Source organism: Macrobrachium rosenbergii, chromosome 44 (assembly GCF_040412425.1).
Source record: "Macrobrachium rosenbergii isolate ZJJX-2024 chromosome 44, ASM4041242v1, whole genome shotgun sequence".
Classification (NCBI taxonomy): domain Eukaryota; kingdom Metazoa; phylum Arthropoda; class Malacostraca; order Decapoda; family Palaemonidae; genus Macrobrachium; species Macrobrachium rosenbergii.
This window is the reverse complement of record NC_089784.1, coordinates 9,530,883-9,659,902: the sequence shown is the minus strand read 5'-3', so window position 1 is coordinate 9,659,902 and position 129,020 is coordinate 9,530,883. Positions and strand designations below refer to the sequence as shown.

General features: G+C 36.9%; 2 protein-coding genes across 6 annotated transcripts; both read left to right on the top strand.

Annotated features, from left to right (window-relative positions):
- The first annotated feature begins 8,088 nt into the window (after window positions 1-8,088).
- Window positions 8,089-26,715, top strand: Ts (Thymidylate synthase). 2 transcript variants are annotated; one of them, XR_010850354.1, is made up of 8 exons: window positions 8,095-8,230; window positions 10,862-10,954; window positions 11,738-11,873; window positions 13,427-13,598; window positions 15,334-15,445; window positions 16,405-16,647; window positions 17,161-17,324; window positions 25,724-26,715. XR_010850354.1 is itself a non-coding variant. In XM_067087695.1 (7 exons), exons 2-7 carry the CDS (start codon window positions 10,883-10,885, stop codon window positions 25,931-25,933), a joined length of 945 nt encoding a protein of 314 aa, XP_066943796.1. In that variant the 5' UTR covers window positions 8,089-8,230; window positions 10,862-10,882; the 3' UTR covers window positions 25,934-26,715. The 2 variants fall into 2 exon arrangements, 1 of the variants encoding a protein (XP_066943796.1); XM_067087695.1 differs by lacking the exon at window positions 17,161-17,324 and having other exon boundaries at window positions 8,089-8,230.
- Window positions 26,716-29,858: 3,143 nt separating this feature from the next.
- LOC136829321 (uncharacterized) lies at window positions 29,859-125,645 on the top strand. 4 transcript variants are annotated; one of them, XM_067087691.1, is made up of 9 exons: window positions 38,907-39,018; window positions 68,540-69,197; window positions 94,223-94,365; window positions 96,135-96,297; window positions 98,065-98,242; window positions 111,613-111,733; window positions 113,857-113,919; window positions 121,890-121,982; window positions 122,543-123,980. In XM_067087691.1, exons 2-9 carry the CDS (start codon window positions 68,764-68,766, stop codon window positions 123,835-123,837), a joined length of 2,490 nt encoding a protein of 829 aa, XP_066943792.1. In that variant the 5' UTR covers window positions 38,907-39,018; window positions 68,540-68,763; the 3' UTR covers window positions 123,838-123,980. The 4 variants fall into 4 exon arrangements, with proteins under 4 accessions (XP_066943794.1, XP_066943795.1, XP_066943793.1 ...); XM_067087693.1 differs by lacking the exons at window positions 38,907-39,018; window positions 113,857-113,919 and adding an exon at window positions 29,859-30,081 and having other exon boundaries at window positions 122,543-125,645; XM_067087694.1 differs by lacking the exons at window positions 38,907-39,018; window positions 113,857-113,919 and adding an exon at window positions 29,865-30,086 and having other exon boundaries at window positions 122,543-124,978.
- Window positions 125,646-129,020: the final 3,375 nt, after the last annotated feature.

Below are 129,020 nucleotides of genomic sequence, written 5' to 3'. Positions count from 1 at the left end.
ACTTTTCTATTGGAGCATTCTGTCACAATCTCAGCTGTTGATGGCCGAATGAGTGTTATAATCTTTATCAGACGCACTTTCATCATCACTGTCGCTAATTATCTTCTAAGCACCTGTAGCATTAAGCATTTTTATGTTTGCTTTGTATGAAAATATAATACTTTTATATTAAATGAAAAAAAGTAGACGGCTAAGACGTCATCCAGAGTAACAGGATTCACAAAATGCGTTCCGCTTTTTAGCGTCTTTTATTTTGATTATACACTACTAGTAGCTGACGTACCCGACGGTCACGGTCCAGATAGACGGTGTACGGTTAAAACTCAACGTAGAACCAGGATCCTACTTAGAACACACCCACCCCGTAGAATACACCCAAAGCATAAAACACACCCAAAACGTAACCCAAAACGTAGAACACACCCGGATATTATATTTATCCCAGCTTTCTATTAGACAGGAAAAGGACTCAAATCTATCTATACTGTAATATCAAAGAATTTTTATTTATATGTTTTTGAAAATATAAATACAATATACAAATTACAAGGTAAAATCTTTCACAAATTCCCTATAATGCTACTTTAACACAAAACTTGATTGTAAACAACAATTTTAGTTTCACCATCAGGAACAAGAATAAATAAATTCTTGGGTGAACCCACCCTTGAGCAAGCAACATAATATCTCCGTGGGAAAAACATGGCGATCTCAAATCCACTCCACAGTACTTAATAGACTGGAAATTATAGTCTCTGAAAGTTAAAAGGGAAATGCGTCGGAGTGAGTGGTATCCGTGGGATAAAAACTGCTTCACCCTTTCATTTTTTAATTATATTGCCCAACATTTTTGACATTTTATATTTCACCCCTTCCCACACCCCCACTTAAAGGGCATCAGGGGTGTCACTATTTATCTCAGCGACCTCGAAAACAGGTGACCCGAGGTCAATTGTTCTCGACGTGCAACAGGACAGGTAAATACAAATGACGTGAAAAGTAAAATTACAAGAATTGACACAATAATGTTCTGGCACATGTACAACGTAAACAGGCATAAATAAATCAGTAATAGATACATATTTACACAGATAAAATGTGGCTATTTAGCGTAACCTGAGCTTGTGGGAAAGGTACCGTAGAAAACGGAGGTTCACCACAGAAAACCCGTTGAGCGGGGACTTTACATAGCTTTCTTTCATATCAGATTTTACTATCCGTGTAGATATTAAAGCACGATCGATATCCAGTTACTACAAAGCGCATACTGGTCATCTCTGCTCGCCATGATTACTCCTCTCGATAGGTAATTGCACACATCACTACAAATAGTCCGAAATACAAGAACTTTGCTAGAAATAAGGAAAAGCATTCCCTGTCATTGGCCCACATGACAGTACTGATCGTACAATATCCATACTGGCCGAAAAATCACTGACCATCTCCATGGCCTTCAAATAGGCGTGTAATCAAGAAGTCATTGAGGCCAGTGCTCGTGTATTTTTATAGAATAACCAGCGTCAAGACTCTATAGGCCGCCAGAATTACGGGAGAAAAATCAGTCAAGTCTCCTGAAATTTAGTTTCTGAATAGGATAATTTTCCCTTACTATGCTAAAAGAAAAAGATGATCAACCCTGATCTCGAACGAGGTGTCATCAATTCGAAGTTACACATATTTCGAGAGTTACGGTGGTAAAGTTCTTCTTTTTTTAAAAAATTGCATCCCTAATTATTTTTGCATGTTGATGCCATTTCAGAACAAGAAAGATTGTCTCATTCCAAAAAAGTTACTAATTACATTTTTTCTTCGTTATTATCCCATAAAATCTCTATTAGCGAGTAAAGTTACCGCAAAATCTCGAAATCTCTGGAACTTGACTCTGGGAGCGACATTCACTCTGCAAAACTTGGTACACTTTGGTACGATAGCCTTCTTTGTTCTCACTCTAGAGTGAATCGTGATTTTCTCGATTATCTGAGATATCAGCCCAGGTACCGGGTTGTTCAAAAATAAAACACTCAGCTGTAACTCCCCATTAAAAAAAAAAATGTTCATGGATTGGATAATTGAGGTTTAAGTTCTCTTGGCCTTCGCTGGCAAATAAGCAAGGCTGGGGTGTCTACAGTTGGAAGAGGATAGATGGTATGAAAGAAGTATTGCACATAATATAGTTGAATTTTGGTGTGTGTAGGGGGTTCGATGTGCTGCTGATGACCCTTCTGTGGAGGCATGTAGTGACCAATATTGTAGGAATTCTTTCACCGAGTGTTCGTCCATAATCCAGCAGTTATTAACGGTAAATGAAGCAGTGACTGTTGTGCTGTTTTTCATTGTCGCCAGCCCTGCCGGGAGAATGGATATATATATATATATATATATATATATATATATATATATATATATATATACATATATATATACACGAGCTTGATGGGGTGCGCTATGCTGCGTGGGGCAGGAGGGTTGGTGTGTCATGTCTCCCCTACCTACCCCACCCCCCACCTGGGGAGGACAAACAGGTTTGCAGGAGGTTGGATGTGTCATGTCTCCCCTACCTACCCCACCCCCACCTGGGGTGGACAAACAGGTTTGCAGGAGGGTAGATGTGTCATGTCTCCCCTACCCTCCCGATTCCCTACCTACTCCGGGGCGGACAAACAAGATCCACACTGATTTGAGTCATTAATGATATATGCTGGCAGCACATATACTACTAGTTGTCTGGTTGGCAATGAAGATATGGACTCTGAAATCATCCACAGAATACGAGGTGCTTGGATAATCTGGAGAAGGTCGTCAGGGATATTGTGCGACAGGAGGATTAGTGCAAAGGTTAAAAGAAAGTTATACAAAAGCGTAGTCAGACCAGCGACAATTTACTGGGCAGAGACGTGGCCGATGGAAAAGGTTCAGGAACGGAAAATGGATGTGGCAGAGATGAGAATGTTGAGATGAATGTGTGGAGTCACAAGAAGAGATAGGATCAGAAATGAATTTATCAGAGGAACATATGAGGCCCAGAAAAGAAGACTACATTGGTTTGGTCATGTTACGCGGAGAGGAGATCATGTCTGCGTAAAAGAGTTATGAGCATGGAGGTGGGGGGAAGGAGAATAAGAGGAAGGCCAAAGTTCAGATGGAAGAATAAAATAACAAATGACATGCGGGAGAAAGGTTTAAGAAATTAGGCTGCATTGGACAGAGGAAGGAGGGGAGGTTGACAGGAAACAGCGACCCCATACAGAAATGGGCAAAGCTGGAAACAAACAAGTTGTCCGGTCAGCAATGTTAAGAAACGTTGCGTCTGGTCAGTGCCAGAATGGGTCACTATCAAAACGGGTGATATATATATAATGTGTATATGAACACCTTGAATACCCTTGGGGCAGGCCGGGGGTCTAGTAACCTCGCCCCAAAATAATTGTTTTGAACTGAAAGACTGCATTTTTGAGCTACCGTTTAAAGGAGAAAAGTATGGTGGATATATGTGTGTGTCTATCATATACCTTTTCTCCTTAAAAGGGTGACTGAAAAATGTACATACATACATACAAGGAGTTTGCACAAATTGTACACACACACACACATACACACACACGCAATGTAATATAAAATGCATGAATTTAAAAGGACATTTGCATTAGTCTTCCGTAACCATTTGTACCGGTAGTAGCATGGGATATACATTGCAATCCAAATTTTTCTATAAGGATAACACCTCCTAAGGCCACTCATTAGATATATATATATATATATATATATATATATATATATATATATATATATATATATATATATATATATATATAAGTCCACGAGCATGAAATAAACGAAAAATAAGACAAACAATGAACTCATTTACCTGAGGCAAACTGATACATTTAAGTGAGCAACGAAACGGCATCACCTACCTCGTGAAAAATCGTCACTTGTCTACGGAGTTGTAATTTTCATGAAGTCCGGAGGACAATAATGTTTGCCACCTACGGTGTTTCCTTTGGCAGTGTCTGATTACTGTCCGATATGACAGAATAGCCTCCACCGCTGTGACACTGCAAGGTGCCAGACAGAAAAGGATTAGCGCTTGAGTAAGTCTAGCCAGTTTCTGTGAGCGAAGTTCCGCGCATGTCCACCAGTACCAAGAACAGCCCGCGCAATAATAAGGGACCAATGAGCGCGTCAAGATTCTTCACTTCCGGGACTTCATGTTTCGACATACTTGAAGCGCAAACAAAGGCTTATCCTTGAAATGATTAATTACAGGCTTATTTATGTCGCTCGCGGCTGCCAGTTTATGGGTTTGAGGTGGTAAGCAATACATTTTTCGCGCGTAATAATTATCGTTATCAATGAATCAATGTGGCCACCAGCAAGGCCTAAAGAATACCTTGGCTACCATAACGTCAGTGGCTAAATTATGTGGCTGCTACCTCTTGAATTTGTGGCGATAAGTAATACATTTTAAGGCAAATTTTCAATTGTTGGCATTAGTGACCAAATGGCTGTTGTAGCCAGATCATAGCTGGCTGAATTATGTCGTTCACGGATCCCAGCTGGTGGATTTGGGGTTATAAATGAGCATGTTTTCAAGTGAAATTATGATTCGTTAACGCTGATGGCCATGTCGTCATTGGTTAATAGCTTAACGTTCATTTTTGTCTTCGTTATTCGTTACTGGTTAAATAAGGTTGTCCATAATGTAATATATATATATATATATATATATATATATATATATATATATATATATATATATATATATATATATATATATATATAGATGTATATATGGATGTATGTATATTTTATCTTCTCAGGGATATTCTTTCTTTAGGCAATTTGTACTGAATGCTACTGAACTTCTGGCATTTCTTATTTTAAGACAACATACCTCCAATTTCAGGGGCCTTTTCTAAAGTTCTGAGTGAAAAAGACGAAAAATATCGCTATCCTACATTTAATATCTTTTTTCCGGTAACTGCTCCAGTCAGTAGTTAAGGTTTTCCCCGAGCCAATAATAATTCTACAATGTTGTTGTTTTACATTTAGATGGCTATATGCTAGCACGGGCTCTTCCACCTAGGTGGTACTGAGACCTGTAGAAAAAAGATGTTGGAGAATGTTATAATGGAAAATGAAATAGGACAGGAGAAATGAAACCCCATTGTACCTTATGGTAGCCATCATCAAAAAACGAAAATTTATGAATCTTGGCATAGTTTGGAACCCAGGATGAAAAAGACTAATTTTTCAGAGGAAAAAGTCTTTATAGTGAAACAAAGGCCGAAAAGGCAAAACTAAGTATTTTCTTTACGAAAAAGTAGGAACACTTATTAATATAGTCATTGGGTTCTAGATTTTAGCTTAAAGAGAGGACAGAATAGTTGTTTAACTTTAGCCATTGAGTAGTTAGAGGACTGGAGAGAAAAAAAATTATTATAAGTTAGAGATAAAATAAAAACTTAAAGAAATTCAATTGAGTTTAAGAGTTTTAAACTGAAGTACAGTAGTTTCGGTCTACGGAAATGAAGACCGAAAACGGAAAGGGAAACGTGAGGATGAGAAAGTGAAAATCTAAGGAAAATATTAATCGCGTTTCAATAACTATCTTGTGAGGTAGAAAGAGCTACAATTTGATTTTTCAGTCTCGAGGTGGCGGGAAGACCAAACAGTAAAGGAATTACAATGGTATGCAAAGACGTGTGCACGTACAATCAAATATCAAAGATAAAGATGAGAATGAAAAGTTAGAATTAAAAAAAAACTAAAACTGTGATTGGTGAAGACAGATATCAGGATGATAAGTCGTGAAACATCACATGGATTGTTTTCTCTTAGCTTCGGTCAGAGTATAGCCATCTGGAATTGAACATAATCAGAGGATAACAATATTCAGTATCCTCCTGCAGTGCAATGGAATCTTCTCCTGTTGGATGGGCTTGCAGCAAGACCAGAGAGATAAGGCCTGATAATATGACGTCATGACCTGATGACGACAGTGTTGGTAGTCCGACGTTCCCGTTGTTGTGATGGGCTTGCAGTCCCCTTCTTGGCGTTGTCATCCTGTGGCCAAGCTCCCTTCTATCGAGGGTGTGTCACACCCTTCATCAACATTTAAACTTACAAGGCATATTGGTCCTCTCCTCCATTATTGCCTTCCACTGGAAGCCCAGGGTGCTTACTATCCAGATGGAAAAGACCACCTGTTGGGCTGCCTTTTCCATTGACCCTTTAAACACCAGCAAGGGCTGGATACCCACCTGAGGGGATGCCTTCCCTAGGAACCCTTGGCCTTCACCCCTGTGGGAATGCATTTTGCGCCTGAGTCAAGAATGAGATGGGTTGGGCACGTAATAAAAGAAGGGAGATAATGAGCAACGTGTTGCAGGAAAGATAATGGAAACTGAAGTGCTTGGGACACAATGAAAAGAAAGACTTAAAAGAAGATGGTGATACTAAACTCGATCGAAGTGAAGTACAAAGGAATACAAAAAGGGAGGACACAAGATAGAAACACCTGGAAAAGGCTCATTAAAAAAGCATAAGGTCTCTTGTTTGCTTTTATAATCTTCCACTCCTTCTGGAATGCCTTTGATCAAGGAACAGTTTTGGCATAAGGACTGCATAATCTAAACCAGCCAATTCCTACTCTTGTCCCTAATCGTGAATATTTCTGCCAAGTTACTTATGTGATGTCATTAATTCAGATGTTCTTCTCTCTCTCTCTCGACATCTCTTCTGATATATCTGAAATAACTCTCGTCTCTTTTAAACGCAATGCGTTTCCCAATCTTTATGAATTATACGTGTTTGAATTATTTCAGAACTTACAACGATTTTACTCTGTGATTTATATGAAATATAATTGTCGACATTTCCTTCATGACATATTTCAGTTGAAATTTTGAAAATGAAAGTGTTTCATTTTAGAAAACGCAATCCAAGTTTCATCAATCTTTATGAATTATGCCGTGTTTGAAATTGCCAATTTCTAAGCTAACTAAAATTTAGAACGAGTTTACCCCTTGATTTCTAATGAAAATTAATTTTAATAGGTCTAAATTTCGTAATCAGATTTATACAAACTTATTTTTTGTTTAAATTTTACTTAATGATTTTCTGTTTAAATTCTCATTCTTCACGTTTCCTAAACTCTCTAGATTTATGGTCTCCCCATGTTTGATTTGTTTTCGTCTTGCAGGTAACTTTTACAGGATGTGTTACGTGTATTAAAGACTGTATCACGCTTGGTGAAGGAAGTAAGACTGCATTATGGTGACCACCTGACTGCATTTTGTGTTCATGTTGTCCGCAATGTTCCCATCTCTTCCTACATTCATTAAATGTTATTATAAACATTTGTCCACTCAGTGTTTAACTTTTTTTGATACTAAGAATAATTCAAGCAACGGTGCTTTTTTTTATTGCAGTCCTTAATTCATTTCAATTAAGAACAAATATAAACAATGAATTCTGAGAAAAAATAAGTGGACTGGGTAATGACAAGCATTTATTCTGTATTAACACTGGAACTCCCGGATAATTTGCTCAGTAGAACCTAAGTGTTTTACATTAATGTTTTCATAATTATCTGAAATTTCATGATTAACTAATCTTACATATTGCTAATCAGTAAATTATTGCAATTTTCTCTCCCGGGAACCTTTAAACGATTGAAACAACTAATTTTACTGCCTTTAATTATTACTTACACATTTTAAATGTTTACAGAAATTTGCGTATTGGAATAAAGAAACCAAGACTGCATTAAACAAATCCTGGCGTAAGGGGTTGCTTTTGTGCTACATTACCAATCATCTGATTGCCTCATCAGCCTATTTTCATACCTCATGAGTTAGTGCCCACATGCTTGGTTAATTTGCATCCCAATTGCTTGCAGACCAAGAGAGTAGTCCCCCACATTTCTTTTTCTCTACCACCCACACTTACTTCTAGTCCTCTAATTAAACATTTTGTATGATTTTCTTTAGAATTTTAAGATACGTTCTTGCCTTGCCATCACTAGTCATCAGACACCATTAAAGCACATCCTTCATTCTGAAGTTTAATGTCAATTTTAAAAAAGAAGAAATGGCGGGTAAATCTGGCGGCAAAGTTGTTTTGTTAACACTTGCATAATCAAGTTACGCGGCCGGTACTGAAGCAACTTTCATTCTGACGCTGGTCTGTCTTTCTTCTAAAGAAATATAGGGATATTAAAGAGAAGGTTAGTGACAAACTCCACAGTATTTGTGTTCCTGAACAGAATATGAAGAAGACTACCCATTAGATATTACGGTATTGCATAGGTTGCCAATATACGGTAGCTCGAAATTCTGTGCACGTTCAGTTACAGCATTGAAAAGGCAATATATTGAATTTGGCTTTAAGTATGTCAAGATTGGACATTATTGTCTCGGGCAGAGGCGATAAGCTAGGTTGTGAAATTGTAATTAGGCCACTGTCGTAGCCTAACTGGGAAGACTTTTAGAAATTTTATATGATGGCGTCGAGGCAGATAACCTTATAGGTTGTATGAAAGAATCTGATTATTTTAGTGAGATATGATTTCAGTAAGGTTAATAAAGATTTTAGTCATTTATTCTTACACTAAGTATATATTTTGAATATAAAATTTTAATATATACTTATTTTTTGTTGGTTCTATGTAATATAATTCTTCATTTTTACGTTCATATTTTAGCACCGACTTTTACTAGTATGTCATCATTCACCTATTCATTATCAATCATATCATTATGTTTCACCTTCATTACGGTGTTGAATAATCCTGATGGGTTCCAGCGCTTGGTCTTCAAGACCTAAATTTCATATATATAACCAATCATAGCCTACATCCTAATTTAAGCCAGCCTAGCCTAATGTAAAGGCCACCACCCTGCTGGCTTTGGAGGGGAAGTTTTGCCTGACCTTTCACTTGTACTTCCCGTGGAGGGCGGGTTGGTTAGGCTAGTGCCAACAGTTCGCTGTAGGTGTTACTTGAGGGTTGTCGCAGCATCCCTTCGGCCCCTAGCTGCAAACCCTTTTATTCCTTTTGCTGTACCCACGTTCATATTCTTTCTTCCATCTTACTTTTGATCCTTGCCTAACATTTGTTTCATACCTAATGCAACCACATGGTTTTTTTATACATTTTATATTCCAGTTCTATCATATAACTAGCCTAACCTATATTTATCCAGTGATAAAACTGAGGACTACTACTAGGCTATGCCCTCCTTGTCCGGTAACTAGGCTACCAGTTAACGTGCTAAATAGACGCTGTTTAGCGCCAGCCCCTTGGGAATGAGAATAAAAATACAAACGAAAGATGTTCAATATCATTAACATAAACAAAAGGCATAAACATAATTCAAAACATAAACAAAAGGCAGTGAATCTTATTATCAGCAACTGGCGGGAACCAGGCTGCGGTAATATTCTTCTCTGAGTCTGTTTCACCTGTGTTCCATTAACCAGGGAAGTTACTTTTCAGGTGGTTTAGAGTAACTTTTATTCTATGGAAGTTTTTGCTAGGAGGCATAGGCCTAATTACCAACACCTGTCCATGACTCCCTACTCTGCACCTTCATCAAGATATACCCACCAGTTACACAGTATAATTTTTAAGCATACTATTCAATTTTTATAAAAAGTGAAAGGGGGGCGGTTTAACCCACCCAGTAGTTAGGTAGGATGTTGTATCTCAGGTAAGGTTTGCCTAGGTTTTGATTTACCTTGTGAGCCAGTTGTGAAAATTTTGACAGTGCTGCCTAATCTGTGAGAAATAACTGTTATATGAATCAAAATATTTGTATCAGACTGCTGGAAAGATCTGTTTAATGCCACATGTTAGGATTTATCATATACTTAAGCATTTTGGAATGAGCCTGAGTTGTTTATTAGGCAAGATTTTGTTCTGCTAAAATTCATTTCTTTTTCACTTTAATCGTATTAAAAGCTTACAGGCATAATTAGATTATTTGACACATTAAAAATAATTCTGTAATAATTATAATAATTTGAAAACTATTTGTTTGTGTTATATAACAAACTCCTAGTTATTCTGTAAAAGAAAATATTGAGACGGTCCTTCCGCACTTTTTCTGTCTGCCTTCATATCTTAAAAACTACTGAGGCTAGAGGGCTGCAAATTGGTATGTTGATCATCCACCCTCCAGTCATCAAACATACCAAATTGCAGCTCTCTAGTCTCATTAGTTTTTATTTTATTTAAGGCTAAATTTAGCAATGATCGTGCATCTGGCACAGCTATAGGTGCCAGCCACATGCCACCACCAGGCCATGGCAGAAAGTGTCATGGGCTGCAGTTGAGAGTTTCATGGGCCATGGCTGAGAGTTTCATGCAGCATTATAATCTGTACAGAAAACTCGATTGCTCTGAAGAAACTACTTAGGTGCATTTTGTGCTTGTTTTTAACGACCTTGTCTGAAAGTTAAAAGGGCATTCCAGCTCACATCTGCAAGCTAAATCCTATGTAAAGGCCTTCAGGTTTGTATGTTACGAAAAATACAAATTGGTTTACAAATTTGCTATTTTCACTTTTATGCTAGGCAACCAAAGAGATGTCAGATCATCTCATTGTATGGTACACAACAGTATTGTAAAATATCTCCCAAACCATGACAGTAAGAATTCTTAGGCATGTGAGTGTTATTTGTAATGTGTTTACCAGATTGCATTTTTATCTCAGAGTAACTGTCATAGTTTCAGTACACTTCTTTAAAGATTTTTTACCTTTCTTATAGTTTATGAGGTTAATACAGGTATGCAGTAAAAGGCTGTTTGATACCTTTCAGTTGAAGTTAATATAAATCAAAACGTGTGTTTTTTCAGATTCCTCATTCAGTGTCTACAATGGTTACAGAAAGCACACAAAAGAATGTTGAAAATGACTCGAAAGATGGAACAGTGGAAAGTGTTGAACAGGTAATGATTATTTTTTATTGTTTTCTTTTATGCATCATGCTCTTAGTCATTAGTTATGGATAGCTATCCAGTAGGGTGTTAGAAAATCTTGGTACAGTATTAGCTCATGTACTATTGCTAGAATTTCTTGTATTAGCTGATGTACTAGTGCTAGTTAATTTTCTTTAAAAGTTTTTGGGGAGAAATGTAAAAACCATGGGGATGAGAAGTAGAATACAGTAGTCTCATAATACAGTACAGTATTAGGCTGTAATATAAAGTAGTTTAGAGAGCCTGCTGAGTCACATTTCTAAACTTGAAAGACTCGCTAGATTGATGTTTTCCTACATAAGGGGTAAAAATTAGAACAATATGAAGTTAAAGAAGTTGGACAGCTAGTGTGGAGAGACTAAAATAGAGGCAGGTACTAAGTGCATTGAGTGATGGTGAATTATGTCCGAAGTGTGAAACCCTTGGAGTTTTCCACATTTGAAAATTTTTTGTTTAATTTGATTCATGTACTATTTCAGGCATCCAATTAATATATTCATATTTTATCCATTGTATGCAGTTGCTTTATTTTGGGGTATTAGGGTATCATAAAGCTGAAACTTACTACTTTGCTTTGTTTTTATTACTGTTTGTCCATGTTGCTTCGATATCAGGCCTTCAGTAGATTTTGTACCCATGAATGTACAAACTTTAAATGTTATGGAGTATGTCAGGAAAGGCTGTGACCTTTGAAGGTACATATAACATAAAACATTTTATTTTTTGTGATTGTAAGATTTTTGTTTTTAACAGAAAGAAAGGCATGGGGAGTACCAGTATTTAGACTTAATTAGAAGAGTAATGACAACTGGCAACAAAAAAGGGGACAGAACTGGAACAGGCACATTCTCACTCTTTGGAGCTCAGATGAGATTTTCTCTTAGAGATGGTAAGTGTTGGAGTGCCATGGTTTTGTTGATTACTTATCCTGCTGTTGCCTTTCTTATAACTTTACCGCTACAGTATTAGTTTTAACTCGTGTATGATGCTGCAGGCTAATGTTGTCATGCTTATACTAACTCGGTTTGGAAGAAGTGAGAACACTTATGCGTCTATCTGCTTATGCTGCACAGGTTGAGGCAATAAGGGAGTATATATTGGTACAAGTCTTGTTTTATGCCTTTTGAGGATAAGTTCAGCCTCCAAGTTCTGGTAGATGGCCAGTTGCAAGCCTCCTGCCATGCTTGGAGATATTTAGGAGCAAACCTTACATGGTGGAGGTAGTAAAGGAGAGTTATGACTCATTTTTGGTTACCCTCCACTGGTTTAATCTCCTATAGCTGTTCCTTTGTCTTCTTCAGCGGAAGTCTCTCTTTCTTTAGTAGGAGGTTGTAAAATAGAGAGAATGAAATGGACCAGGCGGCAATTCACTGGGATTTTATCTCTGACTTTCCTAGCTCCATAAGCAGTTGGAGATTGGTGGTCATTCTTGGACACATTGAGACTGAATAACAGAGTGTCTGTCCCCATACTTTTTGGTTTTTCCAGCATGGTTTTAGTGACTTTACAAAAGAACAATCAGATGTTTTGGTGGACATGCAAAGACATATTTCTCATACCAGTACATCCTCGTTCACGCAAGTTCCTTTGAGGTGTATTTACAGAGAAGGTATTGCTGTTCAAGGTGCTTTGTTTGGGTTCATGTACAGCGCCTATACTGTAAGTATTCACAGGGAATTTATTGCCCATAGGTGGGGTGGTGTCGAGTTTTAGGAGCAAGAAATCTTTTCTACCGAATCAAGATTCCAAAGACCAAGGGCCTGTTGCTTCACCTGGCTCAGTCTCTGTGCATTATGATTTTCAGTCTACTTCCCTAAATCCTTCTCATTCTTATCTAGTGATGTGGGGATGATACTTAAAATTTGCAGGGATGTGGGAATTGGCTAACTTTAACAGTAGGTAAGATTCATCCCAAATAATATAAATTTTCATAATAAAATTTATTATTTGGATACTTACCTACTGCTAAAGTAGACATCACCCAGCCTCCCCACAACTAAGTTGGCTGTGAGGGAGAATTCTGACAAGAGCTAAAACATTCAAAACACATTGGGTGGAGAACAGGTGAACTAGACAGTCATCCAGGCAGCCATTCGATCTTTTGTTGGAATGCCGATTCGCCTGTCATCGCAAAGATATACGCTAACCTTAACAGAAGGTAAGTATCCAAATAATAAATTTTATTATGAAAATTTATATATTTCTTGAGGTACTTTTATAGTCCATCAGTCCTTTGATTAACTTATTTGTAATACAGTAGTATGATACATTGGGTTCTTAATAGCCAAATAGTATTTTGTATATAATAAACAAAATACTTTAGATGCCAAACTGCTGAAAAATGTTAAAATTTGGCAAAGACTTTTAAAGATCAAACAAATGCTGGTTTTTATTTCAACTGAATAATGTCTGTAAAACACCTCTCACACTGCTTTTGAACAGGTGTTTTTCCTCTGCTGACTACAAAACGGGTCTTTTGGCGCGGTGTTGCAGAGGAGCTTCTTTGGTTCATCCGAGGATCAACAAATGCAAAAGAGCTTCAGGAGAAGGGAGTTCATATTTGGGATGGAAATTCATCCAAGGAATTTCTTGAGAAATCAGGATTTCCTGACAGGTAATGATGTATTTGCTTATTAATGATCGTTTGTTTTTCCAAGCTTAAATACTTGTTGTTTCACACAAGCTTTTAAAAACTACAGTAAGTACATTGCTGTACCTGGTGTTTTTATGCATATACAAACTCCTGTATTGCATTTTTACTTGTACCCCGTATTAAGTCTGTCCTTGTGTCCCCAATTAAAGTAAACAGTGAAAAGGAATACCCTTATGGGGATCATTATTTCATTTTCATTTTGCTAACATTATCTTGGTTAGTGTATTCTATGAGTGATTCAGTATCTGATTTGATATTCATTGCATATTATATATGACTGGATGATGGTTACTTTTTTGTTTTCACCTTCCTAAGTAAACTTGGATACAATAATTTGAGGACTTGCAAGTGAAAAGAAAAATTGTAATGGTCTTCTAGTAGTGCTGATGAACGAATGTAGAGCAGGTAACTCCTACTACAGCAAAAATGTAAACTTCATATAAACTAAATTGTGCATTGGTGTCCCAAAATTATGATTGTCCAGAAAGTGTTTTATGTAAAATAGTCATTGTATGTGGGCTACTGCTTTCATTGTGCATGGCCCACTGTAAATGACATTTGCCTGAACCCTTTGGCCCCAGTTACATTGTTCTCTGTCTTTTACTTTACTTTTGTAATTTTACCTTGTTCATAGTTTTAGTTCATTGGAAACGGTGATTATCTGAAATGTGACTCTGTGGTATAAGTTGAATTGCTTTTGGTGGGTGAATAAGTTATAGCGCTAAAAATCTTTTATATTTTTATTTGAATAAACCTAATCAATTTGGCTGAATCGCAGGATATTAGTAAAATTGAAAATACCATTTAACATCCAGTGTATAAAGTTATAATGGTAACATCAACACAGTATTTTGCCATTCACACTAGTCTCTGTTGTCATTTTTAATTGTCTGTAAAAGAAGACTATTGAGATGGCTATTTGTGTGTCCGTCCACACTTTTTCTGTCTGCCCTCAGATCTTAAAAGCTACTGAGTATAGAGGGCTGCAAATTGGTATGTTGATCATCCACCTTCCAATCATCAAACATCAAATTGCAACCCTCTAGCCTCTGTAGTTTTTATTTTATTTAAGGTTAAAGTTAGCCATGATTGTGCGTCTGGCACCGCTACAGGTGCCAACTACACAGACCACCACCAGGCCATGGCTGAAAGTGTCATGGGCCGTGGATGAGAGTTTCATACAGCATCATATGCTGTACAGAAAACTCGATTGTGCCAAAGAAACTTTGGCACATTTTTTACTTGTTCTTATAGCCCCTGATGTCCATTACATTTTACAGTATGTAGTTGGAGACAAGACAGGCTAAAAAGCTAGTGCAATTTTTGGTGAGTGGTGATTTGTCATCACCGAAGATGACTTTCTCCAAGGCCACACAGTAGAAAAAATATTTGTCAATACCAGTATACTTGCATGACTCACAAGGTTATGTTTTCATTCTGTCATATTTTGTGCTTTATGTTACTTTAGTAATGCTCTTATACTGTATATATTGGTCTTGGAATGCATTTAATAATTCCTTATAAATCTGGTGCTGAATGTCCTCCGTAGCCTTAGTTCTAGGCTGTATAGCCTAAATTTCATACAGTCATTCAAGTAGCAAGTATTTGAAGTGGAAAGATTCAGTTAAAAATTTTCATCTTAATTGTAAACAATGTATGTTATTCTCCAAACAGTTTGAACACTTGTTATTCACAGGGAGGAAGGGGATCTTGGACCAGTGTATGGGTTTCAGTGGCGTCATTTTGGTGCTGATTACTCTGATATGCATGCAGATTACACTGGGAAAGGTGTTGATCAGCTTAAGGAGGTGAGTTCTTAGGATAACTCATTAAATTTAATATGTTGAATGAAAATCTGTACCACATTACCAGACATCAAGAGAAATCTGAATTGAATTTTACAACTATATGAACTTGTGTAGTGCGTCACTAACTTACGGTGGATTCGATCTTATGGCGCTTTTGTGGTTGGTTTGTGATCTGGTATTCTGATTCAGATGTACTAAAGAAGGTTTGTGATCTGGTATTCTGATTCAGATGTACTAAGGGAGGTTTGTGATCTGGTATTCTGATTCAGATGTACTAAGGAAGGTTGCATCATAATAAAGAGGATCTAAATCTTAATAGGATATAAATGATAATGAAAATATTCTTATGTCCAGGTTTTGATGAGAAAAAATATGACAATATTGATAATACCGTGCACATATAGTTACTTTGTTATACTGAATATCAGTACAGTATAAATTAATACAGTAAAAATAACTTTTCAATAAAAGATATAACTTAAAGGAAATAGTTTATTGAAACTTAAGATTTAAGACTGAATAAACCATTTAACATAATTTCAGTCTTCTTTACAATTTGAGTTCAGCAAAATGTATCGTGAAGGGATGCTGCATATTAGCCAGCTCAGTGAGAGCTAAATAAATTAGCTCAGTGGTCTGGTTAAACTGCTTAATGATAATTAGCAGGGATTGGCGTCTGTTTTTATGATTGACACAGTTTAAGGTCCATTGTTGTAAGAGCAGTGCTTATTCATGATAGCATTAGTTAATTTGTCAGGACAATCTCTTTTTCTGTTTATTTTTTCAAGTAATAATACAGTATTTTTATAAACTATCCTTTATAATTAATTATAATGTTAGAAGTTAAGCTAATGGTTTTGTAGTTTAAGGTTTAACATTCTAGAATTAAACCATGATTTAGATTTAGCATTGTAACTCACACAAAACTAATTTTATTTTATTTTATTTTTTTTTTGCAGGTTATTGATACGATAAATGAAAATGCTAATGACCGACGCATAATCATGTGTGCATGGAATGTCACCGATGTACCAAAAATGGCATTGCCTCCATGCCACTGCCTTTGCCAGTTTTATGTGGCGAATGGTGAACTCTCTTGTCAGTTATACCAAAGATCTGCTGATATTGGTCTTGGAGTGCCCTTCAATATTGCAAGTTATTCCCTCTTAACTTGTATGATTGCACACATAACAAAACTTAAGGTGAGAAAACAAAACGTAAGGTGAGGACATTGTTTTACTTGTAAATTGCAGTTAGAATTCTCTTTTTCACCCAGCTGTTAGTGGATGGCATAAGCTTTTAACTTTGCCAGTTTTTGCGTAATCCTGGAACTCGTATGGATTTTATTTTCTATCACTATTATTTGTCTTAACTAGCAGTGCAAATTTAGAATAATTTATCCAAGATTCAGACTGAATAGTAATTGCAGATCCTGTGATGCTAAATTGATAAAAATGTCTAATTATAGAGAACAATTTTATAATTATCCGCTTTCCCTCTGGTCAGTGGCTGGAAGTAATGCAAAGGTAAGGTCTCTCATCTGCTCTGCAAGGAAGATTGTGGCCATCATTTGTAACTAGCTAGCCTTTGTTATAGGAAGATTATGGTTCATATTTTTACATCTTCTTTATTGAACATTGTTGGAAGAAGTAGACCGTTCCAAATTAACATGGTCATATATCACTTTTCTTTCATTCTTTTTCATTTCTTCCCAGCCAGCTGTCCAACTTTTAAACTTTGCTTGACCAGTTGTCTCTAATCATTTAAAACAAAATATTTGGATCTGCCGTATAATGGTGAAGGGGTTAGACTCTGTGGTGTGGTTAGGCCTAAACTACTACTACAACTGCTGTGGTTTCCTTGAGAATTACTGCTTATGGTAAGTACACAGCTTATTCTGTCTGAACACCCCTCTCCTCCACATCTCTTAGCCGTTTTTGACTGTCTCCAGAGACTTGAGTCATGGACACTATCCCAGTCGTTATTATAAACTGAAATACTAAATCACATTTCAGACTTGAAGTTACACAAAATAAGATCTCTGACTTTAATGTGTAAGGTGTCAAAGAAACGAGCAGGTAAAGGTTACTGCTGCTTTATTACAGATCCAGGCGGCTTATATTGCGGCCGACTGACGCCGGGCCGTGAGAGACAATGGAATTGACTGTGACCTGAGGTCAAAAACAATAAACAATAATATGCAGTGAACGCAGTACAAATTACAATACAAAATATACAGAGCTACAATATAGATACAGTCTTGATGCCTGTGAATGAAGAAACATGTGATACACAATGTGTGACATTCGTATAAATACCATAAAGTAAAAATGATTAAAATGCGTGACCTGGCACGTTTTAGGCGTGACTAATTGAGCTTGAAGAAAACGGAAGTCACCAAAGAAAACAAGCTCAGCGGAGACTTAATTAATGGCGCGCCGAAACACTATCCTGGCGCCGGGTGGTGACTTTACAAATACTCCCCAAGACGAGGGACGCGTCTGATTAATCCCTGTACCTGGTGGGGACGCTGAAGGGTGCCGCAGCTCCTTGAAGATAACTGAGGGGCCTCCCGCCTGTGAGGCTGCTGTTTGGGCGGTCCCTTCCTGGGGCGGCGCGCGCCTGCGGGGTGAGGGCGTGCTGGAGTGCGTTTGGGCGGAAGGGGTGCTGCGTCGCTGCTGGGACTCTCCGACAGGAAGGCGGGCTTTAGCCGGTCTATGGAAACCCAGTCGTTCTTGCCTGGGAGTGCCAGCCGAACGCCTTGCTGTTCCGCTCCAGCACGCCGGAAGGGTCCCCTGTAGGGCTTAGTTAGTGGTGGACGGACGGGCGTCGACTCTGACGTGAAGACGGGTGGCGGATGACAGCTGTGGCGGCACGAAGGTGGTTGCTCTGTCGATGTATGAGCGCCTGCAAGGGGCTAACTTGCCGCCACGCCGCGGAGCCTCTGCAGAGATGGGGAGTGGCGATCATCCGTCACGAGCTCTCCCGGCACCACGAGGGGTTCCCCCAGGTTTGTTCAGCTGCGGATGGGGTGCCGTCGGCTCTGGGGCGGTCCTCAACCCGAGGAGGACCCACGGCAGCTGATGTTTCCAGTCCTCGGCGGTGCAGCGGGCCATGAGGGATGACTTTAAGGACCTGTGGAACCGTTTCAACCAGGCCGTTGGCGCTGGGTTGTACGCTGTGGTGGTGTGGTGCGTGGTTCCCAGCAGTTGAGCCAGGGCAGACCACAGCTCGGAGAGGAAAGCGGGGCCCTGTCGGTTGTGATGTGGTCCGGGGCGCCGGCGGCTAACCCAACTGGAGAGCAGGGGCTCGGCGCACGCGCTGGCGGTGGCTTCTTGCATGGGCGTGGCCGGGCCACCTCGTCGAACGGTCTACCACCGTGAGGAGGTATCTGGATCCGCCTGATGGGGAAGGGGCCCGACGACGCCGATGTGGATGTGGCGGCGGCGCCCTGGCTGTGGGAACTTGCCTACCCCGACTGCGTGTGACGACCCACTTTACTGATCTGGCACTGCAGGCACTGTTTTGCCCAGGCTGTGGCGTCCTTTTGCACCCGTGCCAGACGAACTTTTTTTTTTTTTTTGAAAGCAGTTTGGCCGTGGTCCTGCCGGAGGGGGTGTGAGAGGCCGTGAATGATGTCGAATACCTGGCGGCGGCGTGAGGCTGGAACCAAGGCGGGGCTGGCCTGTGCTGATGTCACAGAGCAGGCTGGGGCCTCGGGGCGAGGGTCACGTCCCGCCACTTGAGGGATGTGATGGCGGTGCGGTATGCTGGGGTTTCTGGGTCAGCGGCCTGTTCTCTGGCAAGGTCCTGGTAATCTACACCAAGCTGCACTGCGTTCAACTCGACTCTGGAGAGGGCGTCTGCTACGGGATTTTTCTTGCCGAGGAGGTACCTGACGGAACAGGTAAATTCGGCTATGGCTGAGAGGTGGCGCTGCTGTCTGGAAGACCATGCGTCCCCCTGCTTCGTGAAGGCGTGAACCAGTGGCTGGTGGTCTGTGAAGATTGTGAAGGGCGTCCCCTCCAGGAGGAACTTGAAGTGCCGAACTGCGCGGTACATCGCGCAGAGTTCCCTGTCGAAGGTGCTGTAGCGGGACTCTGCGGGACTGAACTTCTTGCTGAAGAAGGCGATGGGCTGGGGGGCGCCGTTGATGATTTGCTCCAGAACAGCACCGCAGGCAACGTTACTGGCGTCTGTCGTCAGCTGGAGGGGAGCCTTGGGATCTGGTGTGCCAAGGCGGTTGCCTTGGTGAGGGCGGCCTTCGTCAGGGAAAAGGCCTGCTGCTGGCTGGGTCCCCAAGACAGGGACTTCGGTTGACCTTTAGGACTTCCGTCAGGGGCGTGGTGTGCGCGATCCCGGGATGAACCGCCTGTAGAAGTTTACCATCCCAAGGAACTCCTGGACGGCCTTGATGGAGGTGGGTGCCGGGAACTTGGCCACGGCTGCCACTTTCGATGTAAGAGGGCGGACGCCTGTCGGAGACACCTCGTGACCCAGGAATTCTGCTTTCTGGACGCCGAAGGTACACTTGTCAAAACGGACGACGAGGCCGTTTTTCTTGGGCGCTGGAGGACTGCTTTGATGTGCCTCTGGTGTTCGCTGTGAGACCTGGAAAATATGAGAATGTCGTCGACGAGCAGACGCAGAATTTTAGGTCCCCAGGATGCTGTCCATGAGCCGCTGGAAGGTGGCCCGGCGTTCCTCAGCCCGAAGGTGGAGAAGGCGAACACATAGGACCCGAAGGGCGTGATGATGGCTGTCTTTGGTATGTCCTCTGGTGCAACAGGTACCTGGAAATAAGATTTAAGAAGGTCCAATTTAGTGAATATTTTGGCCCGTGAAAGGAGGCCGTGAGGTCTTGCATATTGGGCAGAGGGTAGTGGTTGGGCTCGTTGCAATGTTGAGCCGCCTGTAGTCGCCGCAGGGTCTCCAGGAGCCGTCCGGTTTCTGCACCATGTGGAGGGGGAGGCCCATGGACTGGAGGCTTTCCTGCAGATGCCCATCCGTTCCATCTCCATGAATGCTTTTTTTCGCCTCCTGAAGGCGCTGAGGGGAAGCCTGCGGAACTTCGCATGTGTCGGGGGCCCTTTAGTCACTATATGGTGGTATATGCCGTGCTTGGCTGGGGCCCCGGGACTTGGCGGCTCGGGCTTAAACACCTCAGGGAACTCCGACAGAAGGTGTGCATACTGGTGGGGGCGACGGCGCTGATGGTGGGTCTGGGTCCCGCCGTTAACGGAGAGACCGGCAGGAGTCGGTATCGAGGAGGCGCTTGCGCCCCACGCCGACTAGCAGGCCGGTGCGCCAGAAAATCGCCCCCAGGAGTGGGGTTCCTACGTCCGCGGCGATGAAGTCCCAGGAGTAACTCTGGCCAAGGATGGAGATCGACAGGAGCCTGGTGCCGTAGGGGAGGATGGGGGGTTCCGTTGGCGGCCGTCAGGAAGGCGGCCGGGTCTGGTGTCTGGTTGCGGTCCTCTGGATGCTGGGAAGACCGACTTAAAGGCTCCTGTGTCGACCAGCATCATCCTGCCGGAGACGGTGTCGCGGACGTAAAAACCTACTGTTTTTGAGGCCCTGGGTTCTTCGGCTGCCATGGCGGCCTGTCCTGCTGGCCGCCGCCACCCCGCTTTTTTGAACGGTTGAACGAGCAGGGCGGCAGGCAGTTTCGGCGCCCTTTCCGAACCACTTGTGGTAGCGACAGAAGCCCGGGACCACCGCCTGCTGTGGTTCGTGGACGTCTGTTGGCGATGGCGTTGACGGGCTGCTCACGTCCTCTTCAGGCTGGACGGAGCTGACCGGCTGTGTGGCCGGTTTTAGCCGCTGTGAAGCCTTGACGGAGTCTGTGAGGTGTTGTGCCGCCTCTATGAGGTCCTCGACAGGCATGGTGTAGGGGTGAGCGATCTGGTTGCGTACTTCCGGGAGGAGTTGGCGAAGGAAGATTTCCCGATGAAGCTTATCTCCTGCCGCTTGTTTGTGCCACCCAAGACTGGTGTTGACAGGAGATCTACGACCATGCCCCAAGCGTCTCTTGGATTGAGGTCGTGGCGTGGATTATTGGCAAGGTCGATAGCACGGGCGCCCGCCGGCGATGGGCAGGAGCAAGCTTCGAGGAGGAACTTTTTGTGGTGCTGTATGTGAGGGTGAGTGTTTCGGGTACCGCGAGATGAGTTTGTTGTACACGTCCTCCGGAAGGGCGTTGAGCACTGTGTCGGCCTGTAGGATTTCGTCCGTGAGGTCCGCGATTCTGAAGTGGCTCTCCACCCTGCGCAGCCACCTCGATGGGTTCCCCTGCGTAAACGGGCGGCAGCTTTACGGTGAGGGCGCCCGCGATTGTGTTGCCCGGCCGTCGTGTGTTCGGGCGCTGGTGTGGAGTTGCGGGAGGGCCTCGATGCGGGGCGGGTGCGGCTGTGATGGGAGGTAGGTAAACCTCGGAGTCCGCGGGGTCCGCGTTTAACTGCATGAAGGAGGGGATATCGGCGTCCATGCTCGCTCCTTTGACCCCTTACTGGAGTGGGGTATTCGCGTCAGTACGCACTCGTGCGCCGTGTGGTTCCGCTTAGTGACGCTGGTGGGGTACGCGACGCGAGTCAGCACGCTCAAACGCTGGTTACAGCGCCGTGTTTAGGCCGCTAAGAGCGTTTTGGAGAAATCCTGGAGCCAAGACTGAGTCGCCGTGTGAGTCCGCTAATGGCTCCGGATACTCGGGTCACCACTGTAAGGTGTCAAAGAAACGAGCAGGTAAAGGTTACTGCTGCTTTATTACAGATCCAGGCGGCTTATATTGCGGCCGACTGACGCCGGGCCGTGAGAGACAATGGAATTGACTGTGACCTGAGGTCGAAACAATAAACAATAATATGCAGTGAACGAGTACAAATTACAATACAAAATATACAGAGCTACAATATAGATACAGTCTTGATGCCTGTGAATGAAGAAACATGTGATACACAATGTGTGACATTCGTATAAATACCATAAAGTAAAAATGATTAAAATGCGTGACCTGGCACGTTTTAGGCGTGACTAATTGAGCTTGAAGAAAACGGGAAGTCACCAAAGAAAACAAGCTCAGCGGAGACTTAATTAATGGCGCCGCCGAAACACTATCCTGGCGCCGAATTGGTGACTTTACAAATGTTCCCTCACTGTTTTTCATCATACCACTGCATCAGATCATAATAATAAAATTATATTTTGTTCATCTTCCATTTTCACCCTCCACTTATCAACTAATAATTTTGACAAGCCCCATGTGAGCCAACAAGTCACTCAGGGGTGAGGTTAAACTGATTTTTTAAGATTTTTTAGTCGGTCTGTGGTAGTCACTGTAGAGAGTCAGGATTCACATTCTTTTGAGGTGTCATGATTTGCTGCAAGCAAAATTATGGAACTGTCTTCCTGGCAGAGCTCTGTGTATTGAATCTCAAAAGATTTATGTAACTGGTATGTTACTTAAAAGTGCCATGTCTTTATCCGTATCTAAACTGTCTCACCTGCTGTTAATGCATATTGAATATTGATTCTTTTTGTCTGTTGTCAATTGATACTTTTGTATACAGTATGCTTGTTCTCTTCAGCTGTACTCTAGTACAGTATATCTTTTGGCTCTTGCTTATTTTTCTTTTATGACTAATGTTTGTAGAAGCTAGCTGTGTGTGTCAAGTGTTTTGTATGTGTTCCTTCTGAGTTTTCTTATTGGTGTATAGGTGAAATTAAAGTGAAAATTGAACTATATCAATAAATAAATATAATATACAAAGTAAATGATACCATATATAGGAAAGTGAAATAGGAGAATAGTAGGGAAAGTAATCAGTTTACCTAACAAAGCTCCAGCTTACAAATGTACGAAAAAGGACAAAGTAGACACACTTCTATAAAAATAAAAGAATCCGGGCTCAAGGAGAGTGTTAGTGGCATAGGGACTTTGTTGAGGTCACCTTCAGCCCCCTAAATCACAGACTGTCTTCTTCATACAGTCAGAAAGGGAAGAAAGTGAGGGAAACGGAAAGCAAGGGGGAGGTTAGACCTTAATCTAGTGAAAGGATGCATCATGGTAATTGCTATTCTATTCTGGTGCCTTCTATTATGGTTACAGATCAAACAGATGGGAACACTTAATCATCTGTAAAAGAAATGTAGGCATTATAAAAACCTAATCCATAACAATAATGAGTAATACAAGAACATACTGTATACAAATTGTTATATAACAACAGCATATTTATAGGTATATCTTTCTTGAGATATAATTTTTTCTTATACTTACCATGACTGATTGGCGTGTTCCTTTTCACTGTTTACATATGACTAATTATAACTTGTGGTACATTTTATCACAGATATTTATAAAATGAATTTCCTGTGTTATTTATGCAGAGATATGAAGTATCAATTATCATTGATTTTTTTGTATTTGATTAAGAGTTATTTTTTCATTATGAGAGGGAATGATGCAGTTTTCCTCATGTACTTTTGGTCTTTTCATAGGATTAGTTTGCGATTATATGTTGTGGTAATTTCTAATTGATTATATTTTAGGATCTGTGGAAAAATAATTTCCTCTTTAACTTTGACATTCTATGGGATTTCAAAATTCCTTTGTAGTAAAATACAATTCTAGATTGCTGCCTCTTAGTTTAAAGTTAATGTTCTTTTATCATTCATTGTAAATTGTCCATGGTATAATGTTGGCTTTGGTCTTATTTTGAAACTTTACAGGCAATTCAGGTAAAGTACATTTGTCTGAGGGAAAATCCGCTCTGTTAACAGACTTTTGCTTTGTTTAAGGACGGGCAAGGACAACCCACTAAAACACATACGGGATTAGGTGCATCCGTGTGTGGGGTTCCTAGCTGACAGAAAGAAAGCACTTAGTTTACCTGTAGCTATAGTGTAGTACACAACTCCACTAAATTTTTTTGTGCTTCTTGTGTTATTTTTGGTGATTTTAATGCTAAAATGGAAAGCCATCACAGGGCCTAAGAGGGTTAGAGATGACAGCAAACCTGTAGGTAAAGTAGACAGAAAAACAATAGGGGATGTTCCTAATTCATTAATAAGAAAAATGTGTATACATTTAGGGTAAGTACAAAGATTCCTTGAAGAGTATCACCCAGACAAAGCTGCAGTAAACCAAGTTATAATCCTGCCAAAAGACAATGTTAAGTTTTACTTTAGGAATGTTTTAAAATGCAGGCAAAAACAAATTTTACATTAGGAATGTTTTAAAATGCAGGCAAAAACAAATGTCACTGGATAAGTCTTTAGTAAGACAGAGGCATAGGGACTCTCAAGAACTCATTAGAAAGGGACAGAAAGGAGAAAAACCCTAGAAGCACAAGTGCCTGCCATTTTTATGGAAGGGAACCCCTTCCAAACATCTTTCCTCCTCTTCACCTTATTCACCACTTACCATATACACCATCAGCTCTTCCAGTTACTCTACAGCATAGGTAAAGTGAAAACAAATTTGCATTTTATTTCACATACTTAGTTTGTTTATGTGCTTTTCATATAATTTGTACATGCTAGATGTGCTAAATTTGAGTTAAAATATATATTTTTTTTTCGTTCTGGAAAGGATTAATCCAAGTCCCATTATTTCTTAAGCAAAAAATTTGCTCTGTTGAAGAACAGCTTTCTGCAATAGATTAAGTCTTTCAGCTGAGGTATGACTGTATATTTAAAAATGGAAAACTAATTTATGCCAACAGAATGATGCATTGAAGTAAGCCAAGAACAGAAATTCTTTTTCTTTTATTAAGTCCTGTAATGAGGTATGACTTTGTTTACAAATGAGAAACAACAAAGCTATATAATAGAATGATGCATTGAAGTAAGCCAAGAAGAGGATGTTTTTTCTGTACATAAATAAATACTTGAACCACGAAGATTTCAGATTCTTTTTGCAGCATGAAAACATATAAATTCCTTTTCTAATGATATATTGTATGGCTGTTTATGCCTGTTATTGCATATAAAAGCTTATGGAAAAATAGATGTGAATTTTTGTATTCTTTTTAGCTTCATGATAGCCTCCTTTCAACAACCTTGCTGTTATGGAAGATAAAGTTAAACTATCCCCAACACCCTCCAGATGTCAGAGTACTGTATCCATGATTTTATTTTTTTTCACAGACGACATTTGACATCAGAATCATAGCGGAGTAATTTGCATTTCCATTGTGTGTTTTAGCGTTTATTGTTTGCCTTTCTGTTTTCACTACATAAAACATAATGTTCAATATTTTTATCTTTCAATTATCTTAGCCCGGGGACTTTGTGCACACGCTTGGGGATGCACATGTCTACTCAAACCACTGTGATGCACTGAATGAACAACTGACTAGGGAACCAAGACCTTTCCCCAAGCTCAGGATAAAACGTGAAGTCAAGTCCATTGAGGATTTCAAGTTTGAAGATTTCGAAATCGTTGATTATAATCCACATGGTAAAATCAAGATGGATATGGCTGTGTAAAAAACAACAGTACCCTTATTTTTTCTAATTTTAGATTGTTTCTCAAATATTGGTACCAAAATCTTATAGAAAAAATTTACTGTACTGTAGTTGGTAAGCCAAATGCCAAGCAATGGCTATACACTCCAGGAGCATTTTGTACTCCAAACTCAGTTATATAGTATAACCTGCATGGTAAAATCAAGACGGATATGGCTGTTTAAAAACCAACTTACATATATTTTTTCTAACTAGATTTTTTGCCTTTTAGATATTAGTACCTATCAAGTCCCAGCAATATACTGTAGCTAGTAATCCAAACTCAGTTATATAGTATAACCTGCATGGTAAAATCAAGACGGATATGGCTGTTTAAAAACCAACTTACATATATTTTTTCTAACTAGATTTTTTGCTTTTTAGATATTAGTACCTATCAAGTCCCAGCAATATACTGTAGCTAGTAAGCCAAATGATGAGCAATTCCTGAAGCCTTTTATATTCCAAGCCCAGTTATACATTGACTTCGAGACTATTGAAATGCAAATGGTATAATTTTACTGCTTTTATTTTCATGTATATCCAAAATTTGTTTCATTGTTTGTATTTCAGTAAGAATGCTATTCTGTTGTTGAAAGTGGTCTAGTCTGTCTTGCTGCATGGTTTTATGGCCATTGTTTCAATTGAAAAATTGTTCTAGTTTAGATTTGCATTTCATATCAGTCATTATGTTGGTGTTTAATCTGCACCAGCCTTGAACACTCATTTTGTCAATTTTGGAATTTTATAAAGAATAAATATCACTGGAACTGTTATTTTCCCCTTTTTGCTCTGATTAATCTATTTTGCAGCCTGTTATTATATAAGAAAACTTTATGGCCCCTTAGACATGGAAATCTCCGTGTTTCATCATTTCATTTCCTGATGAGATGTTTAGAAGTGATGTTATTATTGAGGACAAGGAACTGAATTACAAGAATTAGCAACTGTTGATGTGTAGAATATGATCTGAAATAAGTGCAATGACTTTCTCATCAGATACTGTATATCCATGATGGTATTTTAAAAATCCTCAATTATAAAGCATTAATGGGAAATAGATATGAATATTTTTCATGAAATAAAATATACAAGACTTTAGGAAGTATTGTAATTTAGAAAATAGTCTTCATATAAAGCATATATTTTGTTCAGGTAAAGGCAAATATACACTAAACCTTTTAATATTTAATTACATCTGCTTAAAATCATTAGGTTTTGGGCAATAAAGAACTTGTTCAACTTTTAACCTTTGGCTCTGGTTCAAAGTGACAGAAGGGACTGTAGTGGAAGTTTGTTCTTAAATTTTCTACGACTAGTAGTTTTTGGTTATTAGAATTCACCTATAGAAATTTAGATGGAACAACTGTATGAAGGAGAAACCTGATGTAATATATGTCACTATTGGTGATTAAGTACAAAGTTGAACAGAACCATCTAAATGGAGTTCAGGACTGTGTTTGTGTAACATCACCCCTAACTTTTCCACTTTCCATTTCGGTACAACTAAAATATTTACCTTGTGTTGGTCTTGTATAAGTACTAGAGATCAAGCATAGCTTTGGATAATTTGGAAAAATAAATTTGGGAACTAGGATAACTGACATTAGTTTGCTGTCAGTTATTTTGAAGGATACTTAAAACTAGGAATACTTGCCCTTTATCTCAGGAAGTGACTGCCATAAGTTATGTTTACACTGCAAACTCGAATTTTTGTGTAAGTCTGTTTCATTAATTCACCTGGCACTGCTTACAGAGCAAGAATAAGTACTGTATACAGTACAAGAAGCAAGTTTAAATTAAGTAGGCTGCCTGGTAATGACAAAAGATATGATGAAGTCTCATGAAGCTAACCAAAAATATAAGGGTAGGAAAAGAGGCCTCCAGTGAATCTTGTGTTATAGTAAACATACCCGTAATTTGAAAGAAGATAATTGAATTCAGGTTGACAGAAAATAGGACATTAGAATTCCAAATACTTCTGACAGGAGAATTGGTGGAATGGGAGGTTGAAGGATTGGAGTGATCATATTTCTTTGGGGGATTGTGAACCAGAGCCTATTTCCAAATGAAAAATATTGTGCAAGAATTAGTTTTTTCATCCTGAAATTTCATTAAAAAAATAGCTGTAATAAGGCCTGGGCCAGAAGCCCTAACAGTCTTCAGAGAAGTATAAGAACTCAAAGACTGCAAGTAAAGACTTAAGGGACAATAACAATTAGACGGATAGAATGTGATCAAGAATTTAGAATGATCTTCCTACATCTGTTCTGACTGCAGTACTTAACCCTTTAAGAAGTTATCTATATAGGGCAGTTGGTTATGCCCCACTTTTTCTACTTTCATTTTCTTCATGGGCCTGGGTTAGATGGGGACGTTAGGTTGTTTGCCCTATTGACCATGGCAGCTGACAGAGTCTATTCTTACAAGTTGAAGTGACCACATTGACTGATTTTATACATTTTAAATGAGAATTTAACCCTATGAGCGGCATCCACTTTTATTTCTTTAGGCCTTGGACTAAATTTTATATTCTATTCAATTCTACATGAGAAATTAAGTAAAGTATTCACTCAAAGTTTTCTATGATAAATAAACCACAGTTAAATATTTGAATTGTACATCAACATTTTTAGACGAGTGCTGTGGTTGACATTGAAGTTATCACACTCTTAGTAGGCTACTTGGACATTGTGTTTAAAAGCACCTATGATCTTTTATAATTTCATATATTTCAAGCATTTTATCGTAAGAATTAAAGGATCATACACTGTTCTGTCACATAAAACCTCTCACTTCTTTGTTTAACTGACCAAAGGAAAACTGTTTGGAATCCATTACTAGTTTAATTCAGCATTTTCAATTTAAAATTAAGCACAGGATATTTTACACTACTTTAGTGTTTTCGTCGATAATGATGTTTATGCTGTTTACCAGACCATTATCATATATTTTTTGTGCAGGTCAGCTATTTCACATGGAACGACATACTGTATTCTTATAATCAATGGTTTCACTATTAAGAAATTTGTTGAACTTTGTATCCTCATGCATTATCCAAAAATCTAACATTTATGAAATTTGGATTTTTTCATGGCAAGTTCTTTTCAATTTAATTCCATCTTTGCAACCTAAATATTAATCTAGACATACTGATTACTTTTTTAGTTTTCTGTAAAAGAAAACTATTAAGATGGCTTTGTCTGTCCGTCCGCACTTTTTCTGTCCGCCTTCAGATCTTAAAAACTACTGAGGTTAGAGGGCTACAAACTGGTATGTTGATCATCCACTCTCCAATCATCAAACATACCAAAGTGCAGCCCTCTAGCTTCAGTAGTTTTTTTTTTTAAGCTTAAATTTAGCCATGATCGTGCTCCTGTCAACGTTATAGGACAAGGCACCACCGGTCTGTGGCTGAAAGTTTCATGGGCCGCGGCTCGTACAGCATTGTACGTTGTACAGAAAATTCAATTGCGCCGAAGAAACCTCGGCGCATTTTTTTACCGTTTTTTATTGTCATTACGAACGAAATTATTAGACTGAGAGGATTTTCGTATTTTTAAGGTCCTGGCCAAAAAAAGAACTATAGATAGCTTTTTATGGCATGTTTTTTTACTTTCATGTTTTTGCTCTGGTATAAAGGCTGACATATTCTGGATTAGGGTGGGGGGAAGGCAACGGCATTATTCGAATTGTTTGTTATACTGTATTTGTAAAAAAATGTATAGCTTCATGTGTGACTAATGTCTCTTCACATAAAATGTATTTAATGAAAAAACTGCCATGAAATATGAGTAAATTAATTGTTTGCATCCTACCGACTTTATAAAAGTATCAAAACACCCCAAAGTCAAAACAGTTTTTGTTAGTACTGAAATTTGTGTCGAAATGACCGGACCCATGTCATGTCATAGTTGCCAACTCGCACATTGCAGTGGAAGGCAGTCATTCCACGAGAACCTTCCCATTGACCATTCAGTTGTCAGACTTTCAGTCAGTACTGATAAGCTTTCCAAGGACTGTGTTCCCGCTTTAGTGCTCTTGTGCACCCCGTACTGGAAATCGTGTTTATTTCACAAGGAAGGCAATACAACACAGGCTTTTGAAAAGGAGACGCTTGGCTGCCCCAGGTAAGGTTAGTGTAGAATTCCCTGTCATGGACATAGGGTTTGTCTTTCTTGAACTTTACTTAACTTTCGGGAGTTAAAAGTGAATCACTATGAGTAGGCTAATGCATAAGAAAATGTGTCCTATGAAGAATTACTGTACTTGGAAGACTTGCAAATATTAGCCAAATGCAAAACCGGGTATCCGGTATATTAAAACAGTCAAGTACAGTAATGGCCTACACTTGTTTTATGGGCTAACTTGCCATTTTCAATAGTATATATTATTGATAGGCCTACTTTTTGGAGGCCATATGTATATAGGTCTATTTCTATGCAATTCATGGATAGTGGCCACAGAGACGTTTTTCTTATGAGAGCATGGTGTCCGGTAATAAGAAAAACGTTTGACAACTGAAAACTTGAAAGGTGGCGAGTCTAAAATGAGTCAGTCATGAATATGTTATTTGTTTAACTCAGTGTTACTTAATATTATTGATATACCTGAACCATTATGCTGTAACTTTGTTTTTTTATTTTACTAACTTTAAGAACTTAAGGTATGTGTAGGTGGCGAGCGGAGTGAGCCATATCAGCTGGGGGTAGCGGGGCGCTGTATGCCCCCCGCCCCCGAGAAAGTTTTGGAAATTTATGCACATTTTGGAACATTTTGAAGTCATTTAAGAGCTGTATTGAGTTAATAAAGCAGCAAACAGGTGTGCCACACCCACCCACCTTGGAATGAATTTTACTGTTATTATTTATTATTATTTTTATTATTTCGAAGGCTATGGGGCAAACCAAGTTTTTTTTGGGGGGGTGAGCCATCAGTGTCTTAAGGAGACAAGTGCCCCTTCCCCCTTGACGCCCCTGTGTACTACTCCTAATGACTACAACTATTAATCTAACTATTGCAGATAAGCAAACATTTAACCCAGCAACGTGCCTGCAATTCAGAGTAACTTGGATGTATAGGCACGAGTATCCACGTATTTGAAAGAAAAGTCAATAGAAATTTCTTGCAGAAATTTGCCCTATTGTCTTTTAAGGAGGGTTTTATATAGCAAGTCTGTCATAAAGTCTTGTTCCTTAAACTTTCAAATAGTTGAAAATCTGGATAAATTAGTTATCATTATCAACTAATTAGCTAGCCTAGCCCAATAGATTTATTATATTGTTGCCTCTTGTGAAAAAAAAAATGTATTTCCGATGGTCAGTTCAGAAGAGCTGCTGTTTTTTTTTAAATTGCTGAAAACAATGCTTAAGTTTTGGACAGATACGCGATGGTTATGGAGGAGCACTGTTTTGACTCGTGTATGTTATTTAAATGCTTATATAGAAGCAGCGAGACAGTTGATTCGAAATATGCTGAATTCGCAAGGCTTGGTAGAGTCAGAACATAATAACAAACACTAAAAAATCGACCAACAACGACTGAGATACGCTTGTCAAACCTGGCAGTTACCTGTATAGAAATAGATTTAGCCACTGACACTACGTTCCCAAAAATCGGGCATTCATATGAAAGAATTGGCTATTAAACGTTCATTGGGTGAAGAAAATCAATAAATGTGCTCATTTATTTTCTCACCAACTTGCCTTAAAATAAAATAAAGAATTTTTTCCATTTGAACAAACCTGTCGAGAGAAAAAAGAAACAATGACACGACTGATTGCTCTTGTTTTATGCAGGTGCAGGCAGTCGTTAATCTAGTGGCAATGTTCCGAGATCGAGATCATCGTAGCGTAGGATAATGGCGGTTGACATAATGGGTGTTTGTCTTGCTGATTGCTGGGTATCCAAGTTGATCTTGGCGGATGTTCGAGGGTTCTAATGCAGCTCTGTGGTCTTAGGTCTGTGAAGGGAGAAGCAAAAGCAGGAAGACAGTTAACAATAAAGATTAATTTTGCCGCTACGCAAACCATGTTATTGATGAAAGCTTCTTTGAGTAAAAATTATGATTAAGATATTCATTCAATATATAAAGGCCCTTTTTACAGCCCTACGTTCGCTTACATGAGTACTTTTGTAAATTTTGTTGGTATTCAGCCAATCTGTCTTATGATGTAAATCTGTGCTATAATAGTGTTGCAGTCATACCTTTTTGGGATCCCATTCTTCAATCACGTTTACGTTTACGTTCTTCCAAGCGACCAGAAATGACAATCATCGCCAACACTGCGCTACGACGATCTCGGAGGCTTGCCATTTGATTAACGAGTGATTCTGCATTTGCCCAAACGGAAAGCAAGCTGCCTTCAACCATAATAAATTCATTACAGAATTTCATTAATGGAGCGAAGTTAAATGCATTCCATCATTTAATTAGCTCCTGTTGTTCGTTTACTCCGTACTTAGCATTATGTTTTTCTTTCCTAAGTCTAAACTGCTTTTGACTGTTGATACTTTTCAGCATATGATGATAACTGTTAGTTTATATGGATGTCACACTTGCTAGGTGATAACTGCTCCGGCAGCGCAGTCCCCTTGTCAGCAACATCTTTTTTCTCTTGGAATCAGTAGAATTCTGAAATAAAAGGGTAAATTTTGGGACACTATACCTTTACAAGATGCTGAAATGCATTATTAAATGTAAAAAACATTCACAGTTGTTTAGGGAACAGTGGTTCAGTACATCAAATTTCTATAGATACAGTAAGTATCGAGCGATGTTCACAAGTTTTTTAAAAGATTAAAGTTATGATGCAAATCCTAGATCATCGTTTCTCCTTTGCAATAGAGTAACGTAGTGCTGACGACCCGTTACCATGGTAGTGTGACGCTGATTCTGAAAACGGACATTGTCTTAAGGCAACTTGTGTGAGACGGCTGATTTCCGCATTACAAAATGGATATCTTTCGTCTTTGGCGATAAGAAATGCATACGATGTGGCGAAGACCACTAGGAATCATAGCGTGCGCTTACATTTTCTTATTCTAATGGGTTATGTCAGGGAAAGCATGAAGGAAAAGGTTTACAAAACTATCGAAGTTAGGCTACACTTGTGTACCTTTTTTGACTAGTGGTTGCTTCGCTCTTGCAGTCTATGGTAACATTTTAAGTAGGTCTTATGCAAGTATGAAGCATAAATTTATTTGCTTCCAATAGCTGTAGCTTTCGTTAAACATCCGCATAATTTTTTTTTTATCCTGTCTAGCTTAACATTCAGAAATTAAAATCAGGCGACAGTGCCTATTGGCCAGGTTCTTTCTGTTCATTTATTATTAAACTTGATAATTTTAATTTATTTTTTAGTCGTTATTATTTGTCTTATTTTTTTTTTAGTTTGGATGATTTTATTATTCATCCATTTCGAGGTTTCTCTATAGCTTTATTATTTATTTATTTATTTTTTTTGTAATTGACCGTCGGATTTCTGTTTTCTTACTGGGCTCCATTCCATGTTAGAGCTGCCTTCTTATAACTAAGTCTAATACTAGGTTCCTCCAACTTACCCTCTTTCAGTTGGTATGGCCAGCAAGCTTTTTCTTTCTTTTCGTGTGTCACTTCACTTTTTCAACGTGGAAAAATTGTATCAGCATCTTTTTTTGAACAGAGAAGAGCCGTTCACTTTCTTACCATTTATAAGATGAGAACTTCCATCTCTTGTCTTTTTTTTTTCTGGGATGGAAACCGGAAAATGATGCAGTTCAAGGCTTCGACTTGGTGACTGCAGTCAGGAATTAAACCCCGAATCCTACCTAATTTATGGGATGGGGGATTGAAAACAGTGTACCGAAAGAACAGAATGTCTTTCATCGTTGATAATGTGTTGGTGCCTGAGAGCGCCATGGTGTGTTTAGAGCCAGTCAGTAGTTACCATGGCAACACCAAGTCAGATTTCGGAACCACCTTTTGGCAACCTCGTCAGTCGGTAATGCCAAGATTTTTGTAAATTATTGTCGTCTATCTTCCGTTCTTGGCTGTGCTCACGGGAACGTAATGGGAAGAGGAGAAGGGGCAGTCTTCGGTGAATTATTAAAATAATTACAGCGAAAATAAGGTTATTTACGATTCCCCCTTCCGTGACGTACCGTGTCCCCTACAAATTATGATATACACTTCTTTCCCTATGTAATGAACGAGTTTATAATAATGATCCCCTCAACATAATCAAGTAGTGTTTTTCAGATATTAGAATAATTGAGTGAATTGTTATAGTTTTTGCATGAAAGCTTTGTGATCGATATTAAATGTTAAAAGTTATTTTGCTCAAGAAGAATTGAATTCTCAGTGAATTGGAGTTGGAGTGCAGCATCGATCATTAATCGGCCAGAGAATTACAATTCATAAAAGTGCTCGCTCGCTGGTAAAACTTCCTCTTTTGCAAAGCAGAAGGCTATTTCATTATCTTTATCGCCATTCCTCTTAACCCACTTTATTCTTCCGTCCCTGTCATAGCATGGTATCGTAACGGCTATCTTTTAATAACGCCGGAAGCGCTTGAGGTTGATAGGTGAAGCCTGACTCTAATTGCTACATCACGAGTGAAGAGATAGAGGGGAATTGGATCCTCCCCCCTCCTCCCGCCCTCTACTTGGGGAGCGTGGGCTTGATTAATAATATGAGCTCTGTGTTAATCATACTCAGTGCCGTCCACCCGATAGCTATTGCTATGAGCTGTGAATGATGACGTTTGCACAGCCCCGAAATGATCGTTACGTTAACTGCAAGATAGATAGGAGTTAATGGCAGCCTGTAAACAAATGCGAATTCATTTTTCGTGGCGAAGGGCGAGATAATAGCTAGCCGCAATGAAGTCTGCGGTTATATTAGGCTTTATGGTGAAGCAGTTTGCCAAAAAATATATGTGGGAGGATTCATATTTTAAGAGCCCTCTTACGTATGATAGCAATTGGTGAGACTGTTATTTGTTTAAATCATTTCCAGTAAAGTATTTAAAAATTCGTATCAAGTGCTAGATTAGCCATTACTGACGGTAGGCTATAGACAACCGCTTTATTACTACTACTACTACTACTACAAGATATTAAAGAAAACGAGAACACTAGTAGGGTCAACTGGAAGAAACGCACCTTTGCTCGGGTTGATTAAATTTGAGTTGCATTTTCTCCCATTGTAAAGGTATTGATGGTATTCCAAACAAATGTCTACAGGTACGTAATTAAACATACTATTCAATAAGCGACCTGCTACTAGAATTAGTGTTTCTGTAATGTACTTCATGGTGAAATCCCCCCCCCCTAGCTTTCCAAGAAACGTACTTCATACATCGTCATTCCGAGATCTACTTTTTATGACCCTGTTATATTGTTGACGATTTTGCTGGCTTGACCAGCAAGTCGGTACGAATGATTGTTATTTTTAATAGTGACCTCAAGACTCGAAGTTTTTAATTGTTCACATAAGGAAGAGTTTGGATCATCACGGTCCGTAAAATGGATGTCAGGTTTTCTACTCTAAAGTTTTAGGCCCGTTCGAAAGAAACTGTTCTAAACATTACTGTACACTGTTTTGCCGAAGCGGTTGCTACTATCGGTTCTTAGCAATTAAGGTATTTATTTCTTAAAGAGAGTAAAGGAACATTTGAAAGAAAGTTGATGAAATCATTGCTCATGAAGCGTTTAAGAATCTTGTCGTATACATCTACTAACTAGTAAGCCATCCTCGACACAATCTGCTGTCGACAGCAGTAAACAGCAACGTAAAAACTAGGCTGACTGAACGTGGTAACATAAAAAAAAAAAAAACAACCAGCGAGGTCCCTTTAAGAGGCCACATACAATACTTTTATGAGAAGGTTCCGCAGACTAGAACGGCCACATGAGTAGCGAGAGAGGTAAAGAGATGATAATCTCTTGACCATGTGGCCTAGACCTTTTCTTGTCTTAATCGATTAGAAACTGATAAAGGACATTTATATTTATGTAGGACCCGTACGCTTTTCAGAGATGCTTGGCATTGCCCATCTCTGACGATGTCAGCAATATGGTGACGTTCATCAGTACAATATCTGGAAAGAAACTGGCGAAGGTGGAATTATACAGTGCTCAACCTGTTGGTCGTTGCTCACCCTCGGCGTATCTGGGCATCGCGGCATGCTAATGACAGGAGAGCGGCTGCGCTTCTACCGTATGCTTTGAATGCATATTGATGCAAATGAACATGCGCAAAAGCAGCCTGTCTGGCCTACGTTAGATAAATATGATAGCTACTTTTTTTAAGTCGGCTTCACTGTTACGGGGTCTCTCTCTCTCTCTCTCTCTCTCTCTCTCTCTCTCTCTCTCTCTCTCTCTCTCTGTCCTTCGACGATCAGTGCTATTGTGTCACCAGTGTATAATTTAAAAAAAAATTCATCTACTCTGGCTTTCTCTCCCTCTTTCGTTGGACATATGTCTGTATGTGTAAATAAATAAACAACATACATGTTGGTAAGGTTGTTTATTTTATGCTGAAGAAGCAAAATGTAAAATGTGAGCGAGAAAAATAAAAATGGTACTAGAAAATCTTTGATTCCATTTGGCTGTGTTCGCGAGATGGATGTCCATTGATGTGAAATATTTAGTTGAATGCCTTGAATTCCCTAATATTTGACAGGTTTTGAGTGAAGTCGAGAAATATGTTTAATTAACTACAAGACTGTAATAGATGAAATTCGTAACGTGTGTGTTGAATACTATGTATGGGAACACGGTTTTTAAGTGGCCAGCAACTGGGGGCTGTTGTTAGAGGTGGTTCTGTTAAGCCTAACCTTATCATATCAGGTGTTGCCCTGGACAGTATTCTAGGACCTTTCTTATTTGTAATTTTCGCTTTGCTTGCAATTGGAGTTGCATCAACTGATTTTCGGCAGTTGATGCAGCTCCAATTGCAAGCAAAGCGAAGTAAGTGTTAGTTGTAGCAGATCGGATTGGATCTGCAAGTAATGTAATGATGGGATATGGCCGTGTGAAGTTAAAGTTGAGCAAAACCAAGACTATGTTACTTGGACGGTATGTACCTTACTCCCAGCCCAGATTTTTGTGCTTTGTAACATTGTATTTGACCATTCCATATGATCGATTGTAGACCCAAAAAGTTATAAAGTTGCCAGAAAGCTAGATATTCTTAAGACTTCACATAGGTAGAGTTCAGTGGTCCACATCAGGCCTCTTGTCCCCTTTGACACCTCACCACACTTGCCTCTGGGCAAGGGCCGTTTGATCTAAACAACCAACTAACCTTCAGACGAAACCACAATCTTGTGGTTTTCTTTGTCCCGACAATGATCATTATTTTAGAACCATCTTTGGGAGGCATCCTGGTTCAACATTTTCCATGAGCTTTATTTCACAAAGGAACGTCAGCTGTGCTACAGTTAACATTACTTTTGTAGATCACCCGTATTCACATTCTGCTGAGATGTCTGGATGTCATAATTGCCCAGTGGCAAAAGTCTTACATTTCATTAACCGTGAAGGTTTGTGTAAGACTCTTTCTTAGTGTTTTTTGAGAACAGAGACTCTGGTTCTACTTTGAAGTGACAGGGTTGCTTATATCTTGACTGCTATTCGTTCCTGTGTAGATTGGTTGTGATCTATTTTTCTGTTATTTCCATCTACATTCTATAATATTTCCTCTTATATTAGCTCAGTAATTTTCACTTATATAAATACAAGCACATCTGTATTCTTGAAGCTTGCTTAGCGTGTTAATGACTTTTTACTGGTTTCGCGTAAGTTTAATAACGGTCTGAATTGTTAAAATAATGATAATAAGACGAGTGGTAACACAATCACCTGTACGTTGCAATATCAATTCCAGAATAAATTGCAGAATGCATGGCGTAGCATTCCAGCTCGCGACTGTTTTTTTTTAACAAGATTGATACCTTTTATCAGTACTGTGATAGTTCAGTTATTTAAGCATTTATAGATCTTGTAGGGCAAGGGAGATTTCCCGTCAGGAAGACCATGAATATTTTGTATGTCTCATGTATTTTATGATCTCTTTTTCCATCCATTTTCTCAAAATAATCTCAGCTCGATGTTATCTTCACTGGATACGTCAGCTGTGATGCGTCCCTACCTGCTGTTACTGTGCCAAGGTGCATGGTAGGGTAGGGGACGGAGGTGATTAAAATTTCGGGAGGGATTTGAAATGGGTAGATTTGATGGATATAATCGCTTTCTTATTTTTGAGTTTTCATATTTAAAGTAGGTTATCCTTGTGTCGTGGGTTAATCTTGCGTCTCATTCCACGTGTTTTATGAAGTTTGAAAACATCACTTTGACACGACAGTCTTATTTGCTGCTTGAACTTAGAATCTTATTCAAAGAAAGTATGACCAATGAATATATTTGTAGATAAATAAATGAAGTAGATAAATAAATGAAGTACCCTTCATATTCTTTTAGGAAGATAGAACATTGTGAATGACATTGTCATTTTTCATATGCTCCTCTTTGTTTATCCGTTTTAAAAATAGATAAATAGATAAATTTACAGCCACTGATGAAACAAATTACAGGTCGTATACTAAAAAGAGAGACCTTTATGACCGAGGTTGTTGTCGCTGTTCTCGAGCATCGTTTGTTTATTAGTTTTACGACGTTCCTATCTTATCAACCATAAATCTTGGGGCATTATTTTCGTTTTCATTTTGTTTTGGTGCGTCATGTCACTCTATTTTTGGTTGCGTGTGTAGAATCTACTAAATGAATGAATAAACAAAGCGATTTATCTATTTACAAAAGCGACGTCATAAAATTGGTAACTGTCGTAAAGAACGTCCTATAATTTTCGCCAATGGTATGAAAGACCTCGGGTTATGTTGCATGATACGCTAGACCGTTTCCCAAGGCCCCGGGGTTCGCGAGTCGGGACACTACACTATAATCACGCCTCAGTTCCCATGCTGACGTTGTGAGGGTGGGTTGTAGTAGCTCCCTCTTGTGTGGCGGGATTTAGCTTGTGTTTTCCATGTGGACCAGACTTGATATGACCGCATGCACCTAGAGTAAGTGTCCATTCTAGCAGTTTTTTTTTTATTGCAAGTAATTTTATTCGTAAAATGTTTATAAAGTAACTGTAAGTATGACTATTAGTGTCTTTCTCATGACTGGTTTCTCATAGGGACAAAGCGTGTTCAATCCATTTTGTTCTTTTTAGTTTCTAAGAAACACAGTTACTGCTTATTTAGTATTGTCGTATTGTTCAAAATAATGAAGACGGACCATACATACCTGTTCTTTGATGTAATAGCTTAAATCACAGAGTGCTTTGTATATTTTCCTTGATGCAGACTTTTTAGTGTTTAGCTACTTTTTATTGATTGCAAGAGCTTGTCTCAGAAGTGGAAATGAGACTAGAAGGAAAGACATATGAAAGGATGTTCATGTTAACCAGATGTTTTTATATACCGGTACTTTGTTACTTAGATATCTATCAATGAGGATGTTAGATTTATGTGGAACAAAGTAACGATATTTAACTTTTGCTTAGGGAAAAAAGTAAAGGCAGTGTGCACATGCACTTATGTGTAGGCCTATTCATTTATCCACGTCTGGCAGTTAATTGTGAACATGTAAAGTAGGGTAACACAATCTATTTTCAGGCTGAAAGTACAAATTGGCGTAAACACAAGCTCGTTTGATCCATTGCTTTCATGAATTTTTATTTAGATACAGAGGCCAGTGGGACCGCTTATCTAATCTAGTCAAGGCAAAAAGAGTTGAAGGGTCCAAGAGTTGGTGACCACGGAAGCAGGGTTAGAGTAACACAGTTCAACATTAGCATGAGGAAGACTATTATGTCGGTAAATTCAGTAATTACACGTCCTTCTGAAAGGAATTTATGCAGGATTTGGTTGACAAAATCTTGTGGAAATCAAAATAGTCTGTAATCCTTTGTTCGAGTAATTTACTGGAGACATTAGCATTACTGAATACTTTATAATTAATTTAACAATTTGCATATGACTCAGTGGTGTAAATTATCATTTGGTATTTAAGATAATGTATTTATTACGATATTCAAATGAATCACAACTAAGCATGGAGTGTCACTTGGGGCCACACAAAGGCATAGGTCACTGGGAATTATCAATGATTTTTTTTTTTTGAGCGGTACCCTGTTGACAGTAACTTTGGAATAACTGGATTTGCATATGGAGAGGTTTTTTAAGGATAGAAATTATTTACCGGGCTGTCGTGTCAGGGGCGTTTCCAGTAGAAGTTATTTACCTGACTAGGACGAGAAATTTGAGGTAATTACGGGCCTTATTATTAGGATGTATTATTTACCTGACATGGCATATGTTAAGCAGTGATGATTTGTGACAGTGAATGGGAGATTATTCAACTGATGGTCACGACAATACATTTAGTGCCGTCAGTGCACCTCACGCGGCGCACTGTAGGTATACGCTTCTTTGCAGTGTCCCTTCGGCCCCTAGCTGCAACTCCTTTCATTCCTTTTACTTTACTTCCTTTCATATTCTCTTTCTCTTTCTTCTATCTTACGTTCTACCCTCTCCCAACCATTGATTCATAGTGCAACTGTGAGGTTTTCCTGCTGTTACACCTTTCAAGTCTTTTTACTCTCAATTTCCGTTTCAGCGCTGAATGACCTCATAGGTGCCAGCGCTTAGGCTTTGGCCTAAATTCTGGAATGAGTTCTGTTCTTAACACACTCTAAAGGTAGAGGGTACTTACTGTCTGTCGTAGATGCAGTGAATGCTTTAATTCGAATTATTTTCACCACGTCATTTGTAAATCCAAGGTCTGAAGACATTGTATGAATCTGTCCCGCTCCGAAGACTACAGCAATGCGTTCTCGAGCTTACGGCAAAAGGCATTAAGGCGAATAAACGTAACTGTTTTATTTTGTATCTGTACCACCTTGTTGGCATATCATAGAAATTCGTCAGAATAATCCTTGCGGCTTGCGGTAGTATGTGTGGTGCATACGTTGATAAGACGTACTTCATTCACTTGGGCCATGAATGTCACGCGTGCATCCATGCTTCTAACAGTTCATTGGCCTTGGCTACAACGGTAGCGTTTACAAAACAGAGTTATTTCAATGGAGCTTTAACTATCATGTTTACAAAACGGGATTCCTTTGATAAATGCTCAGCTGTCGTAATTTGCGTGTCCATTTCCTGCACTAGCAACGGCAGTGAGGTAAATAATTCTGACATTCATTCATTGTCGTGGTATATGTGAAGCTGTTTTAATGAATTAGTAAACATGTTCTCTTGATCTTAGATTTATTCACATATTTGAATCCTGTGGAAGTAGATGCATGACTGAAAGACTGGCTACTGAATGCTGTTCAAACTGTAACAACCGGATGGCAGTTTTCAGCTGACTCCTTCACTCTCTTGGCTTTCGAGCCTGTGCCGCTCCGACCTACAGATACCACGATCCCTAGTACTATCTGCTGCCACAGTAATGTTCAGAGACCTAGCGTTTAATCCCGTAGGGGATTAGTGCCGTCAGTGAACCTCATGCGGTGCACTGTAGGCATTACTTAAGGTTCTTTGCCACGTTCCTTCGGCCCCTTGCTGCAGCCCCTTTCATTCCTTTTACTATACCTCCGTTCGTATTCCTTTTTTTTTTTTTTTTTTTATCTTACTTTCCACCCTCTCCTAACGATTCATAGTGCAACTGGGAGGTTTTCCTCCTATTTCACCTTACAAACCTTTTAAATGTCAGTTTTCGTTTCGGCTTTGAAAGTTCTCAGAGGGCCTTGAGCCTAAATTCTATATTCTTATCTATTTCTAGCGGTTAAATTTGGTACAGCATATTTTCGTTATGCAGTGCTGTGAACATTATGATTATTAAAATACCCAGCTTTCCAGCTATTGTGATTAATGGAAGTTCACCACAACATAATTCTTATCAGCCTAGTATCCTCACTAGCCTACTAACAATAAGTAAAATAAGAATAGATTGATGAATAGGATTTTTTTCTTCTGTACAACGGGTCAGTGGTTATGGAGAGACGTCCAATTTCAGCACCAGTTTCATTTTCTTCTAAGTGTGTCTCTGGGCTTCCCTTGGTCTGCCTGTTTAGGGCCTTTTACTTGTGTGTTGGTTTATATTTTTCATGAACACCAGCTTTCCTGTTTCATAACCATTTTTAATTTCCGGTCTTTAGAATGTATTGCATAATATCAGGCTACATCTTTTGTTGGGCCGGATTATGAGTAGCCTACCTCAAGCTGCCTCTTCTGAACACGTTGGTTGCTTTCGTCATGCTCTCTGTGTTGTTTCGTTTTATTTTCCCACTGTAGCCTGTACTAAAATGTTTCCAGCCGCGCGCAGTTCTTTTTAAACGTATGAGAGTGCAGTGAAGCAAAAGCAACTTAGCAACATTTTATTAGCTGTTCACATTTAGTTTCATGTTAAATATTGAAAGTTTTTACGTCTTCAACTTTTCTGAAACCCGTTTTAAAGCAGTATGTTTTCACGGATTTATGTCAGACTCCCTGAGATAAGTTCATTGTCGATCTCTGGTTCAAAACGGAGCATCTTGATGGCTTTGGGACTTACTGGAGAAATTCCCCATAATGGTTATACTGGATTATTATTATTATTATTATTATTATTATTATTATTATTATTATTATTATTATTATTATTATTATTTTACACTTAACCTAAGCTATATTGCTAATGCTTATGTTTTTCTTATAACTTTGTACTTTTTGTGGAATTATTATTGTTAGTACCCATATTGTTTGGGTTCTTATCCTAATTTAGCATTATTTTTTCTTCTTTCTTTTGTAGACTCAAAACCATTATTTTCGGGTAAAGAAAGCAAACGTATCTTTTGAGGTACAGTGAAGAACTCCGATTTACTCTGTCAGTGGTTATCTATTTGAAAAATAATGATAAATTGGGATAAGAACCGAAACTATATGGGTAATAACAATAATAATTCCACAAAGAGTACAAAATTTAAAAATCGAATATTGACGCCTATTTAATGGTATCCCTGTACTTCAGTCACTATCAGGTTTTAACCGTTTAAAACTAAAGCCTTAGAGTTTGACGTGACAGTGATTCAACATTTGTGGTTAAGAGAAATGGATAAGGGACAAGACACCACAGAATGTCATCGGCATGTTTCCTGTTCTTTCGAGTCAAATGACTTCAGTTGCGGGTGGTATAAAATTGTGGACGCATTTATAGCTTATGTTTATGATTATAAATCTTCACTGTGATTCCTTATGGCGAGAATTCATAAGACCGTCGTGCGGGGTTTGAGTAGATGTTTAGAGCAGTTGAAGTGAGGAGTAAATTACGTCACCATAATGATAGGGAGTCATTTGATTTCCTTTCTTTCATTAGAGTTTAATGATATGTGATGTTTAGGACCTTTCTACTGATCTCGGGATGTCTTCACTTCAGGAAATCAGTGCGACGTCTTGTTTGGAGTTTTATATGAGCGTGTAAATTATTCAGAATGTGTTTTATTTGTAACGTAATGGTAACGCGTTCAGTTCATAAACTGAGTGGCAAGTGTTCGATCCCCAGTCATCGTGTTACACCAATTTAGGTGACCCTAACTTACTTTTGTGTGGGTCCCTTTTTTATGCCAAATTCATTTTTTCTTATTTGACATTCTAGAAGTTTTGAAGTTTGAAACTTCGATTAATAAACGGTGATTTAAGGCTGACATTAAAAATCTGAGAAGCAGTTGGTGAAATTTGTCATTATTAATTCCTTCAGTAAAACTAAATCAAGTCAGCCAGTAGTTAAATATGTACATTCAGAAGTCAAATAAGCAAGTAAGAAATGTAAAAGATATTCATTATCTCTGCTGACGAATCTTGGTCTGAAATCGTGATGTTTATGGGAACCGAATAATTTCAAAATTTTGATGGATTTAAATTTGCACCTTAAACCAGGAAGTGAAAAGAAAAGTATATTTCCTTGATGAGTATAATTATTTGCCTGGTACACGAACACTTGAAAATAAAGTTTACACATTTTTTCCCACGTTGAATATAGTGAGTGTGAACAGTAATTGTTGCAAATGTGATTTATAATCATCCTTAGAAACATTGTAATTTATGTTTCCAGTACTTTATCATCCATCTTCATTATCTTGGTATCAAGAACATTACAGTTACGATGATTGGGTACTATATTGAAAATAATTATAATTATTACAATAATTATAATAGGAAGAGACAACATAATATTACTCAGTTATAATAATGATAAACTTCCAGTGAAGTACAACTCTAATATATTATTATTATTATTATTATTATTATTATTATTATTATTATTATTATTATTATTATTATTATTATTATTATTATTCTGCACAATGCCCCATCAACTTGATAAGCAAGTCCCACAGCATGGATTTCGAATCAGTATATATTGATCCATTACGAAGAAAATATAGATAATCTTGACGGCAGTGGGAGTGATACTGACGATAATGATATAAACTTTTGACAAAGGGCAGCCAGTTCGTTGAACTGTGAACCTTTCTTGAACCTGACAGGAAGGAAAACTTGCAGTCGGAGCGTTATACCAGAAAACGCGCCTATGAAACACCTGCTCCCAAGAAGGCGGCAATTATAATAAAAAGATCACAGGAAATGACGTCTTTGATATCTGTCTGAGGTGTTTGTGCACTATTTTTCTCTGATTTTGCTCATGTAAATAGTGCACTGTTGGATGCTGATAGCTATTCCGCCGCAGTACAAGGACTATTTTACATACATATGTATATATATTTATATATATAATATATATTTATATTTATATAGTTATGTAGAGGCTGCGCGCGCGCTTGTGAAGAAAATTCTTTCAGAAATGGTGACGAATTTATGTTCCATGCTGAAGTATAGTCCTTATTTATTATGTAGGGCATTCAGAGAGATTATCTTATCCGTGTATAGTATATCATGCAAACGATTTAGGTTACTGGCTGTGTGTTCGTTTAAAAGTCATTCAGATTTAAGGGCAAAAGCAACTGTATATGTTTACTTTGATGAAGCGATCCAAGGAAGAAGCTTGTGTGCAAGTGCAAAATCTGTAACCCAAAGTATATAACTTCTCTTGGCTAAAACTCTAAACCGGAAGGGTAAATCTAAAATGAGTCGACCGCCATCAGCCTTTGACCCAGTCGAACGTCTGTTCTGTACGTAATAATTGAAAACTGAAAACTTGCAAATATTTTGATTTGAATTCGCAAATATTTTGATTTGTAAAGGTGTATCTCCAGTGTCAGAGATCTTCGTTCTCTTGCTATTCGGATTTTTGCTTCATTTTGAAGGAAGCTCTGTCAGTTTTGCATTTGAACGGAGCAGCGAATTTTCGAAAATATCCAGACTTGTATAAAACTAACAGCATGGGTCGGTTGTTGGAGTATGGGGCCATTACTTGGTAATGAATCTTCGATAAAACCCTTGAAATTGTTATTACTAATAATACATACTTCCATTAGTAATCATGCGTATAGTTAATACGAGCAATCGTAAAAAATGACTCTGGCACGAAAAATCAACAGCGTACTGTCGGAGAAAAGGCAGAACAGTTTCTTAAACTTTGTGTAAACAGTTTATGGATGTTTACAAAACTGTTAACATTGCCTGTCAAAATAACAGTGCCTACTGGTCATTGATCACCCATGAAAGGAGCCAAGCAGGATGATCTGTAGGGCAAAATTGTACCGTCAAAAGTGGTGGTAATATAAGAGAGGGAATTTATTGTCTATAGACTATAGTTATTACATGGAAAAAATTTATGGATTCACATTGCATTTTAAATGATAACTATAACAACTATTATCCAGCAGATTTAACTGAAGCCTTCAGCATTCTCTATTCTGTGGCTACAAATAATAATAATAATAATAATAATAATAATAATAAAGAGCATTAATGTTTACGACGAGGTTACCCTGTCTTTACCTTGGTGAATCCATGGTGAACCCATTCGAAAGTTATTCTCAGTACACGTATGTAATACATTTTGCTACTTATTCATACCCATGCTTAATATACAAGCATATTCTCTCTCTATTTTAATCGTCGTAAAAATTAATGCTCTTTATTATTATTATTATTATTATTTTTTTTTTTTTTATTATTATTATTATTATATAGTTTGAACGAAATGTAATCTATAAAATGCCAAGGTTTCATGATAGTTTGAATGGCAGTCGGTTTATTCAGTAAATGAACACTAATTTGTAGGTAGCGCCAACGATCGCCTTCCGCATGATTAGGATTAGGAAAAGGGCAACGTTATTGTCCCTAAATTTCTGAACTGCCTGATGGTCATAATTTATTCCTCTTGGCCTGAAATGTGCGTTGCAGTGTTTTAATAGATTTCATTCAGTTTAATCCGTTAGTACATAGTTCAGCGTCAGAGTTGAATTAGAAAGAATATGAGTCTGGGGGAAAAAATATGATTCTGCGGGAAAAAAATATGATTCTGGGGAAAAAAATATGATTCTGGGAAAAAAAATGATTCTGGGGAAAAAATATGATTCTGGGGGAAAAAATATGATTCTGAAAAAAAAAAAAATTCAATGTTATTTCAGGACGTTTATGAAGATAGGCAAGAGGTCGTGGATTGGAATTATTTTCCTATTTTTATGGGATTACTTATGAATGACAATAGGTACAACAAACTGCTGGCAAGATTTGGCAGGGTTAATGTTGATAAGAAAAGATTATTGGGAAGTGATTTATGAGCATGTAAGAAAAGCGGTAAAAAGATGCATATTTTCGTAATAACTCGAAAGTCAACAAATAGCGTTGATTATTAAAAGTTCCTCGCGTCTCTCATTCAGTTTTGAATTGATTCATTTGTTTATCAGTATTTTGAGAAATTCTCTGTTTATAGTTTCATAAACACTTGAAAAGGAACGTTTTATTTCGTTGAAGAAATTGACAAACATTCTTGTTTTAACCCGTAATATTTTTTCCATTATAATCCCATGTTTTTTAAGAATCCTTCATCTTATTCTAGCAAATGGTGACATATATGCAGGCTTGTTTGTATTGTCTAATAAATTAGTTTTTTCACATTTTATGATACCCTAGGTAACGATAACCATTATTGGCCCTTTCACATATCAGTTTTCATGTGCTACAGTCCCGTAGGGGGGGTAGCACCGTCAGTGCACCTCATGCGGTGCACTGCAGGGATTATTTAAGGTTCTTTACAGCGTCCCTTAGATCCCTAGGTGCAACCTCTTTCATTCCTTTTACTGTACCTCCGTTCATATTCTCTTTCTTCCATCTTAAACTGCGAGGTTTTCCTCCTGTTACACCTTTCAAACCTTTTAGCTGTAAGTTTCCGTTTCAGCGCCGAATGACCTCATAGGTCCCTCCGCCTGGCCTTTGGCCTAAATTCTATATTCTATTCTGTTCATGTGCCACATATGTTGATTAGAATTACACTTTCTTGTAAAAGACATTTGCTTCTGTAAGGTATATAGTATTCTTTGTTGGTTAACCTCTCTCTATCTTAGCTTGGACGTCATCCCATAAATAATGAATAGAAATAGAAATAAAGCGAAGGCTGAGAACGTCAGATGTATACCTTATTTTGTTCCGCATGCGAACTTCCGTTTAGTATCATTAATGAACAGGTCGTGAAGTGGAGGACGAGCTCCTGCAGTTTTGTAGTAGCATGGACACTGGGAGGACTTCACTGCGGGTCATTCACCCTTGTAAAAAAAACTGGCCGGTGAATTTCTTCGTCTTCGAGAACTGCAGAAGGATTTGTCCCTGTTGTAGTAAAATTTAGTGAAGCATTTTATATATATAATAGGCTATATATATATATCTTTGTATTTTTATGTATATATACATATATTTATATATATATATATATATATATATATATATATATATATATATATATATATATATATATATATATATATATATATATACTGGCTGTGATAAGGTGGCTTCTTGGAAATCTTACCTTGATGACTAGTAATTCTAAGAGAACATTTTATTATGCAGTCATTTGAGGTTACTTTACTTTTATTAAGTTTTTCCATTGTATTTTTAGTTATTTATATATATATATATATATATATATATATATATATATATATATATATATATATATATATATATATATCACTTCCTGTAAGATCACCTTAGATTCAAGTGTTACCACCTCAATGTAATGAGTCATGTTATTCCACGTACTTGAAATTCGCAGGAAGTTCCCACTGTCAAACTTTACCTTGTCGCTTCCGATTCATAAGTATTTTTTTGTTAGTGGTTGAAACTTATCAAGGAGCAGTGCTATATATTGTGGTATGTTAGAGGTCTGGTTGAACAAATAATTTATAACTAACTAGCTAAGCCCTTGGTGGAACAAGGCCAGCTCAGTCTAAAGTAACACCCTTACAGTCTAATTTGATTTTGAACTAGGCGCAATTATTATCGTGTTATCAAAGCTTGATTGAGAGAAGTTAGCATTAAACTGATAACTGATTGCATAACTATACATTCATTCGGTGTGCGGAATGCAGATTTAAAAACGTATATTATTTTTTTTTTTGCCTATATGTTTAGACTGGAGAGTTGATTCATATGGCGATCGTTAAGAGCATTTATAATGACATTGTCATCATCATCTTCATCATTATCATCACAATCTTCATTATCTCCAGAGTGCAGGTTCACGAAACTTAAACCTTCTCTCTTTCTCACTAGGTTGACTTTTTGGCAATTAATGTAATGAAGGCCAAGTGCCCAGAGTGTTTGAGGAGGAGGACTGATATTCACCAGCCATGCACAGACATCACTGAACACACAGTATGCAAGTTTATCCATCCGTTCCCAACATAAACATGTCAGACGTTAAAAGGTAGTTCAGTATTTAAAAAAAACCGACTGGCAGTCTTACGTGTGATAATAATAAACAATGAAGAAGTAAAACTTCCATTTTTAATCAGGCGCAGATTCCCTTACTTACTGTAGGTCCAGAGGGTGAAGGAAGAGTCTGGTGGAGGTTGTAAAAGTTAGGAAACACGGAGGAAGGGAGAGTGCCAACTCTTCTTAGTAGAGGGAGGAAATCACCGAACAGTCGTTGCAAATGAAACCCCAAAAAAAAAAAAAAAAAAATTAAACGTGGATTGTAAGCTCTGCTTCCTCTCAATACAGTGCTGTTGTTGACAGGACTCTTAACGGATGGTATAATTCTGCTTTACATGGCCTGGTGTCCTCTTATAGCACTGTAGCCATGTAGTAGATTCGGTGTTAGTTTATATAAAGATAAAGCTGTAAGGTAAAGTAATGTTTTATGAAAGGACATTGAGATAAATCAAGTCTTTATCCTTTTACCGTCGAAGTTCGGGATAACTGCAGATCGCCTTTCCATTTGTCTGTCAGCTTGTCAATATGTATGTCACTCGTACCTTGTCTTCCTAAGTCATCCGACATGTTTAAATGGATTTGCGTCAAACTTGGCACAAAAGCAGACCATCGTGCATAGATGTCCTTGGTGGGGATCGAGCGTCGACCTGTCTGTCTGGCTTTCTGTCAGTCTGTTTATAATCTTTGAGAAGAGGGAAATGTTTGAAGTAATTTCACTTGAGACTTCCTGTTTGACATGCATACTCCGCTAATAATCCTTTCAGATGACTGCAGTGCTAGTGATCCTTTGGCGTTGACCCAGACCTTCATATTTAAAACAGGTGTAAAGAAGTTAAGTATAGCTTAGTTTAACCAGACCACTGAGCTGATTAACAGCTCTCCTAGGGCTGGCCCGAAGGATTACACTTATTTTACGTGCCAAGAACCAATTGGTTACTTAGCAACGGGACCTACAGGCTCATTGTGGAATCCGAACCACATTATAGCGAGAAATGAATTTCTATCACCAGAAATAAATTCCTCTAATTCTTCATTAGCCGGCCGGAGACTCGAACTCGGGCCTAGCGAGTGCTAGCCCACAACTCTACCGACTCGTCCAACGAGGAACTGACTGTAGAGTGGGGGTGTTGGTATTTCGCAAACATCTTTTCGGGAGAAAATTGTTGGGTTATCTGTCTTTGCAAGAACCATTGTGGTGTCTTTGTCAACATGTCAGTAGAAATGCAGTCGGAATTTTTTGTTTTTGATGGCCGATAGCGAACATGTAATGCTGAAGCAGTACTCCCAGAATGCTTGTTGATAATGACAAATCCTAATCTAGATTTGTTTATTAGATTGAGTTCTGGTTTGTATTAAATAAATGCCACATTGAGGGCTGTTAAAGTATTTGTTGGGAACGCTAAGGCAGAACATTAAACGATTTCGTCTGAGGACTGTGGAGGACTGTGAGTGTGAAAAGCTGTTGTGATGGAAGTGCCGCGTCAAGTGGAGGAGAGGCCTGTCGTTAAAAAAAGGCCGAAGCGTGAGCAGGGGACGATAAATGCTCCCATTCCATATTTTACGGCAGAGCCATTTTCGCCGTAACGCAACTGTTTCAATTTCCGTTGACTTTGCTGTTGTTGTTGTTGTTTTTTTACTTCAGTTTTTTATGACCTCGCTCTTTTGTTTCCCTTTGGACTTTGTTTCCATATTTTTAGTTTTCTGTGAAAGAAAACTATTGCGCCGGCTTTGTGTCCGTCCGCACTTTTTTCTGTCCGCACTTTTTTTGTCCGCCCTCAGATCTTAGAAACTACTGAGACTAGAGAGCTACAAATTGGTGTGTTGATCATCCACCCTCCAATCATCAAACACGCCAAATTGCAGCCCTCTAGCCTCAGTGGATTGTATTTTATTTAAGGTTAAAGTTAGCCATAATCGTGCTTCTGGCAACAATATACAATAGGCCACCACCGGGCCGTGGTTAAAGTTTCATGGGCCGCGGCTCGTACAGCATCATACCGAGACCACTGAAAGAAAGCTCCATTTTCGGTGGCCTTGATTATAGGCTGTAGAGGCTGTACAGAAAACTCGATTGAGCCGAAGTAATTTCGGCGCATTTATTTACTTGTATGATTACGCATTTAGTTTCCTTCAGATAACGCATTGAAATATGACGATGCAAAGTTTTTCTTCATAATTATGGACTCGTATATTTGTGCGGCATAAGGTAACAAAGTCTGATTTGAACAAAACAAGAGTTGGTCCTGCCAGATATCATAAAACCAGGACGCAGCTGGCACCGGCGTGGATAAGCAACACATCCACAGAGAAAAATACCGGAGGTGATCAGCACAGAGAAATTGAGGGATTACTTTGGATTTCGTAGAAGAGCACAACGTGCTTTTTGTCAGACTTAACGTTTGCTGCCCATTGATAAGGTTTATCTCACCCAAGTTGAGTAATGTGGCCTCTTCGTGGATGAAGGGCATTTTTCGTTATATTTTCCATTTTTTCTTTCCAATACGTCCATTGTACGTAAGTTTGATATCAGTTAGTCCCGATTACGTTGTATGATACTTAGACGAAAAACAAATTCTATGTACTTTGCGTGTTCACATACAACAATAATCAGTATGGTTGTTTTAACCACCGGTATTTCTTATGTCCAAAGTCCAAATCCTGTTCTTTTCTTCCTTTGCACTTCTGGTATGAATCCAGGGTCAAGTTGCTGAACATCAATCAAAGGTGTAAGGATGTCAGGGATGAAAATGAGCATACTTTTCTCGAATTACAGAGTCCGTTGCTCTTTATCCTTTTCCAAATTGAACCTAAACTGGCAAAGTTAGCAACTGAGTTTGTGATTCTGGAAATATTGGAAGAAAACATATTTACAGTGAGAATCGTGGGAACAAGTTACATGAAATACAAAATTTGCAGAATTCTTTCCTCTGGCCTTCGTCAAATCACCTTGCTGCATGCAAAGGAATCGAAGTGAGTTGTATATTGTACACTGGTCATTTATCTTTGCACCAAATACGGTCAAGTTTCTTTTGAGAGAAGAGTAAGTGCATTACGATGTTAGGCTCGTCTTCCTCTTCCCAATCAGTATGACCTTCACGTGAGTGTATCCACTTACACATTTGTAGAATAACAATTTACATGATCATTACGTCCTACGCTTTACTTGTCTATGTTTAGTTTTCTCTAACATCATGCAACGAGTAAATGTATAATGCACCCACACCTACCCACCCCCACGCACACAGGAATACATATTGTAACTACATATATATATATATATATATATATATATATATATATATATATATATATATATATATATATATAATGTATATATATAATGTATATATAAATGTGTGTATTTTATTGTTGCTTGTGTGTCTGCAACAATATTGATAATCTGAAAAAAAATCACGATTTTCATGTTTATTGGGAAATTCATAGTGGCTTTATGCGGTATTTCAGAAATAGATGATTTATTTTTAAAATTCATGCTTGCCGATAATTGCCATTCTAAGTACAGATTCCCTTCTAACTACAACGGAAAGAGTAAAAACACTCAGTTCGCATTATCTAAGCGATATTACAAGACAGTTGTGTCAATTCTTACATCTCTTGTCAAATCACTTTCACGAAAGTCCTGTTCCTCGTTTGGAAACAAATTGAGGTTTTCTTCGCTTCTGGAGCACCGACAAATCTCTACGTATTGACAGTTTCTTATAGAAATCCTTTCGGATGTGATTGCTGCAACAATTGCCATAAGTTGTCTGGTTTGTTTTACGAGAGAGAGAGAGAGAGAGAGAGAGAGAGAGAGAGAGAGAGAGAGAGAGAGAGAGAGAGAGAGAGTCGAATGTCAGCATCTGCACTTTGACTTTGGTGAGGTACTTCTTTGCTCTGGGGGTTTCGACAAAAAGTGGCTGTTCAGGAAAGGTTGCAGTAGACCTTAATGCTATCCCTTAGGGCGGTCGTCGAGCCTGAGTGTAACCGTGTGTTATCTTATAGTTTTTTATTTGTGGTTTGACTTGAACTTGGGTCTTGAAAGTTTGTTTGAAAGTAGGAAGCTTAAGGAATGTTAGTATATTTTAAGTTAAGGGAGTGAACTCGTTACTAAAATGTTATGTAAAGAAAAATGTCGTGCACTAAACACTGATCAGATTTTATTTTATTAATTTTTTTTTTTTTTTTTTTTTGCAAATGTAACCCTCCGGCAATCTTATTGGAAGTTATCGCAAGCGAGCGTTCATCTCAGTTCCTATGTTCAGAGTGGTATTAGAATGAATGAGATATCTCAGTGTTTCATGCTGCTCTTCATACTACTTCTCTCTCTCTCTCTCTCTCTCTCTCTCTCTCTCTCTCTCTCTCTCTCTCTCTCTCTCTCTCTCTCTCACTACGCACAGACACACACACACATACATACTCACTGCTTTGGCTGCATTACTTCATTCGTTCAGAATATTGAGCATATGATTTTCTGTGGCCATTTTTCTTTTGGACTCACTTTCTCAGTCACTGTATTATATGCACATTAAATGCCTGAATTTATATGTCTTTAAAGCGGACACGTTTAATAAGTTCGTTGCTCGCTTTGAATTGCTTAGAATCCGTGTGATAATATTAAATATAAAATATCTAGATTAAAAAAATAATAATCGGTTTATTTATGGTGACCATTTAGTGTATATTAGCTCCTTAGATTATTCATATGTGGGTATTGATGAGAACACGTATAGTAGGCCAGTTTCATGTTTGCTGGAAGTAATTTAACATTCGGAAACACATTAATTTAGTTAAAGTTATTAACACGCCCTATAGCACGTAATGTATACACATATATATATATATATATACATACATATACATATGTAAATATGCACACGTAGGCGCGCACATGTGCGTATATATATAAATATATACATACATACATACATACATACATACATACATACATACATACATACAGATATTCGGGAATACCAGCAAAGGAGGATTATAACTGATAACGGTTCGGTACCTGGGAGATTCGAACCCCCGGCAGTACGGACCAACGGCTTCCAGTTATGGTAACCATTCGGCTGTCAAGAGAGCACTGAAAGCCGTCGATCCGTATTGTCGGGCTTCGAATCTTCCAGGTACGGAATCGTCTATCAATTATAATTCTCCTTCGGCGGTATTCTTGAAGTAGAGCGAATCAGATAGTAAACGACATTCGTAGCTTCATTTTTGTGATTTTTGTGAATATTAAAAGTCATGGTGTATGTGATAAAATTCACGCACCCATATATATATATATATATATATATATATATATATATATATATATATATATATATATATATATATATATATATTATATATTACATAAAATTGTTATTACCCATTGATAGTTTTTAAAGTTTTTTAAATGTTATTTTACTTCCAGCAAAGATGAAACTAGGCCTAATACTTTACACATAAGCTTCCTCGGAAGAGGTCTGATGGAGGGCGGAACTGTTTTCCCTTTCGTTGTCTTAGTGAAATATATATATATATATATATATATATATATATATATATATATATATATATATATATATATATATATATATATATATATAAACAGTATAAATTCTACAAAATCGTAGTATTTTTTTCATCCACCTGTTTTTGAACAACCATTCTTAAGAAATGAAAAGGTAGTAATTTTGATTCAGAATTTCAAACCACGTCGGAAAATGAAAATTGCATCCATTTCGTCATCTGAGATCGTGTTGACATTTCCAACGCTGAGGATAGAAGGGAAATAGTGCCCCCCCCTCCCCCGCCCCCGCCTGGCACTGAGCTTTCAGCTTGTACCAGAGGTGTGGCTTGAGACTCCCCAATAGTTTATTTGTGTTCTGAGCTGGGTGAATGCAGTTTGTCTTTTGTTGTGTCACTTTGTTTGTGTTTATCTTGGCTGTCGCGCCAAATTCTGTCAGGGGTAGTTCATCAGTGATTTATGTCTGGGTTTGATTTCCATTTTCGGTAGGTGGACTGTTTAGATGTAAATAATATAATTTGATGGTGCACTGGTAATCATATTAGCAATCTGAGCAAGTACTCCTCTCCTTTTTTTTTATACTTTTGTTGATTATACATGAGGGGGACTTACTGAATTTTGTAATATAAATTAAGTTGATTTTTATAGCTTTTAGATATTTCTGAAATTGCATGTTATGCACCAGTGGCAAGTTGTAATTGATTTTACAGTGCAAACCTCTATTTGTTGATGCATGCATGTCTAATAGGGTTTACTTACAAGACTATATTAATCCTAAGTTTCATGCTAAACAGAAGGTGCATAATTTTCAACACTCTGGTAGTCTTAAATGACACTGCAGTGTTTGTGAAGGGTCTGTGTCCTCAAATCTTTAACATTGTGAAGTATCTAAACACACATTACACAAACATGTCCTTATAGAATAGATGTTGTTAATTTTTAAAATTATATTAATGCTATAGTCAGAAAATTTACACTAGTTACATTGTCGTTTCAGCTGTATGACGAATTGTGCATTTTATGTTAACGTCGTGGAAGGTATTATAATAGTCATCCACTTTTTATTCGGCCTTCAGCCATAAAAGCAGACATTGTAACGGAAGGGCAATTCCTAGCAATTGTATGCCATAGTTCAAGGCAGTCCACTGTAGCCATATTTTTATGACTTACAGTTCTCTGCAAGCAAGAAGCCGACAGAGGTGTTTTGACCATATATGGGGTTGAGGGTGGAAATGGGACATTTTGTCGTGGAAGTTTTGGCGCACGTGTTTTGGAGTAGACACTTTTTTTGGCGCAGATTCAACGTGCTTGTTTGTGTGTGTGTGTGTGTGTGTGTCGGTCTCTTTGTTGGACGAGAGAAGTTTCCTGTAATTGTCATTTCCTCTACAATACTTCAAACTACTTTCGTTACTTTGGCATGTTTATAATTTATTTTTTCTTCGTGGTTACTGCTTGTGATTGTTATGAGAATTCATAACGTATCGGAAAATGCCTCCTGAATTATAAAGAAAAAAATGAAGAAAAAAATTCGTATGAAATGGAACATATTTACGCATTTGATGCGACAGCTCATTGTTTTGATGATGTCAAAATGAAAAATTGTGTAAAGGAAAAATCCAAAAGAGAAACACCTGGTGAAGTGTTGAGCGAGCGAAATTAACCCAATTCCTCAGTTGTATTACACAAAGTTGCTGGAATTAATTAGAGTAAAACCTCGAGATTGGGAGGCAGCCGGCTTTCTTTTGAAGAGATACTCGAAATCTTTATCAAAGGACGTTAAGCCAAAAATATAAAATAAATATTTACGGGAAAGCGGCCCACGTGCGGATTAGTATCAAATTTGGGGATCTGTACAAGGGATTAACGGAGGACCAAAAGGACAGTACTCATATTGCGATCAGTCCTTGCCATCTCTCTCTCTCTCTCTCTCTCTCTCTCTCTCTCTCTCTCTCACACACACACACACACACACACACACACACACACACACACACACACACACACACACCCGAATGGAAAAGAATTTTGAAGTTAACCACTGAAATAACAGCAAATCTCAGCTCCTAACACTGAAATTAAATAAAAAAGCACATTTATATTCACGTAATGCAGCTTTCTTTTGTAATATTTAAAATAATAGTTTCACTTTGTAGTGAAAATGCACTTTTACAATTTGTTATTATTATATTATCTTTCATACACACACACACACATATATGTAAATTTTTTACATATCATACATATATCCATATACAATACATATATGTATTTTTTATATATATATATATATATATATATATATATATATATATATATATATATATATTGCTTGTATGTTTCTTTGCAGTTATTTTATATGTGAATTTGGTTGCAGTGTTTTCAAAGAACACCATGTCTTCTCCCAAACCCTATAGCTCAATAGATTATACCGTAACCACAAGACCGGATGTCATTTGTATAAAGCAAATATGTCTCAGGGCCAAACGAAAGCTGGAAAACAGTTCTTGCGTAGAGAAATATTGTTTTTTATTGAACTTTTTTTAATTAATGGCAATGTTAGGGACATTGTTCTCAGGCTATCCAGAAAATTCTTTAATAAGCTGTTTGTTACTAAGTAACTTACTTCACAGTTGCCATTTTACCACAAGCTAATACACACACACACACACACACACACACACACATATATATATATACACATATATATATATATATATATATATATATATATGTATGTATGTATGTATGTATGTATGTATGTATGCCTATAAATATATTGTAAATATATGTATAATATATAATATATATATGTATCTATGTATTTATGTGTGTGTATGTGTATGTATGTCTGTGTGTCTACAATTTGGAAGCATGCTGATCGAATAAATGACATTTTCTTCTTCTACAAGAGTGTGGGCGCGATATGAAAAGTATTTAGGAAAAATTTAACGGTTGTGTGTTACAAATTCCCAGATCTTTTCTTTGGGGTCGGTTAGAGGACTGCAGAAATGTCTTCACGTCATATTACCACAAAATGACCACAAGAAGGTGTGATATGTGATGTCAAACACTGATAAGACCACTGTTATCACCTGGCTCTTGAATCACGAGAGGTTATTGCTGGTGATAAAATTACTTCTTTTTATCATCATTTGTTATTATACATGCTTTGTCTCGCAATGCTCAAAGAAGCGTTTCCTGAATGATGAGTATAGCACGAAAAAATGCAATGATTCCGTGAATGTAAATTTGCTTTTCATTTCTAAATTGACAGTTATTATGAGTAGAAAAGTTCCTCATTGGACGGGTTGGTATCGTTCTCAGCTAGCACTCTGCTGGGCCCGCGTTCGATTCTCCGACCGGTCAATGAAGAATTAGAGAAATTTATTTCTGGTGATAGAAATTTATTTCTGGTGATAGAAATTAATTTCTCGTTATAGAAATTCATTTCTCGTTATAATGTGGTTCGGATTCCACAATAAGCTGTAGGTCCCGTTGCTAGGTAACCAGTTGGTTCTTAGCCACGTAAAATAAATGTAATTCTTCGGGCCAGCCCTAGGAGAGCTGTTAATCAGCTCAGTGGTCTGGTTAAACTAAAGTATACTTATGAGTAGAAATTTGGGGTTCATTCCTCAATAACGGCCTTGTAACACCCACCAAGCCACCACGTTCCACATTTGCTTTTTGAAGACTGGTACTCAAAGGTTCCTCATTTTGGTTGCCATCACTTTCGCTGAACCGTCTTGCCGTCTTCACTTACTCCTAGATGCATGTAACCTTCACTTTTATAAGAGGTGGCCCGTCGTCGCCTCGCCTTCCGCCTTTTAATTTTTTTGGCGTCAGCCTTCGAAAATAATTACAAGTTTTTCTAGTGATTGTTGTCTGAAGAATTATAATCCGAAATTTAAAAGCATCCTTATGCTTGGGTACGTTTTTGTATATTGCAGAATACAAAACTAATGGCTGTGCATTATAATACTCCAAAATCTAATGCCTACGTACATTAATAATAATAATAATAATATTAATAAAATATAATAATAATAATAATAATGGTAATTAATATTATTATTGTTATTACTACTACTAGCTGACATACCCGGCGTTGCACGATAAAAACTCAAAGCGTGGAACACACCCAGACTGTAGGGTACACCCAAAGCATAGAACACACCCAAAACGTAGAACACACCCGGTGGTTTATAATTATATCCCAACCTTCTATTAGACAAGAAAAGGAATCAAATCTATCTGTAGTGTAACATCAAAGAATTTTTATTTATAGGTTTTTAAAAATATAAATACAGTATACACATTATAAAGTAAAATCTTTCACATACATTACCAAACATTTTTGACATTTCATATTTCACCCCTTCTCACCCCCAATTCCTGTCGGGGCTGAAATTTAACTTGAGGGCATTGGGGGTGTCACTATTCATCTCAGCAACCTCGAAAACTATGGATTAGACACTAATAGCTGTCATTTTTGACATTTTATTTTTCACCCCTTCTCATCCTCCCTTCCTATCAGAGCTGAACTTGGACTTGAATGGCATCGGGAGTGTCACTATTCATCTCAGCAACCTCAAAAACTATGGATTAAACACTGTCTGTCATTTTCGGTTATTTATACATGTAACCCCCTTCCCACCCCCACCCCCTTTGGTGCCAGTGGTGTCTTATCCCCACAGTATTCTTTTCTAGATAGCAAGTCATATGTATACCGAAATGAGGCAAGATAAACCTGTAAAGCTTATTTAGTTACTAAGTCTACGGGCAGAACCAGCCCCGTTTCAGGGAAGCCCTTCCCACCCCCCACTCTTTGGTGCCCTTTGGTGCTAGTGGTGTCTTACCCCCACAGTATTCTTTTCCAGATAGTAAGTCATATGTATACCAAGTTTGGTTGAGATTGCTCAGTGCCTGTCAGAGTTATGTTGGAACATACATACACAACACACATCCATTTTTATATATACTGTATCGATTATTATTATTATTATTATTATTATTATTATTATTATTATTATTATTATTATTATTATTATTATTGAATACATCGACTGGCATAATTACTGCGTTAACTTCATCTGGTAAAACGGCCGTCGTTGATAGAACTCTGAAATTCCTCTTACCAGAACTCGCGTTTGCCAAGTAAGGCTTAATTTCACAAAATACACTTCTGGTCCTGTATTTCAATCTTATATGTTGAATCTTTCATCTATAGGGATCTCCCTTGTTAGTTTTGTTTTGCATCCGACATATGCTGTGTGTTAGCTTAAGCAACTAAATAACCTGGTACCAAACACCAAATTAAAAATTGAACTGGAAAAAGGATAACAGTAGTCCTTTCCTTTGTGTTTTCGAGCGCTTTGGCGGGACTGGAGTTGAATATATGACGGCCACTTTCATTCTTGGCATGTTTTATAACTGTGCTTGTTCTCAAACGTCAACTAAACATGTAAGTGCAAAACCGCTTGTATAGAATGTACTGAATTTTTTTTATTGCTTAGCTTTGTATGTAGTGCTTAGATACTGTGATTGATTATGTCTAATACTTTTGTGTTCTGTTGCCTCTTCCACTAGATTTGTAAGGTTAGGGTTTGGTTTAAGTTTCGCGAAGTATTTTAATGTGTTCATAATAAAGTGAAGTATCATCATAGACCGAGTAATAAAATATTTCAGGATGTTCAATAATAATAGTCATCTCTCCATTTCCACCTTTTTATTCCCACGAAGCTTTCAGGTTTTTACTCTTAATCATCACCAGTTGCAAATTTATATATATATATATATATATATATATATATATATATATATATATATATATATATATATATATATATATATATATAATTTTCTTGAAAAACATTCTTGAGTATGTGCATGTGAAATTTTCATTGCCCACCATGACATTAATGATTTAATTGAACGCTTACTCACCAGAAAGCATTTGGATGGTTTGGTTCCTTCAGAGCAGCCTGTCGGGGAAAAGCTTTCAAGTTTGTCTGTTATCCTCCAGTTCATGTTCGTGATTTTGCCTATCTGGGAAAAGGGCAAAGCATTTCATGTCTGTTTCCAATCGATAATTGCTCTGTCTGCTTCCTTATCTTACTTGCGTATCCTCTTGTTGCAAATTTTCGTTTTTCCTGGAGACTTTAGGGCATAAAAAGGAGTTACCACTATTGTATATTTCCTTTATTTTTTCCCCTTTTTGAAGATATCACAAATACACCTGAGTCAAGTGAAAAAAATGAAGAGCGGATAGCAAAAGACGAACTGTGTTGGGCCATGATTTTTTTTAATTATAAAAAGAATAGACTGAAACACTTATCACATATTTCTTTAATGCTGTTAAAAAGAACCGTTTTGTGTCGGACACATTTAAATCCTATTATTTGAGAAACTTTAATCTTAGTTTTCGTCAACAGGGGCAAAGTTGAAGGAGTTATAACATCGTATGACCCCTGACCTTATGAGCTCGAGACTCTCGTGATCACCATATGAAAGATGTTTTCGCAATCTGATGTTATCATATGAAGGATGTTGTTATAATATCGCTTTTCGTTGATGTTACTTCACTGAAGATCCGGGCGCGTTTGCGCACACATGCACGAGTATTTAAGAATAGGAACTTGGTGTAGATAAATTTTATGAAATTTGACAAGAAATAAAACGGTGTATGATGAAACGGCAACTTTGTGATGTAGGAAAAGAAACTCCTTACGTAACGAAACAAAACGTTATATTGAGAAATGAAGCTGCAAGATAAAAAAATTTTAAGAACAAAAAAGAAACTATATACGAATACAAAAGACAATACACGATGATAGTAAGAATAGGAATCGCTTACGATGAGCAAAGTACTTTGTGCCAGAGGGAAAAACAGTGTGAGAGAGGAAATGTTACTTTATGTTGCAAGAAAAGAAAGCTTTGTAGGAATGAATGGACTCTATAAAAGAGTGTATCATGACAGTAGGAAACTTATTGTAAGAACGAAGGAACTATTACGTTCTGGAAAGTAACTTTATGCGGTATGAAAAGAAACTTTGCACCATAAGCAAAGTGTAATTTTGTACGTTATCAACGGACTGTCGTGCAGGGATAAAGAGATCTGTTGAGTCCGCTGCTAAAGCATTTCGCCCACTATTGGTTTTCTAGGGAAGTCCGTGCAACGCTTGCGTTTTCGTAGGCTGATTTGTAGAGGAGAGCAAGTAAAGCTGGATGGGTGACGATTTTTCTGGAGAGTTGTTTATTTTTATTATTATTATTATTATTATTATTATTATTATTATTATTATTATTATTATTATTATTATTATTATTGGAGAAACAAATTCGCAGACTGTGCCGCTATAGTTTATTTTTAAAATATATTTTTGCAGTTTTATTAATGTGGATTTGTTTCTCCGTTTTAAGACTCGTACGTTTATGGTTATTATTATTATTATTATTATTATTATTATTATTATTATTATTATTATTATTATTATTATTATTTATTTATTTATTTATTTTTTTTTTATATGTCACAGTCATCCTATTGGACTGGGTGGTTTTTATAGCGTGGGGTTCCGGGTTGTACCCTGCCTCCTTAGGAGTCCATCACTTTTCTCACTATGTGCGCTGTTTCTAATAGCACGCTCCTCTGCATGAGTCCAGGAGCTACTTCGCCTTCTAGTTTTCCCAGGTTCCTTTTCAGGGATCTTGGGATCGTGCCTAGTGGTCCTATGATTATGAGTACAATTTCCACTGGCATATCCCATATCCTTCTTATTTCTATTTTCAGGTCTTGATGCTTCTCAATTTTTTCTCTTTCCTTGGCATCTACTCTGGTGCCCCATGGTATTTGTCAATCAGCGTCAAGTCTAGTCTATTGGCTCGTATCGCCCTATCTGTTCTGATCCAGAGGATCTTTACCTGATCGTTTTCTATCACTCCCTCGGGTTGATGTTCATACCACTTGTTACTGCAAGCTAGCTGGTGTTTCTTGCACAGGCTCCAGTGGAGGGCTTTTGCTACTGAATCATGCCTCTTTTTTGTACTGGTTCTGTGCAAGCGCCAGACATTCGCTTGCTATATGGTTTATGGTCTCGTCTTTCATATTGCACTTCCTGCATATGGGTGAGATGCTATTTCCATCTATTGTTCTTTGGACATATCTGGTGCTTAGAGCCTGATCTTGTGCCGCTGTTAGCATTCCTTTATTATTATTATTATTATTATTATTATTATTATTATTATTATTATTATTATTATTATTATTATTATTATTATTACGTGAGGAGCATCAAGGGTGACACAGTATGTGGAGATTTATAATTAGATCTTGTGGGAAATTATTTGGTTTTTAAAAGAGTAGATCATCATTGTCAATCGCTGATTTTAATTGTTACGGGTATCGTTCCGAAAGTTCGGGTTGCTGGAAGCTGTTTTCTATTATTCATGAATTTAACCTAGGCCAAAGAGTGTTAGAGTGTTATTTGCACGTCGTTTGATTTGTTATGCGCAGTTGTAATTAATCGAGAGAGTACATTGATGGGATTCACATTCAACCATATCAGTAATTCTCTCTCTCTCTCTCTCTTCTCTCTCTCTCTCTCTCTCTCTCTCTCTCTCTCTCTCTCTGCTTAAGCCTAAAGAGATAGGAGTGATTGAATGATGTAGGCAAATTAAGATCATAGTTAAAAGAGAGAGAGAGAGAGAGAGAGAGAGAGAGAGAGAGAGAGAGAGGGCCTCAGAAACATCGCTCAGTCGGACTGGAAACGTTCGGTGACTCCGATGTGGTTAACCAAAGGTCAGAACTGGAGACCACACGAGACTCCGTATGAAAGAGTCCCGGGAAAATGCGGTTGGTGCCCCTTGCTATGATTGTAATAATTTTCGGTAATTCTTGGCATAAGAAGTGAAAAATATGAAAACTGGTTGGTATTGAAAAAACCATATCCTGAATGGTTCATATCATGAATATTTAAAGTTATGTAAACACTGCAGATGCCATCATCTCCTTTCCCGTCAATTGTTGTTATTTCAAATCTTCAAAAGAGTTTAAATAAATCAGGAAAATTGGTGACGTTTCCAAAATAATATTTTGAAAGTCTTATCCCTGTCATAGTCAAAATTCAGATCACGCAGTTAATCATTTTTTCACAAATGTTCTCAGGATTTTAAAGGCAAAATAAAAAAGGAAATGACAGAATTTCATTTTATGTATAACTTTGAATAAAAGCATTCACATCCGTTTGTAGACATAAGTTGAAGTGAAAATCGAGGCACGCCAGTCCCTTTCACTCAGTCTTTCATGGCGTCTGGTGAAATTTGCCGAAAATTGATTGGTAATATAAACAGACAATAGGAATTATTGTTTTAAATCACTGGAGTAGAGAAGCGCTCCATGGTTGAAATTACTTTACTTTTAATGGGTACGTCATTAGCGAATTTGATCGTTAGAATTACTGAAATATCAGTTGCCCCTCCCTTTTTTTTTTTACTGAATCCAGCTGTAACCTACGATTATATAATATAGATAAGCCGGAGACATAGTTACTATTATCCTTAGCAAATCTGATCGTAAAGACGTGTTTCAGTTTCTCTGAAGGGCAATAGATTTCAGAGGAGGCGAGACTTAAAAAAAAAATTGGAGCGATAAATTGTTTCTAGACTTAAAAAAAAAAAAAACTGGAGCGATAAATTGTTTCTAAGAAAGAAAACAATTCGGCTTAAGGAAACGAAAGACGGGAACGAATTTCGGAGCAGGGAATGGAGAAAATTCCAGGTCAGCAGATGGTATAGAATTCCATAGCACTGGGGTAAAGAGAAAGAGACCATCATCAGACCGAGCATTGAGGAGGATTGCTGATCCCAAACGTGTGTTTTGGAGACCGGGAGGATGTTATTTGGCCTCCATCTCGTCAGCAGAACGAATGTGTTTCTGGCTGCTGAATTCTCTCAGCATTTTAGTTTTCACTGATTTTTGTAAGCGTCCTTCTGTTTCAAGGTGGATGCGAATTCTCTGAAGTTCACGCCTTTCCCCCGTTGTGTTCTCCTTTTTTCATTAAAGCTGTCAGCTGTGTAAAGACATTTGCTTATGTAATATGTATTTTATTTTTAGGCCGTGTTGATGTTACCAGTATGGTAAAACAAATGTCTCCGTTTAATTTTGCTTGTTTATATGCACCCTCCCCTTTTTGCTGGCTCACGTCGTGTACTTTAAACCGCCCCCAAGCGCAATGCAAATGCAATAACTCTCCCTCTCTCTCTCTCTCTCTCTCTCTCTCTCTCTCTCTCTCTCTCTCTCTCTCTCTCTCTCTCTCTCCGTGCGATTTTGTTTAAAACCAAACTGGTTTTCTGTAAACATTCATGTCTTTTGTAGCCTTACATAAAAGGAATAGTAAATATTTGTGCTGGCCTTATCTAATGAGTGGTTTTCTCTTACGCTGTGGACTCCTGCCAGTAAGATTGTAAATTTTATGTATTTTTAAAGTATTTGTGAAAAAGGTAGCGCTAAATTTCTGGTTTTCTTGGAACGAGATTTCTGTAAGTATGATTAATTTATATTCAAATGAGATGATGCTTTGATATCCATTTAAGCTCCGTGTTTCGCGCGGAAATTACTTTTAATCAAAATAAATTATCTTGGCTTGGTACAAGTAACTTTGGAGCTCCTGATTTCTTAAAAATTATATCCAAGGGGATTCTAATGCTGGTCCGTCCCTTCAGAGTCTATGCTTGCAAATTTTCATTCGTAGTTTGCAGATTAGTCTTACGGGTTCAGCTGATACCGAATTATTCAGATGCAGGTATAATCGTTCCTTTGAAGCAGATTGTAGCAGTGATTCATAGAATATTTTAAAAGGCCACTAACGACAGAGTCTGCTTTTATCACATGCCCGTATGTTAAAGACAGGAATTGACAAAGAAAAGTTTGAGAACTAGTGTTTGCTTGGAGAGGAATGGACTTCTGTTTCAGAAACTCTTAGTTGGGACGTAAGGTGAGTCATGGTCGGGGTATGGTCAAAACAATATTATCCTCGCGCCAGACATTGTGGTTTATGCAATTTAATTTTGCAGCCAGTAGCTTCATTATCATGGCTGTATGTAGGGCTTTCATGAGTCTCATGTTCTCATTTTGGCATGTTCATTAAGGCATTATTTTAGACCAGAGAGCCGTTGCAAAGGCTTTTTAATTACGAATGTCATGTATGGTTGACATTTCTGTGAATAACCTTTTGTAATTCATGGGTGTTCAGTCGAATACCCATCGTCCTCGAGTATTGTCTCTCAGCTATGTAAGTTTAATTCCTTATATTTTCGTTCGTTTTATTAGGAATCCCATCCGTATGTATACCCATTATACTCTTTTTTTTCAGTATTTCCATCATTCTTGCCATTTTGAAGGTGAACGCCGTCTTCACTTAGCAGTCTTCGAGATCTCATGAAGAATACAGCATTTACTGTATTTCCCGATCTGAAACGAACCATTTTCAGGGACTGAAAGAAAGTGTATTTTTCCCCAAATTGTCTTTCCAATTTTGAGGCAGTTTTTCTGGTTTTGATGTATTTCTCATGCGATGAGAGCCTTATAAGAGACCACGGAGAAACCGTTCCTGTTGAATTAATTGATGTTGCATTTCTACCTTTGAGGAATGGGATTATATTCCATGGGCCATATGTCTTTAAATTCTTTACATAAGTATCGTGGCTGGTTTAAGTTTATTTCATTTAATTTTCTTTTGTCATTTCGTGGCTGTTTTTATAGCTATCCTCCATTGAAAACCACTTCAACTTCATTAATAGTCTCCTCTCCGATCTAATTCCATTTGTACTCCTATATACAGAGATGCCTTTAAGAGGTTAATTTGCAACCACTTGAGTTCATCTGTTGGCACTGTTTGTTTTTAAGGCTAACCAGGATTTGAGTACATCGGATAAAATCGCGCCACTCCTCCATTTCTTACACAAAATTATATGTATATATATATATATATATATATATATATATATAATTATATATATATATAATTTTATATATATATATATATATATATATATATATATATATATATATATATATATATATATATATATATATATTATATATTCGTTGTATACTATGTGTCTAATGGCGAAGTAAGGGGAGGGTAGTTTCTATATAAAGGTTAGAATTATGGCAGCCTGTAGGGAATTTTTATTATGGTTTTAGTTAGATGAGATAATTCAGGACCCTTGTGGTCACTTCTGATATTTTGGGCGTGTTTTTTATTTGCGCCTTTGTTAACCGAGCATAAAAGTGAGGGGTACCGTATTAGTCATTGTTGATAGAGTGGTTGTTAATAGCTGGCTTGCTACTCGGCTCTTTTTCAAAAGGTTCAGTCCAAGTCTGTTATGTTTACTCGACAGCACAGAAGGGCAGCCTATATAAAATTCGCTTAACACTGTACACACGAACACGCAACTGACATAGTTCAGAGGTAGCATTCTGAACTAACAGTTGTATGGTTCACTTTAGGTCTTCTGCCACCCGTCGACCGTGGGTACGAGCTGCAGCTGGGGTATTGTACAATATACAGTATCACTTTGCTTCTTTTACATGTGTTTCCGCTTTTGTATTGATGATCGTTAGTCTGTAACGTTTAGGTACATACTGCCATTGTATTGCAACATAAGTATTTTTGTCTTGAAAACGTGTCAGTATTTTTAAAATAATGAGTAGGCTTTAAGATTTATATACCGGTGTCCCGTCTTTATGTAAATCTTTTCACCTTCTTTGTACTACTGTTCATGAAACGAATTTGTTTTAAACAATGCAGTACTTGCGAAGATCAAAGCAATGATAGATGTAGTCCATGAGTTCTCTGTCTTATAAAAGGTTGCGTGCTATTACAGATTATTGTTGGAGTCTTGGAAGTCCATTTGAATAACCAAAGAGGTAATGTGATGGTGTCTTTCACTGGATAAAATGTCATCCTTGCGTGTTCTGCTAAAATGTCTTAAAAAGTTTTTTTTTTTTTTTTTTGTACGTGTTGGGAGTTCATGAACAGTTCCTTCTGCTTAATGTGATAATCATCATCATCTTCTTTTAACGTGCTTTTTTCCCCATTTTTCTATGGGGTAAGCAAGATGCCTTCTTTGAAGGACTTTGAATTGGCTTTGGGGTAGACCGTAGTCTCGATCGGCTGCCCTGCCTGACATCGCTTAGACCCCGGTAGCGTATACATGTATTGTACCAGTCACCAGTTCCCTTTTTCCCAGCAGCGAGGAGACGTTGTGTGATAATAATTCGTGTTATTTTTGTGAGCTGAGTGGTTTTCATAATCCTTTTCTTGGTCCTTTATATAACGCTGATATGTAACTCTGTAAGAAATAAAGAGTAATAAAAAAGATGCAAAGCTCTCTCGGTACCGTGAAGAATTATTTTAAGAAAAGTGTTCTTTTTTTTTGTAAGTATTCCCTGTCGACTGACCAATCTATTATCTTAATGACTTATATAACAAAAAACTTACTAGTAAATTGTTCTGGTATTATCTGCATCGAACTTTTGTTTGACGCCTTGTATAGCACCTGGTTTTAAGAAAAGTCAGTGAATCATTGGGTTTTTGGTTAAAGTAAAAATTCAAAGCAGTATTTTTCTGTCGATAAGATTGTCATACCAATTATCTATACTGTGTTGCTTCATTTAGATTCTGTCAGTCTGTTATATATAATCTCAAAGAATTTAAACCTATCCATTAGTTTACTAAATTCTACAAGAACGTTTGCATGTTAGAGTGTTCAAGAAATAATTATTGATGCAAATCTTGATATATAATTTAGGTTTTTTGTCTTTTACTTATTTAATTAATCATATAGAGGGGTCTTGTTGCTCCGAATTTGTGGTGACCTAAATTGCTTATTCATGTAACTCAGTTTTTCACTTCTCCAAATGTTTATTCATAACATCATTATATTAAAACCTGTATTGATTGGTAAATTAAGTGACTGTTACCATTCAAGTTACTGTTACCGTTCTTGAAATTACGTAACGCTTTTGGTGAGTTATAATTAAGTTACTGTTACCATTCAAGTTACTGTTACCGTTCTTGAAATTACGTAACACTTTTGATGAGTCATAATTTTACTACATGTTTTTTTTTATTCCAGGACGCTAACCACACGTGTTATTGGACATTGTAACATTTCCAAGGTTGGGGAAACCATGAACCCTTAATATTTGTAATACTGATAAAGCCAACGACACAGAAAGGAATGTATGTCACTGATGAATGCGCGTCGGCAGTGCAACCATGACCATCGCTACAGTTGAGAAAATGCCAATGAACGCATCAGCACTGACGGCTTATCAAAACCACTAGCTGACGAGAGCCATGAACCTCAGCATGAGCACCTCGCCAACCCATCAAGACGACCCCTACGCCTACAGCACCGAGCACATCTGCTGGGTCCTGAGGAACACCACCCACCTCAACGAAACCGAAAATACTTCCACGTACTGCTACTATGGGCTAGGCGTGATCATCCCCATCGCGACGATACTGGTGACGGCGATGGTCTTGGCCATCGTCGGGAACTTCATGGTGATAGTCACGATAGCCCGGCACCGAGGAATGCGGACGAGGACTAACCTCCTCTTGGCTAACTTGGCCGTGGCGGACATTCTCGTGGCCGTGTTGGACATGCCCATCTCCCTCATCACCGTCATCAAAGGGGACTGGATCTTCAGCCATAATTTCTGCGACTTCAACGGCTTCGCAGTCGGCTTGGGATTCATGCTGTCCATACACACCCTCATGTGGATCAGGTAAGCGCTTTGGGTCTACCCTCCCGTCACATGTTTCTCTGCTTGTCTTACTCTCAAAATCGTGCGCATGAGAATATTTCTTTTTTATTTATGTGTGTGTGTGTGTGTGTGCAGTGGATTGCGTAGTCTTTACAGGTACCTTTGGAAGCAAAAGTGTTTTCCAATCTATCTTTGACCATTATCTCCACATTACCAAACCATCCCTAATACTGAACCATCTTTCCACCTGCGATAACATCTTGACCACTTCGTCAAATCGCTACATGTCGCGACCGTTCAGCTATTGTATACTTAGTACAATATTCCGATGTACTGGAACCCAGCGTTTGCAGTTATGATGTTCAAGTACCATGTTTTTTTTGTTAGAGGCCTTAGTGCAAGTTTCAAGCTTACGCCGTAATAAAGTTTGTCACCTAGTATTCAAGGCATCTAAAGGTAATATGGGCTGAATGAACCATTCCCGAGAGCTTTGATTTTGTCATTCACGTTAGGGAGTGGCCAGGTTCTTAACATTTAAGGTTGAATGGGACCCAGCTTTAATTTTAGCTTAATGAATGAATTTGTGTCCCTGCCAAGGTTTATGATATCAAATTGTCAAAAAAGACAAAAGTTTTTATAGTGATGTGATTAAAATGTATAAAAAAAATGAAGTAAGGAATAAAAATTGGTTTGATTACCACGCCTCTTGAAAGGTGTAGGTTATACGACGGAAGTAAAACAGAACTTTAAATGAACTTTTTCTTGGTAAAGGAACTTATATTAAGAAATTTATTTTCGTATCAAAGTTCCATGCTTATGCTCGCTGCTAACACTCATTTTACCTGGCAAAGAAGGGCGTCGACATGACACCGGAATCCTCAAATTCCGTTTCCTTCCAAGAAGTGCTTAGCCTTATTGGTTTCTCACGCCTGAGTGCAGTGTTTGCGCTACAATTTAGAAATGAAGTAAGATAATCTTGCCTGAAAGTTAAGTATACCTTAGTTTAACCAGACCACTGAGCTGATTAACAGCTCTCCTAGGGCTGGCCCGAAGGATTAGATTTATTTTTCGTGGCTAAGAACCAATTGGTTAACTAGCAACGGGACCTACAGCTTATTGTGGAATCAGAACCACATTATAGCGAGAAATTAATTTCTGTCACGAGAAATAAATTCCTCTTATTCTTCATTGGCCGGTCGGAGATTCGAAGTTGCGGCCAGCAGAGTGCTAGCTGAGAACGGAACCCACCCGCCCAACGAGGAACTTAATCTTACCTAGCAAAAATGATGTGAGCTATGGTGGTTTGGTGCGAGTCTGTTTTTGAGACGGGTCTGAAATTTTGAGGAGTCAGTGTGAGTAATATTGAAGGCTTGGTGAGGCTAGTTATGAATTTTATGAAAGTAGGGTATTAGAAGGCTGATAAGAAAAGAAAGAGGAAGGATATCAATGAACAAAACCTGCCGTTCCTCTGAGCCTTTGTTTTGTGTACAGTACCTCGCTCTGAAAGGGAGCTGCCAGTAGGGGTGTCGAAACCACGTGTTTATTAGCAGGGATGCCGGACCACTTATTTTTGGGTTGTTTCTTCTTACCGTGATGTAGACGGATAATATCATGAGCGTTCCCTCCCGGTGTTATTGTGTTTCATTTTTCAATTATAAAAAAAAAAAAGGAGTGAAGCTGAATTTCATGATGAAATGCGCCAATGTACCTCCGCCGAGGAGTTTATGTTGTTCGAGAACTTCCACGTCCTTACTCTGTAAATTGTTAGCCTTTACTTTCCCAAGAAAAGTAAACAGTTTTCTTCTCCTCAACGAAACAAGGCGCCAGTTCTTCCGGTCTTGACAAGTTAACTTGTTTCATGAGAGAGAGAGAGAGAGAGAGAGAGAGAGAGAGAGAGAGAGAGAGAGAGAGAGAGAATATTTTTTGAGTACAAGAGATATCTGCTATCCGTTTATAGTTGTCTTAGTTCACATCGCAGGTATTGTACAGAGATTTTTCTGAAAAATTAGAAAATTAATTTATATTCCATAATTATCAAAACACACACACACACACACACACACACACACACAAAGAAGGGAGGAAGGCATGGAAAGGGTAGGATAACTGAAATGGTAGAGATATTAGAACGGAAGGGCCTTAATGTCCGGGATATCCGAGTGCATATCAGTAGTGGTGAATAGTGCAGTGTGCAAAGGGCCGAGTGATAAACCAGTTTTGAGCTTTTTCTGTAGGTGTATAGAATGGTAGTGTAGTGGGAGTTTTGACGCGCAAAATTTCATTCACGATTCAGCAGTTAGATTATGAACGTGGCATTGACCATTTTGTTGCTTTATTCTCTGAGCCACCTTCTATTAAGGAAATAGATATATGTTAAAGAAAATTATACACATTTTTATATATATATTATATATATATATATATATATATATATATATATATATATATATATATATATATATATATATACATGTATATATATATATGAAAGATATAGAGTGAATATTTGAATTAAGAACGTTATTGAAAAAAGTCCTATTTCATATTTCAAGTATCTGAAATTGAAGAAGATTCAAGACTGAGAAAACCTGCGTCATTCCTATTGCCGTATTTTGTAGCACTGGTATTCAGGTACACGAGAGATTTAGCAAGGCAGTTCACAAAGAATATTTGTTGAGTAATTAATGTTAAAGACTGAATAACACCTTTCAAACTAACTAGTTGAGTCTTTCTAGTAGTACGAGGTTATATCCTTGGTTTTGAATATAGTAAATAAGCACAGTAAATTATCTCACAACTTTTTTTTTTGCTCTTATCACTCTCTAGATAGAGTCTGCGTGGCAGAATGCTATGCAGAGTAGTATATCTTGCATTGCAGTCTCCTGGACTGCTTTGACAGTTAACCAGAAGTGATATTGTTAAGTTTTTACGAAGATACCCTGTGGAAAACTATCAGCAAAGCTAGCATTTTATATGAGAGTTAAAACAATATTCTTGAACGTCGTTGAGAGATCAGAATATGGTTTTTAGATTTTGAATTATACGCCTTAGGAAGTTAAACTGTTTCGTAATTTTGTCACCTTCAGAACATTGCTTTTTCCGAAGACGATGTTCTGGACAGTGGTTAATTTTAATGCTTGCTTTCTCAAGTTCAGCATATTTTTTTTTTTTTTTTTTTGCTTTGTTCATTACGAACTGCAATCGCGATTTTTGTGATATGACAGGAGAGCAGGTTTTAAAATGCGCCATCATTTGACAAAGCTCTGTTGCTTTTGTACTGTCACAAATATTGCTTTAAATACTGGCACAAAATGGAGTCACGAAAAACTTTTTCGTGTAAGACACTGGACAGGCAGGACGGCTAAGAAGATAGAAGAAGATAGAATAGCAATCGATTCATCTATTTAGGGGAATTAAAACATAGTTTCAGATTGTATATAGTGCAAGTTTCAGATTTTTGTATATAGTGCAGTATGCATCATCAGCGATGCACTTTGTTTACCTCACTTTTCTTTTCCTCCGTTCGTACACTTTTCTCCCATCTTATTTTCCACCCTTTCCTAACAATTGTTTCATAGTGCAACTGCGAGTTCTTCCTCATGTTACACCTTTTTACAAGCTCTTCGTTGGGGGAGTCGGTAGAGTTGTGGCCTAGCACTCGCTAGGCCCGAGTTCGACTCTCCGGCCGGCTAATGAAGAGTTAGAGGAATTTATTTCTGGTGATAGAAATTCATTTCTCGCTATAATGTGGTTCGGATTCCACAATAAGCTGTAGGTCCCGTTGCTAAGTAACCAATAAAGTCTAATCCTTCGGGCCAGCCCTAGGAGAGCTGTTAATCAGCTCAGTGGTCTGGTAAAACTAAGGTATACTCAGCTTACACCTTTTTACTTTCAATTTCCCGTTCAGCGCCGAATGACCTCATAGGCCTTTGGTCTAAATTGTATATTACATTCCATAGAACTTGACCTTAGACCTTATCTGGTTATTAGCTTATCGGTCACTTTTCTGTATAGTCATGACTTAATTCTTTTATTTTTAAGTCGACTGTTGTGCTAGTCTCTTAATTGTTAGCGTTCTCTGCGTGTCTTCGTTCTATTTCTTAGTCCGACTTTACCTTAATTTTAATGGATATTTTATGCCTCACTTTGGCGTGAGGAAAAAGGGTAGCACAACTCCGTTGCGCATTGTGTTCAATGCATCTTCTAAGCGTAAGGGTTCCTCGCTGGGTGAGCGGGTTCCGTTCTCAACTACCACTCTGTTGGTCGTGAGTTCGAATCTCCGACCGGCCAGTAAAGAACAAGAGGAATTTGTTTCTGGTGATAGAAATTAATTTCTCGCTATAATGTGGTTCGGATTCCACAATAAGCTGTAGGTCCCGTTGCTAGGTAACCAATTGGTTCTTAGCCACGTAAAAATAAATCTGATCCTTCGGGCCAGCCCTAGAAGAGCTGTTAATCAGCTCAGTGGTCTGGTTAAACTAAGATATACTTAACTTATTTCTAAGCGTAAGGGCGAATTGTCCGTAAATGATTGCCTGTATGCTGGGCCGAATTTAGTCGAGCTTTTTGGTGTAGTTGCTCTTTTATGAATATAAGAGCTTCGTTTTCCTTATTCTTTTAATTAAATATTAGTGTCGGTATACGATGCCTCCTACTTCAGAAACTTCCTCTTGCCTACGCTTGCTGGAAGAGCCGCAAAGTACGCGCAAACACACTTGAGATAACGCCCAATCAAGTGTTTCTTTGTACGTTCACGTGAAGGGAGAGATTGTGGCCAAGTTTTTCCTGGTGCACTTGGAACTTTGGTGTCAGTGACAAGATCATCATCCTGCGCTGGTGGGGAGGATTAATAGGTCTAGTGTGGCCAGATGGAATTTTAGACGTTTGATGCTTAGGGCGTGTGAAGTTCTTATCTTCGTAATCGGTTTAGCATATTCACAACAACGCCTCAGCCTTGAGTGCAATGACCAGCAGCACGTCAGCCATTCTTTGGCGGATGCACTTAAATTGCTTTACGAATATAAAGGCACAGATGCGTTATACATACCTGTATCATCTGTTATACACACGTACCTGTATACTGTACAAACACACACACACACACACATATCTGTCTATGTATCTATCTTTCTTACCTCTAAGTAACTATGATTTTTTTTCTCAAGATTTCATGCTTTTTATGTATCTTCAGTTTTATTACAGGAAGTTTATGAGATTTTAAGAACATTTTATACAATGATAGAGATGCTATTTTAGCAAGATTCTGTTTTATTCTAAATAATGAATATTAAATGACAGAATTTTACTATGTACATAATTAAATTCATTGTAGTTATGTTTTATATCATGCCATTATTATACTGCCTATTAAGAGGTTTACATGTTTCTGTTTGACTTTGTATCTAATATGGTGAACACGAATTTTAGAAAGGTAATATGACTGAAATGTGACATTTTGTTGTTTGGGTGTTGTATTTGCATTTTAGATATGTGTGCCAGTGTAATTAATAATGAATGTTTTTTTACGTATATGTACATATTCCGACTTATGTGTATTTTATATCTAATTTTTTTTTCATGTATGTATCTTGGATGTGAAATAATGACGAACTGAACTGAACTGAACTGAGCTATCTATCTATCTGTCTGTCTATCTATCTATCTATCTATATATATATATATATATATATATATATATATATATATATATATATATATTATATATATATATATATATATATATATATATATTTTGTATATATACATACATATATATTATATAAATACATACGTACATACATACGTATATAACTTCGGAGCCTTTCCACTCGATAGTGTGTGTGTGTGTGTGTGTGTGTTTAGAGGAAAAAATCCAACAGCTTACTTAACTTTCATCCTGTAACTGCTGAAAGGCGGATGAACCCCTTGTGCAGAATACTCTTTCAGCACCAGCTGTTTCATGCATCTGAGAATGCTCGTTAACACCCACACACACACACACACACACACACATATACACACACACACACACACACACATATATACACACACATATATATGTATATATGTATATATATATATATATATATATATATATATATATATATATATACTGTATATATGTAAATTACGTACGGTATATATGTATAACTGAATCACGAAAATATGGAACGTGATGAATATATAAATAAAGATAAAATCCACGAAGGCAAGAGAAAGAAAAGAGTGCTGCAAGCCCTTTCGACTTATATCCTTTACTTTAGCAGTTTGCTAAGTATATATATATATATATATGTATGTGTGTGTATATATATATTTTTTTACAAGGATACTAAAGCTTTATCACTCTTTAGATTTCAAGAGACTGGTTCATTGTTGTGTGATGGGTTAAGCCACCTTTTTTTTTTTTTTTTTTTTTGTTTTTTTTTTGTTCTTCGACTCCTCCAGGGTAGAAAAGGGTTGGATACCCTTCCCCTCCCCTCCTCCCGATATCGATTTTTGATGTAAAAGTAACCTATAAAAACTCATTAATGTTTTCTGTCTTTTAGCAACTCCAAGTCTTGTAAGGATCCACTTAACAATAGGCGCGGGTAAACTTTCACGTAACCTCACACTTATGACCCAGAAAAGACGCATTTGGTGAAGTTGTTTTGATTTTACGGCTTACTCAGCTGTCTGCCATTTAAAACCTTTGCTCTCATAGAAGAAAGAGAGTTTGTTTAGGAGAGGCCGGTGACCTCGTTTCCAAAACGTCAATGCGTAGAATCCTGCAACCGATCTTAGGAGTCTGATGTGACGGGCAAAGGGACAGAGGAAGATCCGTCATGTCGGCAGAGTACTCAAGTGAGCTGTGACGCAGGAAGTTGCCCGTCGCCTTCAATTTCTGTCTCGTGATGATTAGGGAAGTTTGCTTTCGCAGACGAAATACCAACTGTATCGGGTGTGTGTGTGTGTGTGAGAGAGAGAGAGAGAGAGAGAGAGAGAGAGAGAGAGAGAGAGAGAGAGGCATGAAAATTAATAAGTGAACAGCAAGGGAAGGTAAGATTGGAGCGAAATCGTGATTATTGCGTCACATTAGTCTGCAGGTTACATGTTTCGGGGAGGCATTCTTTAGATCGGGAGATCTTGAATGCCAGTCTATGAGGGCTGATGTAACGCTTCTTTGTACCCAGTGTTTTTAAAAAGGTCGAAGTTGAAATTGCTCATTGCTCAACATCAAAGCAATGGAAAGTAGCATGAATCATTATAAAATCAATGGATCATCAAAACCACCTGAATTTTAAGTAAGATCGAGTAACTTTCAGTAAGATGCGTTCCTGTGATCATCTATAGAGGCCATGGGCATTGGCCAAGTGACTTGATTTAAACATCAGTGTTCGGAGACTTGTTTGATAGCCTCCGAAGTAGGTCGCGCCGAGTCGTTTGAAGTCAGTAGCGAGTAATTTGAATTCGGAGTTTGTACCAAAATTGCGTTTACGATGAAGTTGCAGTTGAACAGATCCGGGAAAAGTTTATGACATTTTTCCTTTTATTTCCGCATAGAAAGACAGTCATCAAATCTTTATCATTACGAGTTTTTCCAAAAAGTCACATAAAAAGAGTAGAAAGAAAAATGTAGCAGTGCAGATAGTATATTTCAAATGTATGTATAAATGCATGATTAAATTCTTTTTTATTGTATGCATGTGTGTATATACTCTCATTACTTTTTATATTCTTGTCTGGTTATGTGTGGTTGTGTAAATCTGTATACTTTACATTTTAAAATTATTTATATAATAATAAGTGAGAAAAGAAACCAGGACGTACTATGCCCGTACCCTAACATAAATATTTTTCTTAAAATACAAATCACTGGATCACATGCATCTTGAACCGTTTATAGCTTCCAATAAAAATAATCAGTTTTGCTGGTGTTACAGAGACGGGGTCCTTGAAAACACCGAGGTAAATGCAGGTTAGGTCTGATTAGTTCTTCATTGGAGGGGTGGGTAGAGCTCTCAGCTAGCATGCTTTTAGCCCAGCATTCGACTCTCCGACCGGCCAATGAAGAATTAGAGGAATTTATTTCTGGTGATAGAAATTCATTTCTCGTCATAATGTGGTTCGGATTCCACAGTAAGCTGTAGGCCCCGCTGCTAGGTAACCAGTTGGTTCTTAGCCACGTAAAATAAATCTAATCCATCGGGCCAGCCCTAGGAGAGCTGTTAATCAGCTCAGTGGTCTGGTTAAACTAAGTTATACTTTTTTTTTTTTTGACTGAAAGTTCTGGAAATCTAAGTGGGCAGGCGAAAATACTGTTTATAATTTCTCTTGCTATTCTGTTGCAGACATGAACTGACATGAATCATGTTCTTGAGGCATAGTATTGCATTTTTACATATTTAAACAGGACGTTGGATTACGTACTTTATTCGGCATAGAGGATGTTGTAACCAAGGGTTGCAACAAGGGAGAATTTCCGAGAAAGGGAAGCTGGAACGTCCTTTTTATTATTGTCATACTTCACAGAAAGATAGAGCCGAAATAGCTTTCCTCATCTTTTCCTCACAATCGTAATCAATAAGACTTAGTGCTAAAACTTTTTATTATGATTACTTTTCACAGCAAGACGATAAAATAGGTCTTATTCATGATTTATCCCAAATCATTGTGATTCAAACGTAGAATTATAAATAGTTCTTTTATATTTGCTTGAAGAAAGTGTCCTCGTGTCGTTCCACTGGCTTTGCCAAGAACTCGTTCCAGGATATCGACCCAAGCAGACGGCCCTTAGCGACCTCTGGTGGGTGGTTCGTTCGCTGGTCATTGACCCCAGCAGTCTGTCATTTTACTTATCAAGAGGGGATGAGGAGAGAGAGAGAGAGAGAGAGAGAGAGTTGCGCAAAGTCGTTTGTGTGGACTGAAATCCAGAGATTCTTAGCTTTTATAGCATAAGACGTAGACAATTTGATATGGAGCGCTGTTTCATTGTTCCTTGAGGACGACAATACCAAGTGTTCTTGGATTTTTCTGGATATTTTGGATACGTATATAATTTTCATATCTTTTTTGACAGTCTGTTGCTTTGGGTAGACTTCTGATGGTTACAAAACATCATTTTTTAAAGGAATTTTGTAAACTTTTTGGTACCCTAGGAAGTTTAAAAAAAAACACTGTAGCTAAAAATGGTTTTCTCTGCCTCGGGTGTTGTGCGCCATTCCTTATAAATCAACCAATTAATCAGCCTCGTTATTAGATACAGTAGTTCCAAATCGCTTACGGGCGGTACTATAGGATAGGGGTGGGGCGGTTGGGTACACCACTCCCCTTTTAGAAATTTCGCTGCTTTTCGTTGCGGTGGAGTATTCTTACTGAGTGCTGAAGTACAGTATGACTGATGTTCACTGTTTCAAGGCTAAAACTGAAAGAAAAGATAGAAATTGTTGCCAAGCTGTTCTATTTTATCCTCTTTTACCGACAGCTATTTCAGCCAATAATTTTTCGCTGTCATCAGAGCTACAATAGAACTACAGTGGCACTACACTTCAATATGAAGTTGAGTACAACGAAAAAAAATTAAAGATTAAAATAAGAAAAGGAATTTTAAAAAATAAATGTTACAGATCAGGAGGATTCTCCATGAAGCTGCACTAGGCTGAAAACCGCAGCTTCGGTGAGGGGCCTAATGGTTTGCCGTCCTTGTTATTCTTCTGGTGGACAATTTTTGTGGCAGAAAATAAGAATGTACTCAAAGATCAAAATGCGGAATCAAAATTTGAAGTTATCTACGACTCAACATTATGCAGAGCAAAATAGAAATTGAAAAGCTGAAATAATTGCGCATTCTGAAGCATTTTGCATTCAAGATATTAATTAGTATGCAAGTCTTAACAATATACGTAATCAACAGAGTACAGTACACCAGCACAATTTACCCAAAATCAAACATAAAACTTAACAAGACGCGAGTCGAGTGTAGCGAAAATACCCGAGAAGTAGATTCTACTTTACATTCAAATATAACACGGCATTAACTATGGCGAGGTTAGAATGAGCAATAAAATTCCTCTCAGAATGATAGACAGCAATCACAAGCAAGGCCGTATCTTAAGAGAAATTATAACACCTTAACGAGTTGTTACAGATCGTCGTACAAAACATACATGACCATTTCTGCGGTAACTAGATTTTTTCACTAGCGGTTAGTTACCACGCAAATAATGCGATAAAATATGTGCACTCCTAAGATTGATCTAACAAATGATAAGAGTGATGGACCCTTGAGCACGGGGTTTATTAAAAGAGGGCATAATACAAGGGATCACATTGCACACTGGACTGTGGTTAGTCAGTGTTGGTGTGTAAGAATAGTACACACCAACTATGACCAACCACATTCCAGTGGGCATTGTGATCCCTTGTATTATATTTGTCCCTTTCAATAAACCCCGTGCTCAAGGGTCCATCATTCTTATCATTTGCTAGATCAATCTTAAGAATGCACATGTTTTACTGCATTATTTGCGTGATAACTGTAACTGCCGTGAAAAAATCTAGTTACCGCAGAAATGGTCATGTATGTTTTGTACGAGGATCTGTAACAACTCATTAAGGTGTTATAATTTCTCTTAAGATATGGCCTTGCTTGTGATTGCTGTTTATCATTCTGAGAAGAATTTTATTGCTAATTCTAAGCTCGCCTTAGTTAGTATCGTGTTATTTTTAATGTAAAGTAGAATCTACTTCTCAGGTATTTTCGCTACGCCCGGCTCGTGTCTTGTTAAGTTTTATGTTTGATTTTGGGGAAATTGTGCTGGTGTACTGTATATTCTGTTGATTAGGTATATTTTTAAGACTTGCATACTAATTAATATCTTGAATGCAAAATTCTTCAGAATGTACAATTACTTCAGCTTTTTAATATCTCTTTTGCAGGACCCTCGCAAAGTTATGGTTAAACAGTCATTCAGGTGCACTGCAAAAATTCAGCAGTGAAGAATGAATAAATTGACCCATCAAAACCCAACATTATATGACATAGTGACACAGTGAAAGTCAACCAGTGGCAGACGAAAGAGGGAGAGGAGTAGTATTCTATTTGTGGATCAACAGGGCAAGCAAAAGAAGCCAAGTAATTGAATTGGCTGGCGAAAACAGTTTTCTCACAAGGAACATTTCCTCGCGTGTGACTGAATCAGGACGTCGGGTGAATTTGAACTAATCTTGTGGATTTGTAATGAATTTTTAAGTAATATTTGAGTTACAAAAAATTAACGCGAAGATCTGTTGTAATAAAGTCATTTCAGTTCATTTCTTGCAATGTTGAACGGGTTCTCAGAGGTTTAAGAGGTTTTACCTGTTCAAGTAAACACACAGGTTCACAGCTACAGATATCTTTTTCTTTGTCTGTCATCGATTTTTCACTTCAGTAAACTTGTCTAATTTCCTGCATAAAAGATATTGCATGATGTAATGGCAAGCAAGCAAAAGAAGCATAGTATCAGGTTGCATGGCAGGGTAACATTTTGTACAAGGCCATTCTATTAGGATGTGAAAATTTTCTAGTTTGACGTCAGTCTGTGCAATCTGAGTTGATATTATTATCAAAAAAGAAAATTTTCCATGGCAGCGTTCCTAAAGGGATTGTAATGGACATTTTTCACGTTATACTTCGAATAGATGGGCCACTAACTACGTCATTTCCTTTCTACTTATTACATTTTGTAAATATCCGGTCTTTGGTAGCTTTCTTGGCAGAGCACGCACGCCGTCATACTGTGCTGTGTAAGTCTCGGAGATTATCTGAAGCAAAACCTGCTGACCGAAGGTCTTTCAAGGGATGAGGGTTGCACACTAAATACTGTGGATGAATTGTTTACTTTTTAAGTAGCGGAAATATTCTGTATTTTCAGGATTTGAATTTTGTATGAACGTAACCACTGCTACACCGCTGGTCTCCAATTCCAGTCAGTTGAATTGAGGAACTTTAGATCCATTGAGCACTTAGTCGGGTGATAACTTATAATTGACACATGCCGTTGGCTTAAAAACTGTCAGTAGACCTTAGGAGTCTTGTATAAGCGTCAGTGGGTAACTGTGGTGCCCGAAGTGAGTATTCAGCCTTAGACTGTTACTCAGTCATTCGTATTATGGGTATACTCCACTTGACTGTAAAGCTCTTTATAGCCTAGTGTTTTATACAGTAATTGATCCTGTAAGAACGAGGTGAGTCATTTCGGTAGGGGATGAGTCCTCCTTCGTTTCCTTTCATGCCACTCTCTTGTCTTCACCAGCCTGGTTAGATAGAGGCACCGGATTACCTGTCCTGTCGGCTTCTTAGAAAAAACTCCTCTTGCAGTCATTCATGTTTAGTCTTGTTTTTTTTTTTTTTTCAAAAATTTTATTTTCTGTTGAATTGCCTCTTTGTTCTGTTACCTAGCGTGTTCATTTTATTTTTATATCTTGAAAAGCTGGTTTCTTTGGCAGAATCTTTTTAGAATTATATTTTTTACAAATGGGATTGTTTTGATGATTTGCTTTATGATTTAAGTTTACAGGCCTTTAATTTTGATCCAGTAGTGTTTGTGTATTTCCTTGGTATATTTTCAATTCTTCATCGTATAATTTTGCATTTCATGTACTCTATCTTGATCAATTCTTTGGAGATGAGACTCGGTAATTTTGCAGTAGGTAGTGGTCCTTTACCAAGGAAGTCAGGCAGAACTAATATATTCCTTCCGTTTGTCCGCCCGCTTATCTTGCCACTACAGTTCCTACAAGGTGTAATCACCCCTGCTACAGAGGGACGTAAAGCACACAAGAGCAGATCGTCCGACAATAAGGTCGTGGCTATTCACATCACATGCAAACCTGAGGAGATTGACTGTAGGTTCTGTTCGTATGATGGGAAGAACTCGGCCAAAATGCGAAATCAAGGTTCAAAATAAAATATTAACCTTGGGCATAATTATAGGAGAATGGGGCTTCATTTTTGGCACGCACACTCACTAATTCTTTCGAAGGACACAACGAGATCATCGGGTGCATTTGTGTTTCAGTAACACATCTCGGGGCAAAATTGTCTGAGTTATGTTCCCTCGTCAGAACAGCGAAGTGGGTCGGGGTTCGGTAGTGAATGTGTTGCTGTAGCGTTGCTCACAGATTGCTTGTTGTGTATAAGCTCAGTCAGTCATTGTTCTTTCCCAGTTCTTCTGCGTAAAGGCCAATGGAGCGCGCAACTTAACACCATTATCTAGCCCAGATTTGTTTTAAACAAGAAACTGTAGGTGGATAAAATTACCTGGCTGTTACCACGAAGCAAGCCGCGGGATGATGTAAGATTTTAAGAATCAAAGAAGCGGGGGGAGAATTCCAGAGCATGCTAGAAAAGGGGAAGTTTCATGAAACTGGCTAGTGGTATTTTCATATTGCTCAGTTGTTGCCGTTCAGTTATCTGATATACAATTTTGAGTCTTTGAATTTGTTTAAAATTGATTATTTTCCGTTTCGCCTACATGCGTCTTTCTAAATTAAAGAGAAATACACTGGATTTACTCTCTCTCTCTCTCTCTCTCTCTCTCTCTCTCTCTCTCTCTCTCTCTCTCTCTCTCTCTGTTATATATTTGTAGTGTTACCGTTTCCTCGATCTTTTCTGGCAGTAAGTCAACCTCAGTCTCATCTTCATAAACTTCAGTAGTCTTTATTCTTTGCCAACATCATTTGTTAATTCAGTGATTGTGCCTTGTATCCGTGTAAGTGTATCATGTTTTCTTTTTTCCTCATCTGTTTATCCCACTCTGTGGAAGCTTAAAATAATAATAATAATGATAGTATAGTAGTAGTAGTAGTAGTAATGATATGGAATTGTCTCCTTGCCTCTGTGCTTCCTCATTCATTGAAAGTAATGGCCCTCGAGCCTTATGGGTGAGGTCTCCACTTTCCTTCTTTATCCCTGCCTTTCGTGTGTGTGTGTGTGTGTGTGTGTGTGTGTGTGCATGGCCACTATTATACCACATAAGCTAATGACTTTATATCACTGTTGCGGATAATGATTACCCGCCCTTATAACTCTGGGTATTATATTTAGGAAGGCTTGACGCACGTGTTGCATGTTGCTTATCACTGATGTATGAGACCACGTTCATTTCAGGGAATTAACGCGGCGTTCTGGCGTGAACAGCCACGCCCCTCGTACCTGTGACGCACAGGTTAATAACGCATCTCCCCTTTTTAATGAGAAATTTCACCTCTTTTAGTCTCCTGGTTGGTCTACGTGCAACGTAAAACTGTGCTGTAGCGTGTCCTGGGAATGATGTCACGTTCTGTTCATATATTAGGTGGAAATATTGCCACACAGAGAATAAGGTATTATGTACAGTAATTACGAGCGAATAACAAGTGTTAGATGATAAAGCCGAGGTAGCTAATGTATCCACATGAAGATTAAGTAGTCTGGATACTATCTGAACACATTATGTAGAGTCATGTGCAGCAGGTGTTATCAGATGCAGGTGAGATAGTAGTACACGGTACGTTTTACTTTTTATGTGGAAGAAGATAATTTTATGCATTTTGCTAACTATACTTTTTCCGCGGAGGATAATCGTTATATTATATACAGTACCATGCATAGTAGTACAAGTAATTTATGTTTTAAGAATTGTAGACAAATTCGCAAGTTGCATTTTTACTATATGCAGTAACTACTTGTCTGCACAGACCAAAGATCATTTATGGACCAGAAACACTGAGTAAAAATTCAAAAGTCTGAGAGGTGATGATGAAGAGAAAGTAGATTTTATTGATAACATTGGCAATTTTTCATTAATCGTTGGAAAGGAGAACCGTAATCAGTGTTTTCCATTAAACCCGTCTCAAACCGGGACAGCCCAAAAAAAGGATAAATAGTAATAATGACGACAAGAAAAATTAAGAACAATTTTTCTTAGAAGTATTAAGACGATTATAAACTATATTTTAATTTTGTTATAAAATGCCACAGTGTGCCCCTTTAAACAAAAAAGTTAGAGCGTACGCCAGAAGATGGAAGGCGCCATGTTAATGTAATGTTAATGTAATGAAGTTAATTTGTCAAGGTATGAAGTGGCGTGCATGTATCGAATGGGAGAAGGTTAATTATTATTATTCGCACTCTCTCATCAACGATAGCATACGACGGTAGTAGATAAAGTAAAGTGACCTGCAAGTACTGTAGTGTATAATTTTTGCCCGTCCATCTTCCTTGACAGCTTTTAAAATGCAGAGTTTGCATAACATGAGGCAGTAATTACTTGACATTTCTCTAAAAGATAAAGAGAATTCTGCTTGACGCAAATTGCCTCCATTGTGAGACAGAACGTTTATCTTAAGAAGTGTGTTTTTTTTTTCCTTTCCTTCCGAATAAAATCTGAATTCTCTTGGCAGAATTTCTTACGAACACACACACGCACATATACATATATATATACATGTGTATATATATACACATAAATGTATATATATACATGTGTATATATACATATATTATATCTGTACCAGCTACTATAATCCTAGAAAGAATTAGAGCGTGGTATTTTGAAAGTTTTGCCCTGCTGACAAGACGGTTACCAGAGACAGGCGACATAAGGTGTGACAAACAAGACTCAGTGCGTTGATGGCAAGGACTGTTGACCATTGATAATGGCTTTTGGCCAACACGGTATAGAAAAACAACTCGGAGAGTCACACACATTTGGAAAACGTTCGGAACCTGCCTTACGGATTTCATCAAGAAGCTCCCAAGTAGAAGATAGATCCTCAAAACTAGGTGAGGTTGCGCAATCTCGAAGATTGGTAGATACGAAATGACGAGGCCCAATCATGTGCTTTAAAGGGGAAAAGTGTACGCCTATCAGAAGATTCGATCATCGGAAAGGCCCTATGTAACACAAGGATATCAGTCAAGAAGAGCTCAGAGGACTAAGATCGTCAGTGCAAGCAATCCACTGAGTCACATCGGTAACCGGGAAGTACGGAGTCCTGGCAGAGTCAGCGTCCACACAGTGTTGCAGTTGCAAAGCCCTGTCTTTTAAACATTGTCAGTCCCGGAATCCAGATGTGGAGGAAAGTTGTCCGGAATAAAATCCAGCTGCCTGTCCAGCGAGTGTTTCTTTGACCTCCAGCACTCCAGCTACTGCTTTATTTATATATCTATATATATATATATATATATATATATATATATATATATATATATATATATATATATATATATATATATGTATATTAACTGTGTATGAACAGGTACACAAAACATCAATGCTTGCATTTCAATACATATTCTGCGTTCTGCATAGCCTGTATTGTTTTTAATTATGGACGTATAAACTTCCAAGAAAGATGCACATTTGTTTATCCATATACGAGCGTTGTTTATTTTGATTTATGTACGTATGTACTCGTATGTATGTATATATATATGTATATATATATATATATATATATATATATATATATATATATATATATATATATATATACATACATACATACATACATACATACCAGAGTTCTTATAAATGTATGCAGCTTACAAAATATGGAGAAAATCTCGTGTGATTGCGATTGATATGCTGAATGGTATCTGCTGTGTTTACAGCAGCGTAGGCGCTTACTCGACTTTTCGCAAAGGAAACGGCAGCAGAAAAGATGGTGGGGTGTACGGAAAGAGTTGTGGGAGCGTTGTCTGAGAACTTCATAACAAAAACAGTTGGTTTTGTTAACAAGGAAAGACGATGTCGGGAAAGTTACCACAAGATGATGAGTTTTGTTTACGAATTCTTGTCACAAACTTCTAAATTAGCGCTCCCTCTCCACAATCCCTCCAACATTCTGTGGTCAGATTTTCACGCATACTTAGGTGAAACGTATACGTATACATACAGTGTACTTTTCTAGGTTGTAGGATCAAAATAAAATATGGAAGCAAATATTTCGAAGTGGTTAGACATCACTTGTCTCTCGAGTACAACCCAAGATCAGGAATTTTAAGTAACTTCGATCACGCCACACAGTCTCACTTCTGTAGTGTGGATGAGCCTGCTGTGCAGGAAACTTCCAAAAAATTAAGCATACATGTAGTATATGTATCTATATGTTATATATATTTTATATATATTATATATATATATATATATATATATATATATATATATATACATATATATACATACATACATACATACATACATACATACATACATAATTTTGTTACCGACTCACACGTTACTTTTATTATAATTTCAGATATTAAGTCCCAAACAATCTGTTGTTATCAAATTCACATTTCATTCCGAATACCTTATATCCAAAGGGAATTATGAATAATAGGGACCTACGCTGACCGTGGATCAGATGTATATATTTTAGGATAAGGGACTAGGATCCAAGGCATTATGTGTAAGTTAATTTTGATTCTAGAGTATATATTCTCGTCGAATTCTGGTGGTGTATAAGTTAGTATTGTCACTATATCACCTAATATCGAATTTGCTAAACGTTGGGCATAACTTACACTTTAAGGGAATTATAATTGATACGTGTATCTGTCCAGAGCTGAATGGTTAAGTCTACCTTTCATGACTGTATCTTAGCCAAAAGCCCAGGTTCGAATCCTGACCAGGCAGGTGCTGTTATCAACTATAATTCACCTTCGGTGTAAGTTATTCCCGAAGTATACTGTACATAGTAAATTCGATATTAAGTGATATTTGTATCTAAATATTTTTTAGCATAAGATAAATCTCTCATGTATATGTGACAAACGTTTAGACATTTGTATATATATATATATATATATATATATATATATATATATATATATATATATTTATAATTTATATATTATGTATATATAATTGTATATATATATATATATATATATATATATATATATATATATATACATACATACATACATACATAATGTCTAAACGTTTGTCACATATACATGAGAGATTTATTTTATGCTAAAAATATTTAGATACAAATATCACTTAATATCGAATTTACTATGTATGCTTTGGGAATAACTTATATATACATATATATATATATATATATATATATATATATATATATATATATATATATATATATATATATATATATATATATATATATATATATGGTTTATTGTATGTTATGCAGATGAACAGCCCTGCTCCGTATAAATGCAAAAATAAAAACAAAAGAATAATTCAAGGGTCTGTCTAGCGGGAAGTGCTAAATTAATGGTGAAGATGATGTTCCCGTCTGTATATTTGTCTTAGCATAGAGCCACGCCGCTAGAATATTGCGCACTGAACAGGATCAAGTGAAGAAACACCAGTAGAACATACGATATGAAGCACTTGACTAAATAGCAACACGGGCTCTCTAAAATATTAGTACAGCGTTTGCACTTCCGTCAGATTGCTTGAAGGATGCCTTTGATTAATAAGGTGTTTGTGATTAAAGTTAAGTAGGCCTGTGATTATTAATTCCATATTACTTCACTTTACTTTTCGAAGTGGTATTCGTTTTATCTCTGATCTTTATCCATAAGCAGTCACGTTATGGTGAGTCATTTGCTTTCACAGTGAAAAATCGAATACTTTTCTGAAACTGGATGAGGCGCGTAGGAAGTCGTGTCCACACCTGACTCCTCTCAGCACTGGGAGTTGGCCAGCAAAACTAGTCTTTGACCAGTAAAAACCTTTCTGTTTTGACCCTCTTAAATCTGCCAGAATACACGCAAGGGGGATCCACTTTGTTTTTAATTGTTTGAGTTCTCAAGCCTGTTTTCTGATTTCATTTATTTGCGAAGTATTTGGTGAACTTTCCGTTCAAAACTGGTTAACGTTGGTAATGGATCACCAACTTTGTTTTGGTACCAAGTTTCTAACTGATATGCGACTTTGCGGTGTGAGTTATATTATTGATCCTCACATTTTATATGGAGTTTGTAGTGGAGACCCACCTGTGAGTGATTAGTTTAATTTGATCCCTACCTTTTCGTAGAGTTTGGACTGGTGCCTCCTGGCAGTTTTTATTGGCCTTTTTATTGAATCTCCATTGTTCGTTAGTGAGTATTAAATTAGGTCTAGTTTTTTTAGGTCGTGAGTTTAGAGTACTTTTAATATATCTCTACCAATGTTACCACCACAGAGGAGGTGATATTTTTGGAATTTAGAGTATTTTTGATAGATCTCTACCAATGTTACCACCACAGAGGAGGTGATATTTTTGGAATTTAGAGTATTTTTAATAGATCTCTAGCAATATTACCACCACAGAGGAGGTGATATTTTTGGAATTTAGAGTATTTTTAATAGATCTCTACCAATGTTACCACCATAGAGGAGGTGATATTTTTGGAATTTAGAGTATTTTTGATAGATCTCTACCAATGTTACCACCACAGAGGATGTGATATTTTTGGAATTTAGAGTATTTTTAATAGATCTTTAGCAATATTACCACCACAGAGGAGGTGATATTTTTGGAATTTAGAGTATTTTTAATAGATCTCTAGCAATATTACCACCACAGAGGTGATATTTTTGGAATTTAGAGTATTTTTAATAGATCTCTACCAATGTTACCACCATAGAGGAGGTGATATTTTTGGAATTTAGAGTATTTTTGATAGATCTCTACCAATGTTACCAACTCAGAGGAGGTGATATTTTTGGAATTTAGAGTATTTTTAATAGATCTCTAGCAATATTACCACCACAGAGGAGGTGATATTTTTGGAATTTAGAGTATTTTTAATAGATCTCTACCAATGTTACCACCATAGAGGAGGTGATATTTTTGGAATTTAGAGTATTTTTGATAGATCTCCACCAATGTTACCACCACCGAGGAGGTGATATTTTTGGTTTAGTTTGTGTGTTAGGATTACGACAAAAGTTGTTTAGTAATTTTATGAGAATTATACGTTAAATACGCCTTGTGACCACGGTTTTGGAGAGACACGAATGTAATTTCTGAGGAGAAAGGTCGTTTTGTAAATGGATTGCTCAGTCTAGGCGGAGGATTGCAGTCTCCGAACGCTCTCTTTGGCATGTTTATAACAAATTTCCAATTTTTTGCAGTAAGATTTTAATGAATCTTCTAGATTGGAATGTGGGTTTTCAAAAGATCTCCCAACGTGGTCAGCGATTTTTCATTTTATGTACATATCTTGGTAGCAAGTTTCTTCTGAAGGCTCCACAATTCTGGGCAGGGAATTTTTATTGAGGTTCCACATGTAGGTAAAGTCTGTCGACCCGGAAATTTTTCAAGTTCTTATGTTAATGTGTTATTTCTAATATTATGTTTCTTTGCTTGTTAAATTGCGTTTAGAGTTAGAACTAATTGATGCTGTGTTGTTCAGGATGATGTTTCTGAAAGAAGGCTCATGCGTTGAGGTGCCACTGTAAAGATTGTGTGGGCTATAGTAAATGTGGTCAGAGATTGATGTGCTAATATGAGGGCTGAATTGATTTCATTTGCGTGAATTGCTAGAGAAGCATACGCTTCCGTTTGCCATTCTCATTATGTTGTACGTATAGATGTTGTCCTTATAGACGAACGACAGCATTTGATAAAAAGTGTCAATAACCTTCCATATAAAATTCAGCTTCTGCCGTTTCATCTTGGCCACTTTTTGTAAAAACAAGCAAAGCACAATTTCCTTTTTTTAATAACCTTTAATGTAGGAATTTTCGTGATCCTCTGTGTACGTAAAAGTAGGACCCCAGTGCTTGCAGAAGGAAAGGAATGGGAGCTTGCTTGTTTCTGGATGCCATCATCCTCATTAGGAGTGTTGCTGTCTTTTGCAAACTCCAGAATAAAATAGATATATAAATATAAAAGATATCTATCTATCTATCTATCTATCTATCTATCTATCTATCTATCTATCTGTTGGCTGCGTATGATGTGTTGCTTCCAGGTTTGGTGTGTAAAGGTGAAGGCAAGGATAGTACAGAGGTGGGCCAGGATCAGGTGGCTGTTTTTGTGGTAGAGGTGCAGGTTGGGTTAATGCATTGGTAAGATTGGGGGAAGAGGTTATGTTAATTAGATAAACGCAGAGTGGAAAATTTCATGTGTTAAACATTTGGATGGAGCGGGGGATTAGATGGTTAGTTGTCTTTTTGATGAAAGGAAAAGCGTTTTGCAATCACGAGAGGAGTGAGGAGATAGTCATTATTATTATTATTATTATTATTATTATTATTATTATTATTATTATTATTATTATTATTATTATTATTATTATTTAGAAGATGAACCCTATTCATATGGAACAAGCCCAAGGGGCAATTGACTTGAAATTCATGCTTCCAAAGAGTATGTCCATGGCCTAGAGGTAACATTCTTCCCAATAATATTTTTTATTAGTCATAGAACAAACAGTTGGCATAAAAAAAGAGAATAAAATCTGTTCATGAGAGAGAGTCGCTAGATAATGAGAAGTGAAATGGAGCATGATATAAGAATACGCTGGAAATAAGGCCAGGGAACACTGCAGCTGTTCTGAAATGATGAAAAAGATTAAAAGAAAAGAACATGGATTATTTCTTCTGTCAGTTCGGGATCTATTTTTGTTAGTGAAACTTTGTTAGTGAAACTTAGAGGGGGAAGTTGTTTACATTTCCGCCTCAAAACGGAGCAGTCATAACGTATGTGGCCGAAATGTTTATTGTATTAAGGAGGAAAGCTTTTTCTGCCTTGGTGGTACTTGGCATTCGGTCCCCATTTCCTTCTCCGTTTTTGAAATACTGTAGTCACGCGTTTGAAGTTTTTAAGTTTTCGTATATGTGCATTCTTATTTTTTTTTATTAATCCTTTACAGGTATTTGCTTTTGTATGGTCGTAATTTAACAGTGAAAAATTATTGATTCCCTCAAACAAGACAGGTGTTACTCTTGTACCCCGTGGATTTTTGTCATTTTCATAGGAAATATGGAATGTATGAAAGTTCTGTTTTTGGACTAACTGAGCCATTTGTATTATATTATATATTTATATTATATTATATATATATATATATATATATATATATATATATATATTATATATATATATATATATATATATATATATATATATATATATATATATATATATATATATATGTATGTAATGGATAAAATAATTTGTAAATTTGATAAAATAATTTGTAAATTTGTGTATTTACGTCTTTAGTAAAGCGTATCCAACAAAGGTGGTGTAGAAGTTAACTGTCTTAAAGACGTATAATTTTTTTCAGTGTTATCAAGGTCAAAGGTGCAGTTATTATTTTCGTACTTTTGTTGTTGGAGCTCAGTTATGATCCACATCCGCTTGTAGTTTTGCGAACGATTGGTTTTTGACCTTGGGTTCAACCCTCCTCTTTTATCCTGGCTGGGGAGCAGCATGAGTTTATAAACATGAGTCAGATTAATTTACTGACGCTATGGCTTCATTTCTCATTGCCTAAAATTTTGACAGGTTATAGTTCTGTTTTCTTGAACTTCAAATTTAAGACATTAAGGTGATTGTCGAAGCATTTGTAGAATTTCATTTGAAGAAAAATACGTGTAACACAGTGGTCGCTTTAACCCTGAAGATAAATTTCCTCTCGCTGTGATAGCGCCTTGGCCCTTGCTGTGACCCACTGGCACTCGCAGCGCGCTCCTACGATCTGTTGTTGATCTCTGAGCACTGGTTTTTAGGCTGAGTTCCAACTTTACATCTAGGAGATCCCGGCTGGTCTCGGGAGTTTAGTAAACCTACTTGAAGTGGCCTTTCTTACCATATATTGAAGTTTTAGACATTTCAAAAGTCATAAGGAAATAGTTTAAATCATTATCCCTTCAAGGACGTAGTGCCGTCATTGTGCTTCACGTGGTGCACAGTAGACACTAATAAAGTGGGCTTACAGGGTCCCTTCGGTCATTAGCTGCACCCATTTACTTTACCTCCATTCCAACCTCCGTTCTTGAGTCTTGCTGTTCAGCCTCTCTAAATATTACTTCTTAGGGGAACTGTGTTTTCTCCCAGTTCCACCCTTAGATCTCTGTACTTCATCTTTATTTTCCAATTATTGCTCCCCAATCACTCTAACTCCCTCTTTTCACTGTCTTAAGCGCTGACTAGTCGAAAGTGCCCCAGTGCTCGGCTTGACAGCCTAAATTTCATAAATCAAGTCATGAATCAGTAACTCATCATGTCGTGGTTCACAAAACATATCCTAGTTATGTGCCTAGTTTTTAAAAATATGCTCCTTGAAGATTTTTCAAACAGTCTGACCTACCTAAATATACAAATAGGCGTCCAAGTGGTGATTATGTTTGGTTAAGGAGAGTTTTAGCATTACCAGATTTAGATAAGTTCACCCCCTCGAGTGAGCACTGGCAATTCATTTTGACAACTGCATGATGTCCTCAGAGCACAATTAATTTTGATAATCTTGGTTGTTAGAAGTGTTTAACAAAACGTTACTTATAATGGCGCTAAATGTAGTAAGTTATATTAATTGTTATTTGTTGTTAAATATATACAGTAAAGTGCAGTCAGATCAGAGTATAGCTATTTGAATTCAATATCTTCATTTTCCACCTTTTTTCAGGCAAAGGCGGTGAATTCTTTGAACGCTTGCTGTAATAGATCATAGCCTTTGGGTGTGTTCTACAAGAATGTAAGCTCATTAATAATGACAGCAAAGGACACTTACCTTGAAACAGTAAATGTAGGGTAACACGGAAGACATATGTATATACAGTATATACACACACACACACACACACACACACACACACACACACACATACACATATATATATATATATATATATATATATATATATATATATATATATATATATATATATATATATATTGTGTGTGTGTATTTGTGTCTCTGTGAGGAGAAATGTTAAACGAAAAATGTTGAACCACTGTATCAGTGTTTATTATACATCCTACGGATCGCGTGGTACTATGCAAAATTATCGTTAGAGGACAAAAAAAATATTAGTCGATGAAGCCAAATGCTGGGGCGTTTTCAGCCGTTCAGCGCTTGAGACTGAATAGAAGAAGTTGTAGTGGTTTGATACAAAGATAAGGAGAGCCAGATCATGAATGAGATGAACTGCAGAAGTCTAAAGGTGACGCTGGAAAATATTCCACATTTGTACTAAGAAGTGCGGTCACAGTTAAAGAGGTTGGACAGTATCATGTAAGGAAGCGGGAATATAGGTAAAGTCAAATGCTGCAAAGTGGGTGCAGCTAATGTCAAAACCGCATAGCTACACATGAAACCTGTATGACTTTTAGAAACTCCCGCGTCTTACGGACACTCGATCTGTAGCAAGCATAAAAAACGAAATCCTCGAGGACTTAAAGTAGATTATATTAATAATTGAAAATGTAAGAAAATAAATTGCAGAAAATTTATCACAACTAAGTGTGGATCACTTCTCTGGATTGATGAGAAAGGAAGAGGGTGGTTGGGGGGGGGGTTCCTTTTGAGTGGCCTCTTCTTGCAGTAATGCGATGACGAGCTATGGAGGTGAAACTCGTCCCAGAATTCGTTTATTTGTAAGATGCTGTCTGCTCTGTAACCGTCTGACCCTGCATCTGACCATATTAGTTTGTTGAGCTTAGCGAATCAGTCTCGGAAAGCCATCGGCTTCGCTAACGCCGTCGGCAGATCTGGCCAAAAATAATGAAAAACAGTGATTTATTCGTGATTGAAGGCTTACTTTGCGTATGATATGGACGAATGGCCATAGAATGGTATAGTAACATCAGAAAATAAATTCCTTTAGGAGGTGTTAAGAAATATTCTAGAGAGAGAGAGAGAGAGAGAGAGAGAGAGAGAGAGAGAGAGAGAGAGAGAGAGAGAGAGAGAGAGATAGGAATGTTATTATAAGTGATGTATTGCCTAATTGGCACTTGCTGGCATGGAGAAAAAGTCAAACTTGAGCATTGTCTTGCCGTCAAAATGTGTTTTTCATATGCCAATATATCCGGCGAAATAATGAACATTATTTATCTCGCTCTTTCAGTATCCACAAGTATATTTCCATCACAAGGCCGTTCTCCCGTTCTGTCACACCGGGGAAGATAACGATGATGATTCTGGCAGCCTGGGCCTGGGCCATCTTCTACAACCTGACGCCTACTTCCCTCATAGGCCTCACTGACACAGGTAATTTCACAAGGATTCCGTAGTAGATTTAGAGCAACTACAGGGCCGTGCATATTTGAGTACCAAGTAGCATAGTAGGCCTAAGGTTGCTTTTAAATTAGTTACTTTTATTCATGCATTTAGTACTTATTGATTGATTGATTATGAAATTTAGGTCTTGAAGACCAGGTGCCGGAGACCATAAGGATTATTCAGCGCCGTAATGAAGGTAAAATATAGTACTTATTGATAAGTCGTAAAAACTTCATGACTTCTTTTCTGGTCACGTCATTGCTGTAGATTTGAGAGAAATTCTTAGACGATCACAGAAGAATGGCAGCAAAATATTTACATTTATGTTTTCATTGTTGGTGGGGTGTACAGTACATATCTACAGAGATTAGATCTTAATGGCTTCTTTTCAGCTCTGAAATATTTTATTGCAACTGGGGTTTGTCGATAGATATCCAAAGAATGAAATGCGTTTCATTTATAGGATTCACGTATCGTTTGGCTAATTTACCCGTTGTTTAAATGCATGAAATTATCAATTCGTTGATTTATCCTTATTGTTATTTTCTCTCCCATGTTTTATTTTTAATTTCTCCGTAAGCCTTTTGTTTTGCTCTAAGTGAATGTTTGACATATTTTGAATAATCCTACTATACAAACCGCATCTGCATCCACGTTATTTTTTCCTTTTTCGTGTAACAAAAAAAATCTACGGGTAATGAACTTACCGTGTATTAATCACAATGAACGAGAATACGCTGAGAAACTATCTAGTTGATATAAGTGCGATGCATTTGCCCAGTGAATTAAATATTGGCATTTGGAGTGAAAAGTGACCTAATGATGGTAATTACTAAATATCGTTTAAAAGTGCTTGTAAAGAATTTGATCTGTATCATTTTTAAATCCTTGTACAGCAGTATTAAAACAGTGACTGTGCTTGAATTTTTTGGATTATATTTTGTATGACGTATTTTAGTAAAGTGACGGAGCTTCCATTGGGTGTACCTTTGTTTTGTTTAGTTTGTTACGCTGGGTCATAAACACAGATATAAAATGACTGATGTTCTTGTTTGTATATTTGTTAATGTGTATACTTTACTTATTTATTTCCTCTTGTATTGTACTATATTTCTCATGGTTCTTTTTCCTCATTCTCGCATTCTCAAGAGGTTTGCACGGCACGTTATTCAATCTGAATGGGGTTTTACATTCTTACTAATTATATCGGTGCATGACTTGTTAACAAGTCGTACATTGCCTCCCTCTCTGACCAGACAATGTAATATCAATTGTATTTTCTCAGAATTTTGGCATTTTGATACAGTGTCGTCGGCATGTACAAGAGCCAGTAGACTTATATTCTTTTTTTTTCTAATTAAAATCCGCATTTTTTTTCAGGAACAAGTTTGTTTAACATAATATATAAACAAAAAATCAAATAAAGTTGCTAGAATCCCATACTGCATCACGCCAGTCCTATCTGCAAAGGAGGATAACTGAATTATTTTCCATCAACTATAAATTTACAAATTGTTACCTTTATGAAAAATGTGAATATTATCTGTTCCTCGCAAAAATTAATATTCTCAGTTATGATGATGTATTTACATGGAACAAACTAGACGGGACTTAAACTTACAAAGCAAGCTTTTACAGAGAAAACTTTGGTATATATAAAATCAAATAAAAAACAACCTCACGGAAAAACACCTTGATAATAATAACTTTCATGCAGCAGCTGTGTTTTGTTAGAGTGTTGTTATATTTCCCCACAGAGTATAAATTGGGCGCCTCCCAGTGTGGCCCTGCCATCCCCAGGGCCCTGTCGCAGTACATTCATTCGGCAATTAACACGACCGTCAATCTGGCACTTCCCATAACGATCATGACCTTCTGCTATTACCGCATCTTCAAGGAAGTGAAAGACCACTTAAAGAGGTTCGTGAAATTTTGCATATACTGTATATATAATATATATATATATATATATATATATATATATATATATATATATATAATTTATATAATATATAATATATACTGTATATATATATATATACACACACACATATATATATATATATAATACACACACACACATATATATGTATATATGAATGTCTTTTACTGTAATCCAACTGAACACTATGAAGATAAAATGGCCCATCAAAACACTAAATGCACGTTGTAACCATGTATTTCAAATACTTCTTTTGTATCCCTGTTCACTCGTGAATTATGGACAGATATATGACAAGAGTACAGTATATATTGGCCATATGCAGGTTTAGCAGTACTAAGTCGGTGGTATGTAGATGACCGTCGACTGGGATGGATGGAAACCAGTTTATTCCCTTGTGTTTTGGGCCTCGTTAGCTCCCGCTTGCGTCGGGTGTGGTGGGCGTATCCTCTGGAACACCTGCTTCAGAAGAGGCCTTGGGATTAACTCGTCGGTGAAATAAGATTACCAATGTCCTTGTATTTGTACATATTAGGGGTAAAGGCCGTACCATAAAAATTGGAGCGGGGCCGAGCTGGTTTTCAAAAGTAACAAAATTAAGATGATGGAATCTGCCGTCATCAGTCAAACCGACAATATGAACGTGTCAGGAGGACACTGGAAATCGGGTTTCACCGACGTATCCTAAGGCCTCTTCTCAAGCAGGCGTTCCAGCAGACATGCCCACCAGACTCGATGCAGACGGGAGATAAGATACCCAAAAACACAAGGGAATAACCTGTTTTCCATCCACTGTGGGTCAACGGGCATCTGAATGCCACCAACTCCAAGCTGTCACACCTGCATGTGCCACATTATACTCTTGTCACATATCAATTGTCCATATTTCAGCGGTGAACAGGGATGCAGAGTGCATGGTTGCAACGTGTATATAGTGTTGTTAAGGGCATTTTTATCTTCATTATGTATACATTATATACTGTATATATACATATATATATATAGATAGATAGATAGATAGATATATTCATATATATATATATATATAAATGATAAATATAATTTATATATGTATTTATAAATGATAAATAAAATATATATATATATATATATATATATATATATATATATATATATATATATATATATATATATATATATATATATATATATATATATATATAGAAGATAAAAAGGCCCATAAAACCACTATATAGACGTTGCATATATACATATAAAGTTTATAATTTTCTTAAAGATTTCATGCGACTAACTATCTTTTCATTAAGTTTTTACCTGACCAAATTAAACGTTTTTATATAATCTCCTGTTTCTGCCAATACTCTTAATTTTAGGACAGGCATCGAAAATGCAATTAAATTTATGATGTGAATTTACTTCATGAAAGGACTTTATTACCTATTCCAGAAACGATTAATTCTATAACGGTGCTTTTGAATATGTTGATTCTTTGCATTCATTTATTTTCAATATCAATGAAACCATTTTTTAATAATTAAATAAGATCTACGAATTGGTGCTTGTGAAATATATTTATATATATATATTGTATATATATATATATATATATAAACATATATAAATTTATTCATATATAAATTTGTAAATATTTTCTTTGTCAAATGTTAAATTCGTTCTCATGTTAGTTTTGCTGCATTTAGTTCTCTCTGGCGAAAGATAGTAATCAGAATCATTTCCCTTGCCCCGCGTGAATTCTACCACAGGATGCGCCATTTCGCCGACGAGAGCGCTTGCAACTCACTCATTGAGCAGAAGCAGATCACGGAGACGCTCTGCATCGTGCTCTCCGTGTTCGTGTTGTTCTGGCTGCCCTACATCGTCTACTCCATGTCACTAGCTCTCCTCGGCAAGAAGTACGTCCCGGTTATTGCCAACCCCATCGTAAGTAGGAGTCTTTAGGCTTAGAGTTGTTTTGTCTTTCGTACAGTTTTCCTCTTATTTTTATGCTTCGTAAGGAAACTTGGTAGCTTTTTCTTAGATCGTTGATGTTCTTATTTTTATATTTAATAAGAGGTAAATAGTTTTGCACCGCATGTGCGTAAGTATGTTCCGGTTTTTGCCAACATTTTTGCACCGGTTCTGCGTAAGTATGTTCCGGTTATTGCCAGCATTTTTGCACCGGTTCTGCGTAAGTATGTTCCGGTTTTTGCCAACATTTTTGCACCGGTTCTGCGTAAGTATGTTCCGGTTTTGCCAACATTTTTGCACCGGTTCTTCTGCGTAAGTATGTTCCGGTTATTGCCAACATTTTTGCACCGGTTCTGCGTAAGTATGTTCCGGTTTTTCCAACATTTTTGCACCGGTTCTGCGTAAGTATGTTCCGGTTTTTGCCAACATTTTTGCACCGGTTCTGCGTAAGTATGTTCCGGTTATTGCCAACATTTTTGCACCGGTTCTGCGTAAGTATGTTCCGGTTATTGCCAACATTTTTGCACCGGTTCTGCGTAAGTATGTTCCGGTTTTTGCCAACATTTTGCACCGGTTCTGCGTAAGTATGTTCCGGTTTTTGCCAACATTTTTGCACCGGTTCTGCGTATGTTCCTGCCAACATTTTTGCACCGGTTCTGCGTAAGTATGTTCCGGTTATTGCCAACATTTTTGCACCGGTTCTGCGTAAGTATGTTCCGGTTTTTGCCAACATTTTTGCACCGGTTCTGCGTAAGTATGTTCCGGTTATTGCCAACATTTTTGCACCGGTTCTGCGTAAGTATGTTCCGGTTATTGCCAACATTTTTGCACCGCATCTGCGTATGTATGTTCCGGTTTTTGCCAACATTTTTGCACCGGTTCTGCTTAAGTATGTTCTGGTTATTGCCAACATTTTTGCACCGCATCTGCTTATGTTCCGGTTACTGCCAACCCTTTTTAAGTGTCATCCTAAGTTATAAAGCTTCAAATAGTTTGTATCTCGCTTTCAGAGTCTACCTGAAAGCTCCGTTGCTTTGAAATAAAACAAAAGGTAAATTATTTTTTTCTGAGGATATTTTAAAGCAATTACGATCAGGATTGTGGCAATGTAATTTGCAAGATCTGTCTAAAGTTCTCAATACATACAGCCATAGTCATGTTGGTATCCCACATTAATGCTTATGCTTGTGTTTCTATGAAGTGGCGTTCATGTTCGGGACCTTGACTGCCGTAATTCAAGGTTAGTAATTAAATGCATAATAGAATTATTATTAAAGATTATTTAAATATATTGCAATGAAAAAGAAGAGAAAAGTAGTGGTAGATTAAGCAGGATAGTGTATGCTGAGACACTTTTATATTATGGAGGTGAAGACAGCAAAACCTTCTGACCTTGGTTATCAGTCTGAGTGCAGAAGGTATCTGTTCTTATTTTATTCTTTGAGAAACTCACACATGGCCTGGGTCATAAAAGCCTACTTGCTCCGCTGTAAGAAAGTTGCTTTTGAATGGATTTCTCTCATTAGGTGATGAGAGATCATCTTTTTCAAAAAGAAAACAGATTCAGTGATTCAGGAGGCAAATAGGAAGGCAGAAAATTCTTCACTCTGGAAAGGAATTGCACAAAAGATTGATTTATGTGCGGCATTTGTGAGTTGAGAACCCCAAGGAACAAATCATTTTCCCAGAAAAAGTAAAAGTGAGAAGGTCAGAGAAATGAAGTAACTGGTGTTGGTACACTGTCATTTCTTGACAAAAACGTAAAGCACAGTACATTTCATACAAGTTCAAGTGTATGAAACTGCAGCACTATATAAATATTACGCTAGCAAGGTAGGTACTTCTGAACGCAGCTGAGCTCGGAGGCGTGTTATTATATCAAAATCCAAAGTTTATTCCAGTTTTTTATTTTATTTTCTTTTTCAAATTCTTTTTGCTTGCGATTTTATATATACAAATATAAATATACATACATACATACATATATCACACATATGAGCGGAGCTATCTAAAATGATTGACCAGTGTTTGAAGTTTCGTCTCCATAGTTCAACTTTTTATATGTCTTTGTGACAACATGATTCTTATAAAAATGTGACCATTTCTTTTGCATTCCTTTTTAAAACTCTTCAGTTCCAAGTTAAAGAAGGAGATGACTACTACTGTGGGCTAGCACGCATCATAGAAATGGTTTTTCTTACCATCGTTGCTGTTCTTTCATTTATATTCTCATCTGTTATTTAATTTCTCTTTTCCTATTTTTTTAACCGTTTTTTCCTCTTTTTCTCATCAGGACATTCAGTTCCCTTGGTTTTGATTCGTTATTTTATTGTCTTTTGGGCGTGTTCTTAGGCTTGTGTGCGCCTTTTGAAAAAGATTCAGTCATATTTATCACATATCAGAGGCTATGTTGCATTCATGGACGCAAAGTCTCTCCCTCCCTGTCCCGCCCTTAGGCACATATACGCTGTTACGTGCTGTGACTTGTAATCATTAGTGCTGATAAGTGGTTTTAGTCTGTGAGAGAGCAGAACTTCGCAGCCATACGTAAATGAGGGGTGCTTGTTTGTTCTTATAATACGTGGGTGATTCCAGGGAGTCAAGCGAGTTGAACTGATAAGCTGTGATTACACAGAGGGAGAGAGAGCAAAGTAAAGGTAGTGGTATGCATAACGTTTTAAAAAAGAATTTGTTATATTCATAGAATTTAAGGTGGCAGAGAAGTTTACTGGGGCACTGTTTTTATTTTAAGATATTACTTGTCTTACACTATGTATGCATAGGTATGTATGTGTGTAAGAAATGCATACATACCGTACATACCTACATACACATACATATATATATATACACACATACACACATGTACAGTACATGTATATGTATATATATATATATATATATATATATATATATATATATATATATATATATATATATATATATATATATATATATATATATATATATATAAACTTTTACTAGATACATATGTAACTGTCGTAACCACAATGCTATCCTAATTTCTCGAGTTCTTGACAATTTTTTATAAACTTATCACTACTGTGCTTGAGATCCTAATGCTAGAATATGAAAATATTCCGACTCCAGTAACGCTCGTGGTTAGGTTGGTAACGTGACCTCGTTCTGATAACTCAGGATGCGGGTTCGCATCCTGCTGCGGGCGTCAGAATTTCTTCATATTCTAGCATTTGGGTCTCAGACTTTTTAGAGACTAAATATATATATATATATATATATATATATATATATATATATATATATATATATATATATATATATATATATATATATATATATATATATATATATATATATATATATATATATATATATATATATATATATATATATATATATATATATATATATATATATATATATATGTGTGTGTGTGTGTGTGTGTGTGTGTGTGTGTGTGTGTGTGTGTGTGTGTATAAGATTGAGATTCATTCACAAGCTTTTTCCCTATAGAGGTGTGGCCATAGGAGTTACATTTTCAGTTCTCAGCTATTATATGGGAATGCAGCTGGTAGCCTCCTGCCCTTCACACTGTGTGTAACCCACCACTGTTAACCAACTACAGATGCTAATTCTCTGCTTAGGTCAAATGAGGTACGGTGGGTTTCAGTGGATTGTTCCTATGTCGCGTTTTACCTTTTGCTGGTAATCGAAGTATTCCCGCCCTCTCGTTGGTGAGGCGTGTCAGGACCATAGGCCACAAGGACACACAATCACACACACACACACACACACACACACATACAGGGTGTAACACGAGTTTACGCAAATATTTTGGAAAATGAAAGAAAAAGTCATTCTGAGCAGAAAATGTTCTGTAAACATATGCATTTTAAGGCTTCGTTGGTCGGTGAGGGGAATTTTAAAATAACTGTTATCATTATCGCTGCTTTCATGAAATGGAGGTTGGTATTGGGAGGTCGGAGCAACCTGAAATGTGGGGTTGGGGGGACACAGAGAAGGAGGATGGAGCGATTAGGCCGATGTGAATAAAATACCTCCTAGGCAAATGCATTATTTAGATTTTGAAGGAAAAAATGCATGCATCATATAATCCCTTTCCTTCCCAAGCAGTGGTATTCATTGGACATCGATAAAAAAAAGAAAAGAAAGCCTAATTGAATCTCCCCTCCATCAAAGGGTGAAGTTAGATTGCTTGAAAGAAATAGAGTCATAATTAAATGAATATCAATCCACTTGCCTTATTAACTTCATCCCAACCCCCTCCCTCCCCACATCCCAGGCTACTCCGACCACCTTCCTTTACAAACCATCATCGCATGAAAGCAGCGCTAATGTTAACGGTTATTTTAAAATTCCCCTCACCGACGAACGAGGCCTTGAAATGCATTATATTCATAGAACATTTTCTGCTCAGAATGTCTTTTTCTTTCATTTCCCAAAATATTTGCATAAACTCGTGTTACACCATGTATATCTAGAAATGTGTGTATGTATAATTATATATATACATAATATATACACTATATATATATATATATATAAATAATTATTAGACATTGTATGTTTTTACAAACGTTCAGTGGTTTGTAAATTTTAAAAATACTTCGAAGGATCCGGCTGTTTATATTTGCCATTATTGTAAACGAGTAAGAATTAGAAAAATGTTCTCTCTCTCTCTCTCTCTCTCTCTCTCTCTCTCTCTCTCTCTCTCTCTCTCTCTCTCTCTCTCTCTCTCTCTCTCTTTAGAAATAGTATATATATATATATATATATATATATATATATATATATATATATATATATATATAATATATATAAAGTCTATATCTCAGGTGGGAAGTTTAACTAAAAATAAAAATTCGCGTAGAAGAAAGATACCACTAATTTTACTAGCGTTTTCCCACCAATTTCCAGTGCTGTGATAAGATTTTGTCAAAAAGAAGGCCAAGGTAGGAAACTGATTTTTCTGTTTTGAAAACAATGGACGAAATGCATTTGCTAAGAGCGTTTGGAAACCGCAGATCCTCTCCAAGGTTGCCTTCCAAAAATTTTCCATACTCAGATCCAGGATCCAGAGAATTACTTGTTGCCAGTTCTAAGACCCACCTCTGGTAAAATTTTCGCAAAAGTCGAGATACTGCATTTTGGGTAGTACTGACAAATACAAACAAACCATACACAAAAGAAACTCGTGTTGAAGGTAAATGTCGGGGAATCTTATGGAGTTCTACAACCTTTCTTATCCGCTTTACATCACGCCTTATTTTTATCAGCTTCTGGACAGTGTTTAGAGAATTGCTGAGAGCCTTAGAAACTATTCAAGTGTTCTGAAGTGCGAGTTGGAGAGGAAGATTCAAAAGAATAAGAGCTGAGATGTTGTTTAACAAATTGTCTGAAAATGGAAACATTTGAAGATCCGTGAAAACAGGTTCCTAGACAGACGTCATATCTTTAGAAATGCCACTTAAATTACGTGCCCCCCCCCAAAAAAAAAATAGGGTAACGACAAGTGATAATGATATATTGCAACGAGAAGCAAGTCAATCCGGTAGATGTTTCGATAACGAGATGTTTTAATACCCTAATGCAATTCTTCTTGTGTTTTAATGATTTACTCGCATTTTTTACCTGTTTATTAATTTGGTAACTTATTTCTTTTTTAATAAGTGATCTCTTCTTTCTGTATTGTCCATTACCTTCTGTTACTTCTTTCTAATGAACACCATATTCTTTTGGCAACTTGAATTTAAAGTCAATACCCCCCGTGGGCTTGTTCCATATGAATAGGATTCATGCACATGATACTGATAGATACTGACCTCAAACAAGGCTTAAATTAAACCGACTAGCGCAGTCCAGGCTGTAAAGAATTAGCCTGCTTTAAGCAAGTTAAATTCCCAAAGCATTTCACCTTTAAAACAGTTTCTTGATGCCTATGTGGGATTACCTATCTCCACTTCCAATATTGGTTTTCCCTAAACGCATGCGGCATGCAAAGGGCAGCTTTATTCCCGCGTAAGTTCTTTATTTAGTTCTTTATTTCTTTAAAGGATGTTGTTTTCGAAACATAATTCAAGCCTGTGCCGCTCTAACGCCAAATGAGGAGAAATCTGGCTTCCACCTCCATTGTGTCGTACGCTTGTGTCAGTTACTCATTTCCTTTATAATTCTTTGTTCTTTAGTAAAAGTACATGTGATAAGGATGACTTAGGAAGTTAAGGACAAACATGTGGGCGTAACTGTGAAAGAAAAATGTAAATTTAATGACTGAGCTCTCTGTATACTGCAATACTCGTGAAAATATATTAAAAAAAAACTGATGTAATTTATTAAAAAGACATTTTCCAGAACTCCTGTGGGAATATTACAGTGATTACCCCATTTTCTTAAGACGTACGTAAGAACCTTTTTCACGAATTCGATGTTTGAAGCAGATTTCAAAATGATGAAAATAAAGCTGTGTCTTTACAAGTTGTGATTCTCGGCTTATATTCCCACAGGAGTTCTGAAAAATGTCTTTTTGATAAATTACATCAGCTTTTTTCATATTTTATATTTTCACGAGTATTATAGTATATAGAGTGCTCAGTCATTTAATTACAATAAAAAAAATGTGGCTGATATTTACTCACCAAGTGAAGGAAATTGTTGGTTATTTATGTCAAAATATATTAAATTCAGCATATTAGTACAACATTATAATGGTTTACAAGATAGATAGGTAAAAAAATTATTCCACTGGTTTTTTTTAAGAAAGTAATAATCATTATTCTTTATTATTATCCGTAGATAACACCTATTCAAATGGAACAAGCCAACAGAGGCCATTGACTCGAAGTTCAAGCTTCCAAAGAATATGGTGTTTACTAGGAAGAAGTAAGAGGAAGTAAAGGGAAATACAAAAAGAAGAGTTCCAACTTATTAAAAAAGAAAATAAAGTAATAAACTAAGTAGATAAATAGATATATATTAAAATGCAAGGAGAATAGTATTAGGGTAGTAATGCATTGCATTTTCCCTTGAACTTCTGAAGTTCCAACTGCACAACATCCTCTGAAGGGAGGCTGTTCCACAGTCCAGCAGTGTGAGGAATGAAGGACCTCTGGAACTGAGACGTTCGACAGCGAGGCTAAACATTTACTGTGTACTGGTGCTGCTGTTCAGCGAATCTGGTTGCTCTCGGCAGATAAAGGGGCTCAGGGATTAATTCTGAACGTGAAAGATCTCTGTTGAAATTGCAGCTTATGAAAACGTGGCAAACGAGAGAACATCCGTCGATGGTCCAAGTCACAATAGGCCTGAATATTCTTGACCAACACTTCAAGGTCCAGGGAGTGAAGAAGATGTATGTTTTCAGAAAAAGAAAGAAAGACGTAAAACTGAAGAGCAGTCCTACTTTCCGGTAATGCGACTACTTTAAAAGGATGTTTATTGTATTCAACGCAGAGGTAGTGCTATTTTTCGAATATATATACATGTATATATTGATTGTTTCATTTAAATGTTCTCACAAATACAAAATATATATATATATATATAAATATTTATATAATATACTAATATAAATGTTTTTACAAATACTAATATATATTATATATATATATATATATATATATATATATATATATATATCTATTTGTGAAAACATTTAAATGAAACAATCAATATCTCTCTCTCTCTCTCTCTCTCTCTCTCTCTCTCTCTCTCTCTCTCTCTCTCTCTCTCTCTCTCTCTCTCTCTATATATATATATATATATATATATATATATATATATATATATATATATATATATATACACACATACATACTTACACAATATTTATGTGTGTGTGTAAGTGTGTATAATGAGTTTATGCGTAGAGAACGTCGTGAAGCAAAAACAGTAGAAGTTGCTCTTTGTGAATAGTTGTTTTAGAGGCCATACTTCAGACCTGTCATCGTGGGTCTCTACACAGATAAGGGTCTGTGCATCCGGAGGGGATAGCAGTCTAGCATCCTCTGGCTTCAGTTTATTTTCCACACTAGTGGAAGTATATACATACTTGAGATATGCACAGTACAATATTACAATATTATATATTATATATATATATATATATATATATATATATATATATATATATATATATAAAAGTTAATGTATATTTTTTGGCTTTATAGAAGTCCGAACTGGTTGACAGACCCAGACAAGATTTTGCACACGGCCTCATGTCAACCCAGAAACGTTTTTAACTCAAAAATCAAACCCCTACCCTGTGACAGACACAAAAACATGGACAAAACAATTTCATTTTTGCGTCACCTTTTCCTTCAGTTTTCTGGGTTTGTTCTCATTTTTCGCCTGATGCTTCACCTTTTCTCCTGACGCAGCCAGAAGTATGATTGACGTGCAACAATAAATCCCCCTATAACATCAATTTTTGATTAGGATTTGCGTAATATTTAATCTTAATTTATCATAATTGCTAATATAAATGTTAAGCATATACCTCACGGCTTGGTTGTATCGCTAAATTAAATATTTTTGGCTTCTTTACAAAACATATTTCATAGCTTTAAAGCAATGAACCCAAACCAGCAGATCCAAAGATTTTTTTTTTTAGTTGGCTTCCTCATTCACGCGTGTTAGTATAGCTGCTATCTCAGCGCGACGTGCAAGATGCATGGTGACAGAGTATCCTTTTTCTTTATTAGTTCAAATGCGAATTTTCTCATTAATTCGATCGTTTCGTCTTCGCTTTTACCTTCGGAATCCGTTATAGCGGCTACTTCATAGCGTCACAATGATGTATATCGTTATAAATTCGGTTTCAATGAGGCTTATCGGGTGTTTTGGCAACAAACTTCACTACATTCCTGATGCTGGCAGGTACGGTCTGCCGCAACAAGTGTGAAAAAAATATTCACACCCTTTTGAGGGGTTTATTGTGGTCAGATATATTATTTTCTTATATGATTCATTGATCAATATTATCGGTCATTTGCATATTAAATATGTATGTTTATATAACAATGACAATTGAGGGCCATGAAAGAATGGTTGTTTTACATCGAATCATGAAGAAGCGAATCCATATACAGTGGCACTGTACATGTTTTAACGGCCTTCAATAGGTATTTTAAGATTCTCAGGTTATTCACGAAGAACGGCGCATCCATTTTTCTACGTTTCTTTTCGACTTAAGGCGGAACTTCTAATGAATTTGAGGACTGGACTTCAATTTAACTTTGTTGAACTTCTGAACTGGACATCTATTTAACTTTATTTAACGTCAGCTGGGCTAGATTTGTATTTACCTTCCATTGAACTTCAGGTCTGGATGTCTATGTACCGTTTCGTCAACTTCTGGGTTGATCATCTACTTAACTTGAGTTAAACTTCAGGACTGGACTTCAGAGTAACTTCTACTGAACTGCGGAAGGGGACTTCAGTTTAACTTTAGAACAGAACTTCAATTTAGCTTCTGTTGAACTCTAGGGTTAGACTTCTGTTTACCTTATGCTGTATTGAAATGCAAGGCTGGACAAGTGTTATAAGGCTAGTCGAACTTTGGGTTGGACGTCTATTTTGCTGGTAGTGAGCTTCACGGGCGGACACCTGTTTAGCTTCTATTGAACATCTTGGCTGGAAATCTGGCTAACTTTACTTGAACTTCAGGGCTTAGACACTTGTTTAATTTGTATTGAATGTAAGGGCTGGATACCGGTCTAACTCATATTGAACTTATGGGCTGGAGACCTCTCTAACTTGCATTGAATTTGAGGGCTGGACACTTGTTTAACTTGTATCGAACTTGAGGGCTGGACACCTGTTTAACGTGTATTGAACTTATCTTGAGGGTGAGGCACCTGTCTAACTTGTAATGAACTTACCAGCTGAACACCTATTTAGCTTGTATTGAATTTACCAGCTGAACACCTATTTAACTTATATTGAACTTACCAGCTGAACACCTATTTAGCTTGTTTTGAACTTAATGGATGGACACCTGTTTCCGTATTGGACTTAAGGGCTGGACACCTGTTTAATAGGTGTTGAACTTAAAGACTGGACCCATGTTAAACTTTTATTGGACTTGAAGGCTGGACATCTGTTTAAATCCCTATTGAAATTTGGTTTTGGATGTCTACTTAACTAATATTAAGCTTCACGGCTGAGCATCAGCTCAACTTCTATTGCTGCAGGGCAAGACAACTGTTTAACTTTTAATTTCAGAACTGGGCATCTGCCAACATTCATTGTACCAAGGGGTTGACAAGTGTTTAGCTAATATAAAACATCAGGGCTGCAAAATCTTGTTAACTTCTATATTGAAACTTTAGGAATGAACATTAGTTTAGCCTCTATTGAACTTCAAGTGTGGACATTTGCATAGCCAATACTAAACTTCATTGCTGAACAGCTGCTTAAATGTTACTGAAATTCAGGGTTGGGCATCTGTTGAACTTCAGGGGTTGATATCTGTTAAACTTCTACTGAACTTCAGGGCTAGTCATCTGTTTATTTTCTGTTGAACTTCCGGACTGGACATTGGTGTATCCAATTTTGAACTTCATTGCTGGAGATCTATTTAACTTCTACTGAGTTTCAGTGATGGGTATCTGATTAACTTTTATTGTGACTTTAGTGATGGCCGGCTATTAAGTTGCATTGAACTTCATGGCTGGACTCACAATTAACTTCTACTGGACTTCAGGCTAGACATCTGTTCAACTTCTGTTTAACTTCAGGGATAGCTATTTTTACTAATATTGAACTTCAGTGCTGCACATATTTTTGACTTCTATTAGACTTCAGAGCAGGGCACCTGTTTGATTAATTTCTTTTGTGTTTTAGGGCTGGACTAGATAACGGCACAGAGTTATACTTCCTGTCGAGCTTTTATTAAAAAAAAAAATGCATTTAAGATATGGTTTGGTGATAAATATTTTGCTATGATCAAATCAGCCGTAGGACCATATTTTTAAGCATTGAAAATTACCTATCGTGTACATATTTTGGGATCGATGAAATTCAGTGCTCAGATGCGTATTTTGAGAAAATAATCTCTTACTTATTTTGAAACTGAAAATCAGCGATCTGAAACATATTGTTAAACGATGAAGGCTAGTGATCGGATTCATACTTGGAAGGGTTGAATTCAGCAATTGGATGCATATTTCGGAGCGATGAAATCCGAGATCGGATACTTATTTTGAAACTATAAAGTCAGTGATCGCATAAACATACTGAAGCGATGTAAACTATCAATCGCTTGGGGTTCGGATGCACATTAGGAAGCGAAGAAATTTAAAGGTCTGTTTCCTGTCCATACTTTAAGATGATGCAAATCAGGGATCGAGAATGATTACTGAAAGGTATAACACTGACTGCAAAACCTTGCAATTAAAGCACTGTGGCATTTGGCGTGAGCAACTGGGTCCCTGCCGAACTCGCTTTATCAACCAGACCTCCCAGCAGGCATGGCTGAGTACGAGGACTCTCCGATGCTCTCTGTAAGCTGTGAGATATTTTAAAGAACCCGTGGGGATCATTTGGACTTTGCTTTGATTTGTTCTTTTCATCATTTTGTAATTTGTTATTTTATCGAAATCTTTCTGTATAGTGTGGATTAGCAAAAGGACTGGTTTTGTTGCTTTCTAAGTATTTTATCAAAAACTTACCGAGAAATTGTGTTTTCGTGTTACCTCATTTCTGAGTTGAAGTTTCCTTATTTTTTATATCGTGACAAAAATATATTTGGAAATGGTATACACTGTAAACTGATCGTTGAACGCACCATGTTAACCAACACCTGGGAAATGTCTTTGTAAATGTCAAACTAAACGATAAATTTGATGATAGAAAGCAAGTTTAACGTGCAGGCGACAATGGGTTACATTGAGTCTTGAAGACCATTGGAAAGAGTTGAGTGAACAGAGTTTAAAAGCAAGTATGTTAGACTAGGAAAGGGCTGTAGAATGTCTGTCCCTTCGACCTGAGCTGTCAAAAGTATAAATATCTCATCGCACATGACTCTTCGTAGGTCGCTAAATGGGAATTATCTCTAGGATTACCTACAACCAAAATTTCTGAGTCACCATAGCTACTAGACGCACGTAACGGATGCCCTTCCGTTAAAAATAACAACAAAATTGGACAGAGTCTGTGTTCACTCATGATAGTTTCTTTGTCTGATTGCTTTCACGAAAATGTTTCACAGAATGTTAGTGGAGGAAATCATAAAGTTTTTGGCAAGTGTTGGCTATAGAACAAAGAAACAGGATCCGCAATATGCTGTATGTGTAGTTATTTACTTATTTACAATCTCTCTTAGTGCTTTTTGAGGAGTTGGATGTAGACAGTATGATGAAACATTCTTCAGCTTACCAGAGGAGTCAGTGAATGTATATTGCCCCAAAAAAAGATTTATAATTTTTATTTTTAATTTCGTTTTTTATTCGGAGTTTTAAGAGGAATATCCTTGTTATGTGGCTGCGAAGAAATAATTTAGGAAAGCTTAATTTTTTTTTTGTTTACTTACTACCGTCACGCTTCATTTTTTCCATGTCTCCATCAGCCATGAATAGAAAATGAAAAATTTTAGGGCTAATCGACCTTTGCATAAAGAATGCTTTCTACATTAATATGCACAACAAGCAAACACTCGACTTTAGCGTTTAAACCCCCCCCTCACTTTTTTTTTTAATAAAAATTAACAAATATTGAACTTCAGTGCTGCACATATTATTGACTTCTATATTAGACTTCAGAGCAGGGCACTTATTTAATTTCTTTTGAGTTTTAGGGCTGGATAAATATTTTGCTGTGATAAAATCAGCCGTAAGATTTTTAAATGTCCAAAATATTATTATAACTTAACGAAGCCCTAGCGCATGATATAATAAAATCTTAGGGGAGGTTATTTATGATCGAGCAGCCTGTGAGTCGGTTTCTTATATTGTGAAATGTTGCTTCCACGTTATTAGCTGATTTGCTTGATACAGATGACGGTTTACATTTCTCTTTTTTTATTTTTCTCAGATGCCTGCCCCCGTAGGTTCTTCGCAGTCCCTTCGGCCCCTGGCTTGCAACCCCTTTCATTCCTTTTACTGTACCTCCGTTCATATTGTCTTCCGTCTTCTTTCTAACCCCTCCTAACGGTTTTTTCACAGGGCAACTACGAGGTTTTCCTCTTGTGACACCTTTAAAGTCTCCTATACTCTCAATTTCCCTTTCAGCCCTGAATGACGTCATAGGTCCCAGCGCTTTACCCAGACTTGTCCTAAATTTTACACTCTAATTCTCCAATTCTCAGATGCGTGATAAAATTATGATTTCTTTCATGTTCTCAGGCTTACATGTTCGGGTACATGAATTCCGCCTGCAATCCCATCATCTACGCTCTGCGCTCGCCTTCCTTCCGACGCGGGTTCAAAGAAATCATTTGCGGAGCCGAACAGCGTGGGTTCTCAGGTAAGGCTTTGGGTGCGACGTTTATGTCGTTCATTTGTTTCTCATTTTTTTTCTGCCAGTTCATTTTTTTTTCTTTCAGAGAAAGACTTAAAGTGTTATGACATTTACTGTAATCTTCCTCTTGTCAGTCAGTAGCTATATAAGGAAGAAAAATAATAAGAGGTTCTTCAGTGAAGTATCTTGTCGGATAAGTCAAAATGACTGAGAAGGACTCTTCTGAAAAATTTCATTTTATCCATATGCACACACACACACACACATATACATTATATATGTATGTATATATATATATATATATATATATATATATATATATATATATATATATATATACACATATATATATATATATATATATATATATATATATATATATATATATATATATATATATATATTTATATTTATACACACACACACACACACACACATATATATATATATACACTGTATGTGTGTGTGCGTAATAATAAGACTTAATTTAATTTTTTAACTTCAGTTTCTGGTTTCCAAAAAATTTTTTTATAGCTGGAGAATGCAATTGGCAAGTTATTCATTTTAGGCTGATCTACAAAACTCATTAATTCGTCAGAGCATAAAACTGACTGCCTCAGCAGTTCAGCATGCAGGGAACAAGAATGTGAAAACATCAGCTTATTCACTTCACTTTAAGACCTGGAGATTAGGCAAAATATAAATAATTTGACATTTTAAAATACGATTTATCATAGTGGGCAATTTGAATATCTTTTATGCCTTGGATTAATTATTGATTGCCTTGATGCTGCTGGGTAGTAAATGTTAAAATTTCCCAAATAAATCACTTTAGAAATTATTGTATTTCCAGCGTCGATAACCATCGCTGGAAATACAGTAATTTCTAAAGTATTTATTTGAGAAATGATAAGACCCAGGAAATCGACCTCAATTTAGAAGCGTAAGTAGTTTTACAAACCTCAGTATTTGGAAGACATTATTTCACGTCAGGATGAATAATGGGACGCAGAGGATTTAAATAGTGTTTTCTGAACTCTCAAGAAACTATTTTAATGGTGTTATTTGAAATTTCATTTATTGCTGTAGGAAGTACTGAGCTAACACCTTGAGCTAAGAAGAATTCAATTTTATTCGATCCCGGAAAAGATGCATATATGAGTTTTCCTGTTGAAATTTAAATTTCTATTAAATTCTATATAGATGTCATTTGTTGCAGTCTGAAGAGATTAACGAAAGTGGTCCATCGTATAAGGAATCGGCTTGTGACGATTCGATTTACGTTAAACCCAGGAAAGAGTCTGTTTGTTACTTCACTCCGAATTCTTGTGTGTTGATCGGTCAATGTTAGATGTCATTTATGGCGGTGTAGCACTTAACGAAAACCTTCGTTGTTGTTGTGTGGATTAATGTGGCCTTATGCCAGCACGGCTCTTGCTCCTGGAGCAGTCCGTAAGAAAATCTTCGAACGTGTGTGGATATGACAGATGAAGATTCGATTCTGTGTAATTTTAGGACGAAATTGTGTGCTAATTTTTATAATATCTCTGGTTGTGATGAAGACCTGTCGTAGCGACGTGTTTTTACGCAGTTAATCCCGAAAATCAGTGAGGATTTAATGTTTTATTAGTTGATGTTTACATACTGATACTAATAAACATTAAGTTCTATTAAAAACGTTCCTGGTAATGGTATTTTCAGGATTATGAAATTAGTAAATAACTATCGTAATGAATAACCCTTATGCAGTGCTTGCATTGTATAACATACCTGTATAATGTGTGAATAACTAGACGTTTCAAGGGAAAAAGTAACATTACTGTATCTCCGTGTTGTTATTAACATGCCCTTTGAATATTCATTGTACTTGATGGTGAAACTCTTGTTTTTAATAATTTACCAGGTACGTTAAGTTGTTTAAGTCTATCGCAAGAATTCTTTACGATTCGGCATTTTGATAATTATATATGAATGAAATACGAAAGCTATCAGTTGCTGTAATATTACTCTCTATATTTGTCAGTAAAATTTATGATATGATATAACAGTTTCTACACCTTTTGATGATTTGTTCGTAATATTGACATGCGAAAAATGGCAATAGCTGCGATGCATATAATATATTGCAGCAGGTTCGTATAGCGGGGGATCCTGCTCCCGGGGACTGTCGACGTCGAGGAAGCCAGTGACTGGTAAGGATTATTCGCTGGTGTTGATTACTGATGACGTGACGTCTCGTGTTTGCACTGGTAATTGCGGTCTCACAAGAACACGTTTTCTGGCAGTTTTTAGCATCTTGCCGCCAAGCTTTTCGCCCAGTAGACTTCCTTTTTTTTTTTTTTTTTTTTTTTTTTAATGGTGCAAAGTGGCTGTAGCACATTTTCGTCAAGGGTTTTTGTTGATTGATATATTTGATTATGGGAATTAGAATCTTAGTTGGACTTCTTCCATTTTACAGCCTTACTTAAAACTTGGGGCAAGATTTAGGGGCAAGATGCTACGTAAATGCAAGAAAACTTGCCGTTTTGATTCCTTGGGGATTTTTAATATTTATTTTATTTTATTTTATTTTATTTTTTTTTTTTTTGCTAGCTTTGGAATTTACAACTGTTCGGTTGTGTATCCGCAAAGTATTAAAGATCTTGATGTCTGTCCTTGCTACTTAATCCATGATCTGAAGAATATTGTTAAGATCTTGACTAAACCTTTCAGTAGCTGTGCAACGTAGTTAATCTTCAAGCGTGTGTTTGTAAAGTAGCTAAACGCTTAAACTAATCTTTTGTCTCAGCAAGTTGTTAAAACGTTTATGTAAATTACTAAATTGTCCGCGTCATTGTTCGGCTGGTCAGCTATTCTGCTTGTCTCGTCTACGAAAACTCGATCGACACATCCTCGAGTTCCGTCGTAGACTTTGTGGTAATGCTGGAATTTCTTAGTGTCTGTGCAAGTTGCGCTGTCATTTAATGCCCCTCGGTAAAAATCTTACACCATTTAATTTTTACCTGGTAAAATCTTCCGTCATTTAATGCCTCTGTGTCAGCATCTTCTATTAGCTAATGCTTTTGTGTCAATCTTCTGTGGTCTATGTAAGCTGCGCTGCCCAACTTCTGCTAAGAATACGGAAATCTTTGCGTTTGACCTTCTGTAGGAAACAAGTGTAGTGTTTTGATTAAATTCCTTAACATTTGGTAGCCATAGCTCCTTATAAGTAGGCCTTGCTTTCACAACTTATTCTGTCAGAGTATACGTTCCTGGAGTCAGGGGAAAAACTCTTTTACGTAACATTCGCGGTAATCATTTTAGGCAATGTCCAGTACTGTAGCTGTAAACCCTTTTATTTAGTTGTGCAGACTTGATGCATATTTTTTATTTATTTATTTATTTTTTTTAATATTTCTAGACGAGGAAAATTTCTGCATTAAGTCCCGCAACTAAAATTGTTGAAGCTAATATAATATAATAAATGCTTCATCCAACTATTTTGCTTCTCACTATCTTACCGTTTTCATTCTTTCGATTATTTATCTAGAAAAGATAAATGAAGTATACAAAAGTCAGTATACTAAACTGGTTGCTTTGTTAAGGAGGTCAGTTGCATTTGCTTACTGTTAGGTTTCTTGGTGTAAATGTTCATACCTTAAGTCCCCTGTGATATATATAAATTATATATATATATATATATATATATATATATATATATATATATATATATATATATATATTATATTATATATATACTTAATAAATTACTTCACTTCGATTGAGACAAAGAGAGCATGGTGGCAAAAACGACAAGGCCAGTCGAGTTTTTCACATAAATGAGAAATTTTGGGAAACCTACAGTTTTTAGATGATTTTAACGGAGGTTAAAGTCTGCAGTTGTCCCAAAAATTTCGTACATTTGAACTAATAGCTGTGTAAAAGTAAAAATACTTTATTTATATGCATTATGTCGCTTCCATTTCTGTTTTCATTGCATTTCTGCATATGCTTAGTATTAAGCTTAAGAAAAGGAACTTGGCCACTATCTGAGAACCGAAAGGCTCTTAGGAGCCAACCTATACTAAGGGTTATTTATGTGTGTGTGTGAGCGTGTTTGATTTAGAACACAGTTTTTGATACTTGGCTATCTCTGAATCTCAATAAGCCATCGACCTGATGCACAGTAATAAATAATGGGAGTCTGTTAACTAGTTCAAATTATATTAGGTGATCAGTTCGTAAATGCTCTTTCTTTTAAGTTGGATGTGATCATGTCTGTTTGTGGGGTATACACACGCGGTTTAGGTAATTCAGGTATTTTTACAGTTTTTTTTTTACCATTTAAGTAATTTTTCACAACAAAGAATTAAGTTGAAACTGCTTAGTGTGTATAACATTGTGTGTATTGACAGATTGTATGGATGAAATATAGCATTGTTCAAAGAAATTAGTTAGTCGTTACTTGAAGATTATATTATATGAAGGAAAATGTTTGTTTTTAAGCATCTCCATTTAACCTTTTTTGACACCATGCAGTTCAAGTTTAGTACTTTAAAACAGTACTGAAGTCATTAATAAGGAATTAAAAAATGAATAAAATACTGTACTTTTAGGCGTCTAGAATCGAAATTTTGAAAAATTTACGTTTTCAGTTTAGCTTTTCAAATAATCCTCTCCACCTTTGATGACAGAGATAATTTTACTAGATATAGAACTGAAATAAGCAAGAAATTCGGACTTTCTAGAAAGATTTGACGATGCAGTTTCACAAAACGTTTGTTTGAAAGAAACGTCGTGATACAGTAACAGTGACCGCAACTTCCTTTGTAATTTTGAAGATATTTAGCTCTTCCAAAGTTCCTCTTGGTCGAAAATTCAGTTTTGAGTTCACAAGCTCGTAACAGGGATAAAAATCCACTTTTGAGTTTGAAGTCCATTATTGGCTCAGTTTCCATTTTGAATTAAAAATTTTACTGCTTTATAAAGTTCATTTACAATTGAAACTGCATTTTGAGTTAATTTGAATTTAAATGCCAGTTTGGATTCAAATGTGATTTCGATTTCAAAGTTCAAGATAAGTCCAAATTTAGTTGAGTTTAGAGTGCACGTGAGTTTAAAAGTCATTTTGAGTTTAAAATACATTTTGGGTTTGAAGACAACACAATTGGCGTGCAGACCTCGCACAGTCTTATCGAGACCTAGTCTCGCGTGTTGAGAAATTCGATCATGAACGCTACAGTCACTCACGCAAAACAGAAATGACCACAATGGTATGACTTTAACGGGCGCAGTATATCATTGCAAAATGCTTTAGCAGAGAGCGGTATGCAATGCGAAAGTATATTAAGCTAGGTATGCTGACTTGATTTGCATGTAAGGTGAGAAGTAAAAGTCTGTCACGCTGCACGCTAGAGCGAAACTCTGAGCCTTGGGTTCAAGTAGAAATTATTCTTTAGTCTCTGTACACTGATGAATATATTCAAGTAGTCCCCATCTTGCTGTTTTGCCCACTTGATATCAATAAAGCTGGGGAATTTTTTGTCTGGCAATGATTATTGGGCGAGTTTCTTATTACATATCTGTTGGATTGCTAATTTGTGCTAAATATAGAAATGTTTCTTATTTGTGTGAAATTGCAACTGCCATAGTATATACGATCCAGTCATTTTTTAACCAAGCATTGCTAGCATAAATTGCCCTCATTATCAAGTGTGGGGAAATTATCATGTATGTTATTCGTATAGTGCAAAATAATGTCATTTGACGTTTACGTGTATCTTGCTTGCGTGACTTCTATTTGCTTGCTTGCTTTGTTTCTAAGGAGGTTGGGGGTTTCTGGATTAGTGATTGGCTCTAACAGTGTTACAACGTGATTGACTCTCTAACAGTGTTACAACCTTCCACTGTAACGTCTAACAGTTATGAAGACTTTTGTAACTTGAATATTTATGGGTTTGAAAATGAGAACATAATGACACTATCTTGGGGATTGTAATTGAGAACATCTGCGAAATTGAGCGATTGTTACATATAACTGCTTTTTGGTTATGTATATTGTTTACCTTTAAACTTACGAATACATCAAACGCTGAAAGGAAAATATTTGTTGAAATAAGTTGCAACTGACCCTTTCTTTCATATGTCATGGGTGCAGTTTCACAACTAAAATGGAAGATATGTCTTTGTCAGAGGCTGTGATGTGACTTAGAAAGCTTTTCTTTATTAAAGTAACTTACCGACAAGTTTTCTTTTATCAAAGTAACCTAACGACAATTCGCCCTTGGAATTCCTAAATGTGTAATATATAATAAGTATATAAAAATAAATTGTTGTCCCTAGCGCTCAGAAAGAATATATTGGATTGAATATTACATGTTTCGACTCATTGAAAGTCACTGACGTTTGCACCAAGTCGCGAGACTTATAGCAAGGTTTAGCAACGACTTTTTTTTAGGAGGGACGTTAAACCCACGCTAAACACTCTTGTTTTATCTGGATTAGAGGCCGGCATGAGTCGAATGAATAATAGCACCCGTACACAATCCATAAACAGATTTCGTAGGTTTGTGCTCTTCATATATTTCCAACTCCTCGTTTGTGGCCATCGCCGCCAGATATCAAGCTGAGAAGTTCAGGTAAAGAAGCCCTTAGAAGCGGAAGCACAACTTCTGAATCTGCCCTAGGTTAGACGGTTCTTTCTATGCTAATACAGTATAAGAACACTAGGATTTTAAAACTTTGGCGTTTATGCAGTTTGCCGATCATTTTAAGCAGATTATTTACTTAATTTCAATATTCCTGTCCTCTGACAACAGTTCTTATGGTGTTAATTCCACATATTTTTCCATCTTCTGGTCATTGTAGCTTATGTTCCAGTGGTGTGTGCAGAATGTTCACTGAATTGGTAATTGATTTCAGACCCAAAGTCTGTGGGGTTTCAAATAGTTGCACCTTTAAGCTTAAGTGGCCTCTTCCTCTGTTGTGTCGGATTCTGCTGAATACTTCATGCACCTTTAATCTAATGTCTTTCAGAATTCACAGGCATGCGTGGAGGCTCACAACAGAAGGCAGGGACACCACTGACTGACATTAGCTTGTCAAAAACCAACGAATTGTAAAAGGGCGGCATTTCATATTAGCGGAGGGGTAAATGATTATGACTCTGCCTGCGGTGTTGTGTGCTCGATTTTTGTTGACACGATGTATATCTTTCACGAGATGCTTAGTGATACTGCATTTTATGCTGTAATTGTTTCTAATCGAATGATTCTGCACAGTACAGAGCGTGGCCTGAGCATACTGAACTGGTTTGACTGGTCGTACATAGATACCGACCGAGGATAACTAACGTTTAGAAGACTATCTCTATACATGTAGCTTGATGTTCTCTGTTAGCAGACATTCTATCAGACAGAAGACATGAATGATAGAAGCGTTAGCTGGAAAAAGCTAGTATATTTTAGTAAGGAAAAATAGACAGTTCCTTGCACATGCACTCTTGTGTTTGCACTCCACCTGTCTTAGTTTAGATTTTGTAAACTGGTTGGATTGGATCACCGAATATTTATTTAAATCCCACCCACAGTCATCCCGTGCAAACGTGCACAGTTCATTATTGTATCCTAGAATCTGAAAGCGATAAATCCACTGTGTATTGTTTGAATCTACACACATTTATTGCAGCACCTGATATTTCATAAATGCTTTTTGTATAAGTACACTCACTCACATTCACGCCTCATACATACAGCACTGTATAACGATGGAGGAATCTCAGTAAGAAAAGGAGAAAATAAGTGAGGGAAGCTCTTTGTATTTCACTCATTTTCTGCCTGACCAATATCCTTACTGCCCAGTCAAGAACTTAATGTCATAGGTCCCTTTACCGAATTGCTGGAAATCCATCTTAAATTTACTCATTAAGATTGATTCATTTTTATTTCAGACAAACATCAGAACACTTGTTTTTGTGTGCAGATAGTGTCATGCAGGTCCACTCAAAAAACCAGATCAAGGATGCCGTATTTCTCTATCAGTCTAGATTTTTTGTGAGAGTTCCTAGAAATTTAGAACACGATTGGCCCCCTTACTTGTAATATGGTCTAGGCTTGGTAAGCTCTCTGGACAGTTACCTTATCTGTCTTATGCAATTTTGTGTGTCTTTCTCGGTGTGTTTATGTACAGTATGCTGGATTGGTACGTTGTCGCTGTGTGTTTTGACCAAATTTTGCCCATGTTGTAAGCCTTGCTTTTCTGTAATCTCTGTCCAAGTTGTATGTGTACGCCAAATTCATGCAGAGTTTAGAACATTAATGGTTAAGAGAAATCTCGGGTTTCAGAAATACAATCATCCCACATTGCTGTTGATGAATGTTCTTTCCATGATTTTTTATACAGTATTTCATTGAAAAGGACCATTTCCTAAGACTCTAAGCCTCTACTGCTTTGTGCCAAGCTTTCAGATCAAATATTTAGGATTTGATTATTGACTGGTGATTATCGTTTGTTCGTGTTTCTCTTGAGTTTTATGCTTTTGGATAGCTCTTGGAGTCCAGGGAGGTTACAGCGTACACATTATTTCACACTGTGTTACGAGAGAGAGAGAGAGAGAGAGAGAGAGAGAGAGAGAGAGAGAGAGAGAGAGAGAGAGAGAGAGAGAGACTTAAATGAAAGGAGGCTGTGATTCGTAAACTGTCCTTATTTATGTTATTTGGAAAGCGAGGTAGAACCATACACAAAAGTTCAGAAGGTAAATTAACACAAATAAGGACGATATTCCAGAATATGTAACATATATGAACTTTCAAACTACCCGTCCTCTACAGAAATTCATACATGCTGAATATGTCATTGAAATCTTCCATTGTTTTGGCACAAGGTCAGTCAATCCCTCCAGTAGGCTTTCAAATACGAATTGCCATCATAGGTCCAAATTGGGGCTGCTTACCATTTGGAACTTACAAACTCAAGGTCCCTTTTAAATTCTCCGTTTCGAAAATCGACCTTCCACTTAACATTGAAAACTAATAATTTCCCCTAAGTTATCTGCAGTCTGTAGTTTCGTATATTTTTTCTACTTTTAATTTTCCCAATGCATTAGATCATTGGTAACTATGAAATAGCTTTAAATAATAAAAGCATGTTGTTGAGTTATTGTTTTTATTTTGTCTTGAAAGTATCTTAGATATTCTTATCTTTTACCCATTCTTAAGTCTTCTTTTTTTTTCTTCCAAGTGTCTGTGATTCGGTTTCTCTTTGGTTATGTGTAGTAATCTTTGTCATTTACAAAGTTTCATCTGTCTTCATCGCTGATTTTCTTTCTCTCAGACACTGTTCTAATTTAGAATTATGTTTGTGCCTGAAAGAACTATAAGCCTATAGTTTGGCCAGTGAAGCAATGTATGTTTCACACACTTTACAATCTCTGGTATCAAGTTATTAGGCAAAATGACACATTTGAACTCGACGTTCAGATGTCTGAGCAGATGGGGTGGCACTTATGCTAAAAGAAATGACTGGCCTTTGCAAAATCAGAGAACCATGAAGGATATGATTAAGTCCATTATCTGTAAGAAAAATTAATCCTATGGACTTCGATCAAGGTCTTCTTCAGAGCAACGCGTTCTGTTAAATACACATTCCGTATTGTGGCCACTAGCGGATCCAGAAAAATTTCAGGGGGCGCCACCAATTTTCATATTATACATACATACATACATATATATAGGTATAATATATAATATATATATATATATATATATATATATATATATATATATATATATATATATATATATATATATATTTCTATAATAGATTTATTATTTTTTCCCATTTTTATATTTCTCATTTGTGTTATTATTACCTAAATCTTCAGTATTATTTGTCATTATTTTTCATGGGTGGGGGGCACGTGTCCAGGTCGTCCCCCCACCCAAGATCCGCTGGTGATTGTGGGATATGGAGTCAATTGCTTTTATTTTCTGCCATGTATTTTCGATTTTGTTCAGCGCACGTGTCTTAAATTTTTAGAATATATTGGCACCGTCCACCAGTTAAAGCACTCGTCATTGTTATATGTTCCACTTGAATCATTTTCTTGCCATAGTCTCTGTACCTTTTGATATGTGTCAGCAAAAGTTTAGGATGAATTTTAGTATGTCTTTCTTTTCCATTCCAGGTTCAGTTTATGGGCGACAGGACAGCAGGAATAGCAACATGGGAAGGATAGTGCTCTCCTTCCGCCGGTCGTTATTCAATAAGGGAGTTGTTGGTATGTCAGTTTTGGTTTTAGCCACCTTTGTGTATTCTGTTGAGAACGACATACTTGAATAAATTCAGTCAGCAGCAATTAAACCTTATTTTATCCGATAAGACTGCTAACTTCCGATAGCATTGAGCATTCACTGATGTAACGTTTGTAAGATAAAATTTTTGATGCGAAAATAAGTTTTTCCCTTTGATTAGAGTAATTAATGTGGTTATTGAATGTTGAGACTTTATGAGGATTAACCTCCCCATAGTGTCGGATCTCAATGTTTACTGCGATGCCTCATAACTAATTCAGTCTGGAATGATTTGCTCCTGAAGCATTTGGAACTGCTCAGAAACTTTTGTGCCGATCCAGAAATAATGGAAAGGATGCTGTTACTCACGGTGTGCATTCATTTCTTATGCAGCAAGCCAAAGGCTCTTATAGCTGCCCTGAAAGCCTCCACAGAACAGAAGGTCCATACATAAAGCATAAAAAAAACTAGAGTAAAGAGGCGTCAATGTAGTAGAAAATATATAACTTACAGTAACAGTCTTTTAAACGTGGGGTTTTACTTTCAGGGAGAGAGAAGATGCAGAATCTTTCCTTCCATGGGATTCAAAGACAACCCAAACCAGCAGCAGGAAAGTTCTCTCCAGTTTCCAGAGTTGGTAGCAACAGGACAGATGGCACTCCAGAGAGAAGAAACCCTCCAAAGATAGACCAGATGCATCAACAGCTTTACAAAGAGGACACGAAGACTAACCCCGTTGCCTATAAAAACATGAACACAGCATTTAAAGTTCAGATATCCCAAAACGTCAACAAAAAGGCCGAATTCTGTGATTCTTGTAGTTCAGAAGTCAAGCCAAACAGAAGCGTTTCTGCACTAAGTTCAGTAAACAGAACAGCCGAGGAAGGAGATGTAGATGAGGTAGCGCAGACTGATACCCAGGTGACTGAAAAAGACAACTCCGCTGACGTGAATAATTTCAGTGGGCATCCACAAATCGATAATGAGGAGTCTGGAACTCCGTGCAATATCACACCGCACACACTGCTTCTTTCTCACGATTACAAAATAAGTGCTTCGCAACCCGATGTTACAATGCACCCTTCTCCAAATCTCAATATTTGGGTTGGGGGTTCGAGGATTAGCAGTAGTAATCGTGATATTCTTGTTACAACACTAGAAATCGAAGATAATCAGATAAGGTCCGTATCAGTCGGTGATGTGAGGGTAATGTGTCCCCCTCCTACACCCCCTGAACTATCCCCTACACCCGCTGAACTATCCCCAGCATCTTGTCCTGAAGTACAGAACACATGCTTAGATGAGGACTTACCTCATCAGCCCTCACAAAAATTCAAACGTAAGTTTGTGTGGCAACCCAGCGTGGATACTCTCTACGGCTCGCCTGTTATATCTAAACGAAAGTTTCACACGAGAAAAATGGGAGTGAGTGGGGGAATGGACACTACAGACAATTCAGACAGATACGAACCAGTTCCAAGGGAAAAGAAATCCAGCACGGGTAGCCAAGGCCCCAGTAAGAAAACCAGCACAGGGAGCCTGGGAACCGGCAAAAATCTGCTCGTGACCAATCTTATCACAAGTTTCAAGAAGTCCCTTACAGATTTGTTTCACAACAGCGAGGATGATTCACAGATGCTGCAACCTGAGGCCCCAAGTGTGATTTGTGCAGGTGTAAGAACACTGAGTGAATCAGGAGGAGTTTATCATAGTTGTTTACCTACTGATGATAACATGGACGCAGCAGAGAAGAACCTCACTGATATTATTGTTAAGCAGAGGTCGAGATCTTGTGAGGGAACTGCAGACGTTTGTCTAGATGCAAGTGATGGATATATGTGAGTTTCGTAGATTGAGTGATTTCTCTGATCTCCCCTCTTAACACGGAGTCATGTTTGTATGTAAATGTACAGTATAAAAAATATTTATATGTGGCTTTTTATGCATATATGTATTTGTTCTTGAATTCTCATAGTCAGTGATATAATACTCGATTATTATTTTCTTATTACACTCCCACAATTAGACGTGTCAGGAAAAGCATTTAAGATATGTCATTGCATGACGAACATTTTTATTAATGTACTTAATGTATTATCTGTACACAATTGTGTGAGTCTCTTGAATTTGTACAGGGGACCACATGAAATGATTAAGACTGTGACTTAATTTTCAGCTCTTGTCATTCCATATGTATCTATTCATTTTTCTAGCTTAGATGATTTTAAGGGAGGACAGATGTATTCGACTTGTTTCATAAACGAGCTCGGTGTAGCTGTGGTCCGGACCTTTGAATTAGTCGCCATGAAAAGCTTGTCTATCTATGGATGCCAGTATTCATCAGTAGCTTTGATGGAAGATATGGAGAAACTCTTTGTGTGGGAATCACTTGTTCCTTACCACCTCTCAAAGACATCTCTATAGCATATAAAGTATTTGTTGGAGGATTTTGCTGAACCATAATTTAGACCTTAATAGTGCGAGTGCATTTGTCCACTAATAATTAGCTTAGATTCACTCTTGTTTAGTCTGAGAATATCATTTTTTAAAGGTCTGATGTGAAACAAATTGAAGAAAAAGACTGTACTGTAGTGAAGTCACCAATATTCAATAAGAGTTCACCTTCCTCACTGGTAATACCTGACTATGATTGCTTTATATTAAAGACTTTACTGTTAATGTGATGTTATACACTTGCCATAATTATCATAATATTATCGACATATGATATTATATATTCATCATGATTTGCGTAACTCCATTTCATCATATATGTTTTTCATTGCTTGTTCATATTCTGCAAAAGTTTTTTAACTTTCGTTAAAGTAAAGGCCATTTTCTACAGGATAGAGAAGACGCCGGTGTTTCCTTTCATTAATGTAACATTAAGAAAGCCAAAGTTATCGTGCTTATTGTTACGTCCTTTTTTTCAGATCTGTTTAGACAGTAATGAAAAGAATAATAACTTTGTGTGTGTGTGAGAGAGAGAGAGAGAGAGAGAGAGAGAGAGAGAGAGAGAGAGAGAGAGAGAGAGAGAGAGAGAGAGAGAGAGAATTAATAACTGGTGCTACAACAGGAAAAGCCATATTGGACGAATAATTACTGACTCTAATAAAAAACAGAAACAAACCTTGACATGGCATGAAAAGGTTATGGATCACACTAAAAGCTTAAGCTCACCATATCCCTTTATGCAGTTATATGTGTTGAGTCGATTATTGATAAAAATTTAAAATAGATACTTTTACCATTAGTTGTCAGTTATTCTAAAATGAGTGAAAGGAAAACAAAATTGCTATCCATTCTGTATATGTAAAATATGTGAGAATATGGGGAATGATGACAATGCTTTTGTGAGTTTTCTTTTCTGATCCTTCAAAAAAGGTAACTTAAATTCCTTGATCTAGACAATCATGAAAGTTGTTTGAGGTAATAAGAACTGTCTTCGTTATTGAAAAGGTGCTGTTTTACCATATTAATGGAGAACACTACCTTTCGTAATACTAGAAGGCCTATGGATTCAGCCTCTCTCAAAATCACTTTTCTGAATAGAATTATGTTTTGTGTCCCACTTACAAATATAAGTAGATTGAATGCCCACAAGTACTAACCATGCAGGGAGATAGTGGAACTTGAAGTATTTTCATATAGTGAAGTGACCAAAATTTTTAAATACTGAATGTGTGAATGGGAATTAATTATATATATATATATATATATATATATATATATATATATATATATATATATATATATATATATATATATATATATATATATATATATATATGTGTGTGTGTTTGTTTGTGTGTTAATTTATGTACACATACAGTATATATATACACATGTATATTATGTATATATATATATATATATATATATATATATATATATATATATATATATATATATATATATATATATATTATAATGTATAAATATATAGAGTATATGTATATATGTGTGTGTGTGTGTGTGTGTGTGCAAATGAATGAATGGTTAAAGTCACTGTCGTCCTACTTCTAATCCAAAAGTAGAGTTTGAATCCTGATCAGGTTACAAGGATTTGTCATATATAATTCCCTTGGGTGTAAGTTATTCCCAAGGTAAAGGGAATGAGATGTTAATGGGTTATCTCTTGCTTAATAACTGAAAGTACTCTATAAGATCTGTATAAAATTATAAAATTAGTGAGTATATGTATATATTTACATTTGTGTTTATATATATATATATAATTATAATTATATATGTATATATATATATATATATATATATATATATATATATATATATATATATACATATATATATGTGTGTGTATATATGTATATATTTATATATATATATATATATACATATATATATATATATATATATATATATATATATATATATATATATATATATATATATATATATTTGAAGATATATAAATATATAATATACAGTATATATAACTATGTGTGTGTGTGTATCTTTGCTAGATGTGTTGTTAATACTAGTGTTTAAGGAGTATATAAGCGTAATATATAACAAAAATTAATTTAAGAAAATTGTCACAACATTTAAAGTAAGAATCTTGACAGTTCTCACTATATAATATTCATGTTTCGTTCATCGATTTTACCGGAAAAGACCATGTTTATGCTAATAGCTGTAGTGAATAACATATATCAGAACGATTTATACTGATTCTCTAAGTATTATTCATCGTGAGTGAACATTGAAAGATACACCATAATTTAGTTTTCTTGCCTTGTCTTTGCCTCTTAAGACTCCACTTTTTACAAAGTGTGTTTTCCCACCGGATTATGTAGCCGCTCATCTCTCTGTTTCTTCTCTCCTCTAATATCTTAACCTCCTCTCTTGAAACGTTCATGATAACCATTGTTTTGTTGGCTGCAGCCTTTCCTGTTACTTAATGACTCTTGACCTCGGTAGAAATAACTGCACATCTTTACTTCAAATGGGAAAGTTTTTTGTACTGTAAATGACTATAAAAGCTTGATTTTGTCTTCCTCTGGGGAAATTCAATCCTTTTCCAAATAATTTTCAGTAACTTATATAACTTTCCGTCTTCCCCCTTTCATCTTAATAGACACATCTTGCTCTCCTTTTTAAAATTCTCCCACTTCATCTCTCATTTCTCCCAATTTCATAATCTGTTTAATAGACACTAGTATGATTCTTGTAATTTTTCTTCCCATTACAGTAAATTTTTAATTCCTGTACTTCTTTTGAAATATGCACTGGTTTAAAGTGCAAATATGCACTGGTTTAAAGTGCTTAGGTAAAGGTAACTATTCAAATCCTTCAAATAACCCTCAAAATATTAATCTCTGCTTGCACAGAAATAATTAAAACTTGACTCAACCTGCTTTCTCAGACACGTTGAGTCCTACGCTCTTCTTTCAGTTAACCATAAGACAGGTCAGTGTGAGCTGTCTTTATGTTTTTACTAGTTGGGGCAACATTTGCCCCCTTCCCTTTTTTGGTGGTGTTTTTCATTGTTCTGTTATTTCACCTACACTTTCTATTCTCCAGTACAGTTCATACATTATTCATACTTTTGCTGATTATTCAGTCCTCAGTTTTTCTGTCATATACATAATTTCATTTTACTCTTTTTACATAAGTCACCTCTTTGGAAAATAGCTGAATGGGCAACCCATCACTTAGCCATGTTTTGTATGTCGAGAAACAGGTTTTACCGATGACTTTTGTATCGAAAAGACGAAACAATAAACCCTTCACATCTATCCACATTTTGTATGTTGATGTTACTTTGAATTTGTTGGGGAAGTTATATAATTCAAAATGCCAATTTTGCTCTCACAAAAGGAATTTTTTTATAAATGTTCTCATTCCTTTTTCCTTCTTAGTTACTGAAAATTTATATTGATGTAATTGCATTCCCTTGAGGATGCTGTAATGCTTTCGTTTGTAGGCTGTACAGTATCATCTTTCTGATTTTGGACCCAACTTTGAGCTTTAAATTATCTTTCTGCCATAAAATGCTTTGGTGTTTCTTTTCTATTGTTACTTTTTAGCGGCTTGGGTTGGTGAATGTCCTTCGCTCCACGGCAAAACTTACAAAATTTTTCCGTGTTTCTGTCTCTCCATAGGGGGGTTAGTGTCATCAGTGCACCTCATACAGTGCACTGTGGGCAGTATTTAAGGATCTTTGCAACGTCCCTTCGGCCCCTTGCTACAACCCCTTTTATACTTTTAACTGTACCTCCATTCATAATCTCTTTCTTCCATCTTGCTATCCACCTTCTCCTAGTAATTGTTTCATAGTGCAAGTGCGAGGTTTTCCTTCTGTTACACCTGTCAAACCTTTCTACTGTCAATTTCCGTTTCAGTGCTGAATGACCTCATAGGTCCCAGCGCTTGGCCTTTGGCCTAAATTCTGCATTCCTTCCTTCCTGTTTCTGTCAGTTTTTTTGTGATTCTTGTTATCCATCATTTAGGAAGTGGGTCTCATCATCCTTTCAGTGTTAGACCCATCCATATTTCTTTTCCCGGGGGGGCTGACTCAGCAGTGGGCATTATGGGTCACACTCTATTGCCCTTTATCAGCCTATCAGGATTACTTACTAAGACAACTCAAACTTCTTCGAGAGAAAAATTAATGTTTAAACACTTGAAAAGGAAGAAAAAAGTATTCATATCTGTAGTCAGCTTCTTTTAGTTTGCTAATAGTTTGTTGATTTCTCAGTCAACCTTTTATAGTTATGTGCACTATTAATTCTTTTCTAAGTGTTTAACCTACAAATATAGCAAGATGACAGTGCAAATATATTTTCATTGAATGTAACACCTTGTACCAAGAAATACAACTAAGCTATATGTAGCAGGTAATGGTCTTGATATCTGTACAAATGTAAATACAATAAATATGAAACAAAAGAATTTTATTTATCCTTGTTAATGAATATTTGTGACAGCTGGAAATTCCTTTCATTATTTTCATAGAAAATTATAAAAAAGTGAAAAGAGTTTTGCAAGCATAACTATGC

What these genes read in the sequence shown, in the direction of transcription:
- Ts (XM_067087695.1), top strand. Translation starts at nt 10,883, where the DNA reads ATGGTTACAGAAAGCACACAAAAGAATGTTGAAAATGACTCGAAAGAT. An exon ending in GAGATTTTCTCTTAGAGATG is followed by an intron (nt 11,874 to 13,426) that starts GTAAGTGTTGGA and finishes GCTTTTGAACAG; the next exon opens with GTGTTTTTCCTCTGCTGACT. An exon ending in AAATCAGGATTTCCTGACAG is followed by an intron (nt 13,599 to 15,333) that starts GTAATGATGTAT and finishes TGTTATTCACAG; the next exon opens with GGAGGAAGGGGATCTTGGAC.
- LOC136829321 (XM_067087691.1), top strand. Translation starts at nt 68,764, where the DNA reads ATGAACCTCAGCATGAGCACCTCGCCAACCCATCAAGACGACCCCTAC. An exon ending in GTGAAAGACCACTTAAAGAG is followed by an intron (nt 96,298 to 98,064) that starts GTTCGTGAAATT and finishes ATTCTACCACAG; the next exon opens with GATGCGCCATTTCGCCGACG. An exon ending in GTCGAGGAAGCCAGTGACTG is followed by an intron (nt 113,920 to 121,889) that starts GTAAGGATTATT and finishes TTTCCATTCCAG; the next exon opens with GTTCAGTTTATGGGCGACAG.